We start from the raw sequence: 144,179 nt of genomic DNA, 5'->3' as shown, positions 1-144,179 counted from the left end.
TGCATCTTTTACAGCTTTGCACTGTTAACTTTGCTGCAGTAAACAAATTTCATGTCACATGAGACAGTGATAATAAACCTGATTCTCATTCTGATTCATTGCTAAATTCCAAGCCATTAACCAGGTTGGAAGACCACTGTCGCCCAACAGGATCTAACCTGTCTCTCAAGATTCAGTACAGTATCCACATCTTGTGTTAAAGTCCAATAATTTTAATTTCTGTTTCACCAGCACCATCCTAGCATTGTAATCTGTCTTGCCCCCTCACCATAAGGGCAGAGATCTTTAGACAATGTTAGGGAGGGGAGAGGTTTCTTTTAACATCTTTATTGAAGTCATTACTAGCATTACTTGGGTAGTGGTTAACATCTCAGGGCCTGGTTCACAGGAGATAGCCACACCTCCATTGCACTGAATGGCATTATGCCATCCTCTGGATGATCACAGCCACCTCATGGAACTTGTGAGGAAGCACCATGTCCACATCGCCGTCTGCTTTCCCTATCAACCAACTCTTGGGATCAGCACCTTTACACTTCGCTTTCTCCTTATTAATTCCCTTCCCTACTTCTACATCAATATCCCTCTGCTTCCTCATTCCTTTCTCCAGTCTTCTCCCCAGGCTCTTTCTCCCTTCTTTCATTCTCTATTCCTTCCTTCTGCCTCTTACCTTCACTAACTCAGTCATTCTTTCTTCCTCTCTCTCATTCTTCCTTCCTCTTTCACGCGTCTTTCCTTCTCTCTTGTTCTCTTTTCCCTCTCTTCTCTTTTCACTTTCCTCTCTCTTCCTTCCCCTTGCTCTCTCATTCTTTCTTCCTTCTGCTTCCTCTCATTCTTCCTTCTCTCTCTCTCATTCTTCCCTTATTCTTCCTTCCTTCTCTCATATTCCCTCTTTACTCTCTCGTTCTCTCCTCCTGCTCTTCTGTTCTCCCTTCCCTCTCTCTCTTCCCTCCCCTTCCTCTCACTGCCCTTTCCATTTTATTTTTTGTCTTGTGCCTACCCTCTCGATCCTTCTGTGCATCCCCCCCATCCCCAGAAAACTCTGTTCCTTTCTTTCCTCATCTCTCTCTCTCTGTACCTCACTCTCTAGTCCCATCACTTCCCTCACTGTCTGTTCTCTCCAATTATGCCGAAATCCTGATCTCCTGCTCGCTTCTCCTCAAGAGTTCCAGCCTCTTGTTCCTACAGGCATTCAGACCTCGGAGCAGAGTGCTCCCTGGTCGTTGCAGCTTGACTAGACCCATCTGCTCTGCAGCTTGTACAGGTTTGCACCTTTAGGCTTATTAATAGTTCTCGCATGCCAAAAGCTTTCTTATTGAGCATTCATTGGGATCAAATGCATCTGAACTATGGCCAGTTTGTGGCAACAACACAAACTGCTTCTCATTTGTAGATTGGGTTTCTGCGGGCTTTTAAGTGGTGTCAACAAGTGCAGCAGGGAATCGAGATCACACTTCCCCAAATCTTCCAGCAGCCATACGGATGGTCTGGGCTAGGCAGCTTCTGAAGGCAGCCAACAGGATGTAATCGCAGAGAGGTGAGGCAGCCAAAGTCTCACCCACTCACTCCCACCTCAGTGTTGGAGCACCAGTACCCCAGCAGCTCCCTCTGGAGGTCTGGCCAAGAGCTCACCGACAGTGGCAGCTGGGATCAAGCAAAGAGGCAGCCAGCAGACACAAGCCATAACCATATGGAGCAGACAGACAACTCGGCTCCTTTGCTGCCAGCCTTTCCCCTTCCTGCTGCTGTCCTACCAGCCCGTGCCCACACTAGCCTGCCCCTAATTACCTACTCCATCTTGAGCTTCCCTCCACAGGCTGGTCCCACCAGCCTGCTCCTGGTCTCTCCTACTCAGCAATCTCAATCAGTCTATTTTAATTCCAGGTCCCGATAGTGTCCGCAGACCATTGCTGGGTGTGGAGAAAGAAGGTTTCAAAAGTTTCTGGGATACAAAAAAATCACTGAGGTTTAGGAAGCATTCATTCTCCTTCATTCTTACTCACCTTTCTGTTCCTCCTTTTTCTTTATTTCCTTTCTCACTATCTTCCTCCTCTCTCTCTCTTTCTCTTCCTCTCCCTATTTTCATGTCTCTAATCATTCCTTTTCTCCCTCTGTTGTTTTTTCCTTCTTGATTTCTCTTTCTCTATACATCCCACACTCCCAGTTCTACCTTCTCTCTCAAAGTTCAAAGTAAATTTATTATCAACATACATATGTCACCATATTCAACACTGAGATTCATTTTCTTGCGGGCATACTCAATAAATCCAATAACCACAATAAAATCAATGAAAGACCACACCAACTGGGCCGACACCTAGTGTGCAAAAGATGACCAACTGTGGAAATACGAAAAAAAAGAAAAAACAGAAATATAATTATAACAATAATAAAAAATAAACAAATAAGCAATAAATATAGAGAACATGAGATAAAGAGTCCTTGAAAGTAAGTCCATAGATCGTGTGAACAGTTCAATGACAGGGCAAGTGAAGATGCGTGAAGTTAGCCTTTCTGGTTCAAGAGCCTGATGGTTGAGATGTAATAACCGTTCCTGAACTTAGTAGTGTGAGTCCTGAAGTTCCTATAACTTCTTCCTGATGGCAGCAGCAAGAAGAGAGCATGATCTGTGTGGTGGGGACGCCTGGTGATGACTGTCTCCTTCTCCCTCTCTCTTTCTGTTCAATTTCCCTCAACACATTCACATTCCCAATTAACTCAAGATTCATCACAAACAAATGGCATGTTAACTTAACAGTTACACAGGCAGAAAGGGAAGGGGTGGCCATTAGACAGCGTAGCAGTAGCCAGGTAGTGCAGGAGTTCCCTGAGGTCATCTCCCTCCTAAACAGATATACTGTTTTGGATACTGTTAGGGGAGATGTCTCATCAGGGGAAGGCAGCAGCAGCCGAGTTCATTGCACCATGGGTGGCTCTGCGGCACAGGAGGGAAGGAAAAGGAGTGGGAGAGCTATAGTGATAGGGGATTTGATTGTAAGGAGAATAGATAGGCATTTCTGTGGCCGCAAACGAGACTCCAGGATGGTATGTTGCCTCCCTGGTGCAAGGGTCAAGGATGTCTCTGAGCGGCTGCAGGACATTCTGGAATGGGAGGGTGAACAGCCAGTGGTCGTGGTGCACATAGGTACCAACGATATAGGTAAAAAACGGGATGAGGTCCTACAAGGTGAATTTAGGGAGTTAGGAGATAAACTAAAAAGTAGGACCACAAAGGTAATAATCTCTGGATTACTACCAGTGCCATGTGCTAGTCAGAGTAGAAATAGGAGGATATTTCAGATGAATACATGGCTTGAAAAATGGTGCAAGGGGGAGGGATTCAAATTTCTGGGGCATTGGAATCAGTTCTGGGGGAGGTGGGACTGGTATAAACAGGACGGTCTGCACCTGGGCTGGACTTGAACCAATGTCCCAGGGTGAGCGTTTGCTACTGCTGTTCAGGAGGCTTTAAACTAATGTGGCAGGGGGATGGGAACAAGTGCAGAGAGACAGAGGGGTGTAAAGTGAGGGTAGACGCAAAAAGTAGTAAGGTGAAAAGTAAAAGTGGCAGGCAGGCAAATCCAGGGAAAAAAGCAAAAAGGGCCACTTTTCAACATAATTGTATAAGGGCTAAGAGTGTTGTAAAAACAAGCCTGAAGGCTTTGTGTGTCAATGCGAGGAGCATTCGTAACAAGGTGGATGAATTGAATGTGCAGGTAGTTATTAATGAATATGATATAGTTGTGATCACAGAGACATGGCTCCAGGGTGACCAAGGATGGGAGCTCAACATCCAGGGATATTCAATATTCAGGAGGGATAGACAGGAAAGAAAAGGAGGTGGGGTAGCATTGCTGGTTACAGAGGAGATTGACGCAATAGAAAGGAAGGACATTAGCCTGGAGGATGTGGAATCGATATGGGTAGAGCTGCATAACACTAAGGGGCACAAAACGCTGGTGGGAGTTGTGTACAGGCCACCTAACAGTAGTAGTGAGGTTGAGGATGGCATTAAACAGGTAATTAGAAATGCGTGCAATAAAGGAACAGTAGTTATAATGGGTGACTTCAATCTACATATAGATTGGGTGAACCAAATTGGTAAGGGTGCTGAGGAAGAGGCTTTCTTGGAATGTATGCGGGATGGTTTTCTGAACCAACATGTCGAGGAACCAACTAGAGAGCAGGCCATTCTAGATTGGGTATTGAGCAATGAGGAAGGGTTAGTTAGCAATCTTGTCGTGCGAGGCCCCTTGGGTAAGAGTGACCATAATATGGTGGAATTCTTCACTAAGATGGAGGGTGACATAGTTAATTCAGAAACAAAGGTTCTGAACTTAAAAAAGGGTAACTTTGAAGGTATGAGACGTGAATTAGCTAAGATAGACTGGCAAATGATACTTCAAGGGTTGACGGTGGATATGCAATGGCAAACATTTGAAGATCGTATGGATGAACTACAACAATTGTTCATCCCAGTTTGGCAAAAGAATAAACCAGGGAAGGTAGTGCACCCGTGGCTGACAAGGGAAATTAGGGATAGTATCAAGTCCAAAGATGAAACATATAAATTAGCAAAAAAAGGGGCATTTCTCCCTGAGGACTGGGAGAAATTCAGAGACCAGCAGAGGAGGACAAAGGGCTTAATTAGGAAAGGGAAAAAAGATTATGAGAGAAAGCTGGCAGGGAACATAAAAACTGACTGTAAAAGCTTTTATAGATATGTGAAAAGAAAAAGATTGGTCATGACAAATGTAGGTCCCTTACAGTCAGAAACAGGTGAATTGATCATAGGGAACAAAGACATGGCAGACCAATTGAATAACTACTTTGGTTCTGTCTTCACTAAGGAGGACATAAATAATCTTCTGGAAATAGTAAGGGACCGAGGGTCTAGTGAGATGGAGGAACTGAGGGAAATACATGTTAGTAGGGAAGTGGTATTAGGTAAATTGAAGGGATTAAAGGCAGATAAATCTCCAGGGCCAGATGGTCTGCATCCCAGAGTGCTTAAGGAAGTAGCCCAAGTAATAGTGGATGCATTAGTGATAATTTTTCAAAACTCCTTAGATTCTGGATTAGTTCCTGAGGATTGGAGGGTGGCTAATGTAACCCCACTTTTTAAAAAAGGAGGGAGAGAGAAACCGGGGAATTATAGACCGGTTAGTCTGACATCAGTGGTGGGGAAAATGCTAGAGTCGGTTATCAAAGATGTGATAACAGTACATTTGGAGAGAGGTGAAATCATCGGACAAAGTCAGCATGGACTTGTGAAAGGAAAATCATGTCTGACGAATCTTATAGAATTTTTTGAAGATGTAACTAGTAGAGTGGATGGGAGAGAGCCAGTGGATGTGGTATATTTAGATTTTCAAAAGGCTTTTGACAGGGTCCCACACAGGAGATTAGTGTGCAAACTTAAAGCACACGGTATTGGGGGTATGGTATTGATGTGGATAGAGAATTGGTTGGCAGACAGGAAGCAAACAGTGGGAGTAAACGGGACCTTTTCAGAATGGCAGGCAGTGACTGGTGGGGTACCGCAAGACTCAGTGCTGGGACCCCAGTTGTTTACAATATATATTAATGATTTAGACAAGGGAATTAAATGCAGCATCTCCAAGTTTGCGGATGACACAAAGCTGGGCGGCGGTGTTAGCTGTGAAGAGGATGCTAAGAGGATGCAGGGTGACTTGGATAGGTTAGGTGAGTGGGCAAATTCATGGCAGATGCAATTTAATGTGGATAAATGTGAGGTTATCCACTTTGGTTGCAAGAACAGGAAAACAGATTATTATCTGAACGGTAGCCGATTAGGAAAAGGGGAGTTGCAACGAGACCTGGGTGTCATTGTAAACCAGTCATTGAAGGTGGGCATGCAAGTACAGCAGGCGGTGAAAAAGGCAAATTGCATGTTGGCATTCATAGCAAAAGGATTTGAGTACAGGAGCAGTGAGGTTCTACTGCAGTTGTACAAGGCCTTGGTGAGACCGCACCTAGAATATTGTGTGCAGTTTTGGTCCCCTAATCTGAGGAAAGACATTCTTGCCATAGAGGGAGTACAGAGAAGGATCACCAGATTGATTCCTGGGATGGCAGGACATTCATATGAAGAAAGACTGGATCGACTAGGCTTATACTCACTGGAATTTAGAAGATTGAGGGGTGATCTTATTGAAACGTATAAAATTCTAAAGGGATTGGACAGGCTAGATGCAGGAAGATTGTTTCCGATGTTGGGGAAGTCCAGAATGAGGGGTCACAGTTTAAGGATAAAGGGGAAGCCTTTTAGGACTGAGATGAGGAAAAACTTCTTCACACAGAGAGTGGTGAATCTGTGGAATTTTCTGCCACAGGAAACAGTTGAGGCCAGTTCATTGGCTATATTTAAGAGGAAGTTAGATATGGCCCTTGTGGCTAAAGGGATCGGGGGTATGGAGAGAAAGCAGGTACAGGGTTCTGAGTTGGATGATCAGCCATGATCATACTGAATGGCGGTGCAGGCTCAAAGGGCCGAATGGCCTACTCCTGCACCTAATTTCTATGTTTCTATGTTAGAGTAACGCTATTACAATGCCAACAACCCAGGTTCAATTCCCCCCACTCTCTGAAAGGAACTTGTACATTCTCCCCATGACCACATGGGTTTCCTCTGGATGCCCTAGTTTCCTCCCACATTCCAAAGCTGTACAGTCAAAGTCAGCGAGTTGTGGGCATGCACGTCCTCAGCCAGTGTTGGCTGTTGATGTAAATGCGCAGTTCATTCTATGTTTCAATGTACATGAGACAAATAAAGCTAACCTTTACCTTCAAATGGCGATACCAGCACTTATTATATTAAAAGATTCATTGTCACAGATGTTGCATTTCCCATCACACTGGAGTAAAATCAGTGAGCAATCAGAGATGGTGGGTCAGGGGGCAGGGAGGGTAAGCCACTCGGCTGACACTGGAAGGATACGAATGAGTATCTTCTGCACTCCTATCCGATTGTTGACAAACCTGGTTAAGGAATACAGATCTGATATCATGGAGAGCTGAGGATATTTATGTGCTTGATGTGCAAACTAAATCAATCTTAGAACATAGCCTTGGGGAAAAAAACGCAATCGGGGTAAGGCAAAAGGAAGTAAGTTTAGAGAGCATCTGAGAAAGATCCTATCCACCCGAGGGCGTTTGGGATGTGGAACACAATGCCTGTGGTGATAGTGGACACAGAGACTCTCAGCACTGAACTACAAGGCAGAGGAGACCACAGACCAAGTGGTGGCAAATGGGATCAGTATCAATGAGCACTCGATGGTCAGCATTAATGTGATGGGCCAAAGGGCCTGCTTCTGCACGGTGTAACAATATGCTCCAACATTCATTTTGAATAATTAGATGTTTGTGAAAAAAAATAAAATTTTCTGGCTGTAACTCCCTCGCCTTCCAGCCCTGTGTCCTCCCCTGATCCCAGCATCCCTCCAGTTCTGGCCCTGATCTTTCCTGTCAACCGCCTGCTTCCACACTCCTCCTCATGAGCCAGAGCAGACACCTAACATGGCAGCATAACAGTTAGTACGACACTATTGCAGCTGAGCGTGTCGAAGTTCCGAGTTCAATCCTCTCGAAGGAGTTTCTATGGGGAAGGTGTAGGTTCCCTGTGGGTGCACTGGTTTCCACCACAGTACCGGTTAGAAGGTTAACTAGTCATTGTATATCTCCCATAATTAGCCTAGGGTTAAATGGGTGGGTTGCTGCTGCGTGGTTTAATTGGCCTGAAGGAGCTGTTCAGTACTGTAACACTATATAAATAAATAAGTCTCACAGCCTAATTTCATGCAACAATTTGGATTTTTCTCATCCAGTTCCTGGCCTGCACAGAATACAGAACAGTACAGCACAGGGGCAGAGCTTCAGCCCATCATGTCAGTGCCGACCACAATACCCAGTTAAACTAAACCATTTGCCTGCACGTGATCCATTCTCCTCCCTTTATTGAATGATCATGTGATTCCCTGCACAGTCACAGAGGAATTGCCCTACTTTCTTCAATCTTTTGTCAGGTCAGGCTTTAGACGGGGACTAAGACAAATGTTCTGATCCTGTGAATAAGCTCCCTGTAATTCTAAACAAAATTAAAAAGGAAGTGGAGCCTTCAATGGCAAAAGCCACAGCCAGGTGAATCAAATCATAGGTTTTAGACTGTTCAGTCTTTGAGAAGCAGGGTATAAACGTAAAACACTTTTACCTCCCAAGTGTTGCCCCTTTGGCCAGGTGTGGCTTTAACGCCAGGCAGTCACCCACCTGTACAAATGGCAGACTCCGGCAGCTGGACCTAGTGACTTCGTACGCGGTCAGAGGGAGGACAATTTCCTCGGCGGCCTCCCTCCCTTTCTCAATCACTCTTCTCCAAGCATCCTCAGCCACCTTCCGCTTTGTGTCTGGATCATGTTTGGCCAGAGATGGCACTAGATTGATGTTTGACCTTGGTGCTTGGTCTTCGGTGGGACTCGCTCCTGAGGCCCAAGCTTGGCCATCTGAACCCCACTGGCCTGGGTCATCCACGGGCTGGCTGGATGCTTCCCACCTTCCTTGGGAAATCTCTTCTGCTTCCTTTTTGGTCTGAGAATGTTCCTTTGCGGCAGAATTAAGTGACAGGTCCAGGAATCGTCCAGGACGGGTCCAGGCTATCGCCTTCCAAATCTGGACTCCATCTCGGCTCTCTCGATTCACCGTCAGGCGTGAGGTTCCACTCTGAATCTGAATGTCACCAAGAGTAGCCATGGACTGGGGCAAGCTGCCAAAGCCACGGGCCCTCGAGGCAGAAGGTGCTCCCTCGGTCTGAGAAGCATGCATCCGCTGTAGATCCAGGAATCTGGACCACTGGTGGCTCGCAGGCAACTGCCGGGGTGATGGGCGAGAGCTTGTTCTAGGCCAAAACCCTGCCCCTAAAGGCTTTGGTAGCAGCTTGGCCAGGTTGGGGGCACCTCCACGGTCCTGTTCATCGCCATCCAGGGGAAGATCAGCTGAAGAAACCATATCTTCATTGTCATCTAGGCCTTTCTCTGCCAGAGAAGGATCAAAGCTTGAAACAGTAAGAGACAGACTAAGTATCAGCCTGAAGTGAAAGGCTAACATCTTGCACACTTCTGTTTATCTCTGCCTGTTGCTATCTACGTTTCAGTTCAAGGCTTTAAGAACAGAACCTTGCAGTCGAGTTTCAATCAACTCCCTTCCCTGCAGTCTTTATATTTCACTGGGTTCCCTCGTGAAGAGTTTACCACAGGAAGCTACCGCCTCACACTTTCCATTACCTCCTCCGTTTTATTGAATCCATCAATCACTGGATGGAAGGAGGGGGCAGATAAACTCCGTCCTTTTAGGAATTCGGTGCTAACACCTGCTGTTTGGAGTCAAAGTGCTTTTATTGCTGCAGACATTTGCATCTATAACGGTCAACGTAAATAAATTTGTGTATTAGCAACCACAGGAACCAAAATCAGTTTGGCTACGTAAAACTAAAAATCTAATTTTTGGTTCATGTTTCTGCATGGATTCCTGTTCACGTGTCCAAAATGACAATACCTTCTGCCATCAGATTTCTGAATGGTCTATGAACCCATGAACACTACATCACTAATTCTCTTTCTATTTATGTTTCTATTTATTTATCTATATCCACCTTTATCTACCTTTCTATATCTATCCGTTTAATTATTTGTTTGTTTATTTATTTATAAATTTTTATGTCTTACACTGTTGTAAAGAAAGAGTTAAATTTGATTCCTCAGAACCTGCTAAACTACACAATACAAATGGAAGTTTGTATAACAAAATGGTGTTGGAATGTTTTGAGAAGGTACAAGGGAACCTAGTCCACAGAAACGTTTTGAGTACTTAGTGTTAGTACTAGTCCAGTCTTGGATGTGAAAAACATGTTTTAAGATTCAAGATTGTTTATTGTCACTCTTCAGTATACAAATGTAAAGGAGAACAAAATAATTGTTACTCTGGATCTGATGCAATATAAAAAACACAGTAAGCATAAAGAACACAATTTTAAAAATCACAATAAATATAAATATGTAAGATTATGGTGGAGGGGTGGAGATACGTCTCTACCAAAGGAGGTGTAAGGCACCCCTTCCCTCCACTAGCCTGCAGATCACCCTTGGGCAAGGTGTAGCATCTGCTTAGCACTCCCCCGCCCCGCCACTCCCCAATCAAGGTCACATGAAGCCACGGGAGCAGGTGGTGGATGGTCGTATGAACAGCTGGAGCATATCACAAGTACTGATCATGCGACCACAAATGCAAGGCAGACAATCTCAGAAGAGTATCGATAATGGTTGGGGGTCACCCATTTTGTAAAGACACTGCCCAGAAGAAGGTATTGACAAACCACTTCTGCAGAAAAATTTGCCAAGAACAATCATGGGCTTGGAAAGACCATGATCAGCTAAGTCATACAACACAGCACAAAGCAAATGAATGAACATGAGATTAGCTTATATACATAGATTGATTGCAAGTACATAAATTGACGCTAGGTGCAGGAGTATCTGTACATAAGGTGACTCTGATAGGAAGTGATTGGGGTAAGTAATTGTTTTTGGGTTAGGTGGTCCTGGCACGAATGCCTCATTGCCTCTTCCCTGATGGGAGTAGGGCAAACAGTCCAAGTGCAATGTGGGTGGAATCCTTCATGATGTTACTGGCCTTTTCCTGGCACCTTTCTGTATGTATGTCCTCGATGGTGAGTAGGTCAGTGCCGGTGATGCGTTGGGCAGCTTTAACCAGCTGTTACGGAGCCCTCCAGTCCACTGCAGTGCAGTTTCCAAACCACACAGTAACACTCTCAACTGTGCATCTGTAAAAGGTCGTATCGATGTGCATAGTCCAACTCTCTCAGCCTTCTCAGAAAGCAGAGGTATTGGTGAGCTTTCTTTACAGTGTAGGATGTGTTCTGGGACGTCGGGAGGTTGTATGTGACGTGCACTCTCAGGAGTTTGAATCTGCTTGCAGTTTCCACTGCTGTGCTGCTGATGTACAGAGTGATGTAGGTTTTCCTGAATTTAAGAACTATTTCCTTTGTCTTGTTGACGGATTTTCTTGCACCAGTCCTTGAGCTCTTTCACCTCCTCTCTGGAGGCGGTTTATCTGGAAAAGTATTAGAGCAAGGGGTCTTGAAGAGTATAAAATGGGACTTCCAGCATTTGCCCCATTCCTTTCCCATTCTAATGAAGGGCCTCAGCCCAAAGCATTGTCTGTTTATCCCTCTCCATAGTTGTTGCATAACCTTCTGATTTCCTCCAGCATGTTGTGTGTGTTGTTATAAAAAAAAAACAATTTCTTTGTGCAATTGGGAATTTTCTCTTGGGCAGCTCAGGCAGCTGTGGAGGCCAAGTCTTTATATTTATTTAAGGCAGAGGTTGATAGATTCTTGATTGGTCAGGGCATGAAGGGATACAGGGAGAAGGCAGGAGATTGGGGATGAGAGGAAAATTGGATCAGCCATGATGAAACTGCAGAGCAGACTCGATGGGCCGAATGACCTAATTCTGCTCCCATATTTCATGGTATGATGGAATTGAGAGACAAAGAGACTAGAAAAACTGTTGGACACTTGCAGTTCCCTCCATGGATATATTGTGTGGTGTGGCTGAGTGAATGGTTGGTAAGTATTATTTTGCCTCTTTTACTACTTTATTAACCATTTTTCTTTATTTCTGTATTTTATTATTTATATAATTCTAATAAGGTAATATCTTTATTAGAATTACATAATATATCTATTCTGGCTGGCTGCCAGTTACCAGTGGAGTTCCACAGGGGTCAGTGTTGGGACCGCTGCTTTTTATGATACATATGTCAATTATTTGGACTGTGGGATTAATGGATTTGTGGCTAAATTTGCTGATGATACAAAGATAGGTGGAGGAGCAGGTAGTGTTGAGGAGACAGAGAGCCTGCAGAGAGACTTAGATAGTTTAGGTGAATGGGCAAAGAAATGGCAAATGAAATACAATGTTGGAATGTGTATGGTCATGCACATCCGTGGAAGAAATAAACGGGCGGACTATTATTTAGATGGGGAGAGAATTCAGAAGGCAGAGAGGCAAAGGGACTTGGGAGCCCTTGTGCAGGATACCCTGAAGGTTAACCTCCAGGTTGGTGGTGAAGAAGGCAAATGCAATGTTCGCATACATTTCTAGAGGTATAGAATATAAAAGCAGGGATGTGATGTTGAGGCTCTATAAGGCACTTGTGAGACCACACAGAGTATTGTGTACAGTTTTGGGCTCCTTATTTTAGAAAGGATATACTGACATTGGAGAGGGTTCAGAGAAGATGAACGTCTAGCTGCACTTGGGCTGTTTTCCCTGGGGTTCAGGAGAATGAGGGAGAATCTTAAAAGAAACATTCCGAATGTTAAAAGGCCTGAACAGATTAGATATGGCAAAGTTTTTTTCCCATGGTAGGGGAGTCCAGAACAACGACTTCAGGATTGAAGGATGTCCATTTAGAACGGAGATGCGGAGAAATTACTTTAGTCAGAGGGTAGTAATTCTGTGGAAGTTGTTGCCATGAGCAGCAGTGGAGGCCAAGTCATTGGGTGCATTTAAGGCAGAGATAGATAGGTTATTGATTAGCCAGGGCATCAAAGGGCATTACAGAAGGCAGGGATGTGGGGATGACCGGAAGAATTGGATGAGCCCATGACTTAATGGTAGAACGGACTTGATGGGCCAAATGGCCTACGTCTGTTCCTATATCTTATGGTCTTATCCTATAAACATTAACACATGTACATTGCCTCCTTTGTTTGTGAATACCTCTTGCTACAAAATCAGAATAAAACAAGGAACAAACTTTAAAACATTTTCATTACAACAGTACTGCTGCTACAAAACAACTAATCTCATGATATAAGTCATTGGTTAGAAACCCAATTCTGATTCTGATTCCTCTCAGTTGTGACTGTCATCATAAGGTTAAGATCTTCCATACCTTTACTTTCCCACGTCAGCCCACCCTGCCCAGCTCACCAGTCAACCCGCAGTCACTCTGTCCTGGCAAACTTCTCCCAGGTTTTAGATTCTAATGATTGCTTTTCATTCCTTCTGTGACTACATCTTAACACATTGAGAAATTCAATCACAAAACATTTTTATGTCAAAATTACAAATTGAAAAGCAATGTTTTTATCTGCAGTGTAAAAACAATGGCCTGTTTCATGTCACAATGACCTGGACACGGTGCACGCACACTGAAGGTGTACAATGGGTGGCTGTATCATCTGTAGAACCGTTTGTACTCTCTCCCTCTATCCATTCATCCATCTCTTTATCTATCTCTTTATCCATCTCTCCAACTATTTATCTCTCTATCACTATCTATTTTGCCATATATTTATAGTTGTGATTTACAGTATTTTTGATATCTTGCACTGTACTGCTGTTACAAAACAACACATTTCATGTCAGTGCCACTAATGGGATGTGTACACAATGGAGGCTGTGGACTCTGGATATTGTGGGATTGTTGCTGTTCACACTAGAGATCGTGAACTGTACCTGAGATGAGACTGTCAAAACTTGTGCACAAGAGAGACCATGGGTCTGTGCAGAAGTGGAGTCACACTATGAGACATAAGAGCAGAACTGGGCCATTCAGCCCATCAAATCTGCTCTACCATTCAATCGTGCATGATTTATTTTCCCTTTCAACCCCATTCTCCTGCCTCTTCTCCATAACCTTCAAAGCCCTAAGAAAACACCTATCAAGCACCATTCTAAATATACACAAGGACTGGGCCTCCACAGCCATCTGTGGCAATGAATTCCACAGATTCACCACCTTCCGCTCCAAAGAAATCCCTCCTCATCTCTGTTCTAAAGGAACAGTGGAAGCAACTCCTTTGAGAAACACACAAAATTCTGGAGTTACTCAACAGGTCAGGCAGCTTCTATGAAGGGGAATAAAGTGTTGATGTTTCAGGCTGACATCCTTCATCAGGACTAGAAAGGAACTGGGGAAGAAGCCAGATAAGAAGGCACGAGGAGGGAGGTGTACAAGCTGTCAGATGATGAGGGGGAGGTTGGGTGGGTTAGTAAGTTGTGGGCATGCTATGTTGGTGCTGGAAGAATAACAACACTTGTGGGCTGCCCCAACACATCCTCAGACTGTGTGGTCGTTGGCCCAAATGACACATTTCACTCTATGTTTCGATGTAGGTATGTCAAACAAAGCTAATCTTTATCCGATCTTTATCTAATCTTTTGGATGCTTCACGTTGCATCACAGGTGGCATGGTAGTGTAAGGGTTAGCGTAATGCTATTAAAGTGCCAGCGGTACGGGTTCATTAGGGGACTCACACTGATACGGGATTACAGCCACTGTCTATACGGATTCATTACGGGTCTCACACTGATGCAGGATTACAGACACCGTCTGTACAGATTCATTACGGGACTCACACTGATATGGGATCACAGACACCATCTGTACAGATTCATTACGGGACTCACACTGATATGGGATCACAGACACCATCTGTACAGTTTCATTACGGTACTCACACTGATACGGGATTACAGACACCATCTGTACAGATTCATTACGGTACTCACACTGATATGGGATCACAGACACCATCTGTACAGTTTCATTACGGTACTCACACTGATATGGGATCACAGACACCATCTGTACAGATTCATTACGGGACTCACACTGATATGGGATTACAGATACCATCTGTACAGATTCATTACGGGACTCACACTGATAGAGGATTACAGACACCGTCTGTACAGGTTCATTACGGGACTCACACTGATAGAAGATTACAGACAACGTCTGTACAGATTCATTACGGGACTCACACTGATATGGGATCACAGACACCATCTGTACAGATTCATTACGGGACTCACACTGATACGGGATTACAGACACCATCTGTACAGGTTCATTACGGGACTCACACTGATAGAGGATTACAGACACCATCTGTACAGATTCATTACGGTACTCACACTGATACGGGATTACAGACACCATCTGTACAGATTCATTACGGGACTCACACTGATATGGAATTACAGACACCATCTGTACAGATTCATTACGGGACTCACACTGATATGGGATTACAGATACCATCTGTACAGATTCATTACGGGACTCACACTGATAGAGGATTACAGACACCATCTGTACAGATTCATTACGGGACTCACACTGATATGGGATTACAGATACCATCTGTACAGATTCATTACGGGACTCACACTGATAGAGGATTACAGACACCGTCTGTACAGGTTCATTACGGGACTCACACTGATAGAAGATTACAGACAACGTCTGTACAGATTCATTACGGGACTCACACTGATATGGGATCACAGACACCATCTGTACAGATTCATTACGGGACTCACACTGATATGGGATCACAGACACCATCTGTACAGATTCATTACGGTACTCACACTGATACGGGATTACAGACACCATCTGTACAGATTCATTACGGGACTCACACTGATACGGGATTACAGACACCATCTGTACAGATTCATTACGGTACTCACACTGATACGGGATTACAGACACCATCTGTACAGATTCATTACGGGACTCACACTGATACGGGATTACAGATACCATCTGTACAGATTCATTACGGGACTCACACTGATGGAGGATTACAGACACCGTCTGTACAGATTCATTACGGGACTCACACTGATAGAGGATTACAGACACCGTCTGTACAGGTTCATTACGGGACTCACACTGATAGAGGATTACAGACACCGTCTGTACAGGTTCATTACGGGACTCACACTGATATGGGATTACAGACACCATCTGTACAGATTCATTACGGGACTCACACTGATATGGGATTACAGACACCATCTGTACAGATTTGTTACGGGACTCACACTGATACGGGATTACAGACACCATCTGTACAGATTCATTACGGGACTCACACTGATATGGGATTACAGATACCGTCTGTACAGATTCATTACGGGACTCACACTGATAGAGGATTACAGACACCATCTGTACAGATTCATTACGGGACTCACACTGATATGGGATCACAGACACCATCTGTACAGATTCATTACGGGACTCACACTGATATGGGATTACAGATACCATCTGTACAGATTCATTACGGGACTCACACTGATAGAGGATTACAGACACCGTCTGTACAGGTTCATTACGGGACTCACACTGATAGAAGATTACAGACAACGTCTGTACAGATTCATTACGGGACTCACACTGATATGGGATCACAGACACCATCTGTACAGATTCATTACGGGACTCACACTGATATGGGATTACAGACACCATCTGTACAGATTCATTACGGGACTCACACTGATATGGGATTACAGATACCGTCTGTACAGATTCATTACGGGACTCACACTGATAGAGGATTACAGACACCATCTGTACAGGTTCATTACGGGACTCACACTGATAGAGGATTACAGACACCGTCTGTACAGATTCATTACGGGACTCACACTGATATGGGATTACAGACACCATCTGTACAGATTCATTACGGGACTCACACTGATATGGGATTACAGATACCATCTGTACAGATTCATTATGGGACTCACACTGATAGAGGATTACAGACACCGTCTGTACAGATTCATTACGGGACTCACACTGATATGGGATCACAGACACCATCTGTACAGATTCATTACGGTACTCACACTGATACGGGATTACAAACACCATCTGTACAGATTCATTACGGGACTCACACTGATACGGGATTACAGACACCATCTGTACAGATTTGTTACGGGACTCACACTGATATGGGATTACAGACATCATCTGTACAGATTCGTTACGGGACTCACACTGATAGAGGATTACAGACACCGTCTGTACAGATTCATTATGGGACTCACACTGATACGGGATTACAGACACCATCTGTACAGATTTGTTACGGGACTCACACTGATACGGGATTACAGACACCATCTGTACAGATTTGTTACGGGACTCACACTGATACGGGATTACAGACACCATCTGTACAGATTTGTTACGGGACTCACACTGATATGGGATTACAGACATCATCTGTACAGATTCGTTACGGGACTCACACTGATATGGGATTACAGACACCATCTGTACAGATTCATTACGGGACTCACACTGATACGGGATTACAGCCGCTGTCTGTAAGGATTTTGTATGTTCTACCCGTGACTGCGCGGTTTTCCTCCGGGTGCCCTGGTTTCTTTCTCCATTCCAAAGCTGTATAGTTTAGGGTTATTAATCTGTGGGCATGCAATGTTGGCACTGGAAGCGTGGCGATATTTACGGGCTACTCCGAGCACATCCTCAGAATGTGTTGGTCACTGACACAAATGATGCATTTCCCTGAATATTTAATGTATGTGAGTCAAATAAATTTAATTGTTTCTTTAAAGATTTGCTAAAAGGAGAGGTGGAGGTGCTATGGAGGAAGTTCTAGGGTCCAGGCACTGGGCAGATAGACCACCCACAATGGTCCAATGGATAATCTGTAATTGTTATGACGCCGAATGAAGACAATAACATATCCCAAATATATCTCTGTATATTTTATGAATAAAGTCTAGTTTTAATGGGGGGAAGAGAGCATCACACAATGACTTATGACCAATTTCTGTTTCTATTCAAATATGAAATTGACCTCCAGCCAGTGCCAGCAAAGGCCAGTCCGATTCCCTACTAAGGTGGTCCCTCAGCAAGGCGTTGTGTTAATTTCAAACCACCTGTCACCCATCCACTGCTTTCTAATGTTAAATCTGAAAAGTTAAATAAAACTTCGAGCCTTGGTGTTAGCGAGGGGACTATTCACACTGAATGGATTTCTCACCAAGCGGAAAATAGGGTCATTGGGTCAATAATTCAACTCATTCAAAGTTACGCTTAAGAAAAGGTGAGGAGCTCTTGTAATGAGTTCACCAAAAAATGTTATTTCTTTTTGAGTTCAGAATCTAACCCATGAAACAGATGTCTTGCCAGTGGTTAAAAAACAATTTTATGACAAAGCTTCCTGTATTCTCTTTAAAAAAAACTTCAGGCTGAAAGCAAGGATATTCTGCATATCAATGACCTTTCAAATCTGCATTTTAAAGATATCTGTGCTGGTGGGAACACCGCTATCTCTCAGCACAGTGACTAAGATCAGGTCAAGCACTACATTTCGGCTCACACTGAGAGATGGTTTCAGTTGATGCAAACCATTTGCTTTCTCAGGTGGGTGGAAAAGATCCAGTGAGTCCCAATGAAGGGTTTCAACCTGAAATGTCAGCAGTTCCACCCCCCCCCCCCCCCCCACCCCACGCAGCTGAGTTCCTCGGCAGATTCAACACACGCAAATTGCCGGAGGAACTCAGTAAGTTACGTAGCATTTACGGAGGCAAATAAACGCTGCGGGCCTGCTGAAGAGTCTCAGCCTTCAGCATCGACTGTTTGTTCTTCTCCATTGATGCTGCTTGACCAGAATTTGGTGTTACTCAAGACTTCCAGCATCTGCAGAACCTCTTGTGTTTACGTCCTCCATCAGACTGCTCGTTGCTCCAGGTTCCAGCATGCGCAGTCTCTGGTGTATTTGACCTTTCTCGCTCCAGTTTGTGTTCTCTCTTGTATAGTTTGCTTGTCTTGTGTTATGTTGTGTATCCGATGTTCTGTGTCTATGGTGATGCCGTAGGCTTCTCACTGCACCTGTGCAGTTAGTTGTGCAGGTGCAATAATCCTAACTCTCTAATACAATGGGCTTGTCACTTCTGACAGAACCAGAGAATTCTCCCCACAAACCCCTAATCAATATTTATGCCAAAACATCACACATTCAGATCTAGATGTAATCATTAAAACAACTTATTTTAATAATGCCAGCTTGAGTTCTATCTAGTGGAGTTGATAAAGGGTCTGGACCCGAATTGTCGTCTCTCCGTTTACCTACACGGATGCTGCTTGATCTGTGGTGTTTCGCCAACATTCTTTTGTGTGTTTCTCAAGATTTCCAGCAATGGCAGAATCTCTAGTGGCAAACACTTCAACGCACAGAAACTTTCCTACATTAATGACTACACTTTTGTAAATCTTCTAGCTCATTATTGACATGGACATACACACATACACGCCCACGGTATAAAATGCCAGCAACAGCACAGTAAATGGCAAACGTCTTTACCATACATCAAAATTAACATTAACCTCGAAAATATGAGTTGAATAGAGGTCCTGGAGTGTGCGGAATAAAGTTAAATCTTCATAATTTGGGAGTTTATCTGTTCCCTTAACTTCATTTTCAGAAGTTTGTAAAAGTTTTATCACTACGCCAGGCATATGTTGGTCACCCGCCCCGGCAGGACCCCATTCCAAAATGGCGGCGCCCGTAGGGTGGAAGTTGTGCGGCCTAATCAGCCGGTGGAGCTTGGGTGTCTCGTCAAGATTGCAGCTGTTTCCCCCTGCCCTCGGCACGGCGGTCGCCGCCGCTTCCTACCACGCCAGGCCGCTGGGTTTGGACCTCAGCGGCCACTATGTGCCCGGGCCCGAGGCTCCGGAGTGGCAGCGCGGCCCCAGGGCGCAGCGCCGAAGGTTCGCAGCTGTCGGCGCCGCCTCCGGCATCCCCGCCGCTTCCTTGTGGCCCCAGCCCGCCGAGCTGAGCCTCCTCCGAGAGCAGGAGCGCGCCGAGCCCACCCTACAGCAGATGTGGAGCAACATCCGCGACCGGGAGGCCGAACGGCGGCAGAGAGAGCGCAACAGGTGTGGGGATGAAGCGGGTAGCGGGAGGGAGCTACATGTGGGAGGGGAAAGAGAAGGGAGTGGGGGGAGAGTTACAGGTGGGAGGGGAGAGGGAAGGGAGTGGGGGGGTGAAGAGAGTCGAGGAAGAGTTACAGGTGGGAGGGGAGAGGGAAGGGGTGGAGGGGGAACTGTAGGTGGAAGGAGCGGGACAGGGTAGAAGGAGGGATGTGTGGGGGTATAGGGGCAAAAGAGAATGTGGTGAGAGAGCAGTGTTAGTACAAGGGGTTGGGGTAAGGAGGTGGGGGTCAGGAAGATGTGAGAATTGTGAAGGGTGTGGGTATAGATAGGGTCAATAGTGAGTCTCTTTCCCAGGGTAGAAATGTCAAGTACTAGAGGAAATGGGTTTAAGGTGAGAGAGTAAAAGTTTAAGGGAGATATGCAGAAAACTTTTTTTTTACAGCGGGGTGGGTATCTGAAATGTATTGTTAGGAATCGTTTTGAAGGAGAGACATAGTAATGCCATTTAAAATCAAGAGATTTTGCAAATGCTGGAAATCCACAGCAGCACACAAAATGCTGGAGGACCTCGGGTCAGGCAGCCTTTGTAGATGGGAACGAACAGTCGGTATTTTGGCTGAGTCCCTTCATTGTTTACTCCCCTCCATAGATGCTGACCAACCTGCTGAGTTCCTCCAGCATTTTGTTTCTTGTCTTGGGTGGGGGGGGGGATTGGTAACATAGAAAACCAACAGCACAATACAGGCCCTTCAGCCCACAAAGTTGTGCCGAACATGTCCCTACTTTAGAAATTACAAGGGTTACCCATAGCCCTCTAATTTTCTAACATAGAACAGTACAGCACAGTACTGTTTGGCCCACAATGTTGAGCCGACCCTTAAACCCTGCCTCCCATATAAACCCCCACCTTAAATTCCTCCATATGCCTGTCTAGTAGTCTCTTAAATTTCACTAGTGTATCTGCCTCCACCACTGACTCAGGCAGTGCATTCCACACAACAACCACTCTCTGGAGTAAAAAACCTTCCTCTAATATCCCCCTTGAACTTTCCTCCCCTTACCTTAAAGCCATGTCCTCTTGTATTGAGCAGTGGTGCCCTGGGGAAGAGGCGCTGGCTGTCCACTCTATCTATTCCTCTTAATATCTTGTATACCTCTATCATGTCTCCTCTCAAGAGAGTAAAGCCCTATTTCCCTTAATCCCAGCCCTAGTTCGCTAAGCTCCATGCACCTATCCAGAAGTCTCTTAAAAGACCCTATCGTATCTGCCTCCACCACCGTTGCCGGCAGCCCATTCCACGCACTCATCACTCTGAATAAAAAAACTTACCCTGACATCTCCTCTGTACCTACTCCCCAGCACTTTAAACCTTTGCCCTCTTGTGCGAGCCATTTCAGCCCTAGGAAAAAGCCTCTGACCATCTTCATGACCAATTCCTCTTATCCTCCGTCACTCCAAGGAGAAAAGGCCAAGTTCACTTAACCTATTCTCATAAGGCATGCTCCCCAATCCAGGCAACATCCTTGTAAATCTCCTCTGCACCCTTTCTATGGTTTCCACATCCATGGATTGTGGATTGTCCTATCTGTGATAATAAATTGGTCAGTTTGATTTGTAGGACTCTTACTCTAAATGTGGAGCAGGCTTGTATTTATGGAATGGTATGGTGTCTTGTATCAATTTGTATATATAAAAGCAAGATTTTTGTAAACCACAAGTCTCAAGGTCAGCTATAATTCTGCATTGACACTAAATGATCACCTATGTTATTATTGGCTCAATGATGGTGAGGCTGTTTAATGAGACAGGTAATTGAACAGATTACATGGATCTGTGTCATCAGGTGTGCTCCTTACACACTCCTTGATTGAACTGCATCATTTTGATTCTTTCCTGTCTTGTTCATCATCTCAGTTACTTTGAGATTGCAAGTTTCATGTATCATGGTCTCAGTGTTAAAGATCTTTCTCCAGTGTATACCCTCACACCATGCTGTTCTGTATCAGTGTTAATCAGCCTGCACAGCTCCACTGACCTCAATTCAATCCCAGTGCACAACCACTTGAATGAGCTGATGCAGGCCTCTTCAGCAGGGGTGGTATGCAGATAATCAGCTGTTAATGAAATCAAAGGCGAGGAAGTCTGTGTGGTTTATGGGCCAGTGATCTGTGTCTCTACATTGGCCCTTAAGGACAATTGTTTACCTGCTGTAGACCGTGTTTGCTGTCTAATCTCTGCACATCCCCTTTATCCTTACCCCATTCCCACCATATTTCCCTGTGCCATCCCTGCCAGTTCTCCCTGTGACCACACATTTCCCTCAAGCATTCCAAACTCGTGTAGGTTAGGATCAGTAAGTTGTGAGCGTGTTATGTTTGCACAGGAAGTGCTACAACACTTGCAAGCTGCCCCCAGCACATTCCTTAGACAGTGTTGGTTGTTGATGCAAGTAATGCATTTAATTGTATGTTCTGATGTTTCATAAAGCTGATCTTATCTCAGTAGATTTCTTCAATAGTGTTGTGATTAACATCTCTCCTTCCCTGGTAGGCAAAAACTGATCGCAGCCAACATGGCCAAGATGCCCAAGATGGTTGAGGAATGGAGGAGGGGGAAACGGGAGGCAAAAGTGAAGGAGAGGGAAGAGAAGGCCAGGAGAGAACGGCTGCTGGCTGAAGCCAGAGAGCGATTTGGTTACAGCATTGACCCCCGCAACTCCAAGTTTCAGGAAATGGTGAAGGAACTGGAGAAAGAGGAGAAGAAGCAGAAGAAACTGATGAAGAGACGGCAAAAAGCAGAGGCTGACAGGAGTGAGGCAGCTGCAATTGCCGCGACATCTTAAAACCACGTGCAAGTCCTGCCAGAGTCTGGACAAGCCTCAAACGATTTCCAATAATCTGCATGAACCAACTGCAGTAAATCTGAGGACTCAAAGTATCTGAGATGTTCCATTCTTGGTGACTCCAAGCATGTGTAATTTATTTGTCCTTAGGATTATAGGATCACATTTATTAGCAGTTAACCTGTTTGTGATTCTGGGATCTGTCCCAGTTGGTGCAAGAGTAATAGTATCAGAACTTGCTTAATGAATCGAAGAGCTAATTACTGATATGTGGATGTCAGATTGGTTTCTCATTTGGGGGAAACCATGTAATTTTTTTCAGGCAGTACTGTTCCAGGTCATTGATAAGCTGGCTTGAGAAACAATGTCAAGATTCACTCAACAGATTTTAATTCTGCAGCTCATGTAATCAATCTTTGGACTTTGTATATAAATGCTACAGAGACAGAAAAATCTGTACCAAACTTCCACTGTATTGAGTTAATTTGACATAAATTAAAATGATTAAGTAATTTAAATCAATTCTGTTTGTCTTGCTGTACTTGAGTAAATCACGTGTACATGCAAACCATTACACCTCATCACACAAGATTAAGTGATGCATTTTAAGTCATTTGTGGACGCAGAGGCAGAACATCCCTATTTTATCCAACATGCCAGATAATAACCTCAGCATATTATTATCACTGATATTAATGTCATTAACTCCACTATAATGAATTTCGGAATACAACTTTCTAATAACACTAAAATACACGCAGTGGCCACTTTGAGGTACGCTTGCTCATAAATGCAAATATCTAATCAGCCAATTATGTGACAGGATCACAATACCTACATAAAAGCATGCAGACATGGTCAAGATGTTCAGATCAAACATCAGAATAGGGGAAAAAATGTGATTTTGACTTGGAGTGATTGTTGTTGTCTGACAAGGTGGTTGGAGTAGCTCAGAAACAGCTGGACTTCAGGGATTCGAAGTGGGAAGAGGAAGAACTTGCTAGGTGAAAGGTGAAGCCAGGTGGCTGGAGAAGGAGGAATGTGATAGTACGAGAGGAGAGTGGACTATGGGAGAAAGGGAAGGAGGAAGAAAGGCACCGGGGGAGGTGATAGTAAGGTCTAAAGAGGTAAGTGGCCAGAGTGGAGGAGGAAAAAAAATTACCAGGAGAATCTGTTTGGGTCTATTGTATCCTCAGCTTCTGATGAGGCCTCTTCTATTGCTGAGACCTGACGTAAATTGGGGGACCCCTTTGTAGAGCACTACAACCACCAAAAGCAGTATTTCTCAGTGGTCAACCATCTTAATTCCTATCCCTCTTCTCATTTCAGCATGTCGGTCCATGGCCTCCTCTTTGTTCGCAATGAGGCTGCACTCAGAGTGAAGGAGCAACATCTCATATTCTATCTAGGTAGTGTCCAACGTGATGGCATGTGCATTAATTTCTCCTTACAGTAATTTTTTTCCCTCTCTTTCTATTCCCCACTCTGGCCTCTTCTCACCTGCCTATCACTCCCTGGTTCCCCTTTTATTCCACAATCAATTCTCCTCTCCTATCCAATTCCTTCTCCAGCTCTTTACCTTTCCCACCCACCTAGCTTCACCCATCACCTGCTAGCTTTTCCTTCCCCTCCCCACACCTGTTTATTCCATCTTCCCCCTTCCTTTCTAGTACTGATGAAGGGTCTCAGCCTGAAATGGTGAATGTTAATTAGATGCTGTCTGATCTGAGTTCCTCCAGCATTTTCTGTGTGTTGCTCTAACTTCCTAGCATCTGCAGACTCCCTTGTGTTATTAATAAGGGAGGTCTGAGGAGAATAGCCAGACTGGTTCAACCTGACAGGAAGGTGACAGTAACTCAAGTAAGTGAGCAAAAGAGCACCTCTGAACATACAACACGTTGGACCTCGAGGTGGGTAGGCTACAGCAGCAGAAGATCACTGCGGGTTGTACCTAATGAAGTCGACAATGTATGTTGAGTACTGCTTACAGAGCAAGAGTAACCTGTAATCACCCTATGCATGGGCAGGGTGGTGAGTTAAGAACAGATCACTGAGGTTCAGCCTTAACCCATTCCAGCTTGTTGCTTTTTTTTTAAAAATAAACTTTACTTGAAAGACAAATGTTTCCCCCTTCAAAATGATAGTCTGTCATGTATCTATTTTTGAAACACTCAATAAAAGGATTGAAAAAGAAAGAAAATGATACTGTGTGAAACTGCTGATCTACACATGGATGAAAGAAAAATGGAGGGGTATGTGGGAGGGAAACATTGGACTGATCTTAAAGTAGGTTAAAAGGTCAGCTCAACACTGTGGGCTGAAGGCTGTTATATGTTCTAACACCCCGAAACTCTCACCTTTAGGGTAATTGTCCTTAATTACAAGATTCCCAGGACAACAAGCATTGCCCCAGACTGGTTGGGTTGAATCAGTCTAACAGTTGGCTGTATTAAAGGCACACAACTCTGCGCAATTAGTTAGGTTTGTTGTTGCTGGGAAATTTCACATCCCTGTCTGCAGGATGCCCCATCAGCCAGGAAACTTCCATTAAACGAGGGCTGCACACTGGGGGAAGGTTCAATATCTGCTCTATTTGAAATAAAATGAAATGGAAATCTGCAGTAAAAAAAACTGCTGAAGGAACTCAGGCAGCATCTGTGGAAGGAAATGGGCAGTCGACATTTCAGGTCAAGACCCTAAATCTCAGCTGGAGCTGGAAGAGTTTGGGTTACACTGCATAAGAGACTCTTCAGAAGTGGAGGGTCAAGTATTGAGACTAAATGCTGTAATAAATGTGTTAAATATTGACTGCATCATTTTAGGTCACCAAAATCTGTCTGTTCTAGTCTAAGAAAAAAAGATTATGGAGCGGGATTCCAAGGTGTCAAATGGAGGTGGCTGGGATATGAATGGTGTCACAGCAAAATCAGAAGGGAAGGGGCAATTAAAAATACAGATAGTTTTGTGATGAGGGGCTGGTCAGATTTAATTACAACTACAACCCTTTGACTCCACACTCACTTGTACTGGACTCAACTACTCTCAAATTCCCTCATACAGCCCACTGAGTCTGTGTCAATCATCAAAGACCAATCCCATTTTGATGAAGTCTTAGCCTGAAACATCAGCTGTTAATTCTCCATAGATGCTACTTGACCTATTGAGATCCTCCAGCATTTTGTGTTGTTATATTCCTTTTTTCAACAATTACCTTAAGCACCTAAATTAAATATCATTCTTCTGTATTCAGCATAAATATGCAGTATGCTGTCTAGCTTCACAACATAAACCTATTAACGCTTGCATCATTTTGCACAGCCTCCCACCCAGAAACCAGAGTGTCCTTGCTGGAGTGTGATGATGTGACTGAACAGAATTCAGGGGGTTCGACCAGACTTATTTACAACTTTGGTTAGAACAGAGGTAACGAACCATTGACATGATACTTGGGCAAGATGAGACATTCATGGATAGACACCATGGGTGACCACATATTTGTCCATCCTGGGAATTCAGAATGTTATAGCACAACTTAACAAGTTCTCATAAATGGACAGAGGTAGATCTCTGGAGTTTGACCTTATGATCCCTGGTTCAATTGTTGCCTAGTCAAAGTCTCAGTATGAGTTCAAAAGGAGGCTTTAACGAACGAGTGGGGGTGGGCAGGGTCCTGAACTGATTCTGTGCTGACTGAACGAGTTGTAGGACCAGGACAGGCTTGGTTGTTGTCCTTACTTAATCTAGGGTAAGAGAAGGGAGAAGAATGTGCTGGGGAGGGTGAGGGAGATGCAGGACCATCACTGAGGTGATAGCAGCAAGCATTCCCAATATTGCTGGTGCACACACTAGAATCAGACGGGAAGCTTAGGCTGCAGTGTGAAAACTTTTGTTCCCCATCTAAATCTGCCTACAAAATATCTGAGAGTCATGGCCAGGGTCTGGAGATTGGAGGCCATTGTCTGCAAGTCTGACAGTCTTTGGGGCCCAAAACTGGAGGTCCGTACGTCTGTGTGACTGAGTGGGAAAAGGAACTCATGTTGCTGTTGTTGTTGCTACTGCTTGTGTTGTTCTGATGAACACCATGGACAAGCTATGTTAGTGCCGAAATACTGTATGTAGCAACACTTGCAGGCTCCCCCCCAAGCATATCAAAAGTGTGTTGGTTATTAACACAAATGACATATTTCACTGTATGCTTTGTTGTACACATGATTAATAAATCTGAATCTATTTACATTTCCTGAAGTACAAAATATCAAAGCCCCAACCCAGTGGATCTGGTGTACCTGGCTTCAATTGAACACTGAACATTGAAAAATTCCACTGTTTTCCAGGGTTGGACAGCAATTAAATTATTAACTGACCATGCCCAACTGACACTGCACCTACTTAAATAAACACAACAGTGATGAAACGTAATACCCTATTTGAATGAGAATATAAAATCTCCAAGTGTTAGATATAAAATAATTTGAGTGCAAATAGCCATCAAAGTCTCCTGATAATTTCAGTCTATCTACAGAATCTAATTTAGAAACATTATAATAATTCATTTGTACTAACACCTTCTAACCCTTGCAGCTCACACTGAGAGGCCTCCAAAATTAGCAGGGAAGGCACAATTACCTGATATTACCAGGAAAGTGAACAAAGAACATTTACAAAGCTGATTTGTACCACGTTTCTTGGGTGATTCCACCACTCCCACCCCCTTTGATTAGACCACCCAACTCCTCCCAGTATTCTGCCCCATCTGTAGGGATGACTCATTCCCTACAGGCCCAGTAGAAGACAAAATGGCAACCAATTAGTGTCCATGGCAATGCCTCCCATATCCTTTCCTCAATTCCAAAATGGCACAGGACAAGGTCTTCAAGTCAGAGATTCGTTAAGGGCAGACCGGCTCCCCAAACATTCACTTCTCAGCAAAAGGAGTTTCAACCTCAGGTGTTATTGGAAGTGAACATCCTCGTTTAATTTTACAATCCAGCCCCTCCCAATTGCTAGACCATCCCTTTAACACCGAGGCCTCCGCATAGTTCATGTCTAGAGGGTAGTTCCCTCCAGCCCATTCTCATCCTTCTCCGCCTTCAGTTTAGAAAGAGCAGCGTGTATCCGGAAAAGTGTCCTGGATTCCATGGAATAGTCCTTGTAGTTTTGTCTAGGAGAGAACAAATTGTTAGAATCACTGAATGGCAGTGTTTTTGCCAGCTTATAGAAACATAAAACATTCAACAGGAACAGGCCCTTGTGCTGAACCAATTAAACCAATGATTCCTAATTAATCTAATCCCTCTTCTTCACACATTGAACATGCAGTAGCGGAGCAGCTAGCATGAAGCCATTACAGCTCAGGGTGGAGGAGTTCAGAGTTCCATTCCAATGCTGTCTGTAAGGACTTTGTACATTCTCCCTGTGCCCACTTGGGTTTCCTTCGGATACTCCAGTTTCCTCTCACAGTCCAAAGATTGGTTCATAGGTTAATTGGTCACTGTGGATCATCCTGTGATTCAGCTAGAGTTAAGTAGGTGGGTTGCTGGGCAGTACAGCTCGTTGAACCAGAAGGGCCTGTTTTGTGCTGTATCCCTCCCTTCTCTGCATATTCATGTTCCTATCTTAAGAGTTCATCAAATGCTACAACTTGCTCTACCACCACCATCAGAAGCATCCACTTTTCTCTGTGTAAAAAACCTGTTCTTGCTCATCTCCCTCCCTCTGACCTCTAGTAGCAGACATTTCAGTTCTGTAAAAAAGATCTCAGCTGTGTACTCTATCAAAGCCTCACATAATTCTACTGACTACTATCTCAGCCCTTGCCACTCTATAGAAAGCAACCCAACCTCCTCATAGCACATGCCCTCCAAACCAGGGAGCAACACCCTCTCCCCTCCAAAACCTCAACAATGAGGAGACAGAACTGAACACAATGGATCTTCTTTCTGTGATTTGGTGCCCTAGTTTCCGTTTCTCTCGTGCCAATCTTGTTTAAACCCTCCTGGGTTCGAACAATCAGGTAAAGTCTCCTTCCCTTGTTCTTCTCCTAGGACTCGCACAACTTTCCCCCGTCCAATTCCCTCGGGAAAGCCTGTTGCAGTAAAACGGTTACAAACTACATTCATACTGCCAAATCTCCTACAACCCTTGGAAGTATTTGCATTCCCCTTGTCTACAAACATAGAACAGTACAGCCCAGGCCCATCTCACCAGGTTGTGCTGATCTTTCAAACTACTCGAAGATCAATCCCTCACACATGGCCATCATGGACCTATTTCAGTTTCTTAAACATCCCTACTGTAACTGCCTTTACCACCACCCAGCAGCACATACCACACACTCACCACCCTGAATAAAAACAAACTTCCCTCTGACATCCCATTTAAAAGGTATTGTACAAATTCAAGTTACGCCTGTATCAGAGTATAAATTTTACACTAGTGTACATTAGCTGTTCACAGCAGCCGCACAGTACACTACAAGAAGAGGACTAACACAATTTAACACGAACACAAGTTATACAGAATTGACATGACAAAATAAATGAAACGACATGAGAGCAAGTTGAGAGAGAAAAAGGAAATACATTCAGAGGTGTATTCTGGTCGATGGATTTGGGCTGAAAGGAGAACAGGACTGAGAGACGTGTTCTGTTTGAAATAAAGCTCCCTGTGCTTGTATCTGCAAATGCCAACACCCAACAGCACAAAGCCCTGTCTGCACAAGAAATAACATTGTCCTTAGACAAAGGTGCTAATTATTATTATCTCAGTCGACAGGGCCTGAAGAGTGAAGACTGGTGTATTTTGCCAACTAGCTCATTGGACACCACCAGCGAAGGTACCTTCAGCAAAGTCTATTCACTGCGAGGAGCACATCAGGCACACAGATCAAGTCCTGCCAAGATCAACCACACAAACCAGGCCATGCTCTCTTCTCTCCGCTGCCATCAGGAAAGAGGAATAGGAGCTTAGGCCCCACATCACCAAGTTCAGGGATAGATTTTCATCAGGCTCCTGAACCGCCATGGATAATTTTATTCACCTCAACACTGAACTATTTCCGCAATCTACAGTCTCGCTTTCAAGGACTCATGTCCTCAGTATTATTTATTAGTTTTTTTTGTATTTGCAGTTTATTTTCTTTTACACGTTAGTACGCCTTTTATGTGTGTACAGTAGCTTTTCATTGACTTAATTGTATTTCCTTCTACTGCTAGAGAATGAATCTCAGGGCAGTATATGGCGACAGGAAATGATCCGTATGACAGCATGCAACACAAAGTTTTTCCTGACTCTTGATGTATGTCACGATAAGAAATCAATTTACACATTATATTTATCAGAATGACAAAGATGTCACCATGACAGGAAAATTGGAGCTTTCAGGAAATCTTGGATAGAAAAACTGAGCTGTTTTCTTTTGAAGTCAGCTGGATATAAATTTGTTAGGGACTTGTGGAGCTCTACAAGAAGAAACTAAGCGGGCTTGGATTTTCTTTAACCGGGGTCAACAAAATACTTGGAGGCGTTGACAGGGGAAATCCTGACAGGACACTTCCTGTGGCCAAGTCTGAATTATTCAAGACAGATAATAGTACAACTAGGTATTATAGGAAGCAAAGGATGATGAAGGTATCTCCATATACAGTACATTTACGTGTATTAGGGATTTGCTGTGGTGTAATGGTCAGGGCACCACAAGCAACGAAAAAACATCATTCAACAAATATAAAGAATAAATTACTTAAAAAATAAAGTTAGAGGTTTAAGGATGGATATGGAATAAAATGTACATAAATACAAACATGTATTTACAACGGAAACAGCATTATAAAAAGTGGTTTGAAGTGTTTGACAGGGACAATAGTTAGAGGAGGTGGAGTGGGGGGGAGATAACTAGAATGGTTGATCAGATTTAACTACCTGGGGGAGAAACTTTCAAGATGGCATGAAATGAATTGAATTGACTTTATTTCATACATCCTTCACATACATGAGGAGTAAAAATCTTTATGTTACGTCTCTAAGTGTGCAATGTGCAATCATAGTAATTTATAATAAATAGAACAGTCAATGCAATATAGAAATACACAAGTTAATCAGTCCGATGGCCTGGTGGAAGAAGCTGTCCCAGAGATCTATTGGTCCTGGCTTTCATGCCGTGGTACCATTTCCTGGATGGTAGCAGCTGGAATGTGATTGGGGTCCCCAATGCCCTTTCAGGCCTTTTTTTTTAATAAACACACGCCTGTCTTTGTAAATATCCTGAATTATGGGAAGTTCACAACTACAGAAGCACCGGGCTTGTCAGCACGACTCTCTGCAGAGTCCTGCGATTAAGGGAGGTACAGTTCCCATACCAGGCAGTGATGCAGCCAGTCAGGATGCTCTCAATTGTGCCCCTGTAGGAAATTCTTAGGATTTGGGGGCCCACACCAAACTTCCTCAACTGTCTGAGGTAAAAGAGGCACTGTTGTGCCTTTTTCATCACACAGCTGGTGTGTACAGGCCACATGAGGTCCTCGGTGACATGGATGCTGAGGAACTTGAAGCTGTTTACCTTCTTAACCCCAGATCCACTGATGTCAATAGGGGTTAGCCCATCTCCATTCCTCCAGGAATCCACAACCAGATCCTGTGCTTTTACGACATTGAGGGAGAAGTTGTTTTCTTGACACCACTGTGTCAAAGAGATTACTTCTTCCCTGTAGGCCACCTCGTTATTGTTTGAGATAAGGCCAATCAATGTAGCATCATCGGCAAAATTAATTAGCAAATTAGAGCTGTGGGTAGCGACACAGTCATGGGTATACAGGGAGTAAAGTAGGGGACTTAATACACAGCCCTGAGGGGCTCCTGTGTTGAGAGTCAGAGAGGTGAAGGTGAGGGAGCCCACTCTGACAACCTGCCGGGCAATCTGACAGGAAGTCCAGGATCCAGCTGCACAAGGCAGGGTCAAGACCGAGGTCTCTGAGCTTCTTGTTGAGCCTGGATGGAATTATGGTGTTGAATGCTGAACTGTAGTTCAAGGATAGCATTCTCACATCAGCATCCTTCTTCTCCAGATGTGTAAGGACAGTATGTGGAGCAGTGGCTATTGCGTCGTCTGTTGATCAGTTGTGTTGTTAAGTGAATTGTAGGGCTCCAGTTTGGGTGATAGCAAACTGCAGATGTAGTCCTTGACCAGCCTCTCAAAGCATTTGCTTACTATTGAGGTGAGTGCGACAGGATGCCAGTCATTCAGGCATGTTACCTTGGTCTTTTTTGGTACAGAGACAATGGTGGATAATTTGAAGCAGGAGGGCACTCTACACTGGGAGAGGGAGACATTAAAGATGTCAGTAAACACACTCACCCTGGGATGCCATTGGTCCCACAGTCTTGCGACTGTCCACCCGTTGGAAACATCTGCGTACCTCAGCCTCAGAAATGACCAGGTTGCAGGTTGTAGCGAATTTATAGGCATCACTGACGAAGGGTCTCGGCCCGAAACATCGACAGTGCTTCTCCCTATAGATGCTGCCTAGCCTGCTGTGTTCTACCAGCATTTAGTGTGTGCTGTTGCAGGTTGTAGCGGTGGCTTTCCTCGGAGGCTCAGAGTTAGCGACGTCGAATTGAGCATAAAAGCGATTGAGCTCATCTGGAGGAAGGCCGCAATGTTAGTGGCACCACAACATTTGGCTTTGAAGTCTGCGATGGTATACAACCCTCACCACAAGTCACGTGTGCTATTCGTTGTGAATGTTGACTCAATCTTGTCCCTCTATTGTTGTTTCGCAGCCTTGACAGCTTTGTGCAGCTCGTAGCTGCTTTTCATGATCTCCTACTGATTGTCAGCCATGTAAGCTCTATGTCGTGCGGTCAGTGCTGCTCGCACAGAAATATTGATCCAGGGTTTCTGGCTCGGGAAGACCTTGACTGACTTCTGAGGGACAACGTCGTTGATGCACGTCTGGATGAAGCATGTGACTCCATCCATGAACTCAGAGACATCCTCATCATGGAAGTTAATGTTTTAACAGCCCTACAGCTCTTTCCAGAAGGGAACTTTTGGAAAAGGGAGTTTGTTGGGCGAATAGTGTCTGCAATGACTTTTCCTGCCTGCTTCTTTGTCCAGGAAAGAAGGTAGACTACAGCCAATGACCTTTTCTGCTGATCTGACAGTTCCTATGGTTTTCATATACTGTGAGAGGAAACTGCACCAAACCAGACAGTAACGGCTGATGTGAGGATGCACATGGTGTTTGAGCTTAAAACAGCCCTGGTCTTGCTGATTAGTGCAGAAGGCTCAAGGCTTAATGACTTCTGGCTTCTTATGTTCTTACAAGTTCTTGGCATAGCAATCAGTCACCTCAACTGCCCTGACACACTGTCATCGGCCAAATCAAAGGCAGCAAATAAGCATATAGGAGCAAGATTAAGAATCTGGCTGAGCGTACCACAGCAACAACCAGTCATTCAATGTTGGTAAGTCCAAAGAGATGATTATTCACTTCAAGAGCAGGAAACTAGAGGTTCATACACCAGCCCTCATCAGGAGATCAGAGCTGGAGTGAGTCAGCAACTTTAAATGCCCTGGTGTTATCATTTCAGAGGACTTGTCCTGGGTCCAGCACTCAAGTGACATTATGAAGAAAGCACTTTCTAAGAAGCTTACAAAAATTTGGCATGTCTTCGAAAACTTTGACAGATTTCTATAGATGTGTGATGGAGAGCCTATTGACCGGTTGCATCATGGTCTGGTATGGAAACACCAATGCCCTTGAATGGAAAATCCTACAAAAAGCATATATGGCCCAGTTTATCATGGGCAAAGCCCTCCCACCATACAGCACATCCACACAGAGTACTGTTGCAGGAAAGCAGCACCCATCATCAAGGACCCCCACCATACTCTCTTCTCGTTGCTGCCACTGTACCACGCGACAGTGAGAGTAGGAATGGAATTAGGTGGAGGATGAATGCGTGGTTGAGGGATTGGAGCAGGGGGCAGGGATTCAAGTTTCTGGATCATTGGGACCTCTTCTGGGGCAGGCGTGACCTGTTCAAGAAGGACGGGTTACACTTGAATCCTGGGGGGACCAATATCCTAGCGGGGAGGTTTGCTAGGGCTACGGGGCAGACTTTAAACTAGTAAGATGGGGGGGCGGAAATCAATTTGAGGAAACTATGGGAGAGGAGGTTAGTTCACCAGTAGAGCAAGTAAGTAGACCGTGTGTGAGGGAGGACAGGCAGGTGATGGAGGAGGGATGCGCTCAGCCCGAAGTTGTAGGGGAGAAGAAAGAAAAGGATAATAAATTTGAATGCATTGCTAGGGATGAAAAGAGAGGAGGAGGTGGAGAGTATCTTAAATGTATCTATTTTAATGCTAGGAGCATTGTAAGAAAGGTGGATGAGCTTAAAGTGTGGATTGATACATGGAATTATGATGTTGTAGCTATTAGTGAAACATGGTTGCAGGAAGGGTGTGATTGGCAACTAAATATTCCTGGATTTAGTTGCTTCAGGTGTGATAGAGTAGGAGGGGCCAGAGGAGGAGGTGTTGCATTGCTTGTCCGAGAAAATCTTATGGCGGTGCTTTGGAAGGATAGATTACAGAGCTCCTCTAGGGAGGCTATTTGGGTGGAATTGAGGAATGGGAAAGGTGTAGTAACACTGATAGGAGTGTATTATAGGCCACCTAATGGGGAGCGTGAGTTGGAAGAGCAAATGTGTAAGGAGATAGCAGATATTTGTAGTAAACACAAGGTGGTGATTGTGGGAGATTTTAATTTTCCACACATAGATTGGGAAGCTCATTCTGTAAAAGGGCTGGATGGTTTAGAGTTTGTGAAATGTGTGCAGGATAGCTTTTTGCAACAATACATAGAAGTACCGACTAGAGATGGGGCAGTGTTGGATCTCCTGTTAGGGAATGCGATAGGTCAGCTGACAGATGTATGTGTTGGGGAGCACTTCGGGTCCAGTGATCACAATAGCATTAGCTTCAATATAATTATGGAGAAGGACAGGACTGGACCTAGAGTTGAGATTTTTGATTGGAGAAAGGCTAACTTTGAGGAGATGCGCAGGGATTTAGAGAGAGTGGAATGGGTCAAGTTGTTTTATGGGAAGGATGTAATAGAGAAATGGAGGTCATTTAAGGGTGAAATTATGAGGGTACAGAATCTTTATGTTCCTGTTCGGTTGAAAGGAAAGATTAAAGGTTTGAAAGCGCCATGGTTTTCAAGGGATATTAGAAACTTGGTTCGAAAAAAGAGGGATGTCTACAATAGATATAGGCAGCATGGAGTAAAGGAATTGCTCGAGGAATATAAAGAATGTAAAAGGAAACTTAAGAAAGAGATTAGAAAAGCTAAAAGAAGTTACGAGTTTGGTTTGGCAAATAAGGTGGAAGTAAATCCGAAAGGCTTCTACAGTTATATTAAAAGCAAGAGGATAGTGAGGGATAAAATTGGTCCCTTAGAGAATCAGGGTGGTCAGCTATGTGTGGAGCCGAGGGAGATGGGAGAGATTTTGAACGATTTCTTCTCTTCGGTATTCACTAAGGAGAAGGATATCGAATGGTGTAAGGTGTGGGAAACAAGTAAGGAAGTTATGGAACCTATGACAATTAAAGAGGTGGAAGTACTGGCGCTTTTAAGAAATTTAAAAGTGGATAAATCTCCGGGTCCTGACCGGATATTCCCCAGGACCTTGAGGGAAGTTTGTGTAGAGATAGCAGGAGCTCTGACGGAGATCTTTCAGATGTCATTAGAAACGGGGATTGTGCCGGAGGATTGGCGTATTGCTCATGTGGTTCCATTGTTTAAAAAGGGTTCTAGAAGTAAGCCTGGCAATTATAGACCTGTCAGTTTGACATCAGTGGTGGGTAAATTAATGGAAAGTATTCTTAGAGATAGTATTTATAATTATCTGGATAGACAGGATCTGATTAGGAGTAGCCAGCATGGATTTGTGCGTGGAAGGTCATGTTTGACAAACCTTATTGAATTTTTTGAAGTAGTTACGAGGAATGTTGACGAGGGTAAGGCAGTGGATGTAGTCTATATGGACTTCAGCAAGGCCTTTGACAAAGTTCCACATGGAAGGTTAGTTAAGAAGGTTCAGTCGTTAGGTATTAGTGCTGGAGTAATAAAATGGATTCAACAGTGGCTAGATGGGAGATGCCAGAGAGTAGTGGTGGATAATTGTTTATCGGGATGGAGGCCGGTGACTAGCGGGGTGCCTCAGGGATCTGTTTTGGGCCCAATGTTGTTTGTAATATACATAAATGATCTGGATGATGGGGTGGTAAATTGGATTAGTAAGTATGCTGATGATACTAAGGTAGGAGGTGTTGTGGATAATGAGGTGGGTTTTCAAAGCTTGCAGGGAGATTTATGCCGGTTAGAAGAATGGGCTGAACGTTGGCAGATGGAGTTTAATGCTGAGAAGTGTGAGGTTCTACATTTTGGCAGGAATAATCCAAATAGAACATACAGGGTAAATGGTAGGGCATTGAGGAATGCAGTGGAACAGAGAGATCTAGGAATAACAGTGCATAGTTCCCTGAAGGTGGAGTCTCATGTAGATAGGGTGGTGAAGAAGGCTTTTGGAACGCTGGCCTTTATAAATCAGAGCATTGAGTACAGAAGTTGGGATGTAATGTTAAAATTGTACAAGGCATTGGTAAGGCCAAATTTGGAATATTGTGTACAGTTCTGGTCACCGAATTATAGGAAAGATATCAATAAATTAGAGAGAGTGCAGAGACGATTTACTAGGATGTTACCAGGGTTTCAGCACTTAAGTTACAGAGAAAGGTTGAACAAGTTAGGTCTCTATTCATTGGAGCGTAGAAGGTTGAGGGGGGATTTGATCGAGGTATTTAAAATGTTGAGAGGGATAGATAGAGTTGACGTGAATAGGCTGTTTCCATTGAGAGTAGGGGAGATTCAAACGAGAGGACATGATTTGAGAGTTAGGGGGCAAAAGTTTAAGGGAAACACGAGGGGGTATTTCTTTACTCAGAGAGTGATAGCTGTGTGGAATGAGCTTCCTGTAGAAGTAGTAGAGGCCAGATCAGTTGTGTCATTTAAGGTAAAATTGGATAGGTATATGGATAGGAAAGGAGTGGAGGGTTATGGGCTGAGTGCGGGTAGGTGGGACTAGGTGAGATTAAGAGTTCGGCACGGACTAGGAGGGCCGGAATGGCCTGTTTCCGTGCTGTGATTGTTATATGGTTATATGGTTATAAGATAGGAGGTACAGCAGCCTCAGCACCCACACCATCTGTTTCAGGAACAGTTATTACCCCTCAACCATGAGGTGTTTGAACCAGAGGGGATAATTATTCTCATCTACTGGTACGGTCCCACAACCAATGATCTCACATCTAGGACTCTTCATCTTATTATTTCATGCTTTTCTTATTTATTTATATTTGCATTTCAAGTTTGTGGTCTTCTATCCTCTTGCTCTTTCTTTGATCCAGTTTACAGTTACTATTCTATAGATTTGCCCTCAGGGAAAAAAAATCTCAAGCTTGTATGGCATAACATGTATGTACTCTGATAATAAATTTAATTTTATATTTTTTATTTTAATTTAATTTAATTTAATAATACACTGCTCTGTTCCCATAGCCTATGGGCTCACTTTCAAGCACTCTTCATCTCATGTTCTCAATATTTATTACTTATTTATTTTATTATTTCTCTTTTCCCCTTCCTTTCTGTATTTGCATAGTTTGTTTTTTTGGCACATTGGGCATTTGTACGTCCTTCTGGGTGTGGTCTTGCGTTGATTAGACGTGTTTCTTGTACTTACTATGAAAGCCCGCAGGAAAACGAATCTCAGGGTTGTATATGGTGACACAAATGTACTTTAATAATAAATTTACTTTGAAATTTGAACTGAAATGCAGCGACAGGACCGGGCATGCAAGAGTTACAAGAGCGTTGGGTTCTGAAACATGAGTAAACAGCGCCACCTTGTGCACTACTCACTATATTACTGCCATTGTCCCAACTTCAGGGCTTCAGTAACCAAACCTCTTTCCAGCTTAATGGCATCTTCCCTGCAGCAGGGTGTCCTAAACTGTGCTCAATATTCCAGTGCAGCCTCACCAGTGTTTTGTATGACTGAGATATAACATCCCTGCTTCTACTGTTGAAGGCCAGCACGCCTTCAGCATCTCCTTCACTATTTGAATACTTTTGCTTTGAATATTTAGGTTTTGAATACAGTCGGCCCTCCTTATCCACAAGGACCCCTCTGGGACCCCTCGCGGATACCAAAATTCGCGGATGCTCAAGTCCATTACTCAACCTGTCTTAATGCAGTGGTCCTTAGGACCTAGCGAAACCCGAGACTTTATTTAACATGTGTCAGTGCGGTGGACATTAGGACCCAGCACTGGAGCTCTGAATCCACAGTGTTTCTGTTCACGAAAATAATCACGATTGAAAATAAAGTGGAAATAATAAAGCGATCAGAAAGAGGTGAAACACCATCGGTCATTGGAAAAGCGTTAGGCTATGTTGGTCAACGATCCTAACAATTTTAAAGGATAAAGTGAGAAAGGCTCTGCCCCAATGAAAGCTACAATTATTACTAAGCAACACAGTGGTTTAATTATTGGGTTTTGGGTTTTTGATCCTCCACATCAACCTGGCACAGTGGAGAGCGCACTCGGGAGCGGTCTGTCACTGACTCAAACTGCGGCGCTGAAATATACGTTCTTAAGTGTTTTATATGCATAGAAAGGTAAAATATATACTATATACTAAGACAAACGTTTGACTAACTGACGCTAAATAATACCGGATGTACCTGTTCCGACTTACTTAGTATGAGAACTTCCAATTTTTTTCGATCCTGATCCACGATGACCCACGCACATCCTCCCATATACTTTAAATCATCTCTAGATTACTTATAATACCTAATACAATGTAAATGCTATGTAAAATAGCTGTTATACTGTATTGTTTATGGAATAATGACAAGAAAAAATGTCTGTACATGCTCGAACAACAAGTGCTGGAAGAGCACTTCTGGGTTTTCGTGATTCGTGGTTGGTGGAATTCGCGGATAAGGAGGGCCGACTGTATTATTTTTCCAAAGAGGTAGAGATTCTGGATAAGTAAGGGGTGGGAGATGTGAGAGGTTAGATGAGAATATGAAGTTGGAGCCATAATCAGATCACCATGACCTTACTAAATGACTAAGCAACTCAAGAGTCTCATTACTACCATCAGAGAGGAGGTACACAGTTAACTGAAGACACACACTCAACACTTCAGGAACAGCTTCTTCCCCTCCAATATCAGATTTCTGAATGAACCATGAACACTACCTCACTATTCCTCTTTCACAATATTTATTTATTTTATTGCAATTTATAGTAATTATATGCCTTGCACTGCACTGCTGCCACAAAACAACAAATTTCACAACATATGTCAGTGATAATAAACCTGATACTGGTTCTCATTCTGACCTAGTCCTGACCCAAATGCTCGGTCTTCCCCTTTTCAACTTGCACCACAGAGTCACGTCCATCGTGCAGTTGTCTGTGAATTAGAAGCCAAACTAGGCACGTGGTTGGTACAGTGGCGGAGCGATGGACTACCCACACTTTACTCCAAAGGCCAGGTTCTCAGGTTTAGTATTACTGTCATATGTCGTGAAATTTGTGGCAGCAGTACAAAAAAAACCTGTATTACAACAAGAAATATATATATATATAATTTATATATACTTTATAAAATTAAATTAGTGTAAATAGAGAGCAGAAATAATGAGGTAGTGTTCATAGGATAATTGTTCAAAAATCTGCTGGCAGAACAGAAGCTGTTCATAGATGCTGCCTGACCTGCTGAGTTACTCCAGCATTTTGTGTGTATTGCTTGGATTTCCAGCATTGGCAGATTTTCTCTTGTTTGAGAGGGGCTGTCAGAGGTGGGTTTCTGTTTTTTTTACGCAGAGAATGGTCAGTGACTGGACTGGTGGAGGTAGAGGCAGATATGTTAGGAGCATTTAAGAGGCTCTTAGATAGGCACATGGATGAAAGAAGAACAGAAGGCTGTGTTGGAGGGAAGAATTGGATTGATCATGGAGTAGGTTAAAAGGTCAGCAGAGTATTATTGGCCGACTGGCCTGTACTGTTCTGTTTCAGTTGATCTGCCAAAGAAAGTGAAGTACTCACTTTGCACGTCTCAACCATTTGATGGCTTCGTCTTTTCGATCCTGTTGAATGAAAAGCAGACTCAGCTCCAGCAGGGCGTTTGGACTCAAGTAGTGATCATATTTAATCTTCTTCGCACTGTGTACAGAGAGTGGGAGATGAGTTACACACTGACCGCTGCCTCCCTCCATCCCTCACCACACCCACTCATACTTACTGTTCATAAATATAGACAAAGCATTGCTCCGCCTCCAGGGTCCTGCCCAGGTGCCTCAAACACAACCCTTTCAGCAGCTTCACCACACACTTGTCATCAGCCAGGTATTCATTAGCTGGGAAGAGGAAGGAGAGTATCCATTAAAATAAAATTTTAATTAATTTTAATTTTAGAGGGAACTTCTTCACTCAGAGGGTGGTGAGAGTGTGGAATGAGCAGCCCAGCAGAATTGGTAGATGCCGGTTTGATTTAAATATTTAAGAGAAATTTGGATAAGTACATGGATGGGAGGGGTATGGAGGGTTAAGGTTAGGATGAAGGTCGATGGGACTCGTTCAGCATGGACTAGGTGCCCTATGACCACCGGGGGTCCCAACCTGGGGTCCGTGGACCCCTTGCTTAATGATATTGGTCCACGGCAAGAGTTTGGGAACCCCCGTGCCTAGACTAATAAAGCATTGATGCTGGAAATATACAGTGAAATCATTTTGAAATGAAAGTGCTGGAAACACTCAGGAAGTCAGGCTGCATCTGCGGGAAGGAAAACGGATGAAGACAGGGAATGCCTGTTTAAGCATCAGAGCAAATGGGACACGACTCCAAAACAATTGGATGCCTTCAATTGTTGTTCTGTACCAGCCCAGGGGAAGGGTGACTCTCTCTGGAACCCCCTGACCATACAGAGGGTAAACAGGCTGGGGTACCAGGTTATTGTCACTAGGGTACAGATAGTAATCTCAGCCTTGGATCCACTGGAGAGAGCACAGCTTACCTGCTATACTATAATTACTACAAAAAATACCAAATTACATGTATATAGACGATTGCATATACATTATAAGCAAGCATGGGAAAGTTAAGGTACAAGAAAGAAAACAATTTTATACTCTAATCAAACAAGAGGAGTGGTTGGTGACGGAAGGGCAGACCAGGGGCTGCAAAGGAAACAATCCCTTCAGAATGACGAAAGGAAAGGGGGAGAGAGGGTGCATTGTAAAGGATTCATCCTTGCGCTTGTCGAATGTCTTCACCACTGTATGCCTTTGACATACATGAACTGGCAGAAGGAGCTTTGATTAGGGCCATGGGGTGCAAGACAGTGATGACAATGCAAGACTTTGGGGATACAACTGCGGGAGCATGAAAGTTAGGTGTACTCAGGGGTGGGGCACGTGAAAAGTACTGACAAATAACGAATGGTTCTGGTTGGGTGTTTGGAGCAGGCGCTACTGTTTTGGTCCAATTACTGCAGCATTTCATATTAGTGGAAAGGGTCACAGTAGAGCAGTCATAGGGTCACAGTCATAGAGAGATACAGAACAGATACAGGCCTTTTGGGCCATTTAGTTCATACTAACCCCATTTAAACTGCCTACTCCCATCAACCTGCACTGGGACCATAGCTCTCCATATCCCTAGCATCCATGTACCTATCCAAACTTCTGTTAAATGTTGAAATCGAGCTCACAGCCACCACGTGCTGGCTGTTCATTCCACACTCTCATGACCCTCTGAATGAAAATGTTTCCCCTCATGTTCCCCATAAAGTTCTCACCTTTCACCCTTAAGCCATGACCTCTGGTTGTAGTTCCACCCAACCCCAGTGGAAAAAGGCTGCTTGCATTTACCCATCTATACCCCTCGTAATTTTGTATACCTCTATCAAATCTCCTCTCAGTCTTCTACGTTCTAAAGAATACAGTCCTAACCTATTCAATCTTTCTTTACAACACAGGTCTCCAGACCCAGCAACATCCTTGCAAATATTCTCTATTCTCTTTCAACCTTGCTTTACATCTTTTCTGTAGGTAGGTGACCAAAACTGCACACAATATCCAAATTAGGCCTCACCAATGTCTTGTGCAACTTCAGCATAACATCCCATCTCCTGTACTCACTACAATGATTTATGAAGGCCAACGTGCCAAAAGCTTTCTTTACAACCCTATTACCTGTGATGCCACTTTCAATGAATTATGGTCCTGAATTCCACACTCCTCAGGGCTCTACTGTTCACTGTGAAAGACCTACCCTGGTTGGTCCTACCAAAGTGCAAAACTCCACACTCATCTGCATTAAATTCCATCTGCCATTTGTCAGCCTATTTCTCCAACTGATGTGGATCCCTCTGCAAGCCATGATAGCCTTCCTTACTGTCCACTACACCCCCAATCTTGGTGTCATCCACAAATTGGCTAACCCAGTTAACCAAATTATCATCCAGATTATTAATACAGATGACAAACAAAGGACACAGCACTGATACCTGCAGCACTCCACTAGTCACAGGCCTCCAGTCAGAGAGACAATCCTCTACTACCACAAAGCCAATGTCTAATCCAATTTATTACCTCATCATGAATGTGGAGTGACTGAACCTTCTTGATCAGCCTCCCATGCAGGACCTTGTCAAAAGCCTTGCTAAAGTCCATGCAGACACATCCACTGCCTTGCCTTCATCCACTTTCCTGGTAACTTCCTCACAAAACTCTATAAGATTGGTCAGACATGACCTACCATACACAAAGCCATGCTGACTGTCCTTAATTAGTCCATGTCCATCCAAATACTTATATATCCAATCACTTAGAATACCTTCCAATAACTTTCCCACAACTGATGTCAGACTCACCAGCCTATAATTTCCTGGTTTATGTTTAGAGCCTTTTTTTAAACAGCAGAACACCTCCAGTCCTCTGGTACCTCCCCGGTTGGGTGGCATGGGGGGAATTCTTTGAGGCCTCACCAACAGGCAGCTCATGAAAACCACCGTCAATGAAGTGGGAGGTGTGCTGCAGTGAGAGGGGCCCGCATGTATCTATATTGATATTTTAATGCTTACATTTGTCTCCTCCACCTCTGTTCTCTTACATAAAAAGGTTCTCGGATTCAGCCCAGATCGGCTGAAAGACACAAACTGATTATCTACTTAGAACTGCAAAACTTTGTTTATTAGGACAGAACAAAGTAGATAATCAGTTTGTGTCTTTCAGCCGATCTGGGCTGATTCCGAGAACCTTTTTGTGTAAGAAAACAGAGAAGGAGGAGACAAATGAAACACGATTAAAGTTTCTGCCAACCACAGCGGACGTTCCTCATACCCTTCTCCATCCCTCTGCACAACTTGTTTTCTCACTTTTCCAATTCTGGTAGAAGGACTTCAACCTGAAACACTGACAAGAGATTCTGTAGATGCTGGAAATCCAGAGCAACACACTCAAAATGCTGGAGGAACTTAAAAGGTCAGGCAGCATCTATGGAGGGGAATAAACAGTCAATGTTTCAGGCCGAGACCCTTCATCACGACTCTGTTCAGCCTTCCAGCTGCTTGACCTCCCGAGTATTTGTTACTGTAGCTCCACGCTCCAGTCTGCCTCGAACTGCGACTCTCAGACGAAAGATCAAAAGACCACAGCAGCGCCTCATAAACACAGAATTCTGCTGGCATTGAGCCCACATCCCCACCCCCCACACTAGCACCACTATCTAAACAGGCTTGTTGTTACTGATGGACGTGGTTGAGGGCAATGTTGTCCACTGAATGTCAACTGTGTGTGATGTTCCCAAAGCATGGAGGACTGCAAAATTAAGAGAGTTTGGAATCCAGTCCATACGTACATGCTGCCTGTTCCAGCCCTGCCTCTGCTTCACAGATCGTCTCCAACATTTCCTCTGTCAGCTTCCACTGTTTGCTGATCACCGTAAAACCATTCCACATGTACATCATTTCCTGAATTAGGGATGAGGAGGTGGAAAGGGGGAGGATGAGGGTAGGGAGTAAGGTGGAAACAGAAAGAGAGGGAAGAGATCCAGGGGATTTGATGAGTCCATTTATCTGAGGACTATTGTCCACTTTCAGCTAGACAAGGAATTAATACTTCGATGCAGTCATTAATTCAATGGCATGGAAGGAGTTAATTGTGTGAAACATATGCATCGGATAAACAGAAAACACTCAGCAGGTCAAGCAGCATCTATGGAGAGAAAAGTAAAACCATCATTTTGACTATATGGATGCGGCCAGCAAGTGAAAATGTAAGTGGGTTCCATCTGCTAAATAAATACTTCATAGAATCTACCATGGGAACAAAATTAGCTTTATAAAGATCCTTGTATTTCTTAGTGATTATAACGCCTAGATATCTAAAGGAATCCATAACTTTGAAAGGGGTGTTATCATATATAGAAACAGATCTATTTAAAAGAAACAGTTCACTTCTATTAAAATTAATTTTATATCCTGAAAAATCTCCAAATTCATTGAATAATTTTAGCAAGGCAGGAATAGATTCCTCAGGATTAGATATGTAAACCAATAAATCGTTAGCATAAAGAGAAATCTTATGAATAGTAGCATTCACAAGAATCCCATAAATATCTTTAGCTTCACGGAGGGCAATAGCAAGGGGTTCTAATATTAAATTAATTAGCAAACGACTTAATGGACAACCCTGTCTAAGAAAAGTATATTTTACATTTCACCTCTAAAACTTTGCATCTTCAATACAGAGCAGAGTCAATGGCAGAAACCTTAGCAGCATGGAGGATATTGAGTCCATAGGTCACTCAAAATTGAGCACGCTGGTTATGAATGCATATGCTGTGCTGCCCTTCATTAGGGGATTGAGCTTAAGAGCCGTGAGGTAACATTGCAGCTCTATAAAACTCCACACTTGGAAAACTGTGTTCAATTCTGGTCACCTCATTATAGGAAGGAAGTGGAGGCTTTAGAGAGAGTGCTGAGGAGATTTTGCCTGACAGAGAGCATGTTGAGGATAGAAAGCATTGATAGGTTGAGTGGGCTAGGGCTCTTCTCTACGGAGGGAAGGAGAACGAGAGGTGACTGGACAGAGATGTACAATATGATAAACAACATAAATCAAGTGGATAGTCAAAGACTTTTTCCACCAGGGCAGCAGAAGCTAATATAAAGGGATAAAAGGGTGATTGGAGTAAACGATGAGGGATACATCAGAGCCAGGTTTTTTTTTTTAAAAACGCAGAGTGGTGGGTGCTCTAAGCAGCCTCCTCCCCCCACCCCCCACTTGTGGGTGAGTGGTAGAAACAGGGGCTGAATTAATGGGAACATGGGGACGACAAGTGGAATTAGTGTAAATGAGTAATTGATGGTCAGCATGGATTTAGTGGGCCGAAGGATCTGGCCTATATATCCCACCCCTCTCCCTCTCTATGTCTCCAGGACCAGCTCACCAACTCCTAAACTCCTCCATTTTTCTGCTCTTACAATCTACACACCCTACTGCCACCCAGCACAGAATGCCCTGCCTGATGCCCTGTGCCCACCCCACCCCACTCCCCAACTCACACACACACTTATTCTGCACTGGTTACTTGTCATTTTTTTTATTGTTGCTGTTTCACATACGTAATTATATTTGTGTTATTATAACAGTGCCAATAACATTATATTATCTTACATAAACATGCACTTTATATCAACTCGTTAATCATCAGGCCATGCTACTCAGGGACTTGTGCTAATATTGTTTTGTGACTGTTTGTGTTGGGTCGTAATCGTACAGAATGTGCTGTGTGACTATTTGTTTTATACCCTGGCTCCAGAGAAACGGTGTTTCATTTAGCTGTACACATGTGTATGGTTGAATAACAATAAACTTAAACCTTCCCCATTCTGTTCTTTCCTGGTGGAATGCTGCACTCCTGGCCAGGACACGTCACCACGGGGAGGGTGACCGACATGCACACAGACCTCCTCATTGTACTGTGAAGCCTTTGGGATCTCACGTTGAACTCACCAGAGCTGGTACCGGCAGCCTCACAGGATGGTTAGACTTGTATCTCCGAGCCTTCCTTATCGCAAACTTCTCGGTAGGGGGGGACTTTCCAGCGATCTTCTGCTTCAGAAGGGGAACCTGCCTGTGAGTGGGGGAGGAAAGAGGAGCAGGTTGTTGGGTTTCCAAGCAACATGAACTGTTAACTGAGACCCAATAAATAACCAGTTCTGTGAACACAAAGCCCTCAACTGGGAAGTCCATCAACTATGTGAGGTTTGGGAGGACCAACAGGGTAGGTCTAGTATGATAAGTCTTGCAGCATAGGGCATTGAGGAGTGCACTAGAACAGAGGGATCTGGGAATACAAGATCCACAATTCCTCAAAAGTGACGTCACAGGAATCAAAAGATCTTTTGGCACATTAGCCTTCATAAATCAGAGTACTGAGTAGGTATCTTACATTGAAGTTGTATCAGATGTTTGTTAGGCCTGTTGGCCAGAAAGAACGACAGTCTACAAATCAGTGAATTCAAATGAATCAAGGACAGTGGAAGCAGACAAACTAATTGTCTTTGTTCATGCCGCATGCTTGGGGATGGAGGCTGCCATTTTGTGAAGACTCTCTATTCTCCATTTTGAGAGCTTGACATGTTGGGCTTAGTCAATATTTTAAAAAAGAGACAATGATACTTCAGGTAATCTGCTGGACTGGAGATTATTTCCAAATAAGAAGATATTTGTGAGATGTTCTTTGGTTGGCTATAACATGCAGATTTGTAAATGCTGGGGTTGGTGCCTGCCTGGAGAGATTTTGAGCTTGTTGCTGATTGAGAACAAAAAGCCATAAATTAGCAACTGTCACTTGATGGGAAGAGGGCAACAAATGGATTCTGGCTTGGAGCAGAGCCAAATAACAAGGTGTTAAATGACAGACACAAGAGCTGTGACGAATGACACTGGAATGCTATATTTGAAATGATAAGGAATAGATATAAGAGTGGATGCTTCGTGTGTGCTGACAGCAGTAACTTTGAAGAATAACCATCACAGATACAAGCGTGAGCAACCCTGTGTGAAACACGTGGCAAGTGAATCAGGATTACGAGGAATACCTGATCAGTGCAGATTCCTTTGCCCGGGTAATACCTTTGCTACTCTTTGATTATTCAGGAGAGTCAAGGATACTTCATGGGTGTGCACACAAGGTATTTAGTGTACAAATTCACATACTTGTTAGTTTAAACAATGAAGGTACTTGTCGGTAAATACAGATCTCTCTGTGTCTCACTAATCATTGTTATAAAAGGTAATTCTTACAACAGGCCTAATTTGAAGTTTCCGTGAAGTTCCGATCACCTACCTACAGGAAATTTTCAAAAAGATTGAGAGTACAGAGAAAATTTACAAGGATGTTGCCCAGGACTTGAGGATATAGGGAAAGGTTGGCTAGGTTTGGCCTTTATTTCCTGGAGTGTAGGAGAATGAGGGGAGATTTGACAGAGGTATACAAAATTATGAGAAGTATGGATAGAGTAGACGCAAGTAGAAGCAAGAGATTGGGTGAGACTAGAACTAGGGATCATAGGTTACAGGTGAAGTGTGAAATGTTGAAGGGGAACTGGAGGAGGAACTTCTTCACTCAGAGGGTGGTGCAAGTGTGGAATGGGCTGCCAGTGGAAGTGGTGGATATGGGTTTGATTGTAACATATAAAGAGAAGTACTTGAATGGTAGGGATATGGAGGATTATGGTCAGTCAATGGGACAGTCTAGATGGGCTGCAGGGCATGTTTCTGTGCGTTGTAGTGCTCTCTGACTCTAAACTGCCTTTCTCAGGGTTCCATTACCTTCTGGTGGCTGCTTGCTACAACACAGAGCTGCAGGCTCTCCCCTCAGCATGAGTCGGGGAGTGGGGAGAGGGATGCAAAACTGACCATGAACCCTGCCCGTCATTCCCACAGCCAGTCTTCAGCCTGGAGTTCAACTGGTGGAACCTCTGCCTCACAGTACCAGTGACCTGGGCTTAATCCATCGCTGACTGCGTGGAGTCCCTGGATGCTCTGGCCTCATCCCACATCCCAAATACGTGCAGGCCAATAGGTTAATTTCCTGCCGTGAACTGCCCCTGGTGCACAGGTGAGGGGTAGAATCTAGGGGGGAGTTGATGTGAATGAGATACAGCAGATAAATAGGCCCTTTGGCCCACCAAGTCCATGTGGACCATCAACCATCTATTTGCACAAATCCCTTCTTCTCATTTATCCCCCACACATTCTCCCCTGCCACACACCAGAGGAAGCTTACACAGCAGCCAATGCATTGGAGGAGAAAACAAGATGAGTCCCTACAGTGTAAGTGGGTGGTTAATGGTTAGCACAGACTCAATAGGCTGAAGGGCCTGAGAACTCTGACTCATTTCACCCGTGTTTCACTCCCACACTGATTCAGTGCATGACTGCAGCACTTGACAGGCTGGCCTCCGGGCACAACAAACAGAGCCTAAGGATTATCCTTTGAAGGAAATTACATTACTTTGTACACTTAAACTTTTGAACAGGAGAGGCCACGAGCTCAAATGAATTTCATACAAACAGGAACCAAATGTTAATGATTTAGATAATGGAACTGATGGCTTTGTGGCTTAGTTTGTGGATGATACAAAGATAGGCGGTGGGCCAGCTGGACATTGAGGATGCAGGGAGTCTGTAGAAGGACTTACACAGATTAGAATGGGCAAAGAAGTGGCAGATAGAATACAGTGAAGGGAAATGTACGGTCATGCACTTTGGTAGAAGGAATAAAGGCATAGACTATTTTCTAAATGAAGAGAAAATTCAGAAATTAGCAGTGTGAAGGGACTTGGGAATCCTCGTACAGGTTCAATCACTGACAAGGAAGGTAAATGGAATGTTAGCATTCATTTCAAGAGGATCAGAATATTAAAGCAAGGATGTAATGTTAAGGCTAAATAAGGCATTGGTCAGACCAGGGGTTGAGATGGACAAAAATATCAACCATGATGGAATGACAATAGGCTGAATGGCTTCTGATCTTATGGACTTACAGTCTAAATCCTGTCGATTTTAGCATCAGAACCCATTGCAATGAAGAATAACTTCATTTTACAGCAACATTCAAAACTTACAAAGTTCTTTCAGTGAGCTGCCACAGATATACAGTGCGCATAGTTTTTCATAAATTCTACTGTATTTCTTTATTTTCCTGCAAATGCCTACAAGGAAATGAAGCTCAATGTGACACTGAGAATAAATTTTACTTTGACTTTGGAAGGATGGGTACTGAAGGAAAGGACTAGGGGTCGGTGCACACTGTGCATGTGTCAGGAGGAGGTGTTCTGATAAAGAGAGCAACTTACCTGAACAGCTCTACTTCATCGTCTCCAAAGGGTTTTGCCTCGTGCTCAGGTAACATACTCAGATATGCAGCTTTCATGTAGACGTACATTGCCTGGAGGATAATAGGTCAAACCAGCTTAACAGGTTGACTGCCAACTAAAGTAAATGTTAAACACAAGAGATTCTGCACATGCTGGAAATCTTGATCAACACACACAGACACACAAACACTGGTGATGCTCAGCAGGTCAGACAGCATCTATGGAGGGAAATAAGCCGTCAATGTCTTGGGCTGAGACCCTTCAACAGGACATGTTCTGACCACGTGGGTTTCCTCCCACATTCCAAAGGTGTACAGGTTAGTAGCTTAATTGGTCACGTGGATGTAATTGGGCAGCATGGGCTCGATGGACTGGAAGTGCCTATTACCACGCTGTATCTCTCATTCAATAAAAAATAAAATTCTGCAGAATCACTTGTGTTTATGACCTGTTCAACATGTGTTCATTTCTTCCTGTAATCGCGTGGCCATTATATATCACTCAGCCCTACCTGGCCCCTAAGCTGGGTCAGTTAGAAGTCAGGTTTGATAAGGAAGGACGCAGAATCCCTGGCAGATAAGAAAAAGGCAAATGCTAAAAGATTCAATGAGTATGTAAGAGAAGGGTAGGCATGAGGAACTATAGGATGCAGCCATCTTAAATGAATCCATGTCTATATTGACCATGAGCTGATGAGATCAGGGGAGGGAACATGATATCATCAGGGACAGTTCCATCATGGGCATTAGCCTCCCCAACATCGAGGATATATTCAAAATACAATGTCTCAAGAAGTTGGCATCCGTCAAGGAGGACATGCCCTCTTCTCATTACTACCATCAGGGAGCCTGAAGACCAGCACTCAATGTTTTCGGAACAGCTTCTACCCCTCCACCATCAGACAATGAACCAACCCATGAACACTTTCTCACTATTTTTGCTCTCTTTTTGCATTACCCATTTCATTTAATCAACATTTGCCAGTGATTTTAAACATTTTGATTCTTCACAACCGGTCTAGGTGTATGTTCGGGCAGTGGTCCCCAACCACCGGTCAGTGGTTGGGGACCACTGTGTCAGGGGAACAAAGAGGAGTTTGCTGGAGATCCTATATCTTCCTTAGCCACAGACAAGGTGCACGAAACCGATAGGATGGCTGATTCTGTGCCTTTACTTATGAAGGGCTGGAAGGACCAATGAACAACTAAACGGTGAAACTAACATCAGTGTTGGGAAAGTTGTTGGACAGGATTCTAAAGCAAAGGAATTATTTGTATTTGAAAAGGCGAGGGCCAGCAGGGGCGACGTGGTAGCACAATTGCTTTACAGCGCCAGCAATCACCAATCGCCAACAAGAGGAAATCTGCAGACACTGGAAATCCAGCAACACACACAAAATGCCAGAGGAACTCAGCAGGCCAGGCAGCATCTATGGAAAAGAGTACAGTTGATGTTTCAGGTCGGAACCCTTCGGCAGGACTGGAGAAAAAAAGCTGAGGAGTAGAGGTAAAAGGTGGAGGGAGGGGAGAGAGAACCACCGAGTGATGGGTCAGTAAGGAATTTGTACGCTCACCCCATGACTGCGTGGGCTGCCTCCAGGTGTTCCTGTTTCCTAAAATGTGCAGATTAAGGTTGTTAAATTGTGTGCTGTGCTGGAGCCAGAAACATGACAGAACTTGTGGGCTGCCCACAGCATAATCTTCATTGATTTGATCTGACCCAAACAATGCATTTCACTGTATAAAACTGATCTTTAATCCTTAAGGGGTAGTCAACATGACTTTGTGTGTTGGAGAACATGTTTCACAAATCTGAGATTTGTTTCAAAGTGTTCCCAGGAGGATTGACGTGGAGAGGGTGGTAGATGTTGACCTGTTGGATCTTAGTGAGACCTTTGATAAGGTCAAGAAAGGTAGACTAGTCCAAAAGATTAGAAGGCACAAGATCCAAAGGGACCCAATGAAATTCACCTGTGGATGGACACAGAGAGTATAGTAGAGGTTTGTTTTTCAGATTGGAGCACTGTCACCAGGGATTGATGCTGGGTCCCATATCTGCTTATCCCTATTCATTCCCCTCGTTCTGGACTTCCCCAACATCGGGAACAATCTTCTTGCATCTAGCCTGTCCAATCCCTTTAGAATTTTATACGTTTCAATAAGATCCCCCCTTAGTCTTCTAAATTCCAGCGAGTATAAGCCTAGTCGATCCAGTCTTTCTTCATATGAAAGTCCTGCCATCCCAGGAATCAATCTGGTGAAACTTCTTTGTACTCCCTCTATGGCAAGAATGTTTTTCCTCAGATTAGGGGACCAAAACTGCACACAATACTCCAGGTGTGGTCTCACCAAGGCCTTGTACAACTGCAGTAGAACTTCCCTGCCCCTGTACTCGAATCCTTTTGCTATGAATGCCAACATACCATTTGCCTTTTTCACCGCCTGCTGTACCTGCATGCCCACTTTCAATGACTGGTGTACAATGACACCCAGGTCTCGTTGCATCTCCCCTTTTCCTAATCGGCCACCATTCAGATAATAATGTTTTCTTGTTCTTGCCACCAAAGTGGATAATCTCACATTTATCTACATTAAATTGCATCTGCCATGAATTTGCCCACTTACCTAACCTATCCAAGTCACCCTGCATCCTCTTAGCATCCTCCTCACAGCTAACACTGCCACCGAGCTTCGTGTCATCTGCAAACTTGGAGATGCTACATTTAATTCCCTCCTCTAAATCATTAATATATATTGTAAACAACTGGGGTCCCAGCACTGAGCCTTGCAGTACCCCACTAGTCACTGCCTGCCATTCTGAAAAGGTCCCGTTTATTCCCACTCTTAGCTTCCTGTCTGCCAACCAATTCTCTATCTACATCAATACCATACCCCCAATACCATGTGCTTTAAGTTTGCACACTAATCTCCTGTGTGGGACCTTGTCAAAAGCCTTTTGAAAATCTAAATATACCACATCCACTGGCTCTCCCCTATCCACTCTACTAGTTACATCCTCAAAAAATTCTGTAAGATTCGTCAGACATGATTTTCCTTTCACAAATCCATGCTGACTTTGTCCGATGATTTCACCGCTTTCCAAATGTGCTGTTACCACATCTTTGATAACTGACTCTAGCATTTTCCCCACCACCGATGTCAGACTAACCGGTCTATAATTTCCCGGTTTCTCTCTCCCTCCTTTCTTAAAAAGTGAGGTTACATTAGCCACCCTCCAATCCTCAGGAACTAATCCAGAATCTAAAGAGTTTTGAAAAATTATCACTAATGCATCCACTATTTCTTGGGCTACTTCCTTAAGAAAGTAAGGATGCAAACCATCCGGCCCTGGGGATTTATCTGCCTTTAATCCCTTCAATTTACCCAACACCACTTCCCTACTAACATGTATTTCCCTCAGTTCTTCCATCTCACTAGACCCTCGGTCCCCTACTATTTCCGGAAGATTATTTATGTCCTCCTTAGTGAAGACAGAACCAAAGTAGTTATTCAATTGCTCTGCCATATCCTTGTTCCCCATGATCAATTCACCTGTTTCTGACTGTAAGGGACCTACATTTGTCTTGACCAATCTTTTTCTTTTCACATAACATCCTTCTCACATACTTCAATACAGACAAGGATTTATTTAAGACTGCTCCTTATCCTGTAGTCCCACATCACCACAAGGAAATCTACTGTACCTTTTTCCTCAATATACTTATTGAATCTGCTTGCTGTCTCTCTTAATAGTTTAAATGAGAATGCAGGTGGCATGATAATCACACATGACACCAGATTCAGTAGTATAGTAGTGGATCATGATGAAAGATGCCTAAAGTTACAACAGGATATTGATCTCCTGGGAAAGTGGGCAAATTAATGGCAGATAGAGTTTAACTCAGACAAGTAATGCATTCATACATGGTCAGACTACATTCAGAGTATTATGAGCCGTTTTGGCCCCATATTCAATAAAGGATGAGCTGGCATTAGACAGCGTCTAGACAAGGTTCATGAGAATGATCCCTGGAATGAAAGGCTGAGGAGCACCAAATGGCTCTGGGCTGTACTTGCTGGAGTTCAGGATCTCATCGAAAACAATCAAATTTTGAAAGGCCTCGATAGTGTGGACATGGAGAGGTTGTTTCCAATCGAGGGAGAGTCTAGGACCAGAGAGCACAGCTTCAGAGTACAAGGACGTCCCTTTAGATCAGAGATGAGGAGGAATTTCGTTAGCCAGAGGGTGATGAATCAATGGAATTCATTGCCACAGACGGCTGTGGAGGCCAAGTCGTTGGGTATATTTAAAGCAGAGATTGATAGGTTCTTGATCAGTAAGGGTGTCAAAGGTTACAGGAAGGTGGCAGGATAGAATGACACAATAGACTTGCTGGGCCAAATGCTGCTCCTATGTCTTATGGTCTTGTTCTGGGGAACGAAACAAAGACAGGACTTAAGACATTGAATGGGAGGGAGCTAGGAATTGTTGTTGAGCAGAGAGAATTGGGTGTACACACTCATGGTCACCTAAAAATGGGAATACAAGTAAATAGGGTGGAGGAGGAAGTGTTTGGCACTGCATTTTATTGTCACCTTGCAGTTGTACAAAATGTTGATTAGGTCACACTTGGAATATTGTGTACAGTTCTGATTGCCACATGACAGGAAGGAAGTAATTAAACTAGAGATGTGGAGAAAAGATTCACAAAGATGATGCCTAGATTGAGGGGCTTGAATTATCAGGAGAGATCGGATAGGTTGGGTCAGTTTTCCCTCGAGTACTGGAGGGTGAGAGGTGACATTGCAGTGGTACATAAAACAGGCATAAATACTGGAGAAGGTCAGAATCTTTCTCCCACATTAAGGGTGCGGAAAACCTGAGAGCATAGGTTTAAGGTGAAAGGAAATCAGGGGGTTACCTTAGTGTAGCAGCTAGCCAAATTGTATTACAGTGCCAGCAATCACTGTTGGGGTTCAATTCTCAGTGCAACCATGTGGGTTTCCTCCCACATTCCAAACATATACAGGTTGGTTAGAAGTTGTTGGCATGCTACTGAAAGCAAGGTGACATTTTCAGGCAGTCCCTAGAACAATCCTTGCTGATTTCATTCGATGCAAATGATGCATTTCACTGTGTGTTTTGATGTTTCAAGGCATATGAGAAAAATAAAGCTAATCTAATGTTTCACACAAAGAGTCGTTGATATCTGGAATGAGCTGCCAAGGGAGTTGGTGGAAGGAATTGGTGTAACAACATAAAAGAGGCACCAGGATAGGGACCTGAATGAACAGGGCATAGAGTGATGAGGAATTAATGCAGGCAAGTGGGTTTAATGTAGATAGACATGATGGTCAGCACAGATGATGGGCAGAAGGGTCTGTTTCTACGTCATGTGATTCTATACCTAGAAAATAGTTACTGGGGGCTGGAGTTGTTTTGGTGAGACAGAGGCTGAGGAGAGAATTAATGAGGAACATAAATCAATGAGCAGAACAGACAGAGAGAGCAGGAAGGATATAAATTCCTTGGCAAAGAGAACATAGAATGGCATGGTAGTGTAATGGTTAGTGCAATCACTTTACAGCGCCAGCTATCACCAATGGAGGATTCAATTCCCACTGCTGTCTGTAAGGAGCTTGTACATCTCCCCATGATCGCGTGGGTTTCCTCCATGTGCTCTGGTTTCCTCCCACATTCCAAAGACGGACGAGTGACGGTTCATAAGTTGTCAACATGCTACTTGGCGACACTTGTGGGCAGCCTCCAGCACAATCTTTGCTGATATGATTTGCCACAAGCAGCACATTTCACTACAAAATAAACACAAGAGATTGCTCCAATGCTGGAAATCCAGAGTAAAACGCACAAAATGCTGGAAGTCAGGAGGTCAGGCAGCATCTATGAAGAGAAATAAACAGTCGACGTTTCAGGCCAAGTTCTGATGAAGAGACTCAGCTCAAAGCGTCAACTGTTTAATCTTTTCTATATATTTCACTATATGTTTCATTAGATTTAAAGAATGAGGACAAGGATTAGAGGGAAGGTGAGAAGATGGAAGAGGCAGAAACCATCTCCACGCTTAACATGGCTGGATGAGCACTCCAACCACTGACCCCCAGCCTGAGCTGTCAGCCAAGATTACACTTCACCTCTTTATCGATCAGCACAGATGCAGGCTGAATGGCTTCCTCCATAAGGCAAGTGCTGAGGACAGCCCTTTGCCACACCAAAAGTCCCTCACCTTAGACCAGCGGCTCTCTTTGCTGAGGAGGTCTGCGTAGAAGTAAGCCATCTTCCACAGCCGCTTGTAAGTGAAGCACCACATCAGCTCCCAGTAACACATGTGGTGGAACTGCTTCCACACCTGCTGCGCAGCACATCCCTCCTCGAACCTCTGGATTGCCTGTGTGGAACACCACAAAACTCACCTTACCACAGAGCTCCCTCCAACAGAACAAAACCACAGGTCCAACTGCACTTGTGGTACCCTGTACAATTGGACAGCATGCTAGCACAACGCTATTACAGCACCTGCGACCCAGGTTCAATTTCCACCACTGACTGTAAGGAGTCTGCACGCTCTCCCAGTGGATTTCCTCTGGTTGCTCCAGTATTCTTCCACAATCCAAAGATGTATGGGTTAGTAGGTTAATTGGTCACTTGGATGTGATTGGGCAGCATGGGTTCATTGGGTCAGAGGGTCTGTTACCGTGCAGTAGCACTAAATAAAATAAATAAATAAATTTTGGTTGCCCCAATATTGGAAGGTGGAGGCTTTGGAGGGGATGCAGAGGAGGTTCACAAGGATGCTGCCTGGATTGGAGAGTACGACCTACAAGGAAAGTTTGGACAAGCTTTGGGTGTTCTCCCTAGAGAACTGGAGGCTCAGGGGAAACCTGATCAAACTATCTGAAATTACAAAAGGCATAGATAGTCAGGCAGAATCTTTTCCCAGCGTTGAGAATCAAATACTATACGACATGCATTTAACATGAAAGGGGGTAGGTTTAAAGAAGATCTGTGGGGCAAGTTACTTGCAGAGAGTGGCGGGTGCTGGAATGTGCTGCCAAGGCTGGTGACAGAGGTGTTTGAAGCTCTTAAACAGATACATGAATGAGCAGGGAATGGAGGAATAGGATTCATCTGCAGGCAGAAGAGAAGACATAGATAGGGGAAGTCTCCCATGATCCCTGAACTCTTCCAATCCAGGCCTATCCTTGCTCTCCATGCCTTTAGTTGTCAAGGACATAACTTTTGTTTTTATAATCCTTCCCTGAAGCATCTTCTCCACAGAAAAGGCATTACATAAATCCATGTTGCTGCTAACTGATCTGCAGAAACCATTCTGCCATTATTGAGAGAAGTCAACAAGATAATTGGGGCTGTTAATGCACAACATACACCCTTCCCCTGCTGTTGAAACTATCCACTGGGGGTCCAGTAGTTCTCGCTGGAATTTTGAAGGATGAGGGGGGATCTCAATTAAACCTATCGAATATTGAAAGATCTGGAAAGATTGGATGTGGTGAGGATGTTTACAATAGTGTGCAAGTCTAGGGCCAGAAGGCACAACCTCAGAATACAAGGACACCTCTTTAGAAGAGAGACGAGGAGAAATTTCTTTCACCAGAGGATGGTGAAACTGTGGAATTCATTGCTACAGATGGCTGTGGAGGCCAAGGCATCGAGTATATTTAAAACAAAGATTGATAGTCTCCTGCTTAATAAGGGTGTCAAAGGTTACGAAGAGAAGGTCATGATAATGGGATTAAGAGGGATAACAAATCATCCATGGTGGACTATGATGGAGCAGACTCAATGGACCAAATATCCTAATTCTGCTCCTATGTCTTATAATGTTAGAGAACGATCCCACAACCAATGACTGGATAACTATTCCATATTGCTCCCAATCAACACAACACAAACACACAGTAAAGGTTCTGACCTTATTGAGATTTCCCTGGATTTCTTCTATTCTTCCCGAAAAGAACAGGAATATTGCACTCTGCAGGAGAGAAAAATAGCACAACATGATCTCATTGTCTCTGAGCGTGGTGAGGTGGTGAGGTACAGTGGTAGAACAGCTGGGAAAGGGGAAAACGGGAAACAAGAGGAAGCAGGAAAAGGAGAACTGGGGTTCAAGCATCCAGACTTTGACTGATGGTTATCTGTGAAAAGTTTGTACATTCTCCCTGCCACTTCACGGTCCATTTTCCTCCCACGTCCAAAAGCCCCTTTTTGTTCAGGCTTTCATTTTGAAATACAGTCTTGCCAACTTTAATTATGAAATTCAGTTGGATCACGTCAGGGAGGCAGCCAATTAGTTTTTCCACTCAGACTAAACTACAAATACATAATCCTGTGCTGTCCTTGTTTCATTTTCGCTACTGAAATAATCATCTTTTTACTTACTCAATTGTATGTGTGATTGCTGCCTAAATGAAGAAGCCAGGATACAGCTTGGATGCTATATCCTGACTCGCGTGTTTAGTCAAGCGGAGTCTGGTGTACTGCTGAATTGCATACTTTCTACTTCACACTCAAGGGGCGTCATACACCCTTAGTGCTCAAAGTTCAAAGCAAATTTATTATCAATGTATTCAAACCTTATACAATGTTAAGATTAATTTGGAAGATGAAATGGCCACTGAGTAGATTACCCTGAGTGTAAATGATGTTCAAAGAAACGGGGGAATTGATGAGAGAGAATAGGTTAGAGAGAAATAAATGAGGAAGTGGTCCCATGAGCTGTCTTAGACTAAAAGGGCTGAAAGGCCTCTTTCTAGCTCTGAAACAATGGCAATCATCTTAAATCTGGCTCTGCAGCTCACCAGCACAGTTTCTCCCCATTTTCACTCATTTGCTAGTCACATGACACTGAAATCACAGTCCTTCGTCGACAAACTGAGTGTGGACAAAATGCATCAGTGATTCCACTCACAGTTAACAAAGGATCTTGTCATTTGCAGCTCGGAGGTGGAAGGGAGTTTGTGTATTACACACAGATCTGTGATCCTGCCTGCGATTTACTGGTGGTTATGATGGGAAATGGGTGTTACTACATTAGTCAGACTGCCCCTCAGCAGATCACCAGAGGGAATATGGTTCATTCAACTCACAGAAGGTGAGAGATGCAAACATCCCAAACTCATCTAAACAAAGCTGAAAATGCTGTAAACACTTAGTAGGTCAGGCAGTGTCTATGGAGAAACAGGGCTAACATTTCTGTATGAAATCCCTGTGTTGGGATCATTAGATTCTTCATTCTGGCAAAAGTTGAGAGTTGAAACATCGACCATTTCTCTCTCCACAGACACTTGCTAAGTGTTTCCAACATTGTCGACTTCAGATTTCAAACACCTGTAGTTTTGGTGATTTTGATTCCCAAATTTATTCATTTGTAGTGTCCATTGTGGAGGCTTTGGAGGATGCAGAGGTTTACCAGGGCATTAGCCTCCCCACCATCAAGGACATCTTCAAAAGGTGATGCCTCAGAAGGTGGCATCTATCATGAAGGATCCTCACTATCCAGAACATGCCCTTTTCTCAATATTACCATCAGGGAGAAGGTACAGGAGCCTGAAGATGTACACACAATATTTTAGGAACAGCTTCTTACCCTCTGCTATCAGATTTCTAAACAGTCCATGAACTCATCGACACTAACTCACTGTTTTGCCCTCATCAGGGGATCAGAGGTGGAGAGGGTCAGCAACTTTAAATTCCTCAGTGTTAACATTTACGGGGATATGTCCATGGTCCAACATGTAACTGCCGTCATGAAGAAAGCATGGCAGTGCCTCTACTTCCTTAGAAGCTTACAAAGATTTAGCATGTCATCTAAAACTTCGACTAACTCCTATAGATGTGTCATGGAGAGTAGATTGACTTGCTGCATCATGACCTGCTATGGAAACACTGATGCCCTTGAACGGGAAAACTATAAAAAGTAGCAGATACAGCCCAGTCCATCATGGGTAAGGCTCTCCCCACCAATGAGCACATCTGCATTAAGTACTACCACAAAAAAGCAATATCCATCAGCAAAGACCCCTACCATCCAGGCCATGCTTCCTTCTCACTACTGCCATCGAGGAGTTGGTACAGTAGCCTCAGGAGCCACACCACCATGTTCAGGAACAGTTATTACCCCTCAGCCATCAGGGGATAACTACACTCAATTTCACTCACCCCATCACTGAACTAGGGACTCACTTTCAAGGACTTCCATCTCTTGTTCTCAATATTTATTGATTATTTACTCATTATTTTTTTCTTTCTTTTTGTATTTGCTGTTTTTTGTCTTTTACAGACTGGTTGTCTGTCCATACCGCTCGGTGCGGTCCTTCATCAATTCTAGCGTTTTCCTCGTATCTACTATGAATGCCCACAAGAAAATGTATCTCAGGATTGTATATGGTGACATACATGGACTTTGATAATAGATTTACTTTGAACTTTTTTTGCACTATATATTTATATATTACTATTGTAATTTATAGTAATGATTATTTACTGCATTGTGTTGCTGCCACAAAACAACAAATTTCGTGACATAAGTTAGTGATAATAAACCTGACTCTGATGCTGTCTGGATTAGAAGACATGAGCTATCAGTTGAGGTTTGACAAACTTGGGATATTTTCTCTCAAAAATACACTCAAAAACTTCTATAGATGTATCGTGGAGAGCATTCTGACAGGCTGCATCACTGGCTGGTATGGAGGGGCTACTGCACAGGACCGAAAGAAGCTGCAGAAGGTTGTAAATCCAGTCAGCTCTATCTTGGGCATGAGCCTACAAAGTACCCAGGACATCTTTAGGGAGTGGGTCTCAGAAAGGCATCGTCCATTATTAAGGACCTCCAGCACCCAAGGCGTGCTCTTTTCTCACTGTTGCCATCAGGTAGGAGATACAGAAGCCTGAAGGCACACACTCAGCGATTCAGGAACAGTTTCTTCCCCTCTGCCATCCAATTCCTGAATGGACTTTGAGGCTTTGGACACTACCTCACTTTTTTAATATGCAGTATTTCTGTTTTTGCACATTTTTAATCATCTATTCAATATGTGTAATTTACTTATTTATTATGTTTTATTTTATTTATTATTACTATTTTTCTCTGTCTCTGCTAGATTATGTGTTGCATTGAACTGCTGCTGCTAAGTTACCAAATTTCACGTCACATGCCGGTGATAGTAAACCTGATTCTGATTCTGCAGTAGCCGAGGCTGAGGGGAGATCTGATAGAGGTTTGTAAGATTATGAGACTCACAGATTAGACAGCCTGTATCTTTCCCCCCCCCCCAAGGATCAAAATGTCTAAAACCTGACGGAACGCATTTAAGATGAGTGGGAAAATTCAATGGCGATGTTTGAGCTAAGTTTTTTTTTACAAAATGGTGGGTGCCTGGAGTGTGCCTCGAGGAGTGGTAGTAGAGGCAAATAAGGCAGAGGTGTTCAAAAGGCTCTTATGTAGATAGGATGTGCAGAGAATGAAAGGAATACGGGTTTTGCGTAGGAAAAATGGATTAATTTACTTGGGCATCCCTGGTGCCAGGGTCCAGAATGTTTCTGATCACGTCCAAGATATCCTGAAGTGGGAGGGTGAGGAGTCAGAGGTCATGGTACATATAGGTACCAATGACATAGATAGGAAAAGGTAAGAGGTCCTGAAAGGAGAATATAGGGAGTTAAGAAGGCAGTTGAGAAGAAGGACTGCAAAGGTGGAATGAGGTGGAGGATAAATGCGTGGCTGAGGGATTGGAGCGGGGGGAGGGATTCAAGTTTCTGGATCATTGGGACCTCTTTTGGGGCAGGTGTGACCTGTACAAAAAGGACAGGTTGCACTTGAATCCGAGGGGGACCAATATCCTGGTGGGGAGATTTGCTAAGGCTACTGGGGAGAGTTTAAACTAGAATGGTTCAGGGGTGGGAATCAAATTGAAGAGACTAGGAGAAAGGAGGTTAGTTCACAAATAGAGAAAGCTAGTAGACAGTGTGAGAGGGAGGATAGGCAGGCAATAGAGAAGGGGAGTGCTCAGACCGAAGATGTAGGGGAGAAGGAAGAAAAAGAAGATAGTAAAGTTGTTTGCACCATTAGGGATAAACAGAGAGTAAGAGGTGGAGAATTTCTTAAATGCATCTATTTTAATGCTAGGAGCATTGTAAGAAAGGTGGATGAGCTTAGAGCATGGATTGATACCTGGAAATATGATGATGTAGCTATTAGTGAAACATAGTTGCAGGAGGGGTGTGATTGGCAACTAAATATCCCTGGATTTCGTTGCTTTAGGTGTGATAGAATCAGAGGGACAAGAGGGGGAGGTGTTGCATTGCTTGTCAGAGAAAATATTACAGCGGTGTTTTGGCAGGATAGATTAGAGGGCTCGTCAAGGGAGGCTATTCAGGTGGAATTGAGGAATGGGAAAGGTGTAGTAACAATTATAGGGGTGTATTATAGACCACCTAATGGGGAGCAAGAATTGGAGGAGCAAATTTGTAAGGAGATAGCAGATATTTGTAGTAAGCACAAGGTTGTGATTGTGGGAGATTTTAATTTTCCACACATAGACTGGGAAGCCCATTCCGTAAAAGGGATGGATGGTTTGGAGTTTGTAAAATATGTGCAGGATAGTTTTTTGCAGCAATACATAGAGGTACCAATTAGAGAAGGGGCAGTGAAGGGACAGAAGAGGCATTCCTGTTAGGGAATGAGATAGGTCAGGTGACAGAGGTATGTGTTGGGGAGCACTTCAGGTCCAGTGATCACAATGCCATTAGTTTCAATCTAATTATGGAGAAGGATAGGACTGGATCCAGGGTTGAGATTTTTGATTGGAGAAAGGCTAACTTTGAGGAGATGCGAAAGGATTTAGGAGGAGTGGATTGGGACAATTTGTTTTATGGGAAGGATGTAATAGAGAAATGGAGGTCATTTAAAGGTGAAATTTTGAGGGTATAGATAGATAGATACTTTATTCATCCCCATGGGGAAATTCAACTTTTTTTCCAATGTCCCATACACTTGTTGTAGCAAAACTAATTACATACAATACTTAACTCAGTAAAAAATATGATATGCATCTAAATCACTATCTCAAAAAGCATTAATAATAGCTTTTAAAAAGTTCTTAAGTCCTGGCGGTTGAATTGTAAAGCCTAATGGCATTGGGGAGTATTGACCTCTTCATCCTGTCTGAGGAGCATTGCATCGATAGTAACCTGTCGCTGAAACTGCTTCTCTGTCTCTGGATGGTGCTATGTAGAGAATGTTCAGAGTTTTCCATAATTGACCGTAGCCTACTCAGCGCCCTTCGCTCAGCTACCAATGTTAAACTCTCCAGTACTTTGCCCACGACAGAGCCCGCCTTTCTTACCAGCTTATTAAGACGTGAGGCGTCCCTCTTCTTAATGCTTCCTCCCCAACACGCCACTACAAAGAAGAGGGCGCTCTCCACAGCTGACCTATAGAACATCTTCAGCATCTCACTACAGACATTGAATGACGCCAACCTTCTAAGGAAGTACAGTCGCCTCTGTGCCTTCCTGCACAAGGCATCTGTGTTGGCAGAATCTTTATGTTTCAGTTAGGTCGAAAGGAAAGGTTAAAAGTTTGAGAGAGCCATGGTTTTCAAGGGATATTGGAAACTTGGTTCAGAAAAAGAGAGGTCTACGATAAATATAGGCAGCATGGAGTAAATGAGGAGCTCGAGGAATATAAAGAATGTAAAAAGAATCTTAAGAAAGAAATTAGAAAACCTAAAAGATATGAGGTTGTTTTGGCAAGTAAGGTGAAAATAAATCCAAAGGGTTTCTACAGTTATATTAATAGCAAAAGTATAGTGAGGGATAAAATTGGTCCCTTAGAGAATCAGAGTGGACAGTTATGTGTGGAGCCAAAAGAGATGGGGGAGATTTTGAACAATTTCTTTTCTTCGGTATTCACTAAGGAGAAGGATATTGAATTGTGTAAGGTAAGGGAAACAAGTAGGGTAGTTATGGAAACTCTGATGATTAAGGAAGAGGAAGTACTGGTGCTTTTAAAGAATATAAAAGTGGATAAGTCTCCGGACCCTGACAGGATGTTCCCTAGGACCTTGAGGGAAGTTAGTGCAGAAATAGCAGGGGCTCTAACAGAAATATTTCAAACGTCATTAGAAACGGGGATGGTGCCGGAGGATTGGCATATTGCTCATGTGGTTCCATTGTTTAAAAAGGGTTCTAAGAGTAAACCTAGCAATTATCAGCCTGTAAGTTTGACGTCAGTGGTGGGTAAATTAATGGAAAGTATTCTTAGAGACAGTATATATAATTATCTGGATAGACAGGATTAGGAACAGTCAACGTGGATTTGTGCGTGGAAAGTCATGTTTTACAAATCTTATTGAATTTTTTGAAGAGGTTGCTGGGAAAGTTGACGAGGGTAAAGCAGTGGATGTTGTCTGTATGGACTTCAGTAAGGCCTTTGACAAGGTTCCACACAGAAGGTTAGTTAGGAAGGTTCAATCGTTAGGAACTAATATTGAAGTAGTAAAATGGATTCAAGAGTGGCTGGATGGAAGATGCCAGAGAGTATTGGTGGATAACTGTTTGTCAGGTTGGAGGCCGGTGACTAGTGGTGTGCCTCAGGGATCTGTATTGGGTCCAATGTTGTTTGTCATATACATTAATGATCTGGATGATGGGGTGGTAAATTGGATTAGTAAGTATGCAGATGATACTAAGATAGGTGGCGTTGTGGATAATGAAGTAGGTTTTCAAAGCTTGCAGAGAGATTTAGGCCAATTAGAAGAGTGGGCTGAAAGATGGCAGATGGAGTTTAATGCTGATAAGTTTGAGGTGCTACATTTTGGTAGGAATAATCAAAATAGGACATACATGGTAAATGGTAGGGCATTGAGGAATGCAGTAGAACATTTTGATCTAGGAATAACGGTGCATAGTTCCCTGAAGATGGAATCTCATGTGGATAGGGTGGTGAAGAAAGCTTTTGGTATGCTGGCCTTTATAAATCAGAGCATTAAGTATAGGAGTTGGGATGTAATGTTAAAATTGTACAAGGCATTGGTGAAGCCAAATTTGGAGTATTGTGTACAGTTCGGGTCACTGAATTATAGGAAAGATGTCAACAAAATAGAGAGAGTACAGAGGAGATTTACTAGAATGTTACCTGGGTTTCAGCACCTAAGTTACAGAGAAAGGTTGAACAAGTTAGGTCTTTATTCTTTGGAGCGTAGAAGGTTGAGGGGGGACTTGATAGAGGTATTTAAAATTATGAGGGGGATAGGTAGAGTTGACGTGGCTAGGCTTTTTCCATTGAGAGTAGGGGAGATTCAAACAAGAGGACGAGTTGAGATTTAGGGGGTAAAAGTTTAGGGGTAACACGAGGGGGAACTTCTTTACTCAGAGAGTGGTAGCTGTGTGGAACGAGCTTCCAGTAGAAGTGGTAGAGGCAGGTTCGATATTGTCATTTAAAGTAAAATTGGATTGGTATATGGACAGGAAAGGAATGGAGGGTTATGGGCTGAGTACAGGTCGGTGGGACTAGGTGAGAGTAAGCATTCGGCATGGACTAGAAGGGCCGAGATAGCCTGTTTCCGTGCTGTAATTGTTATATGGTTATATCTGATTACTAATTGAATTAGTTCAACATAACATTGTGGGCTGAAAAATCCGTCCCTGTACTATACATTTCTCTTGTCTCTGGAGAAGAAAAGCTGATCCCACACCACCAGTTATTACCCTATAACCACCAGTGTGGATAACTTCACTCACCTCAACTCTGAACAGACTATGAAATCTACAGACTCACTTTCAAGGACTCTACAACTGATGTTCTCAGTATTATTGACTCATTTTATTTGCATAATTTGTCTTTTTTTTTCATTGGTGGTTTATCAGTCTTTGTTTATGCAGAGATTTTTTCCCATAAATTCTATTCTATTTCTTTATTTCCTAATAGATACCTGCAAGAAAATGAAGTTCACTGTAGTATACAGTAACATATACGTACTTTGATAATAAATTTACTTTGACTTTGGATAGTCCCTGTGAATGATTAAAAAGCACAAGGTGAGGCTCCCACCTTAGGGTATCGTGTGAGATAAGGTTGAAGTAGAACCACTGCATCTGTGACATCGTCCTCACCCGTTCCTGTACCAAGATAAAACAAAATGAGTTGGCACAGGATTTCAGACCCTGGCTGCTCGGTGGATCTGCCGATCCAGGAGAAAAGCACTCGAATGCACCCTCCTACTTCCGGGGAAGTTCCACAGGGGAAGTGCAGCCATGGAGAGATGGAACAAACAAACAGGCCCTTCAGCCCACTGAGTCCATGCCTCCCATCAACCACCTATTATATTTTGACATTCTCATCAATTCCCTCTAAATCCTCCCACTGATGCTTACATGTGAAGTATATTTACATGTAAATTGCACTCCATGTAAATGCAGTCATACTTACATAAACAGTACATCACTACTTTGCTCTATTTATGCACTATCTTATATATCTATCATAACTTAGCAGTACAACAAAACTACAAATTTGTTAGTGATAATAAACCTGGGTCTGATTTTGAATTTGTGGCAGCCAGTTACCTTACCAACCCACACAACTCTGGGATGTGGGATGAAACTGCAGCACTCAAGGGAAACCCATTGGGTAACTGGGAGAACGTGTAGACTTCATACAGACAGCACCCAAAGTCAGGGTCAAACCCAGGTCTTTACTGGGTTTACCCAGTACTGGGTTTGTGTGATTGTGGCTTTACTGGCCTTGCCTCTGTGTTGCCCAGCATCGGCCACTGAGTGGCTAAGGAAATTCCTCCTCATCTCTGTTCTAGAAGGACATCCTTCTTTTCAGAGACGGTGCCCTCTGGTCCCAGACTCTCCCACTACAGGAAACGTCCTCACCATGTCCACTCTTTCTAGGTCTTTCAATATTTGATAGGTTTCAATGAGATTCTCCCTCATACTTCTAAACTCCAGCAAGTAAAACCCAGGGCCATCGAACGCTCCTCATATACTAACCCTTTTATTCCCAGGATCATTTTCATAAAACTTCTCTGGACCCTCCCTAATGCCAGCAGATCCTTTCTTGGATATGGTGCCTAAATCTGCTCACGATACTTCAAATGAGGAATGCCTTATAAAAGCTCATCACTATATCCTTTTGTTTATATTCTAGTTCTCTCAAAATGAATGTTAACATTTCATTTGCCATCCTTGCTACCATCTCAACCTGCAAACTCTTGCAGAAACCTGGCTTCAGGAGAACATCCACCACTCTGGGACATGGGCTATTTTTTTAAATTTCTTTTGAAACTGTAATTTTTTTCTGCTATCATAATTATACGTATGTGCTACATGTGCTGTGTATGGCTGTTGTTTCCACGTTTTGTACCTTGAACCCAGAGGAACAGTTTTGCTTGGATGTATTCATGTGTACAATTAAACTTGAACTTACCCTTAGAGAATCCTGCATGAGGCCTCCCAAGTCCCTTTGCACCTCTGATTTCTGAATTTGCTCCCTGTTTAGAAAATAGTCTATACCTTCATTCCTTCTACTAAAGTGCATGACCATATACTTCCCCATACTGTATTCAATCTGCCATTTTTTTTTGCCTAATCTCCTCATCTAAGTCCTTCTGCAGACTCCGTTTCCTCAAAATATCTGCCCCTCCACCTATTCTTGTATCATTCACATCACTGGCAATGGAATCTTACTGTGCACTAACCACCAACTACCTGCCCAATATAACTACACCGACCAGACTGGAACCGGACATGCCTTCTTCTCACTACTACCATCAGGAAGGAGGTTCAGGAGCCTGAAGGCACACTCAACATTTTAGAAACAACTTCATCCCATCCGCCATCAGATTTCTGAACGGTCCACAAATCCATCAACATAACTTCACTATTATGCTCTATTTTCCATTACCAATCTATATGTATCTTATAATTTAGAGTATATATTATGTATCATTTTATGTACTGCTGCCAAAAAAAACAAATTTCACATGTCAGTGATAACAAACCTGATTCTGCAGTATTTGTATGTGCACAAGAGTTAGTTCCTTATAGCCTCCACGGACACAATTTTGATGACACAAGTGTTTCCCTTTACACTTACCAAGTATGAATGTCAGGAAGGTGTGATAACACAGCAGCAGCATAACGCATAAAATGGCTCGGATATTGGGAACCATCACTCCATCGTGTAACTGCGACAGACCGTACTCCTGTGGGAAAACTAATCATTATCAGTGAAAATTAATCATGCTCAAGCCATCAGTTTAACCTCTCACTTCAGCAGTCTGAGGTGCCCACCTGCTTCACAACAGGCTTCATTATACCGGTGCCCAAGAAGAATGTGGTAACCTGCCTCAGTGATGATCATCCAGTAGCACAAAGAGCCACTGTGGTGAAGTGCTTTAAGAGGTTGGTGATGAAACATATCAAGTCCTGCCTGAGGAGTGACTTGGATCCATTCCAATTAGCCTACCGTCACAATAGGTCAACAGCAGATGCCATTTCATTGGCCCTTCACTCAGGATTGAAACATCTGGACAGTGAAGATGCATGCATCAGGACACTCTTCGATGACTACAGCTCAGCATTCAATACTATCTCCTCCTCAAAACTAATCACCAAGGTCCAAAACCAAGCCTTTGATATCTTCTTGTGCAACTGGCTCCTCGATTTCCTCTTTGCAGACCCCAATCAGTTTGGATTGGCAACCGCTTTTCCACATTCACCACCAGTACAGGTGCAACCCGAGGCTGTGTGCTTAGCCCCCTGCTCTTCTCTCTTTATACCTATGACTGTGAGGCTAAGTGCAGCTTCAATGCCATATTCAAGTTCAATGGTTGTATGCTGAATCAGCATATAGAACGAAAACCTGGTTGAATGGTGCCACAATAGCAAAACCAAAGAGCTGATTATTGACCACAGGAGGAAGAAGCTGGAGGTGAATGAGCCAGTCCTCATTAGGGGACTGGAGGTGGAGAGGGTCAGTAACTTTAAATTCCTTGCCATTATCATATCAGAGGATCAGGCACAGACCTCCCCACTACTGAGAACTGGAGTGGTGCCACAGGAAAAGAGCATTCAGCATCAAGGACCCCCACCATTCAGGCTACGCTCTCTTCTTGCTACTGCCTTCAAGAAAGAGATGCAGGAGCCCTAGGTTCCACACCACCCAGTTCAGGAACAACTATTACTTTTCAATCATCAGGCTCCTGAACCAGTGTGGATAACTTCCCTCACCTCAGCTGTGATTCCACAAACTATGGACTCACTTGCAAGGCCTCTACAAATCATGTTCTCAGTATTATTTTGTTTATTTGTACGTTATGTCTTCTTTTGCACATTGGTTGTTTGTCTGGACTTACCCTCATAGTTCAGAGTAAAGCAAACCCCTGGTCACAGTGGGAGTCTCAGGAATAGGATGCTGGCCGAGTCCCATTAGGTCTCCACCTCTAATTCCTTCCATTCTAACAACTTCTATATTCAATCCAATATCTACCTGGTGATTTCCCTTTCAATCTTGTACTGAAGATGTACGTGGTCTTTGAGTGAAAGCCACCAGTAGCATTCTTGTCCATTTTCAAGGGTGGAGGGTATGATCAGGTGTAAAATAGAAACCCAACCCAAGGCCATAACATTTTCTTCACACAACTCAATCAGCCACATAAACACAACACCCTCCCACACACTGTGACCTATTTGAAAATGTCACACCTAATGTCAACCACGAACCAGAGAACACAGAAGCAGTCAACTGTCCTGAACCAGGTAAAGTATTGAGGGGTGGGTCAAACTGAATCTGATACCTACATTCAGTGGCCACTTTATTATGTGCAGGAGGTACCGAATAAAGTGGCCTCTGAGTGTATGTCTGTGGTTTTATGTTGCTGTAACCCATCCTTTTCAAGGCTCAACATCTTGTGCATTCAAAGATGCCCTTCTGCACACTGCTGTTGTAACACATGATTATTTGAGTTACTGTCACCTTCTTGTCAGCTTAAACCACTGTGGTCTTTCTCTTCCCACCTCTTTCATTTACAAGGCATTTTCACCCACACTCAGCTCATTGGATTTTCTTTTTGTGCCATCTCTGTAAACTCTACAGACTGTTGTATGTGACAATCCCAGGAGATCAGCGGTTTCTGAGGTACTCAAACCACCCTGTCTGGCACCAACAATCACTCCATGGTCACTTAAATCATGTTTGGTCTGAACCACAACTGAACCTCTTGACCATGTCTGCATGCTTTTACCTATGCACTGAGTTATTGCCATATAATTGGCTGATTAGGTATTTTCATTACTGATCAGTTGTATAGGTGCACCTAATAAAGTTGCCACTGAGTGTAAAGCTCAGTGTTGGTCATCCTTGAACCCTTAACAATGTCCCTCAACTGTGGGTCCAAATACACACTGGAACCTCAACACTCCTCTACCCTCACCCCAACTAAAAGTTTTCTCTAATAATTTTTAATCCACTTTAAACTTGAGAGAGGTGTATAAGATGAAAAGAAGCATGGATTGAGTGGACAAACAGAGATAATCCCCCCACCCCCGGGTGGAAATGGATAATGCAAGGCAGCATCATTTTAAGGTAATTGGAGGAAAGTATAGGCAGATGCTAGGGGTCTTTTGTTTTTAAAAACACAGAGTATGGTGGGTGCATAGAATACAATGGGGGCTGGCGGTAGAGGCAGAAACATTAGGGGCACTTATTAAACTTAGCTAGGCACATGGATAATAGAAACATGGAGGGCTACGTAGGAGGGAATGGTTAGTTAAAAGGTCGGCACAACATCAGGGCCTGTCGTGTTCTATTTTCTATGTTCTTAATTTCCGCCAATAAACAATTCACCTTTCAATTAGTACAGCATCTGTCCTTAAAACTTTTTAAACCTGAAATGATTCATCAAAGCCACTTATGGCTTTGGTAAACATCCCAAGTTTCTGGCCAGCCTTTATTGTCACCAATTTACTGGACAAAGAATATTATCCTTTACTAATTAACCTCTCAAACCTTTTCATAATAGATCAAAGCACACATCAAGTACTCATTTTATACAGAAAAGATGTGCTCAAGAGTGCCAGATGCATTTATCTTTGAATTATTTATTATACATTAATTAGGCAGGGAAATAATGATTCCGGCTAATTGACAGAGAAGGTGACATGACCAGTTTCACACTAGTAATTTGTCTAATTAAATCCAGACAGAGTACAGACCCATCGTAGGCTCAACTCACAGAATGATACAAATCAGAAAGCAGCCAAGTGACACATTGTGTTTCTTCTGTTCTGTCTAAGTATCACCTCATTAATCCTTCGCAGAACCTTTTCACAGTAGCCTGACAAATCCTTCCTTTCCAACAGTTTAGCCTTTACCGAAGTCACCACTGAATCCGCTTCCACCACCTGGGCATTCCAAATCTAACACTCTGTACTAACTCACTTCTCACCTTCTGGTCCTTCTGTTAGTGATATTAAGAGAAATCCGTTCCTGCCAACATGTCCTCTCACAGCCTACGAACTGGGGCGCATTGGTCGGTGGGACAAGTGGCCCAGTTTTGGAGGGTGGCAGGGGGGAAGTTGATGGGTTTGCAGACAGAATAGATTATAGGGGAATGAAACAGACTAGGTTGCTCGAGAGCTAGCACAGGCTCAATGGGCTGAGTAGCCTCTCTCTGTGTTGTGCAGAAATGCAAGAAGGAAGCCATTTCATATCGAGTCCATGAAACTTCTGAGGGCTACCCAAAGTCACAAACACATCCCAATAACCAATACTCTCCATTCTTCCATCAACTCCCCAAAGTGGGTGGCACAGTAGCAGTTAGCACAACTCTTTACAGCACCTGCTGTAAGATAGGAGTTCAATTCTCACTGCTGTCTATAAGGAGTTTGTATGTTCTCCCCATGACTGTGTGCGTTTCCTCCAGATGCTCCGGTTTCCTCCCACATTTCAAAGACATACAGGCTAGGGTTACTGAGCTCTGGGCATGCTATATTGGCACCGGAAGCGTAGTGACACCTGTAGGCTGTGAGCACAATCCTCATTGATTAGATTTGACGTAAACACGTATCACTCTATGTTTTCCTGTTTAAGATGGTGTTACTGAAGGTGAGCGACAGCTTACTGATAGTTTGAAAGGCAAGAAATTCTACTGAAAACATTATAACAACATCTTTTCTGAAGTATATTGTGGTAAACTATCACCACAATGAAGAGGCGAGTGAAGGTGAAGTGAATTCGAGGGATGAGCGGAGCTGGTGTGTTGTATAATCGATGTAAATGGAGTTGGAGTGAGCAACTCGGAGAGGAAGAGTCAAGGGCAAAGAGCGCCAATGCCCATCCAATTAAATCCCAGTGTGAGGCTGCATCACTCCAAGTGCTGAGGTCAAGAATGGCTTTGGGCTGGACGACGAGGTCTAGGCCCAGAGTGAATCATTGGGCAGTGTGGTCTAGGCCCAGAGCCTTTCACTGCAGTGGGGCCTGGGTCCTAACACATGTCACAATCCACTGTTTGGCCAATTTAAATGCTGGCCCAGATAGACTAGAAAAACAAGGAGTCTGAACCAGAGGAGAAAGTCAGGCCAATTTTGATCATTCCCCTCAACATTCACTTCTCTCTCCACAATGCTGAGGCTGAGAGACTGCCCTGGCTGCTGTGCTTCGTGTCTGCGAGCTTCGCAGTGATACACCCTGCTAATATGACAAACTGAGACGGAAGCTTTCGGCCTACTCCAGGTCACTCCGGGGATTCGGATCTAAGGACTCAATTTGATTCAGAATGCTGTGCTCACTTCTATTGTTGGCATTATTTGCATTTTTTTCTCTTTCTCTGTGCATTGTGTTTTTTTTAAATGGGTTCTTTCAGGTTTCTTGTTTTGTGGCTGCCTGTAAGAAGACATAAACTCAAGTTTGCATAATTTATGCATTCTTCAATAATAAATGTACTTTAATCTTGATCTTTGGTGTTTTGATATATATGTGACAAATAAAGCTAATCTTTTTAATCTCAGATTCTACCACTCACTTATATTATAGGGGCAACTTACAGCAACCATGTTAACCTATACATCCACCTGCCTTTAGGATGCAGGAGAAAACGGGAGCAAACTGAGGGAAATACGCCCAGTCACAAGGAGAATGTGCAAATTCCACAAAGGCAGCCCCCAAAGCCAGGGCCATTGGAGGTTAAAGGCAGCAGTTCTATCGTCAGCACAAGAGGTTGTGCAGATGTTGGAAAGCTTGAGCCACACACAAAAAATGCTGAAGGAACTCAGCACATCAGGCAGCTTCTATGGAGGAAGTTAAACAGCCAATGTTTTAGGACATGTCCTAATTAAGGGTCTCAATTGCTTATTCCCCTCCATAGATGCTGCCTGACTTGCCGGATTCCTCCAGCATTTTGTACATATCACTCTATCATTTGCACCACAGAACCATCCTCAGAAATAATAATTGCCTGATCTTGACATTAGTTGTAAATAGAGTCCTTTCCTTCTATGGCAAAAGCAGACGATCTCATCCCCACCTTGTCCCCAGAGAAGCCAGCGAACTCCAACAGTTTCAGGATCCGTGTTGGAAACATTGACAGAGCCTACGGATCAAACAAAGGACAAGTCAAACAAGCTGCAAAGCCCAGTAAATTCCCAAACCCTAACAGAAAACACCGCATGGTATTCCAGACTTTGGGAACAACTATCTCAAAAACAGATTGTTAAGTAGCTTTGTTCCATCTGCCACAAGAGGTGGGCTTTGGTCTTCTCTTGCTGTTAGTTCCTTTTCAGATCAGTGACTACCACATTCCCCACACCCACCAGTGAAACAGATGGAGCCACTTCCCAACAAGACAGCATCTTGGAGGAAGCACCAGATATTCAGTACCTCACTGCATCTGCTCACATTCCACAGCATTGCCTCCAGCATCGGCCTCGAACCCTCAGACTTCCAGCCAAGAGCAAGAACTCTCCAATCCTCCGTTTCATCCCATCTAAGTCTGTGAACCTCAGAGTCCACTGGGCAAGTCGAAGCCCTATATTTGCGAGTCCGAGTCCTCCAGAGGCTGGAGGTTGAAGACGTCCTGTCCTGGAGTTGGAGAATTGTGATGTGGTGGGTGGGACAGCGGGAGGAACGGTCCTTGTCTTGTCGATTGTTTTCTATTTTGTTGTGTTCAGTGTTCTGCTGAGCATTGTGGGCATGCTATGTTGGCGCTGGAATGTGTGGCGACATTTGCGGGATGCCCCCAGTGATACATTTCACTATTCATTTCAGTGTGCGTGTAATAAATAAATTTGAATCTTGAATCTCTGCGAAGGTTTTACGCTTACCAGGTTAAACGCCCCAATTCCCAAGGAAACACCTCCTTCCAGGTGGGAGTGATTGGGTCCTTTGCTGCATAGGTTTGACTGCAGGAAGTTATGGAGATCTCTGTCAAGAACAAAGAAAAAACCGATATTGTTAGACAAAGGACACCAAGAAGGAATAGAATCTCAAACCACCAAAACCAAAGGCTGTGTAGTTGTGGAAAGCAGTCGGGCTTCCGTGGAGAATAAGCCTAATCAGGCAATGTCTGGGAATGAGATGTGGGGTTAGGGTAGACAGAGTTAATGCTATGACACCGTATTTTTTCATCTTGCTGAACAGGCCAATATTTATCACCTACAGTAACTGCCCTTGATTATGAGGACTGCTGAGAGAATCATCGTGGTCTCTCTCCCTCGCTACCCCCATCCAAGACATACACTGCGACTGCAGCACCCTCCACATTGCCAGCCTGAACACCCTGCTATCACCCAGTACACATTATTTGAGAGAGGAGCTGACCAAAGTTGATTGAAAGAGGATACTAGCAGGAATGACAGCAGAAAGGCAATGGCTGGAGGTTCCAGGGGCAATTGGGAAAGTGCAGGATAAATGCATCCCAAAGATGAAGAAGCATTCTAAAGGCAGAATGAAGCAACTGTGTCTGACAAGGAAAACCAAAGACAACATAAAAGGAAAACAGAGGCCAGATAACATACAAAAATTAGTGGGAAGCTAGAGGATTGGAAAGCTTTTATAAACCAACAGAAGGCAACTAAAAAAAGCCATAAGGAGAGCAAAGATTAAATATGAAGGTAGGCTAGCCAATATTACAAAAAAGGATACCAAATTTTTTCTCTGATATAAAAAGGGTGAAAGAGAAGCAAGAGTGGATATGGACCGCTGGAAAATGACACAAGAGAGTAATGGAGTACAAAGAAATAGTGGAGGAACTTAATAAGTTTTTTGTGTCAATCTTCACTGTAGAAGATACTAGCAGTATGCCAGAATTTTGAGTGTGTTGGGGGGGGGGGGGGGGGGGAGGGAGTTGAAGTGAGTGTGGTTGCTATTGTTCAGGAGAAGGTGCTTGGAAAGGTGAAAGGTCTAAAGGTAAATAAGTCACCTGGGCCAGGTGGACCAGAGGACTGTAAGAAGTAGCTGAAGAGATTGTGGAGGCATTAGTAATAATCGTTCAAGAATCACTAGATTCTGGACTGGTTACAGAGGACTGGAAAACTGCAAACGCAACTCCACTCTTTAAGAAGGGAGGGAGGTAGAAGAAAGGAAATTATAGGCCAGTTAGCCTGATTTCAGTGGTTGGGAAGCTGTTGAAGTCCATTATTAAGGATAAGGTTTCAAGCTTCTTGGAGACACATGATAAAATAGGACAAAGTCTGCATGGTTTCCTTAAGGGAAATCTTACCTGACAAATCTGTTGAAAATAACAGGCAGAATAGACAAATGAGAGTCAGTATATGTTGTTTACTTGGATTATCAGAAGGCCTTTGACAAGGTGCTACACATGAGGCTGCTTAACAAGATAAGAGTCCATGGTTTTAAGTTCAAGTTTAATTAGCATTCAACCAAACGTGATTATAGCCAAACAAAACAGCGTTCCTCTGGAGCCAAGGTGCAATACACAGCACAAGGAACACACAGCACATTCAAGACAGCAAGCAAACACATAGTCACACAAAAGAAGTACATAGGTAGCCCAAGTCTCTGAGTGACACACCCCACAAAATGATAGTGCATTTCCCCTCAGTCCGCATGCGAATGCACATACGCACACAATCCAGTTTGTCATTCTACCAATTGAACACTGGAGGGTAGCACCAATGGGAGGCCAGCCCACAACTGAGCATGGGTACCACGCTACACTGCACCCGGCGTCACCTCTCCTGGAACAGAGCAATATGCAAGCCCACGGCTTGTGGCCTATTCCTCACTGTAACTGAGACCACGCAACTCTCCTGCCATCAGTCACACCAACAGACAAGGAAACAGGCCTGCAGCATCTTACCTTATCAATGTGCCAACAGAGAAACATCCAAGACAATCACCTGCATTACAGGAAAGATACTAGCATGGATAGAAAATTGGCTGATTTACAGGAGGCAAACAGTGGTAATAAAGAGGGTCTCTTCTGGTTGGCTGCAGGTGACAAGTGGTATAGTGCTAGGGATCAGTATTGGGACTGGCTCTTTTCATGTTATATGTCAAGGATTTTGATGATGTAATGATGGCTTTGTGGCCAAGTTTACAAACAATACAAAGATAGGAAGAGAGGCAAGTAGTGTTGAGGAAACAGGGAGTCTTCAGAAGGACTTAGATTGGGAGAATGGGCAAAGAAATGGCAGATGGAATATAATGTAGGGAAGTGTATGGTTAAGCATTTTGGTAGAAGGAATAAAGGCATAGACTATTTTCTAAACAAGGAAAAAATTCAAAAAAATCAGAGGTGCAAATGGAGTTGTGTAAGATTCCCTAAAGGTGAACTTGTAGGTTGAGTTGGCAAGAAAAGCAAATGCAATGCTGAAGCTTTATAAAGCATCGGTCAAACCGCAGAGTATTGTCAGTAATTTTAGGCCCCTTATCTAAGAACAGATGTGCTGGTATTGGAGAAGGTCCAAAGGAGGTTCTTGAGAATTACTCCAAAAATGAAAGTTTTAACATATGTGGAGTGTTTGATGGCTCTGGGCCTGTACCACTGAGGTGGGATCTCATTGAAACCTATTGAATATTGAAAATCCTAGTTAGAGTGACTATGGAGAAGATGTTTCCTACAGTGGGTGAGTCTAGGACCAGAGGGCACAGCCTCAGGATAGAGGAATGTCCATTTAGAACAGAGATGAGGAGGAATTTCTTTAGCCAGAGGGTGGTGAACCTGTGGAATTCATTGCCACAGTTAATGAGAGGAATGGAGTCAAGACCTTTAGGAATGGAAAAAGCAGAGAGAATATTATGTAAAAAAAAAATGAAGATCTTAACTCACTTGTAAATGATGAAGCTGTTCCTGACTTTAATCCCACCCTTGATAAAACTGACCATGTTCTCATCCTGAAAACAGAAAGAACACGTCAGACAAGTTGATATTTTATCTATATAATTTTGTTTTATTTTCAGGCATCCCCTGTTGAGGCAAGCATTTAAAGATAAAAGGTTATAAATATAAAGATAAGATTCACACGTACATCAGAACAGAGTGAAATGTGGGGCTTATGTCACCAATCAGTGAGGATTGTGCTGGGCAGCTCACAAGTGGTCATGCTTCCAGTGCCAACATAGCATGCCCACAACTCACTAATCCTCACCCATACATCTTTGCAATGTGGGAGGAAACTTGAGCCCCAGTTCAACTGCCCAATGAGAAGTAGTGACAAGTCAGCACCATGAGCTGCCAACGTCCATGTGTTCCTACAGAGGTGGTGTTCCCATTCTCCAGCTCCCCATGTCCTTTAGCTTTGGGAGCTGATGCAGTGCACATTTAAAAAGAACATTGTGGGAATATTTCAATAATGGAGCACGTGAAGTTAACTGAAATTATCCCGTTTGTTTCAAGAACCTGATGGTTGAGAGGTAGTAACTGTTCCTGAACCTGATGTGGTGAGTCCTGAGGCTCCTGTATAGTACTTTCATCCTGATGACAGCTGTGAGAAGACAGCAAGTCCTAGGTGGTGGGGGTCCTTGATAATGGATGCTGCTTTCCTGTGACAGAATTTTATTTAGATATACTCAGTGGTGGGCAGGGCTTTACCCATGATGGACTGGGCTATATCAACTACTTTTTCTAGGTTTTTCCATTCAAGGGCATTGGTATTTCCATGTGTGTTTCCTCCAGATGCTCCGAATTTTAAGTTGCTAACCCTCTCCACCTCTGATCCCCTGATGAGGACTGGCTCATGGGCCTCTGGTTTCCTTCTTGTGAAGTCTATAATCCGCACCTTGGTCTTACTAACACTAAGTAAAGGGTTGATGTTATGGCACCACTCAGCTAGATTTTTAATCTCCCTCCTATTTGCTAATTCATCACCATCTTTGATTCAGTCTACGACAGTGGTGTCATCAGGAAACTTAAATATGGCATTGGAGTTGTGCTTGGCCACACAGTCATAAGTGTAAACTGTCATAAGCTTGCACCAGGGATCAGGGTTTAATTCCCACCTCTGCTGTTAAGGAGCTTCTACGCTAACCTGTGACCACATGAGTTTCCTCTGGGTGTTCCAGTTTCCTCCCACATTCCAAAGATGCATGGTTTAGTAAGTTAGTTGGTTATATGGGTGTAATTGGGAAGGCCCTGCTACTGTGCGTATTGATAAATAAATATTAAAATGAATACATAAATCTCCAGCACTATCCAAGACAGGAGCATTCAAGTTCCCAGCACAGCGAGTGGTCATACTGAAAACGTAGCTAAGTAATACCACATATTCACTTGTGACAACAGTACAATCACCAAATATAGTGCAAAACAAAACACTCTCAACAACAAATGCATTCACAAATTGTTTCTGGTTGAATCTTGGACTCCTGGTAACAAGGGCAATATGCCATCAGAGGTACATGTAAGCCACGTGAATGACTACAGCCACAGCTTTTAAACCACAGCTATGCATGGTCATTCAGTGAGACCTGCCACAGGGTCTCAGTGCAGCGCAGTGCTTCAAACTCTTCCTTCTTGTCAAAAGCACCCAGCTCTGAGTGAGTAGTGATAATCTTGTATTTACAAACCTGCATTTTTAAAACCTCTCTCACAATTTCAGCACATCCAAAGTCAACAAAGTTAAATACTCATGCTCATCGTTAAACTGTCTGATTCAGAATCAAGTTTATTATCACTGACATACTATAGGTCGTGAAATGTCATTTTTTTGGCAGCAGTATGGTACAAGATATTAAACAATTACTAAGTTACAATAATTACTAATAACTACTAAATAATTAAGTTACAATAAAAAATAAATAGTGGCCAAAAAAAAGTGCTCATGAGTTCATGACGTGTTGAGAACACTGATGATGGAGGGGAAGAAGCTGTTCGTAAAACATTGAGTGTGTGTCTTCAGGCTCCTGTACCTTTTCTCTGATGGTAATAATGAGAAGTGGACATGTCCCAGCTGTTGAGAGTCCTTAATGATGGATGATAATTTGTGTTCAATGAGGTGGATATGTTGCATGGGAAGACTTCATGAGTGCTACATGAAAACAACCTGAATCTGTGTTTCTCTTGCATGGCACAGTTGGGGGCAATATTGATTTGCCCTCATTTCCCACATACAGTGCTGAGGTACGCTTTATGTCAAGCAGGAGGGCAGATAGTGCTGTTATGGGTAAGTAGATGAGAGTTCAGTGCACAGACCACGCTACTGATTTGGTAATGACTGCCCACACCTACCTGCAAGAAGGTTAAGGCAGCTCTCTGTAGGAGACACTCAGCGTAACAGACCTCTGCATGGACCTCCTCTGAAAAAAACAAATCAGAACATCCAAACAAAAACTGACATCCACATTTACGTGGTAAATACGTTATCTGTTTATTCAGTAAACGTCTTGTATCTATGTACCATTACTCAGGATGCTCCCAAGTACATCTCAATCAATAAAGAGTTCCCAAATCGTTGAAAAGGTGAGGAAAAGTGCACGAGGCTGCAAATATCCACAAAGACAGCTCTCACAAGACACAGAATAATAATGTTTCTGCAATGCTAAATGTGGGATAAATATGGGCTAGGAAACCAAGGATATAGCCATAGAGTCTTATAGATTGTTCAACTCATCCCTGCCAACTTTTTTACTCAGAGAGCTAGCCCCATGTGCCTGCATAGCCCTCTAAACCTCTCCTATCTACATATCTAAATGGCTTTTAAATGTCACTGATGTGTCCACCTCATCCACCATTTCTGGCAGCTCACTCCAAGCATGTACCTTCCTTTACATGTAGAAGCTGTCCCTGATGTGCCCTTTAATCTCTCATCTCTGATCTTTAACCCATAGCTTCTTGTTTATAGCACAGTCATACGTGGGAAAAAGACTGTTTTCACTCTACATATCTCATTATTGTCTATACCTCTAGACGATCACCAATCAATCTCCTACACTGGGAGGGGGGGGGGGGGGTGAGGGAGATAAAGTCCTAATCTATGCAACCTCTTCTTGTAGCTTAGGATATAGGCCTACTTGAAGAAAAGATAGTACAATCTGAGGAAACAGACAAAGCCTCGTTTAAACCCCTCTGATACTTTGAGCCCTGTACACATGTCAGCTTGGCTCAGTATTTCTCGAAATGGGACCCAAACCCGTTTTCCAACACAGGGGACTGTGTTAACAACATCAACACAACAAGAAATTCAGGAGTTCCAAACTAATGGCAATTTCGGAGCTGTTATGCCCTGACCTAACACTTCAACAACAAAAAGCAAATCAAGCATAACTCAAAATGCTGGAGAAACTCAGCAAGTCAGGCAGCATCTATGGAGAGGAATAAAGAGTTGATATTTCAAAGCAAGAACCTACATCAGGACAAGCTTTAGTTAAAACATTAAAATATCACAGAAATTTGTTTCCAAGAGGAGGTAGGGTGTCACCATTTGGTCCATGCTGATTTTAATGAAGGAACTGCGATTAACTTTAACACACCTCAGCTGGCGTACTTGCTTGAGTATAAGCTGCCTGCAAGAGGATGTGTAAGCATTTATGGATACACAACTGATTTTAAACTGCAACTCAGAAAGGAGAAGGCATCACAGAATAATCAGCTCCATTTCAGGTCTGAAAGAAGTTAAACAAGGAGAAGAGGTTCTGAGAACAAAGCTCATATTCCACTGGATACAGATGCTTAAGGAATCCTCTAGTCAGACAATTAAATAAATGAGATGGGGTGAGGAGAAACTCTCCTAAGGAAATCAGACACACTGGGAAGCACCTTCACAAAGGGCAAAGCAGATTTGGTACTGCCCCCAATAGTTGTTGTGTCTGGAGCAAAGAGCGGGTTTACATGGTGGGGGAGAGGAGGCAATTGAAAACATCTAATCTGAGGATTAATAATTCCTGTTAAAATTTTCACTACATACAAACTGGAGATTTTACTCAAATCCTAAACTCAAGAGATTCCGTAGATGCTGGAAATCCAGAGCAGCAGGGCACAAGATGCCAGAGGAACCCAGCAGGTTAAGACAGCATCTATAGAGAGGAACAAAAAGTTGATGTTTTGGGCTGAGACCCTTCATCAGGACTGGAAGGGAGAAAAAGTCAGAATAAGAACTTGGGGAGGAGGGGAAGGAGTACAAGTTGACAGGGGTTAGGTGAAAGAGGTAAGGATCTATCTCAACCTCTGTCATCTCCCAAGTCCTTTCTCCCTCAGTTTCTTCTACAAGTAGCTGAGCTTTCAGAGGGATACAGTAAACCCCCCACCTTGTTTTTGTTATAATCTTCTCCCTGTATTTTTGGTTTCACTGGTCCAAAACACATTTATCAAATGGAAATATGCAGCAGGCATGAATTGGGGAGGATGAGTAAGGATAACTCCTGCATATCTACCCGATCTCAGTTGGCCAGTCAAAGATAAATCGCCAACGGATCTATAACCAAGAAGGAAGTTCCCGAGAGTATGAGGTGATGGACTACTTGGGTGAAGGTGTCACTGTACAGACAAGGATCAAGTTTAGCCACAAGAGACTACAGATGCTGGAATCTGCAACAACGAACAATCTGCTGGAGAAATTCAGCAGATCAAGCAGCATCTGTTGGGGGGGGGTAGTTGTTGATGTCTTGAATCAAAACCTTGCATCAAGACTGTTGACCCCACAGACATGGCTTACTACCCATTGCAACTAGTTAATAACAGGAAAGAACAAACATTTCAAAACCTAACCTTGGCCATATGAAGATAAAGAAAAGAAAAGCCAACAGCTCAAAGGAGAGGGGTGCAGTTTGCTCAGGAAGTAGCACCGAGAAATACTTAGTGATTACAGGAAGACCTGCCATATAGGCAACAGACATCCTTCTATGCTCCACCACTTCTGTCCCACACCATCTGGCAGCCTTGACCTCCATTACCCAAGACCCAGGCTCTAAACTTACTTCAACTGAACCCCTTCCCTCCTTCCAGACCTGTCTTAATGTCAACTTCTTAGACCAAGGTTTTGTTCACTGGGTGAATGTCACCTTTGGTGATGTGGATGTCAGACTTTGCTCAACACTGTCCAGTGAAGGTGTTAGGTTGCTTCACTACACTGAAGGTACTAAATTCATCCAAATTGTTGCAAACTTCTATAAATGGCAGAATCATTAATCCACTGAAATTACGCCTACATACACCCTGTGGCCACTTTATCAGGTGCAGACTGGAACCTGGTGTGTTCTTCTGCTGTTGTAGCCCATCCATTTCAAGGTTCAACATGTGTGTTCAGAGATTCTCTTCTACATACCACTGTTGTAATGCATGGTTATTTGAGTTACCGTTGCATTCCTGTTGGATTGAACCAGTCTAGCCATTCTCCTCTGACTTCTCTCATTAATTAGGCATTTTTACCCTCAAAATTGCTCTATCTGGATTTTTTTTTTTGGTTTTGCACCATTCTCTGTAAACTCTAGAGACTGTTGTTGGTTAAAATCCCAGGAGTAGCTTCTGAGATACTCAAACCACCCCATCTGGCACCAACAATCATTTCACAATCAGAATCATTTATAGTACTGTACAAAAGTCTTAGACATGTATATATAGCTAAGGTGCCCAAGACTTTAGTGCAGTACTGTGGATCACTCTTCTTCCCCAATCTGATGTTTGGTCTGAACAACAAATGGACCTCTTGACCATGTCTGCATGATTTTATGCATCGAGTTGCTGCTAATTAGATATTTGCATAATGAGCAGGTGTACCAAATAAAGTGGCCACAGTGTATTCTTCGCACATCACGCCAACACAAACCTTCAGTGAAGTGGTCACCAGATGATTTGTTCACAAGACTCGACAGGGAGCCAACAACAGTGGACTTCTTTCGAAACCTAGTGGAAACAAATGGTCCATTAGGGAGAGTGCAACTTGGGCGACTTTGGCCAGGAAGTGTTCCCACTGCAAGCACAAAACTGGGAGCCTCTGGGTGGGGAAACTGACATTAGTGGGGCTGAAGACTAAAGCGGATGACAAGCAGACTGGCTGAAGATCTTCAGGTGAAGAAAAGAAAGAAGATTTGATGGAAGGTGTTCAAGATCACATGGGATCCAGGCAGAGAGGATAAGGAGGAATTGTTCTCCGTGGCAAGAAACCAAGGGGATGGGATTTAAGGTGATCAGCAGAAGAACTAGAGAATTGAGGAGGAATGATGTCTCTCTTAGCAAGCACTGCCTGTACAGCTGGTGGAAGGAGATTCAAAAACATGGATGAATGCTTAAAGGTTCAGCAAATTGTTGGGCTATAAGGTAAAAGCCCTTGAATGGAGCTAACCGGATTGTTCCCAGAGTTCAGTGAGCTAAATGCCCTCTTCTTATGCCATAACAATCCAAGGGTTCCATGGACTCTTTCCAAAGCAATGACACTCCCAACAGGGCTGAATGATCTCTCTTGTGCTACAAGGTACATTCTCACCAACAAGGCAACTTAAATTCAGGGGATTAGATAAGGAACATAAAAGATCAGTAATGGTAACTGTGAAACTACTAGACTAAAGTAAACTGTTCAAGACATTGGTAGAGCTACATTTAGAGTACTGTGTGCAGTGCATGTCACCCTGCTGCAGAAAGCATTTCATTAAACTGAAGAGAGTACAAAAAAAAAGATAGGCTAAGGATAATAACATTACTGGAGAGCCTGAATTACAAGGAGAGGTTGCACAGGCTGTGAATTTTTTCTTACCCCTGGAACACAGGAGGCTGAGGGGTAACTTTATAAAGGTTTATAAAATCATGAGAAAAATAGATGAGCTGACGAGCAACAAGATTTTCCCAAGGGTAGAAGAGCCCACAAGTGGAGGGGACAGATTAAAGTGAGAGAGGAAAGTTTTATAGAGGGCCTGAGGGGCAACCTTTCCCACACAGAGGATAGTGGGTACATGGAATGAGCTGTCGAATAAATGGTAAAGGTGAGTACAATTACAACATTTAAAAACGTTTCGATAGGAAGGGTTTGGAGATGCGAGTTAAATGAAAGCAAATGTGTCTAGTTCAATTTGGCAACTTATTCAGCATGGACAAGTTTTATGTGCTGTATGCTCTGTAACAGTGGAGTTCCTGTCCTGGTCCAACACACGTCGATGCTACAGCCAAGAAAGCTCACCAACAACTCTAATCCCGCTGTGCTCAGGAACATTTCCTTAGGCAATATGTAAAGGTCACAACTAGAGTAAGTGCAATACTGGATCTCCTCTTAGGGACCGAGACAGAGCAAGTGACAGAAGTGTGTGTAAAGGAATAGTTAGGATCTGGTTATATAGATCTAGTGATCCTAAGTTGGGATATGATGTTGCAGTTATACAAGTTCCCTGAAGGTAGAATCTCATGTGGATAGGGTGGTGAAGAAAGCTTTTGGTATGCTGGCCTTTATAAATCAGAGCATTGAGTATATGAGTTGGGATGTAATGTTAAAGTTGTACAAGGCATTGGTAAGGCCAAATTTGGAGTATTGTGTACAGTTCTGGTCACCGAATTATAGGAAAGATGTCAACAAAATAGAGAGAGTACAGAGGAGATTTACTAGAATGGTATCTGGGTTTCAGCAGCTAAGTTACAGAGAAAAGTTGAACAAGTTAGGTCTTTATTCTTTGGAGCATAGAAGGTTGAGCGGGGACTTGATAGAGGTATTTAAAATTATGAGGGGGATAGATAGAGTTGACATGGCTAGGCTTTTTCCATTGAGAGTAGGGGAGATTCAAACAAGAGGAGATGAGTTCAGAGTTAGGGGGCAAAAGTTTAGGGGTAACATGAGGGAGAATTTCTTTACTCAGAGAGTGGTAGCTGTGTGGAAGGAGCTTCCAGTAGAAGTGGTAGAGGCAGGTTTGATATTGTCATTTAAAGTAAAATTGGATAGGTATATGGACAGGAAAGGAATGGAGGGTTATAGGCTGAGTGCAGGACGGTGGGACTAGGTGAGAGTAAGCGTTCGGCACGGACTAGAAGGGCCAAGATGGCCTGTTTTCGTGCTGTAATTGTTATATGGTTATAAGATGCTAGGGAGACCAAATTTGAAGTATCACATGCAGTTCCGGTCACCTACTATAGGAATGATATCAATAAGCTTGAAAAAGAGCAGAGGAAATTTATAAGGATATTACCAGGACTCAAGGAGCTGAGATATAGGGAAAGATTGAATAGGCTAGCACTTTATTCCCTAAAACAGGAAAATTAGGGGAGATTTGATAAGAGGCATACAAAACTATTAAGATATAAAATAGTGTTAATACATGCAGGCTTTTCCGTCAGTTTGGGTAAGGCTAGAAGTAGAGGTCATAACGTAAGACTGGTGAGAGTGTGGAACAAGCCACAAGGGAAGTGTGTTCAGCTGTAACATCTCACAGGTTTGGTTAGGTACCTGGATGGGGAGCTTATGGAGGGCTATGGAAGTGAGTGTGTATGTTCTCCCTATGAACCACGTGGGTGCCCCACTTTCCTCCCAGTCCAAACAGGTTATGGTTAGTTGGTTAACTGGTCATTGTAAACTGTCCTGAGATTAGGCTGGGGTTAAAGAGGTTGTTTGCTTGGTGGTGAGATTCATTAGGCCAGAAAGGCCTGCTGTTTCTCTAAAATAAATTTTAAAATAAAAAAAAGCTGCTATTACTAAGGAAAGGTAGTAAGGTAGAAAGGTAGCTTGGGAAGTTTAAAGATCTGAAGGTCAATAAGTTACCCGGACCAGATGGATTACACCCCAGGGATCTGAAAGAGAGAGCTGAAGATATTGTGGAGGCATTGTGCACGATCTTTCAAGAATTACTAGATTCTGGAATGGCACTGGAGTACTGGAGATTTTCAAATGTCACTCCACTCTTTAAGAAGGGAGGGAGACAGAAGACAGGAAGTTTAAGAAAGGAAAGGGAGAAAGGGAGACAGCCAGTTAGCCTAACTTCAGTGGTTGTGAAGATGGTGAAGTACATTATTAAGAATTTAAGGTTTCCAGATACTTGGAGGCATATGATAAAATAGGCCAAAGTCATCATGGTTTCTTTAAGAGGAAATCTTGCCTGACAAATCTGTTTTTCAGAAGACTTTTGACAAGGCGCTGCACATGAGACTGCTAAACAAGATAAGAGCCCATGGTATTACAGGAAAGATACTAGCACGGAGAGAAGGTTGGCCAAGGCAAAATGTAGGAATAAAGGGGCTCTTTTCTGGTTGGCTGCCGTTGATTTGAGCTGTTCTGCAGTGGTTGGTGTTGACACCACTTCTGTTCATGTTAAATGTCAATAATTTGGATGACAGAATCGATGGCTTTGTGGTGAAGTTTGCAGATGATACAAAGATAGGTGGAGGAGCAGGTAGTGTTGAGGAAGTAGTGAGTCTGCATAAGGTCTTAGACAGATTAGGAGAATGGGCAAAGAAGTGGCAGATGGAATATAGTGTAGGGAAGTGTATTGTCATGTACTTTGGTAGAAGGAATAAAGATGCAGACTATATCTTTATTTGGGGAGAAAAAAATCAAAAATCAGAGGTGCAAAGGGACCTGGGAGTCCTTGTGCAGGGTTCCCTGAAGGTTAACTTGCAGGTTAAGTCAGTGATAAAGAAGGCAAATGCAATGTTAGCATTCATTTCAAGAGGACTCGAATATAAAAGCAAGGATGTAATGAGGCATTAACAGGCATGGATAGACAGCACTTGGGAGTATTATAAGCAGTTTTGAGCCCATTACCGAAGAAAATGTGCTGACATTGGAGAAGATCCAGAGGATGTTCACAAAAACTGATCCCAGGAATGAAAGAGCCAACATGAGGAGAGTTTGATGGCTCTAAGGCTGTACTTGCTGGAGTTTAATAGAACAAGGGGGAATCTCATTGAAACCTATCGAGTGGATTTGGAGAGGATGTTTATAATAGTAGGGGAGTCTAAGACCAGAGGGTACAGCCTCATAACAAAATGACATCCATTTAGAACAGAGACGAGGAGGAATTTCTTTAGCCAGAGTGTGGTGAATCTGTGAAATTCATTGCCACATTTGACTGTGGAGGCCAAGTGTAAGTGGATAGATTCTTGACTAGTCAAGGTGTCACAAGCTACGAGGAGAAGGGAGAAAAAGGGGTTGAGAAGGATTTTTTTTAAAAATCAGCCATAATGGAATGGAAGGGCAGATTCCATGGCACAAATGGCCTAATTCTGCTCCTGTGTCTTATGGTCTAACAGTATGCAAGGCAAGCTTTTCAAAACATCTTGGTACATGACAATAAAAAACCATTTCTAATTCCTTGACTCTAAAAACCTACCTGGTTCAGTCTGAGGGAGAGACCTATCCAGTGTAACCTACATACTGTATGGCTTCAAACCAGTTGATGAGTTTGACTCTTAATTATCTTCTGGAATTGTAAGAGCAATTTGAGATGGAGAACAGGCACCAGCCTCACCATCGTCCCACAATCCAAATGGACCATGGACTTCCAACCCTCCACATCTCACCTCGATTGGTCACAAGTTATACACAGAGAAATTGAAAAGGTACTGGGAACACAGAACTATACATCAGTAAAACCAGATTCCCACTTCAGAACACTGACCAGTACACCTTCGGCCGATGATGTTGTGCTGAAATAATTAAATTAGTAATCAAATGCACAACTATAGTATTCCTTTCTTCCTAAACAATTGTTCATCTTGTCCAATACTTTGCACATTCAGAGGCCTAACTAAGAGCCTCTTGAATGCCTCTATCTTATTTACCACCACCCATGGGTCTGTGTGTAAATAAACTTGCCCTGCACATCTCCTTTGAACTTACTCCCTCTCACCTTAAATGCATGCACTCTGGTATTAGATACTTCCACCCTGGGAAAAAGATACTAGCTATCTATGCCTCTCATAAACCTCTATCAGGTCTCCTCTCAGCTTCCAATGCTCCAGAGAAAACAACCCGAGTTCATTCAATCTCTCTCTATCACATGTCCTCTAATCCAGGCAGCATCCCGGTGAACCTCATCTGCACTTTCTCCGGAGCTTCCACATCCTTCCTGTAATTGGGTGACCAAAATTGAATGCAATACTTTCCCAGAGTTCCAAACATACCTGCATCATTCTAGAGGGGCTAAAGTCACAATTGGGTCACTGCGCGACAGGAGCTGTACCCACTGGGCCAGTGAAGGAGAACAAACAAGAATTCCTATGGAGTCAGCAGAACTGTGCACTCTCTGTGAAACTGACTCGCAATGTGCATGGTTTCTGCAACAATTCCCAAGGTTGGGACTGAATCTGGCTCCCTGGTACTGGGATCTATCACTGTGATATGATGACATTAGCACAGAACCACTCCTACACTGTGCAGTTCAAGAGAGGTACAGTTTGCACATGTATCCAATCAAAACCAAAATTACCCAACAGTTACATCAGATTTAAGGTTAAGATTAGCTTTATTTGTCACATGTACATCAAAGCATACATGAAATACATTGTCTGCATCAACATAGCATGTGTGCGCCAAAATAGCATGTCCACAACTTAATAACTAACCCTAACCCATACATTAGGAGTTTGAAGAGATTTGGTATGTCAACAAATACACTCAGAAGCTTCTATAGATGTACTGTGGAGAGCATTCTGACAGGCTGCATCAATGTCTGGTATGGAAGGGCTACTGCATAGGACTTAAAGAAGCTGCAAAAGGTTGTAAATTTAGTGAAATCCATCATGGGTACCAGCCTACAAAGTACCCAGGACATTTTCAAGGAGCAGTGTCTCAGAAAGGCAGTGTCCATTATTAAGGTCCTCCAGCACCCAGAGCATGTCCTTTCATCACTGTTACCATCAGGTAGAAGGTACAGAAGCCTGAAGACACACACTCAGCGATTCAGGAACAGCTTCTTCCCCTCTGCCATCCGATTCCTAAATGGACATTGAACCCTTGGACACTACCTCACTTTTTAAATATCTATTATTTCTGTTGTTTGCACAATTTTTAATCTATTCAATATACATATACTGTAATTTATTTACTTTTTTTATTATTTTCTTTTTTTCTCTCTGCTAGATTGTGTATTGCATTGAACTGCTGCTGCTAAGTTAACAAATTTCACGTCACATGCCGGTGATAATATACCTGACTCTGATTCCTTGCAATGTGAGAGGAAAGCGGAACATCCAGAGGAAACCCACACAGTCACAGGGAGAATATACAAACTCCTTACAGACAGTGGTAGGAATTGAACCCCGATCACTGATATTATAAACCATTGTGCTAACCACCATGCCAACCTCACAGAGACCATTCTGCACATTACTTCTGTCAGTTCTCTGCCATAGAGACAGACCAGTCTCACCCATGGCAACTCTTCGTGAAGGCTCCACTGACATTTGCTCCCATCCTGTCTCTGAGCAGTGTTATCCTAATTCCAGCCACACAATATCAGTCACTTATATTTCTCTCCCTCTAATTTTCACCTGTGTCCTCCAGTTTTCAATCCCCCTACCACTGGGAAAAATACTTCCAATTGCAGCCCAATTAGGAGTTAGTGTACGTCCATCAAATCACCTTCAGCCTTCAAACAGTGCTTCCCTCTCCAACCTGTCCTAATATCTGTAGCCCTCATCCCAGGAAGCATGCCGTCAATTTTTCAGGAACAGCCTCTTCCCCCTGCCACCCAACTTCTAAATGAAGATTTAATTCATGAACACTAACTCACTACTTTTTTTTAAATTTGTTATTTTGCACTACTTATTTTAACTTAACTAATATATATTATATATAAAATTCGCACACACACTTATTGTAACTCAGTTGTTATTCACTTATATTTATTTATCATGTACTGCTACCTTAAAGTTAATAAATATCACAATATATGCCGATGATATTAAATCTGATTCTGATATTTTCTGGCTCGCTCTGATAGAGTGCAGGCCAGGGTTGAACGGGCAGGAGGTTTCAGACTCTGATGTTAAAAGATCAGTGATGCATTTCCAACATGGGGTGATGTGCCAGTGAGCAGAGAGCCTACATATGATGCTGGTTTGTCTTACCTAGGGCAGTAAGTTACAAGCTGGTGTCAGGAAAGCCTTGGCAAGTTGTTGCATTGCAAAGCATAAATGGTTAAAGAACAATGCAGTTGAGGCTCAGAGGTGGAAAATATTTATAAAATCCTTCTTAGAACATACATGGAGTATTATGTTCTGTTTTGGTTGCCTCATTATAGGAAGAATGTGGAAGCTTTGGAGAGGGTGCTGAGCAGTTTGACCAGGATACTGCCTGGATTAGAGAGTATGTCTTTTGAGGACAGATTCAGTGAGCTAGGGCTTTTCTCTTTGGAACAAAGAAGCATGAGAGGAGATGTTAGAGGTGTACAGAATGACAAGAGGCATTGATCAAGTGGACAGCAAGCACCTTTCTCCCAGGTCAAAAATGGCTAATGCAAGGGAGCATAACTTTAGGAGGAAGGTATAGTGGGGATGTCAGAGGTAGTTTTTTTTTAAACAGAGTGGTGGGTGTATGGAATGCGCTGCCAGGGTGGTGGTAGAGGCAGATACATTGGGGCATTTAAGAGGTGCTTAGAAAGGCATATAGATAGAAGAAAAATGGAGGGCAATACTGTGCAGTACTGTTCACGTGAATGAATGCTCGAGATGTTTGTTGGGTTGCCAAAGAAACAGGCTGCTTCTGGCCAAGGTGATGTCAAAAGTTGGAGCTACACTGACTCGGGCAAACTCTACAGACGCTGGATGCGTTTTATGGTTTTGAGGTCTGTCCGTGACTGGGCATCTGATCATGTAGTGTTGTCTGTCTGACAGTTTCTGTGTCTGTGTGAATTTACAGTCCAACTAAATCCTGTGCAAGGACCATGGGGTGTCCGCAACAGAAGAGCTGTTGGTGATTGACAGCAATTCAAAGAAGTTCTAAGTAAATTTATTATCTGTCACCATATACTACCCTGAGATTCAATTTACAGGAAAATAAAGAAATACAATAGAATTTATGAAAATCTATAAATACACAAATACTGACACACATCCAATGTGCAAAGGATGACAAATAGTGCAAATAAGAAAAATAATAATGAGAACATGAATCGTAAAGAGTTCTTGAAAGTAAGTCTGCAGGTTGTGAATTCAGTTCAGGGTTGAGGCAAGTCATTCACACTGGTTCAGGAGTCAGGTACTAACTGTTACTGAACCTGGCGGAGTTGGACCTAAGGCTTCTATAACTCCTGCCTAATGGTTATAGGGAGGAGAGAAGATGGCCTGGACAGTGACAGTCCTTGATGATGGATGCTGCTTTCTTGTCACAGCACTCAATGTAAATGTGTTCAATAGTGGGGAGGGATTTTCCTGTGATGGACTGGGCTGTGCCCACCACTTTCTGCAAATTTTTCTATTCCTGGCCATTGTTATTTCTTGCACAAGTGTGACCTGATGCAGCAATAATACCACACTTGCTGGTGTTCACAATTAAACACTGAAATAGACAGCTCCTACCAAGTACTCACAAGAACGCAAGACAGAAACTGTTATCAATTACCCAATGTGTCTTTGCCAGCTACACTATTTATAGCCTTCTTCACTGCAAACCAGCTGAAATTCTACAAGCTGACGTGGATTTGGACTTTTTAAAACAAACACTATAATATCCTGGGAATTTTACACTTGGTCACAAGGTCCAAGTAATTTTTGTTTTAATAAGGTTCACAGAACTGCAATTACTGGTAGCGAACTAAATCTAATCTATGGGTGTGGACATTTCCTTATCAAGGGCATTTCACAATACAAAAGAGTTGCTAAGAAAAAGCTTCTGGATTAGTTATGTGCATCTCCATTCACCACACCTATACAGTTAATGTTTAAAAACATTTAATCATTCCCCACTACACTCCATGCCAGCCAATATTCCCCACCCACCTGCGTTTGACTTGTTTCTCTCTAATCTCACTACTACCGTTGAGCAGGAGGTACAGGAGTCTCAGGTCGCACACCACCAGGTTCAAGAACATTTACCGGCCGACAGACATCTGGCTCCTGACTGGTGTGCATGGTTTCATTTGCCTCAGCCTGTCAACTCACTTTCAGACACTGCAGCTCATGTTCTCAATAATATATATTCCTTTTTTATGTTATTTGCAAGATTTGTCTTCTGCATATTGGATGGTCATTGGTCTGTGTTTTTCATGGATTGTATTGGAGTTCTATATTTTCCTGTGACTTCAAGAAAATGAATCTCAAGGTTGTATGTGGTTGCATACTTTGAACTTTGAAAAATTATCAATACCTATAAACGCTTCTGGTTTTCTATCCAATGTGACTGGCTGTTCAGCAATCTAATGATATCAGAGCCACTGAACACCATAGAGACCCCTTTGAATGACACATGACAGCAGCCAGTCTCACGAGAGAAGCTACGTGGTGCATGTGGGGTTCTTCACTCCTCTGGAAGTAGCTTTGACACTGACCTCAAATTCTATTTTTGGTGCAGTTTTGTGGGATAGAGATAGTTTCCAGTATCATTTCAGAGGGCTGTTTAAGACCCACTCACATTGCTGTCCAACACCACATTTATGCCAAACACCCAAGAGCAGATCTCCTTCACCAAAGGGGTCATGAGTGAACCAAAATGAGATCTTATCAACACTCCAGTAATTGAGTTTTCATTTGGGATTTACTTCAGAGAGTCAGAGTCATACTTCACAGGAAATGGCCCTTCTGCCCATCGAGTCAATACAAACCATCAGGCATACCCCCTATCTACAGGATTAGGATGCACAGGGACAGTGGTGATGGGCTTTAGAGTAGAGTACATACACCAAGTGACCCCTCAAGATATCTGTTGCTGTCAAGTATCATTCAAAGCGGTCTCTGGTATCCAGTGGCTCTGATGTCATCAGACTGCTGAACAGCCAATCACATTTAACAGAAAACCAAAGCAAGTACTGATCATTTTTCCTCGAAGTTCACAGTACAACGTTCAAATTAAACACAGTGATTATATACAGGACCATCAGCCAGAGCTGTGGACCACTGATAAAGATATGTGAATCCAAAACCCACTGTGGCAGCAGCAGAATTTAACTTTGTTGAATTAATAGAACTTGAAAATATTATTGGAATAGAGACACAAACTACTGAAGGAACTTTGTAGGTCAGGCAGCATCCATGGTCGCAGGTTTGCAGAAGGGGGCAGAAGCCAGAACAAGAATGTGTGGGGGAGAGGGGAAGGAATACAAGCTGGCGTGGGATAGGAGAGACCAGGTGAGGGAGGCGTTGGTTGGGTGTGAAGGGGGAGAGAGGAGGGGATGGATGATGTGTGAAACTGTGAGGTGATGGGTAGAAGAGATAAAGAGCTGAAGAATTAACTTTAATTCAAAATAGACTTATTCCTTTTACAATGGATAATCAACTTTTATATAACTGGTTTCAAAAAGGGATTATATATATAGGAGATTGTTTTGAAGGAGGTATATTAATGTCATTCGATCAATTAAAGAATAAATATAAAGTATCAAACAACACTCTTTTTTGTTACTTTCAACTAAGGGCTTATTTAAGAGAAAAGTTAGGTCAAACAATGTTATTACCGAAATCCAATGAAATAGAAACTTTAATTCAAAAAGGAAAGATTTCAAAATTTATCTCTTGTATGTATAATTTGATTCAAAAACAGGAAATTAAACAAGGAGTCCATAAGTCAAGACAAAAATGGGAAAGTGATTTGAATATTAAAATTGAAGAAAAAAATTGGTCAAGACTATGTCTTGAGAGTATGACAAATACAATAAACGTCCAAGATTAGTGCAATACAATTTTTTACATCAACTATATATTACACCACAAAAAATAAATTAATTAAACCCAAATTTATCTTATCAGTGTTTCCGATGTAACCAAGAAATTGATACTTTTTTACATTCTACTTGGTCTTGTTCTAAAATTCAACCTTTTTGGACAAATTTAAGAGTTTTATTGGAACAAATTATTGGAATACAACTTCCACATAATCCAATATTACTTTTACTAGGTGATATTGAAGGGATAAAACTGATATCCAAATTGAATAAATATCAGAAAGAATTTATAAAAATTGCATTGGCAGTAGCCAAAAAAGCTATTGCAGTTACTTGGAAATCAGATACGTATTTAAGTATAGATCGCTGGAAGAAAGAAATTTATGGCTGTATTCCACTTGAAAAAATTACTTATAATTTAAGAGATAAATATGAAACATTTTTGAAAATTTGGCACCCTTATTTACAAAAGATAGGATTAAATATATAGGTGCTCCGAAGATGAAATAATTGGTTACTTGGGGAAAGAAATAAATATATATACTAAAGTTATTACGAACTCCATGGAGCATGTGGGGATCTTCCAATATCCAGGCATTCCTTTTTTTTTTCTTTCTTTCTTCTTTTTTTCAACAGGGATGTTAGGAGGGAGGGGTTAAGGGGAGGGGGGATGGGTAACACATATTTTCTTTTTCACACACTTTTATTCTGTAACTATTTGAAAACACAATTAAAAAAAAAATTTTTTTTAAAGAATTAACTTGATAGGAGAGGACAGTGGACCATGGAAGAAGGGGAAGGAGGAGGAAATCAGAGGCAGATGATGGGCAGGTCATGAGGGCAGTGGAGGGAAGAACGGTGAGAGGGCCACCAGAATGAGAGCAAACAAAGCGGGTGGAGGTAAATAAGGAGGACGGCTACCAGAAGTAAGAGAAATTGATGTTCATGCCATCAGTTTGGAGTCAACTCGGGTGGGCTATGAGATGTAGCTCCTCTGACCTGTATCTGGCCTCATCATGGTCATGGAAAGGCATGTCAGAATGGGGATGAGAAGTCAAATTGAATTGGGTGGCCACTGAGAGATTCTGCCTTCTGCGGCGGGCAAAGCGACGGTGCTCGAGAAAGTGGTTCCCAATCCATTTCATGTCGCACCGATGTAGAGGAGGACAACCAGGAGCTCTCCGGATACAGTAGATGACCTTGACAGACTCATAGGTGAAGTGTCACCTCCCTGGAAGGAGTTTAAGGCCCTGAATGGTGGTTAGGGAGGGGCCAAATAGGCTGGTGGAGCACTTGTCCTGCATGCAGGGATAAGTGCCTGGAGGGAGATCAGTGGGGAGTAGACAAGGCGGAAAGCAGGGTTGGGGGGGTGGGGGTAGAAAGAGAAATGTGCCAAGTGGTAGAATCCCATAACGGAAGCTACGGAGAATGACGTGGTGGATTGAGTAGTAGGGCATGACAAGGGAAACGCTATCCCTGTATGGTGGCGGGAGGATGAGGTGAGGACAGACATGGGAAATTAAGGAGATGTGGGTAAGGTGGAAGAGAACCCCAATTTTCCAAAAAAAGGACATCTTGGATGCTCTGGGATGGGAAGTGTCATCCTGAGAACAGCTGCAGAAGAGGTGAAGGAACTGAGAGAAGGGAAGAGGACTATGAAAAGGGTCAGACCCAAAATGTCAACTTCCATTTCCCTCCACCGATGTCAGCTGACCTGCTGATTTACCCCAGCACCTTATGTGTTGCTCCAGATTCCAGCATCTGCGGTCCCTTAGGTTTTCAGACATTTGATTTTCTTTATTTAGAGGGAGAGTACAGAACAGTCCCTTCCGACCCAACAAGCTACATCGCCCATCAACCCTACTTAAAACCAGCCCTAACTCTACTTAAACCCAGCCTAATCACAGGACAATTTACCATGACCAACTAACCAACACGCCTTTGGACTGTGGAAGGAAACTGGAGCACCCAAAGGAAACCAACACGCACAGGGCAGAACATACAAACTTTCTTAAAGATGACGCCAGAAACAAACTCCGAACTGCAACATCCTGAGGTGGAATAGTGTGGTGGCAATTGCTACACTCCCATGGTTCTGCAGTCACCTGTACAGGTGAGGGAATCAACCAGCTTTACCATGTTTGCCCTGTGAATGACTCCAGGGTCACCAATGTGTTTGGAGTCTGAACTGTCTTTTCACTACAACACCACATAGGAATGAGCTACAAGTGGTGACATTGTCCGTAATATCGATGGCCCATGTTTGAATGAATGGGTCAGTGGAGTGTTACACACCTGTTTGGTGTGTGGCACACAGCAGCTTGGCATGTCCTGGGTGGGGGAGGGGGGCAGGTTCTTGAACTCATCCTCATCCAAACCCATCTGAAACCACCCAACAGGATCAATCCACACTCCGTCCCCACCTATTCTCTTTGATGGTGTCCCCTTTCCCCATGATCATGTGTTTCCCCACTCCACCATCCCTCCCTGCAGTTCACAGTGACCATTGCACCACTGGCTATGGGAGTCTAGTAATGAAGGGGTGACAGAGAGGTGAGTACAAACCTAGAAAGCAGCTTTCATCTCAGAGACGTTAACCGGAACATGGAACTGTACAGCACTGGACTGCCATGTTGTGCTGACCTTTTCACTACTCCAAGATCAATCTAATCTTTCCATATTATGTCACCCTCCATTTTACTTTCAAAACCAAGAGAGCACATCCTTCTCCTTCACCTTCACTCCTCACCTCTGACAGATCTCCTGCGCCTCCTTCATTGTGTGACCAGCACTGATGATGTCATCATGTTCAAAGGTCATCATGGCTTGCATTTCCAAAATGGTGGCATACACCAAAGCATGGTACATGCTCTCCTTCATCCTGTAAAAAGAACAAGAGACAAGTTACTGAACCCTGATCATCCTGTGCACCTCAACCACAGAGTTAGCACATTGTCAGGGGGCAGTGGGGGGAATGGTTGCTCTCTTCCAGAGATGGCTGCCTGCTCCCACCTCATGTAGTCAACATCCTCAAATATTTCTTCATTAATTCTAGACATGACTGTTCAAATGCCCCTTGACAGCCACCACCCTTGCAAAATAAGCTCATCTTAAAGCTCTGTTCAGTATTCTGACTCACTCCATGTCCTGCTCAGCCTTCACCCCCTCATTTGTTGATCCAAATTGAATTTTGGTTCATTATAACTTGTTTAATTATTATTATTTGTTTTATTTTTGTATTTGCACAGCTGGTCGGCTTTTGCACACTGATTTTTCTCTGTGCAGTTTTCATTCATACTATCATGCTTCTTAGTTTTTACTGTGAATGCCTGCAAGAAAATGAAACTCATGGTAGTATATAGCGGCATATACTATACGTACAGTGCTGTCCAAGCCTTTGACAGCCTAGAATTTTTATATAAATTTTGTTTTAAATGTTTATTTTTTGTCTTCCACATTAGTCTGTCAATGGAAAAGAGCAAATTTTAGATTTCCAAACATTCATTTTCCAAAAAATTGAATGTTACAGAGAAATGTTTGTATTTCATTAAAGAGAGTAACATATTAAGTAACAGACCACTTTTCAAATAAAAACAATTACTTTGCAGGTACATAGCCCAGTGCATGATTAAACAAAGATAACAAACAGGATGCTAATGATCAATGACATCCAAGGGGTGATTGATAAGTTCGTGGCCTAGGGTAGGAGGAGTCAATTTTAGAAAACCTAGCACATTTATTTTTCAACATAGTCCCCTCCTACACTTACACACTTAGTCCAGCAGTTGTGAAGCATAAGGATCTTGGACCTCCAGAAAGTGTCCACATCATGGGTGATTGATAAGTTCGTGGCCTAAGGTAGAAGGAGATGAGCTATACAGCTCATTACATGCACGTGCAGTTCAACTTTTGCGTGATTATGCAGAAAGTTTGAAGTTAATAATTCATCTCCTTCTACCTTAGGCCACAAACATCAATCACCCCGATGAGTTATTAACTTCAAACTTTCTGCATAATCACTCAAAGAGTTGAACCGCATGTGCATGTAATGAGAGATGTATAACTCATCTCCTTCTACCTTAGGCCACAAACTTATCAATCACCTCAGCAGTGGACACTTTCTGGAGATCCAAGATCCGTATGCTCCACAACTGCTGGACTATGTGTGTAAATGTAGGAGGGGACTATGTTGAAAAATAAATGTGCTAGGTTTTCTAAAATTGACTCCTTCTACCTTAGGCCACGAACTTATCAATCACCCCTCGTAACAAGTTGAATGAACTAAACTGAATACAGTCGGCCCTCCTTATCCACAAATTCCGCACGTGCAAATTCAACCAACTGCGAATCGCGAAAACCCGGAAGTGCTCTTCCAACACTTGTTGTTTGAGCATGTACAGACTTTTTTTTTCTTGTCATTATTCCCTAAACAATGCAGTATAACAGCTATTTTACTTAGCATTTACATTTATTAGGTAGTATAAATAGAGATGATTTAAAGTATACAGGAGGATGCGCGTGGGTTATCGTGGATTGGGATCGGAAAAAAATCGTAAGTTCTCATACTAAGTAAGTCAGAACAGGTACATCTGGTATTATTTAGCGTCAGTTAGTCAAACGCTTGTCTTAGTATATAGTATATACTTTACCTTTCTATGCATATAAAACACTTAAGAATGTATGTTTCAGTGCCGGACTCAGTAACAGAAGTTCCCGAGTTCGATCCAGTGACAGACCACTCTCCACCTTGATGGGTTGATGTGGAGGATCAAAAACCCAATAATTAAACCACTGTGTTGCTTAGTAATAATTGTAGCTTTCATCGGGGCAGAGGCTTTCTCACTTTATCCTTTAAAATTGTTCCGATCGTTGACCAATGTAGTCTAATGCTTTTCCAATGACCGATGGTGTTTCACCTCTTTCCAATCGCTTTATTATTTCCACTTTATTTTCAATCATAATCATGATTATTTTTGTAAACAGAAACACTGCGGATTTACAGCTCTACCGCCGGGTCCTAATGTCCACCGCACTGATACAGGCTAAATAAGGTCTGGGGTTCCGCAGGGTCCTAAGGTCCACTGCATTGAGTCAAGTTGAATAAGGGACTTGAGCATCCACGAATTTTGGTATCTGCGAGGGGTCTTGGAACCAATCTCTCGCGGATAAGGAGGGCCGACTGTAATGAAACAGAAACAGGTGTAGAAGGAATCAAGCTGGGTGAAGGACAACCAAACTAAAAGATGAGAGTGTGGCAGATGTGACAGTTTAACCTTCGAATCATCAATTCTTACACCATGGCAAGAGTGAGCATAGCAACACGACAACAAGGTAATCAGCTTACATCAGCAAGATCTCTCCCAGGCAGAAACTTTGCAGCATACAGAAGGTTTCAAGATGTGCTGTTCAAGCTCTTCTGAAGAAGCACAAAGAAACAGGCAAGGTTGAGGACCAGACACAGAGCTGTCAGCCATGGAAACTGATTTCAGCAGAAGAGAGATATATCCAACCGATGTCCCTTCTAAACCAGAAGAAATCCAGCACTGCTACCAGCTCTGAACTCACAGAAACCACCGGAACCCAAGTATACCTCTCTATATTTCAGAGAAGTTTTGCAGAAGTGGTCTTCATGGAAAAGTTGCTGGCAAAAAGCCATTCCTCCAAACTGGAAACAAAGCCTAGAGAACCACCTACACACAAAAACACAAGGACTGGGATGCTGAACAATGACAGCAAGTGCTCTGGACTGACAAGTTAAAATTTGAAAATTGTGGTTCAAACAGGAGTCAGCTTGTCCATAGGACAGCTGAAGAGCGCTACCTGGATGAGTTTCTGCAACCAACAGTGAAGCACGGCAGAGGTTCACTACAGGTTTGGGGCTACATTTCTGCAAATGGAATTGGTAATCTGGTCAAAATTAACGGAATCCTCAATGCTGAGAAGTACAAGCAGATTTTCATCTATCACTCAGTACCAAGAGGGAGATGACTGATTGGTCCCAAATTCATTCTGCAGCAGGCCAATTGCCCTAAATATATGGCCATGGTCATAAAGAACTATCTTCAGCAAAAAGGAGGAGTTTGGCAACAGATGGTATGGCCTCCATACCCTGATCTCAACATCATCGAGGTTGTCTGGATTACCTGGAGAGACAGAAGCAAGTGAGACAGCTAAAGTCTGCAGATGAACTGTGGCAAATTCCCCAAGGTGGTTAGAAACTACCATGACAGAGAATGAATGGAGTTTTAAAGGCAAAGGGTAGTCACACCAAATATTGATTTGATATAGTTTATTTACTGTTTACTATATAATAATTTATATATTTAGAAATATTTCATTTCATCATTTTTGAAAGCATCTTTGCTTTACAGAATATTTACTTATGCCTAAAACTTGGACACAGTACTGTACTTTGATAATAAATTTAGTTTGAACTGTGAATCAGAATCAGGTTTATTTTCACTGACATATGTTGTAAAATTTGTTGTTTTGTGGCAGTATAGTTCAATATATGAAATATACTGTAAATTACAGCAAGTAATACAAATTTGTGGAGTCAGTAGAATGTAAAAACCAGGATCCATTGGCTTAGGAAGCACGAACATCCCAGTCATACAATAGTGAAGTGCACAGGGTGTAGCAACAGAATTACCCAAGGCAAACTAATGTCTCCATGAAAACAAAGACCTCACTTAGTGCCTGGAAGGAATACTCACTCTGAGCCCCAAAGGGACAAGAAAGATATTAAAAACATTTCTTACTGCAGTTGTGGTGAGATTTATGTATATATGATCCCACCAGTCTGTGGTATTTTATCTTTTTTTCAGCTTTGGAGTATCTTATTTGCAGTGTACAGTTACTCAGGGTAGAGTGGTTTCAGTCACTACAAGAAGAGGTTTACCACAATCCATCTCTCTCCAAATGACCCAACCTAAAGCTAATGTTTGAAAGTACATCCCTGGAGATCAAATCTGTGTGGCTCTGAACTATTGCAGCAACATGGACTGATGGAGCCAGATTAAAAGTAACACACAAGAAACTAGAGGAGCTCAATGGACCAGACACCATCCATGGAGGGAAAGGGACAGATGGCATTTCAGATTGAGACTACTCAAGGTATTTGGTAGAAGCAATAGAGCATCACCAGCAAGCACATTTACAATGCAGTGTAACTATGGGAGGAAGGTGAAAATTAGCGTTAAAGGTTACTGGAGGGTACCTGACATCCTGTTAATCTGTGGTCCAAGAATATACAACACAGAACAGTACAGCACAGCAAAGGCCCTTTGGCCCATGATGTTGTGCTGACCAGATAGTGGATTAAGTTTGATGGATCCTTGTCAGATGTCCTGTGTAAATTACCTACTCTGTGCCTACCTTTCTAGGAACATCACTATTATTCATCTTTATCTCAGCATCAGTCTGGATACTGAGAATCACCAACCAACAGGAAGGTATCAAATGGTTGAGGGCACACTTCCACCTTTCAGCAGATCAGTTTAAAGTCAGCCTCGCTGAGGAATGTGTCTTTACATGGAGTGAATTTGATGGCTGAATAGCCTAATTCTGTTCCTAAGTCTTATATTCTTATCAGCTTCCAACAAATCACACAGTTTCCTATTTCAGAATAGGAATTGGTTTGTTATTGTCACACGTACCAAGATACAATGAAAAGGTTGTCTTGCATACTGTTCATACAGATCAAATCATTACAGAGCGCATTGATATAAAGAAAGATAATGATCAGCTTTATCACATGTACATCAAAACATACAGTGAAATGCATCATTTGCATCAAATCAAATCAGCAAGAATTGTGTTGGGCAGCCTACAAGTGTCACCACGCTTTTGGCATCACTAACCCTAACCCGTATGCTTTTGGAATGTGGGAGGAAATGGGAACACCCAGAGGAAACCCACACAGCCATGGGTAGAAAGTAGAAACTCCTTTGGATTTGAACCCAGCAGAAATTGAACTTGGGTCACTGAGACTGTAATAACATTGTGCTAGTCGCTACTGTACCACCACTAGAAGGTAGAACATAACAGAATACAAATTAATGTGTAACAGCTACATTGTAGGTAGACAATAGGTGCAAGATCAGGAGTAACCAATCAATTTGTCCTGGCTACAAGATTTTTTTACAGTGTCAGAGTCATGTACAAATATCATGGCAGCACCAACCTTCACCTTTCCTTCTGTCCCACCAGCAAATCTGCTTTCAGTGCCAGTAATCAACCGTGTCAGATTAATGGGTTCAAAACCCATCCCTACCCATGCCTCCCTACCATCATTCGTACCTACAGGAAGGCAACATTCATCATCAAAGATCAACACCATCTCGGCCATGTCATTTCTTCACTATTACCATCGTGTAAGGAGATACAAAAAGCCTGAAGGCCCACATCACCAAGTTTAAGGACAGCTACTTCAGATTCTTTTTTTTAATTTAACACATGCATATTGAAACATACTATGAAATATGCAATTTGCGTTAACAACCAACATAACTCTCCATTATTAGATCTCCAAACACTCCATGAACTCTACCTTATTATCTGTCCTTCGTACTGTTTATTTCTGGTAACAGTTCTTGCAAGTGCTCTGACCAATATGCTTGTGGTAGCTGAGCCTGGCAGCCAGGGTACTGAAGAAAGAAGACAACCTTGCCAAACTCACTGATCAGAACATTGAGTACAACAGTTACTACCATCACTGGAGGCCTTGAGTAGTAAAGACTGGATAAGTTGGAGCTTTATGTTTCCCCTGGAGTGTAGGAATCTGAAAGATGATCTTTTAGGGGTGGATACAGCCCAGTCCATCACAGGAAAAGCCCTTCCCACACTGAACACACCTACAAGGAGCACAATCACAATCACAATCAAGCAGCACACCATCATCAAGGACCCACATCATCCAGGCCATGCGCTCTTCTTGCTGCTACCATCAGTTAGGAGGTACTGGACCCTTAGGTCCTACACCACCAGGTTCGGGAACACTTATTACCCTTCAAAGATCAGGCGTCTGACCCTTTACTCACCTCAACACTGAAATAATGCCACAAACTATGGACTCACTTTCAAGGACTCTACAACTCATGCTCTCAGTATTATGTATTTATTTTTATTTGCACAGATTTTCTTATTTTGCACTTTGATTGTCTTTGCAATGATTCTATTGTACTTCTTTGCTCTACTGTGAATGCTTGCAAGAAAATGTATCTCAGGGTGGCGTATGGTGACAGATATGAACTTTGATAATAACTTACTTTATTTTATTTAGAGATACAGTGCAGAACAGGCCCTTGTGACCCAGCAACCACCACTTAAACACTACTTTGAACTTAAATCAGTACGGTCTTTTTCCCAGGGTAAGGGAGTCTAAAACTGAAGGGCATAGGTTTAAGGTGAGAGGGGAAGAGTTGAAGAGGACCTGAAGGGAACCCTGTTCACAAAAGCAGTAGTAGGTCATGGATCAAACTGTCATCAGAATGGAAGAGGTGGGTACAACTGCATTTAAAAGACATTTGGACAAATCAGAACAAGAAGCAAGTGCAACATCACTGACAAATCCTTAGAAATACAGGTGGCCCCCGCTTTTCAAACATTCGATTTACGACAAATCACTGTTATAAAAGACCTACATTAGTACCTGTTTTCGTTAACCAAAGAGGATTTTCGCTTTTACAAAAGAAAAAGACGCCCACTTTATATGTGTGTTTACTTCGAGAAAGACTACGATGACCATGGAGCCTTGTGCGGGCAGTTGTTTGCGCATGCGTGTACGTGCAGATTTTATTTCTCCAAATTGATTTTGGTTCGCTGCCTTCCCGAGTTGATAAGTGAAACTACACCGTACCTACAATATTTCTACTTTATATAGGGTGTAAATTTATTATATCATTCCCGCTTTTACTATATGTTAGTGTTATTTTAGGTTTTACGTGATATTTGCTTTGATTTGGTAGGTTATTTTTTGGGTCTGGGAATGCTCAAAAGATTTTCCCATATATATTAATGGTAATTGCTTCTTCGCTTTACAACATTTCAGTTTACAAACTGTTTCATAGGAACGCTCTACCTTCAGATTGGGGGGGGGGGAACCTGTAGGTGACATAGAATCAAAAGACGTAGAATCCTTGTTGGTAGAGTTAAGAAATTGCAAGCATAGAAAGACCCTGATGGGAGTTGTATCCAGGCCTCTGGAAATAACCTGGAAAATATGTAGTTCGGGTGGTTGACGGTTGGTTTGTGTTGTTCTTCAACCTTGGCAATCCATTTGTAAACGTTTCAACACCATATGCAGAGATATCATCAATGCACTGTTCATTTGTGGTGTGTCCTCCAAATGCTTGTCCTTTATCTACCTATCAATCAGCTGATTGATCATCATTATGGAAGCTCAGTTGTGACAAAGGAAGGGGTAGGTAGCGTTGAGGTAGCCGGGGTCTGCAGAAGGACTTAGACAGATTAGGAGAATGGGCAAAGCAATGGCAGATGGAATATAGTGTCAGGAAGTCTACGGTCGTGCAATGTAGTGGAAGGAACAGAGGCGTAGACTATTTTCTAAACGAGCAGGTAATTCAAAAATCAGAGGCGCAAAGGGACTTGGGAGTCTTTGTGCTGGATTCCCTAAAAATTAACTTGCAGGGTGAGTTGTTGGCTTTATAAGACACTGGTTAGGCCTCGCTCTGGAGAAGTGTGAGCAATTTTGGTCCCTTTATCCAATAAAGGATGTGCTGACAATAGTAAAAGGTTCACAAGAATGATTCTGGGAATGAAAGGGTTATATGCATTTGATTGCTCTGGGCCTTCACTCACTGGAATTTAGAAGGACAAGGGGAAATCTTATTGAAATCTGTCAAATGTTGAAAGGCCTAGATAGAGTGGATGCGGAGATGTTTCCTATAATGGAGGAGTCTAGGACCAGATGGCACAGCCTCAGAAACAGAGGTGAGAACAGAGATGAGAAGGAATTTCTTTAGCCAGACTGGTGAATGTGCAGAATTTATTGTCACATGCAAATGTGGAGGCCAGGTTATTGGGTGGAAGTTGATAAGTTCTTGATTAGTCAGGAATTGAAAGGTTACTGGGAGAAGGCAAGAGATGGGATTGAGAAGGAAAATAGATCAGCCATGATGAAATCTCAGAGCTGAATGGCTTAATTCTGTTCCTATGCCTTTTTTAAAACATGGGCTGTGAAATTCATTGTTTTTCAGTAGTAGTACAGTGATTACATGAACAATAAGAAATATATATTAAAAATTAAATTAAGTAAGTAGTGTAAAAAGAAACCAAAAACAGTGAGGTAGCATTCATGGGTTGGTTCACGAAAGTTACTGCAGGAAACTTTCACCCTGTCTGGGAGCAACAGTGAATATCTTTGATTAAAATAACAAGTAAAATGTGATAAAGCTGTGAGGCCAAACAGGGAGACTGCAGATGGGTATGATAACCCTGCCAACCCCACCACAATACAAACAGCCCCTTGTCTTTGGTCTCAGGGATGATCTCCACAGTGTCTTGCCCAATACTAAACTATAAAACCATAAGATATTGGAGCAAAGTTAGGACCATCGTCCAATAGAGTCTACTCCACAAATCCAACAAGACATTATCTCCCTCAACCCCATTCTCCTGCCTTCTCTCCATACATAACCTTTGACACCCTTACTAATCAAAAACCTATCAACCTCCACCTAATGACCTGGCCTCCACAACTATCCGTGGCAATGAATTACACCGATTCATTAAAGAAATTCCTCCTGACCTCTGTTCTAAAGGATTGTCCTTGTATTCTGAGAATGTGCCCTCTGGTCCTAGAAAATATCCTCTCTACATTCCCTCTATTTAGGTTTTCCAATATTAGATAGATTTCAATGAGAACCCACCACCACCCCCCACCCCATTCTTCCAAACTCCAGTGAGTACAGGCCCAGAACCATCAAACACTTCTCATACATTAACCCTTGGATTTATTCTCGTAATCTCTTCTGGACCCCACTATCAACCACCCCAAATCCAATGTTCCCATCATCACTGTGGAAGGCTGCTGTGAAAGACTGGCAGTTTTTACAAAAGCAACCACTTCGCTGATTGCAAAGCTATTTGGGACACCTGGTGGGGATGGGGGCTACAATAGGGGGTGGGGGAGATTGAAAATATTTTAGTTCTGAAAAGAGTTTGAACTCTTTAGGATTGCCCCTGTTTTCCCACCCTCTCCCACCGGAAGGAGGCATTTTCTTTGTATTACCATTAAATCAGTTTCACACTCTACACCGTCTTATTGCTGAAGATTCAACAACAACTTGGCCTTAGTGCTCAACTCCCAGAGCCACATCATAAACTGCTGGTTTCTGATTCTGTTAATTTCTAACCCCAGCGGTATTGTATTAGAGAGGCAGAGATAAGATTCAAATCCATGCGACAAGGATAATACACAGCCACTGTTGACATGCAAGGCATTAGTCAGCAAGGGCTCATTTGCTGAAGGCAGTGAAACCAGCTTCTGAGCAAACACAAGAACACGTCAGCAGATTGTGACCCATCAGCCATGGCAGCTGCTGAGGACACCTGCAACTTTCTAGACGTTGGTGGGGAGGAATGGATGCCACCATTTCCACCTCATACCCCCATCCTCTCCACAATTCTTTCCAGCAGTAAGACTACCTACTGAAACTGTCCATCACAGAAACAACTGGGTCCTTGTGTAAACATCACGCCATAAATCAACACCAGCAGGTTGGGGAACCAACCCTCAGGCTCCTAATGAAGGGTCTCAGCCTCAAACGTCAACTATTTATTCCCCTCTGTAGATGCTGCCCAACCTGCTGAGTTCCTCCAGTATTTTGTGCACGAGGCTCTTGAACCATCGTGGATAGCTTCACTTACCTCAACACTGAACACATCACTGAACACAACCTATGGACTCACTGTCAAGCACTCTACAACTCATGTACTCAGTCTTATTTATTTACTTATTTATTATTATTATTTGTAAATGAGCAGTTTGTCTTTTGCACGTTGATTGTCAGTCCAACAAAGTTGAGAAAATCTGTCAATGCTTGTGTGGAGCTTCTCATTGATTCTATTGTATTTCTTTGTTCTACTGTGAATGTCTGCAAGAAAATTAATCTCATAACATATACGTACCTTGATCATAAATTTATTTTGAGCTTTGAAGGACCAGGGTTGCCTCATAGCCAGTGGCTAAGTTTGGCCAGCTCACTCTGTGGGGTGGGGAGGCAAGGATAACTCCTGATAAATTCAACATTCCTAATTGACCCCAAAGGGAGTGACCTTTGCTTGTCTATCTCAACAGCCAGTTAGGTGTTGCCAAATCGGCAATTCTGGAGTCACATGTAGTAGAACATGACTGAAACAAATGGTTTTAACAAAATCACAGTTGCCAAGGTTACCACTGATAGAATCAGCCTTCTTCACTTCACAATTACTTACTCATTTCGCAGTCGCTGGATCAATAGTCCAGCATGAAATCCTATAGCCCATCAATCTCACTACCTAACCCAGTCTGGATAAGGAGGAAACCAATACTACAAGAATGGGGGAGGGGAATCTCACTGAAACCTACTGAATATTCAAAAGGCTTGATAGAGTGGACGTGGAGAGGATGCTCCCAACAGTGGGAGAATACAGGACCAGAATGCACAGCCTTAGAATACAAGGACTTCCCTTCAGAATAGAAATGAGAAGGAATTTCTTTAGCCAGAGGGTGGTGAATATGTGTAATTCATTGCCACAGACTTGTGGAAGCCAAGTCATTGAGTGTACTTAGAGTGGAGGTTGATAGGTTCTTGGTTAGAAAGGGTATCAAAGGTCTCAGGGAGAAGGCAGGAGAATGAGGTTGAAAGGGATAATACATCAGCCACGATGGAATAGCGAGCAGACTCGATGGGCTGATTGGTCTAACTCAGCTCCTATGTCTTACGGTCTTCTGCATAAATTCAGTCTCATTTCGGTATCAGTTGGTGTCTTATGTAGATCTGTTCTGGACCAACACGCAAGTGCCATCACAAAAAAAGGCTCGAGAGCACCTCTACTTTCTTAGAAGTTTGCAGATTCATCATGTTGCCTAAAACTTTGACAAACATGTAGAGATCAACAATGGAGAGTATCCTAACTGGCTGGCCCTGAGAGAGAAAAGTGATGGATACAGCCAGTCCATCACAGGCAAAGCCCTCCCCACCACAAAGTACATTAAAAACCAAAACACTGTGCAATGTGCCAGTATCAAGCACCAAGTATCACCACAATATTCCAGCACCAACACAGCATACCCACAATGGGTGAATAACATAGAACACAAAAAAACAGAAGACAAAAAGCGACAAAACAACAAATACAAAACAAGCTCCTTTGCTACCCTCCAACCCATCCATATGGACAACCCTCCAACTCCAGGAGAGATCTCCAGGCCTCCAGGTTTCAGCCATAGGGCTTCAACTTCTGGACTTCTGATTGACCTACAGGCTTCAATGGTCAATATCTACCCCTGGATAGCAGATCCTCGAACTCTGGGCATGTGAACTTAAGATTACATGTTACACTCACCTGCCCTTCATTCCACGTGCTATTTGGAACTAGGTGGATGAGAGAGATTAAAACCTGTCTCCTGATGATTAGATCAGACCTCCTGATCTTTAGTCCAGCAGACCAACCACAAGATCACCATTAAAGAGAATCAAGGATCCCCAATACCATCTGAACATCCAAAAACCAGAACCCCTAACCATCAACCTCTGCTGCATTTTATTAAGTTACTGGCTTGGGAGTAAAGATCACACCATTGGTTACAACTCTGGAAATTCCTACCTTGGTTTCAGACTCTCCAAGCTCTCATTGAATTGGTTGTTGAGGAACATGTCCATAGCAGACATGCATTCATCCAGGCAGGTCTTCAAGTCTACACCTGGGGAACTAAAGGAAAAACATTTTACTTAACTTTTTTTTAAATTTAGAGATGCAGCACAGTTCTGGCCGAACAAGCCCACGGCAATCAATTATACCCATGTGACACCCTGCATAACAGCACATACACATGAACTCAACAACCTCCAAAATAGATTTTACTCTACATTAGCATGTGGCAAGAGAAAATCAACACCAGTTATGGAGGCATGGCTTCCCTAACATTCCCTGCTGCAATGAAAGTCCTTTAAAACTACAGGCCCACAGACTTTGACAATATAGGGTGTGGAGGGAGTGAGGGAAAAGTCCATAACCAGAGGGTAGAGCCTCAGGATACAAGGATGTCTCTCACTCAGCAAGACAAGGAGATGATTATCGACTTCAGGAGGAGGAATCCACCATGAACCAGTATTCATCCGGGGATCAGAAGTGCACAGGGTCACAATCTTTAAATTCTTTAGTATTATTTCAGACGATCGGTCCTGGGTAAATGCCATTATGAAAAAAACATGGCAGCACCTCTCAAACAAGAGAAAATCGCTCCCTGCGCAACTCCCTCATCCATTCGTCCCTCCCCACTGATCGCTCTCCTGGTATTTATCCTTGCAAGCGGAACAAGTGCCACACCTGCCCCTACACCTCCTCCCTCATTACCATTTAGGGCCCTAAACAGTCCACCATAACAAGCAGGATCTCCCAGTGGCCACCCATTTTAATTCCACTTCCCATTCCAAGATATTCATCCATGGCCTCCTCCAGTCCTGATGAGGTTGGAGGAACAACACATTATATAGTTTGGGTAGCCTCCAACCTGATGGCATGAACATTGATTTCTCAAACTTCCAGTAATGCCCCCCTACCCCTCCTTCATCATTTTCCATCCACTTATCCCTTTCTCACTTTGTCTTCTTGCCGACCCATTGCCTCCCTTGGGTGCTTCACCTACCTTTTCTTTCTTCTATAGCTTCTGTCTCTTTCACCAATCAACTCCCCAGCTCTTTACTTTATCCCTCCACTCCAAGTTTCACCTGTCACCTGCTGGTTCTCTCTTCCATCCCCGCACCTTTTAAATCTACTTCTCAGTTTTTTTTCTCCAGTCCTGCCAAACTGTTTCAGCCCAAAACGTCGACTGTACTCTTTTCCATAGAAGCTACCAGCCTGCTGAGTTCCTCCATCATTTTGTGTATAGCAACAGCTCTACTTTCATAGGCAGTTGCGAAGATTCAGCATGTCATCTAAAACTTTGACAAATTTCTATAAGTGTACAAGTGTCCCCCATTTTTCAAACGTTTGCTTTACGTCAACTCGCTGTTACTAAAGACCTACATTCGTTACCTGTTTTCGCTAACAGAAGATGTTTTCACTGTCATGAAAAAAGGCAGCGCGCGCCCCGAGCAGCCAGGCTCCTCCCCCGGAACTGCATTCTAGCCGGCATTGCTTAAACACATGCCCATGAGTATCTGTGCTTTATGTCGATTTATTTTGTGCATCCGTTAGCAAGATGAGCTCTAAGGTATTGGAAAAGCCTAAAAGAGCGCACAAGGGTGTTACACTTAGCATAAAACTAGACATAATTAAGCGTTTCGATCGTGATGAACGAAATAAGGACATAGTGAGTTTGGCTAAGGAGGCTGGGTTTGTGGAAGCTGACAAAGATGATGTTGAAGAGGTTTTGGCATCCCATGACCAAGAACTGAGAGATGAAGAGCTGATGAAGAGGTAGGATAACAATCGCAGCCGAACGCAGTAGCAAATGGCCCGAAAGTGAAGACATCCAAGAACTGAATGGGAAGCAATTGCGTGAGATTTTCGTTGCAATTGACAACGCTGCAATGATTGCAGAAGAGTATGACTTTAATTGGGTACGTAGGTTTAGGGCAGGTTTGCAGGATGGTTTGAGTGCTTACAAAGAACTGTATGATAGAAAAATGCGCGAGGCTAAACAGTCAAGCATACTGTCGCTTTTCAAGCCTTCCACATCAGCCACAGCAGACGACGAAACTCAACCTTCGACATTGAGGCAGGCAGACATAGAAGAAGGTGACCTGCCTGCCCTGATGGAAACAGATGACGATGAGATGACACCCCAGTCCTCTACCTCCCACCATCCCAACCTCCGATGACTCAGCCAAACACATCATCGTCAGTGTCCTCACTGTCTTCCCGATTCCGGTAAGTGAAACTACGCTGGGCGTACGTTATTTCTACTTTATACAGGCTGTGCATTTTTATATGTTATTCGGTACCTTCATAGCTTAAAGGTTACTGGAAAGAATGCTTCTGCCGGGAGCACTTGCGCCGTGTGTTTCTGCCCGGAGCACTTGCGCCGTGTGTTTCTGCCGGGAGCACTTGCGCCGTGTGTTTCTGCCGGGAGCACTTGCGCCGTGTGTTTCTGCCCGGAGCACTTGCGCCGTGTGTTTCTGCCGGGAGCACTTTGCGCCGTGTGTTTCTGCCGGGAGCACTTGCGCCGTGTGTTTCTGCCGGGAGCACTTGCGCCGTGTGTTTCTGCCAGGAGCACTTGCGTGAGATTTTCACTGCGGTGGACAGTGCTGCAATAATTGTAGAAAAGTATTCCTACATTATGTAGGCTGTGTATTTATCAGATAATTCCTGCTTTTACTATATGTTACTGTTATTTTAGGTTTTATGTGTTATTTGGCATGATTTGGTAGGTTATTTTTTGGGTCTGCGAACACTCACAAATTTTTCCCATATAAATAAATGGTAATTGCTTCCTCACTTTACGATACCATTTCATAGGAACGCTCTACCTTCGAATAGCGGTGGAAATCTGTATATTGACTGCATGCATCACGGTCTGGTATGGAAACAGTAATGCTTGAACAGAAAAGCAAACAAGAAGTAGTGGATACGGTCCATTCCTTCACAGGTAAAGTCCTCCCCATCACTGAGCACAGCAACATGGAATGCTGTCCAGATAAAAACACACATTATCCAAGCCATGCTCTCTTCTTCCTGCTGCCATTTGGAAGATGATACAGGAGCCTCAGGACCCACACCAGGTTCAGGAACAGTTATTGTCCCTCATCCAGCAGGAGCTTGAAACAGAGGGGATAACTTAAGTTGCCCCATCACTGAAATACTTCACCAACCTATAGACTCACCTTCAAGGACTCTTCATCTCATGTTCTCGATATTTATTGGTTTTTTTTGTTTTATTTCTTCTTTTCTTTCTTTTTGTATTTGCAGTTAGTTGGGGTTTTTTTGTTGTTGATTCTACAGTGTTCCTTGTATTTACTGTACTGTGATTGCCTGCAAGAAAATGAATCTCAGAGTTGTAGGTGTGTGGTGATAGGCATGGACTTCGATAGTATATTTTCTTTGAGCTTTAGAACAGAGATGAGGAGGAATTTCTTTAGCCAAAGGGTGATGAATCTGTGGAATTCATTGCTATAGATGGCTGTGGAACTCAAGTCATTGGGTATATTTAAAGCAGAGAATATTAGGTTCTTGATTAGTCAGGGCATGAGAGGCTTACAGGGTGAAGGCAGGAGAACAGGGTTCAGAAGGAAAATAATCACCCATGGTGGAATGGCAGAGCACGCTTTATGGGCCAAAAGGTCTAATTTGCCCCAATGTCTTATGGAAGCCAGTTTATAGATTTGTTTATTTATTTATTTTTATTTAGAGATGCAGCCTGGTAAAAGTCCCTTCCGGCCAGCACTGCCCTATTACACCTGGGTGGCCAATTAACTTACTAGCCTGTATGACTTTGGGATGTGGAAAGAAACCGGAGTGGTGGAGCAGACTCAATGGCCCAAATTGCTTGGTTCTCCTCTTATTTCTTATAGTCTTATAAATCCTGGGATTGCATTATCTCAGATCTGGTAAAAATAATACAGACAGTCCTTGGTTTACAGAGTGTTCTGTTCCTGAGAACTGTCCATAAACTGATTTTTTCCACAAGAAATGCCCATAGCTTACCCATACTGTATCACTCTCCAGATACCCACTTTTTTTTCCAATTCATTGAACGATCAGAATCAGGTTTAATATCACTAATGTACATCATGAAATGCAGTACAGTGAATGACATTAAAAACTACTGTAAATTACAATAGGAAATACATATTTTTAAAAATGAATAGAGTCTAAATGCACTTTTCATTGGATTTATGTCATCCATGGGATCTTTTCCATGAGCTTACCCTCATAACTGGACAGTCTGATCTCATAAGTGAATCATCAATCTGCAAGACCACGGTCATCTGCTAAACTCTCGTCTCTCCCAATCTTCTCCCATCTGGAGCAAAATGAGCATTCTACCACTCCTGGAAGATCTTCCCAAATTATCTCCTCTTCCTACAAACTCATCCATCCAAAGTCAGCAAGGAGACAAGATGGTTAAGGCAGCAAGGGGATATTTCACTAGTTGAGGCATAAACTACAGAAGCAGGGTGGTCTTAGACATAAATAACTCACTCAGAAGAAACACCTGCACTCTGCAACCTCCCAGTAAAGAACAGTCATTCCTTATTGGTTCTCTCTTTTCAAATTGTTGCAAGGTGATCCACCATCACTTTAACATGGTTAGCAGATGATTGTGGACTTGAAAATTGAAGGATTTATTCATCTGGGATCATGGGGCTGTCCAGCCTGGTTGTGACAGGAGGCAGAGGATAAACTCAAGTAAAGGATCCTGTAAGCAACACAACTCCAAAGGGAAATGCCAAAGACCTACCACCATGAGTTGGTGAACCATGGAGAATGAAGCACACATCAGGCAGATACTAAACATGGTAGCAGTCAGTAGTGACACACAACACCAAACCCAGATCAGACAACTTTACAAAGTTCAACGTAAATTTATCGAAGTGTAAATATGCTATTACATCTACTTTGAGATTCAACTTCTTGCAGGCATTTAGAAGGGAAAATCCAATAGAATTTTACTAAACAACTATACAAAAGCAGACAATAGAATTTACAAAAAGACTATACATAAACAAAGACTGATAAACAACCAATGTTCAAAAGAAAAAACTGTAGAAATAAAAATAATACTGAGAATGAATTGTAAAGAGTCTTTGAAAATGAGCTGTAGGTTGTAGAATCAGTTCAGAGTAATGGTCAGTGAAGATACTAACACCAGTTCAGGAGCTGGATGGTTGAAGGATAACTGGTCCTGAACTTGGTGATGTGGGACTCAAAGCATCTTACCTCATGCCTAATGCCTGCTGTCCATTGGACAGCATGGCCTGGATGGTGGTTAGTTCCCATTTAGAGTATTGTTTACAGTTGTAGCAGAAGGTTCTGATTGTGTTGGAGACCATGCAGAGGACATTCACTAGCATTTTGCCTGGATTAAACGACATTCATTAAGGAGGGAGATTTTATATGCAGTGCTTGTTTTCCCTGGAATGAAGGAGACTGACATAATCTGTATAATACTGAGGGGCATTAGTAAAGGTAGGTAGAATCTTTTCTCAATGTAGAGGTTCCACCAACAAGAGGGCATGGGTTTAAGTGAGAGAAAGTGTTTTAAAAGGGCACCTTTTTCCACCATCTGTTATTGACATCTGGAGGAGCTGGAGTCAAATATAATGACTTAGTTTCAAGGACATTAAGTGGGACACTTAAATAGAAAAGGCATAAATGAATGTGGATCTAATGCAAGAAATGGAATTACTGTAGATTGGCAAAAAGGCCAGCATGGACATTTAGGCCAAATGACCTGTATCTATGCTCTACAACACTGACGCAAGGTCAGGGCAGAGGCCAGATGTGAGAGAAGATCCACCGAGCCACACATCTAGAAGATTCTGTGTTCAAAGTAACATTATGTATTTGTCTCCTGCCATTAAATGTACCCTGAAAAGCTAATTGAATATTGGTGGGGAAATCTTTTTAATGAATTTAGTGTGTGAACTCCTCCATTGTTACGTTGGTGTTGTCGAACTGGCTGAATGGAATTTCCCTTTCTGAGAGTTGGTTAAAAGAAAAAGACCTGCCAATGTCTTCACGTTCACTTGCTTTGTGAAGCTTTAACTAGGGACGGACACTCTAACACCCACAGCTGTGATGAGTCAGCTGATCGTTCACAGGGCCAACAGCAACCGCTGCTTTGTCCAGTTGTTGCTTTTCAAGAGATTGAAAACAGGAGGTCACTCTGCCCTCTGATCCACTCCAGCATAATGCGCCACTCAGTAAGATCACAGGCAATATTTTATCACATGTAGTGGTAGTTAATAAGTTATTCCTATGCCACTCAGTTAGCCACGCCCACGAGAGGAGTTCACATGCAGTACAAGCAGAGTTATCAATAAAGTTGAGTTGAATATCCTGATGTGGTCTGCATTGTCAAACACAACATGGTGTCAGATGTGATTGATCTTCAACAAAATGCTGCTACAAACCAAGTGAGATCCTCAGCAAGAAGGAATTTACAATAAGGCTGTTCTTGTTCACACATATCTATGAAAAACATCCAGAAACTTATCAATCTAAACTGTCTATAATAGTTTGCTAATTGTATCACCATGTGACATGAGCTGAGAACTGGCCAGGCCTCTTCCTTTAGCCTCAGGGCAGTGTTCATGCAAAACAGCAGTGGTGTACGGAAACCAGTGACATATGCAGCAGGAGCACCCCATTGAACAGCGTTACACCCAAATCGAAAAGGAGATGCCGGCTCTTTTATAGGCTTGTGAACACTTCACTGCTACTTGACTGGCAATAAATTCCTACTCGAAACAAACCACAAGCCATCAGCTCAAAACGCTTGGATAACTTACTTCCTCAGCTGCATAGATTCAGAATTAGACTTGTGCAAAACTGTTTTAATATTGTCAGAAACGAGCCACGCTCCCGAATAATGGCTTCAAGACAAATTCAAGGAAACAAAGCTTATTAACAGTTCTGCAGAGCTGGGCCCCTTCAGAGAAGGGAACCCTGAACCTTACAGGGCAGCAGGTTTTATCCTTCTTCCTTACCCCTCCCCTCCCTGACTCGGGAGGTACACAGTGTTTTCCCATTCCATATTTGGGGTTGTTTTTTTACACGTTTCTGTAAAACAATAGTCCATATCTCAGGACTTCAATGATTCCACAAACAGTTAATTTTGTCAAGGCTTCTGCATTCATAATTAGATCACACTTGTTTACAGACTTTAACCCAGACATAATTAAATCACATTTGTCCTTTGACTTTAACCCGGACCTGTCAGAAACGCACATCTTAATTTTGAATCTTACAATACCACCCTTTTTCTTTTTAAGATGTGCGTTTCAGCTAGCATTTCTCTCACTCCCAGGGGGCCCACCACCCTTTTTCTTTAATAGCATAAGTTTTAGCTCGTTTGTCCCATGATGGGGTATCGCTACTGCCTGGAGCTGGAATATACTGCGCCTGATCAGTGTTCGTATACAAGGAATCAAACACGGCAAAAGTAAGAGAATCATTAGACCCCCGCCTGCTACTAGGAGAGCGGTGCGCCACCAACTACCTCCCAGTAGCCCGTCTAGCCAACTCATGTTCCCCAGGGATCTCCAGGTTTGTACTGGCACGTGGGCCAGTTTCCGAATTTTGTCGGATATTTTTAACACGGCCTTTCCACTGTCGTCTATCTTAAGGCAACAGTTTGTAAGATTGAACTTCCCACATACCCCGCCTTCAGAGGCCAATAGGTAATCCACAGCCAGCCTGTTCTGGTATATTGCTGTTCGCATCTGACTCTGCTGTTTTGCCAACAGCTCCAATGCCAGTGCCGTTTGATTGGTTATCACTTCCACCACCGCCTGCAGTCTAATAATTCGGTTTAACATGTAGACACGAGTGCGATACCCCCACGACCCATCCTGGGCCCAGGTCGCTGGCCCATAGTATTCAATGATGCGAGCCGGTGGCCACTCATCACCCCACTCGCCCACCTTTATCTCCTGTGTTTCTCTCCTTAATGAATCAAACAGCTTAATTCCCAGCTTCCGGTCACCCTCCTGATGCAGGAGGAAGAACTCCGGTCTTTCCTGGGACAGCTGAGACTTCTCATGGTCCCCCCCTGTCCCATGTATCCTTTATTATAGACTTGGTAATAAGGTTTACTATTCTCCCAACATGTTTCTCTCTTGCTTAGATCATAGCATCGATCATTCACATGCGAGTGGGACACAAATGATCCTGGGAACACCCTCTGCCCCACTCGTACCACGGTTCTGCACTTGTCACATTTCCCTTCAATTTCTCCGACATATAGAATCAAATATATTACAGTCAATAATGTTACAGTCCACATAGAGTTCATTTTTGCTGCCTTTTTAGCCTCACCACCATCGGTTCTTCACCGGGAACACAGGTCCACTCAGTGCAGCTTTCGGGCTTCACTGGTCCTTTTACCCTGGATGCGTGTGTCCACCCTTTTTCTTTTGTCCGTACAGCCGCCTCTGTTGTTAGCAGGACCTGAAAAGGGCCTTCCCACTGTGGCTGTAACTTCTCCGGCTTCCAAGTCCTTACCAGAACCCAATCTCCAGGCACGATCTGATGTAAAGCAAAATCGAGCAGCGGAGTCTGGGCCAAGAGACCCTTTTTCCGCAGTTCTGCAAAGGAACGGGACAGTGCCAGTAAATAGTCCCTTACAAAGATATCACCCCCTTGTAGCGTGGGGTACCCTTCCACCTTATTCCAATACGGGAGTCCGAACAACATCTCATATGGGGATATTCCTATGTCCTTGCGGGGCGCTGTTCGTATTCTTAAAAGGGCAATAGGGAGACACTTAGTCCATGGTAGTTTGGTTTCTAACATCAACTTGGTCAGTTGTGCCTTTAGGGTGCTGTTCATTCGTTCTACTCTTCCCAAACTCTGGGGATGCCACGGGGTATGGTACTTCCATTCGATATCAAGTGCATCGCAAATTAACTGGTGCGTATCTCCTTCTTGGTACGTGGTAGTGACATTCCCGTTATTCCAGCTATCCTTTCTGGGGTAATGCATCGCTGTCCTTTACTGACCCGGTGTCCCAGATACCTTACTTCCTTTTCTACAAATTGTAACTTTTTCTTTGAGACCCGTAGCCCCTGCTTCCCCAGGAAGTTCAGTAGTCTGATGGTGTCTTCCTGCACCCCTTCCTGTGTTGGCCCGGATAGTAATAGATCGTCCACATACTGTAGCAGTTGGCTCTCTGGAGCACATTGGAATCCTGCTAGTACTTGCTCCAAGACCTGCCCAAATAGGTTAGGTGATTCGGTGAACCCCTGTGGCAGGACCGTCCACCGGAGTTGTCTTTTCCGCCCCGTCGTAGGATTTTCCCATTCGAATGCAAACATGTCACGACTGCTCTCTTCTAGCGGGCAACTCCAGAAGGCATCTTTTAGATCTATTACACTGAACCATTCATGGTCAGGGGAGATCTTACTCATCAGTGTGTAAGGGTTGGGCACTACCGGGTATCGGGTTTGGACTACTGCATTTAGGCCCCGCAGGTCTTGTACCATCCGATAAGTCCCATCTGGCTTTCGCACCGGGAGTATTGGGGTATTATACGGTGACATACATTCCTCCAGTAGTCCGTCAGCGATCAGTCCTTCAATCACCGGCTGCAGCCCTTTTCTTCCTTCCATTGAAATAGGGTACTGTTTTCTCCGTACTGGCGAACTGTTAGGTAATAGTGAGATTTGCAAGGGGGGACGTTCAAACCCCCCCGGTTCCCTTCCTGGTACCATACCTCCGGGCTTATTTTCCTATCGTCTTCTTCCCTGAGGGCAAACAGCTGTACCATTATCTTCCCGTTCCTGGGCACAGTCCCGATGCCTAGCCTGACTTGCAGATCCCGCCCGAGCAGGTTGAATCTCGCAGAGGGTAACAAAAGTAGGTCCTGTCCCGTTACCCTATCCTCATGTTCAATTTTCACGTTTTCTATAACAGGTACTTGTATTATTTTGCCTCCAATACCGGATACTCCCATTACCTTTGTTCCGGTTCGGGCGCCGGGAGGTATCTGGATTACGCTAGATCTTTCGGCACCCGAATCTACCATAAAGGTTGTATCTGACCCTTGGGGACCTACTTTTAAATTTACCAGGGGTTCCTGCCGATAATTCATCCCCAAGGGGTGGAACCCCCGACCTCCCTAGTCTTCATCTTCCATCATAGCGTACGAGCGCACTTCCCGTCGGTATCTGGGGCACTCGCGCCTGAAGTGTCCTTCTTTGTTGCAGTGAAAACATCTTAAAGCCTTCCTTAGCCCTCCTCCTTGCTCCTGGCTACTACCTCGATCCAACCATGGTCCCCGTCTCTCTCTCTGCAGTTACTTGTCGCACTGTCTGGACCATTATCCTTGCAGTCTTCTGCTTCTCTTCATCCCTTCTTACAAACACTTTCTGTGCCTCCCTAAGTAGTTCACTTAAGGGTTTAGTATTCCAATCTTCTAGTTTTTCCAGTTTTTTTTCTGGCCATGCTTTCGATACAAATTCAACACGAATCAGCTGTTGGCCAACCTCCGTCTCAGGGTCTTCGATTTGAGGAGCGGTAGGGGGCACATATGGGGCGGCAGATGGTCGAGCACCTCCCATGTATTCTTTTTCTGTCCCCCTTCATTTATCATTTTCAATTTATAACTATTTGTCGTTGGTAACCAGCATAGGGCATAATCACTTTCTTCGGGTTTAACGTTAGGTTTTGAATTCACGTACAGATTAAGGGCTTGTTGTACCCAATCCTCGTTAGACCCGAACTTAGGCCATCACACAGCCGACCCTTGGATCGGCTGGCGGGACCAGAATTCACAGTACTGTATCATTTTTTCTTTGACTTCCCTTTTCGCCTCCCATAATCCCAATTTTCTAACATCCGTCCCAACGGACTATCAGGGGGTACCCCGGGGTATTTTTCATCATTGGCGCCTGGATTTCCTTTACCCTTTTCTCTCTTAGACCCCTTATTCCCCATGTCGAGGACTTGCTCGGTTCCAATCCACCCGCAGGCACCCCGTAATTCCACAATTCTCGTGCACTACATCTCTGCAGGAATTTAATTTGAATGTGACCCACCTAGCTCGGTCACTCCTGTCCAATTCCGGAACCTGTATTCCCACGATCGCCCAGGAATTCACCTGCAGGCACCCCGCAGTTCCACAATTCTCGTGTACTACGTCTCTACAGGAAGAATCACCTGCAGGAACCCCGCAGTTCCACAATTCTCGTGTACTACGTCTCTACAGGAGAAATCACCTGCAGGAACCCCGCAGTTCCACAATTCTCGTGTACTACGTCTCTACAGGAGAAATCACCTGCAGGAACCCCGCAGTTCCACGATTCTTGTGTACTACGTCTCTACAGGAATTCAATTTCTTACCTGGGTCCTGTGCACAGAAATTACTCGATCGCTCACTGTCTCAACTGCCTCGACAACCCCTCTTTGTTTCCTTGAGTCCGCCGGATATCACTCGCTCAAGCCGCGCGGGGCGACGAGCAAGGAATCAGGGACTGCCGAACTCGGCAGGGTGCACCTTCTCCGATGTCCTTCCTTGCCCCCCTCACGGCTGGAGTGTGGATCCCGGACGAGCGCCCCAAGTTGTCAGAAATGAGCCACGCTCCCGAATAATGGCTTCAAGACAAATTCAAGGAAACAAAGTTTATTAACAGTTCTGCAGAGCTGGGCCCCTTCAGAGAAGGGAACCCTGAACCTTACAGGGCAGCAGGTTTTATCCTTCTTCCTTACCCCTCCCCTCCCTGACTCGGGAGGTACACAGTGTTTTCCCATTCCATATTTGGGGTTGTTTTTTTACACGTTTCTGTAAAACAATAGTCCATATCTCAGGACTTCAATGATTCCACAAACAGTTAATTTTGTCAAGGCTTCTGCATTCATAATTAGATCACACTTGTTTACAGACTTTAACCCAGACATAATTAAATCACATTTGTCCTTTGACTTTAACCCGGACCTGTCAGAAACGCACACCTTAATTTTGAATCTTACAAATATTGAACATGTCCCCGGCAAATCTTTCACAACATCAGACACTCCATCAAGGACGCCACACAGAAGTGAGTGGACAAACACTGACTCCATCCTCATGGAAGATACCATAAAACCACAAGACCAGAAAACATAGGAGCAAAATTAGGCCATTTGGCCTATCGAGTCTGCTCCACTATTTTATTATGGCTGATCCAATTTTTCTCTCAGTCACAATCCCCTGCCTTCTCCCCATATACCCTCATGCCCTGACCAATCAAGAATCTATCAACCTCTGCCTTAAATATACATAAAGACTTGGCCTCCACAGCTGCCTGTGGCAAAGAATTCCATAGATTCACCACTCTGGCTAAAGAAATTCCTCCTCATCACTATTCTAAAAGGACACCCCTCTATTCTGAGGTTGAGTCCTCTGGCCTTAGACACTCCCACCATAGGAAGCATCCTCTATCAAGGCCTTTCACCATTCAATGGATATCAATTAAGTCACCTCTCATTCTTCTGAATTCTAGTGAACACAAGCCCAGAGCCATCAAACATTCTTCATATGACAAGCTATTCACCCTGAAGTCATACCAACATCGATTTAGCTCAGGTACATGAAAGCTTTCCTGCATCAGAGTAAACCAGAAGAAATTTGCAATGAGTTGTAAAAGGACCAAATCTTCAGGAACATAATGCAATACTGTGAGCATGGACGGCCAGCAGTTCCAAAAGGAGCTCACAAACTCAGATCTTATTGGCTTGCAAGAAACACACTCACTATTCTTGATGGTTTTCTGCTAAAGGGCTTGAGACTCATCATTCCTGCTTCTATGCATGCCAAAATCATCAGAAAGTCATCTGATGAAATTCACCAAGGACATCAAGGCATTGAAAAATGTTGTCTATGAGCAGACAATCCGTGTGGTGTCCTGGTCTGAACACACAGCTGGGAGATTGTGTAAAGCAATGTGTAGCATGCGGAAAACTGCACAAAAAGACCTGATAAACTTCTCTGTCACAGAGTTACAAAGGCAAATTTCAGGCACAGACAACTTTGAGTTGAAAACAGACAAATATCTTCTCACTGTGGATTACTAATGATGGTATGCTGAGGTGTCCAAGCTGTCCTCTACATCATCAGCAGCAGTTATATTGCACCTGAAAGCTGTATTCACCTGCCATGGAATACCAGAAACACTTGTGTCAGGCAATGCTCCACAATTCAGCTGCTTGCAATACAAAGCCTTTGCAAGGGACTTGGAGTTCAAACACCAGACAAGCAGCCCACAGGCAAATACTTGTTGTTCAGTCACCTAGTCGAGTCCAACTCTTCGTGACTTCGTGGACCATAGGGTTCAGTTTTCATGGCAAGACACGGAAGTAGATTGCCAGGCCTTTCTTCCGCGCAGATACTGCTGCTGCCCAGGTTGGGACCCAGCTGGGTTTGAACTCTGGTCCACCTGCCTTGAAGTCCAGTGCTGATGCCACTACACCACCAACCAGCCCTCATAGGCAAATTGAGAACCAGAAAAAGTAGTGCAAACTCCTACTCCAGAGTCTCCTACTGGAGGGAAAAGACCACTACAAAGCACTGCTAGCTTACACTCCATGCCTATTGCGAATGGCTACAGTCCATCAGCGCTGCCAATGGGCCGGAGAGTGAGAACAAGCCTGCCCATTCTTCCTTTCTTTCTCCAACCTAGCTTACCAGACTTAGACAAAGTGAGTAACTTTCAGACAACACAGCGCGAGAAAATGAAGCGTGTATGTGATCTCAGACACAGAGCAAGATCTTTGTTTCTGCTCAGGAATGGTGAAGCTGTCTGGGTTTCAGACCAATTCGCCAAAGGAACAATAGTCTGGTAGCATGCACCACAATTGAAACATCACAAGGTGAAATCCAGTGAAGCAGGTGTGCGTTTGTGTGCCTTCAAAGTCCATGAAAGCAAGAGAAAGAAATATAACAGCCTGATCCTTATGAAGAGGATCACAGGTGGACATACCTGTTCGAGAATCTCAATAAGTTCCTGGAAGTGTTGGAACGTATCTGTCCCACCACAAGGCTATATTCCATAGTCTAACAGCTTGGAGCAAGTGACTAAAGTGGTAGAATAATCCTCTCACTTTGCCAAAGTGTTCAGGTCATCTATCCTAACCTCCATCAGATTTAGAATTCTAATGTTGAAAACACTTCACAAAATGAGACTGTTATTAAAAAAAGGAATTGGTGAAATAAAGGAGAAAACAGAGTCCATTAAAAACAAAGACAGCTGTAATGTTCGCAATTCTTTTTTATATTTATGTAGGAGCACAAGTTACGTGCTATGGGTAAAGTGAACTGAATCGCTCTTTTTCAGTGACTATAATATCTATGGACAAGAAGTACATACAGTACCTAGTTGCTCATTGTTTCCCCAAGAAGGGGAGATGGAGTGTGCCCTACTAAAGGGTTTCAGCCCAAAACGTCAACCGTGCTTTTTTCCATAGATGCTGCTGGGTCTGCTAAGTTCCTCCAGCATTTAATCAGCCAATCATGTGAAGTAACTCAATGCATAAAAGCATGCAGACATGGTCAAGAAGTTCAGTTGTTGTTCAGACCAAACATCCCAACAGGGAAGAAATGTGATCCAAAGGACTTTAACCACTGAATAATTGTTTGTACCAGATGGGGTGGTTTGAGTATCTCAGAAATGGGACTCCTGGAATTTCCATGCAGTTTCTAGAGTTTACAGAGAATGGTGCAAAAAAAAACATCAAGTGAGCAGCAGTTCTGTGGGCCGAAATACCTTGATAATGAGAGAGGTCAGTGGATAGACTACCACAACAGAAGATCACAGGGTTCTACTCTGCTACCTAATAACATGGCCACTGAGTGCATATGAAAATGGTTAATAGTGTCCATATTTAAGGTAGTTTTGACAAGGTTGTACTTTTGACGCTCAGCTACTGTCTACCATGTTGCTGCCTTATTTTGATAATCTTTGTTGTGTTGTAATAAAAAGTATTTGGATGCACGTTGTCCAAGCAACATGAATTGGAAAAAAAAGTGAAGACTAGTTGAGCCCTGTGGAGAATGCAGATCTGAAATTTGGAAATTCAAATTCTGGAGAAGTTCAATAGGTCAGGCAGCATCTGTGGAGAAACACATAAGCGTTGACCTAATGGAGTATTGGCCTGCAATGTTAACATTGCTTCTGTCTCCACAGATGCTTCTTGACCCACTGAGCATTCTCAGCATTTCCCACTTATGTGAATATAGCTAAAATGCTGCAAATGTAATGATGTTTAAGAAAGTTTTAGTTAGGCACATGAATGATTGAGAAACGGAGGGCTACTTAGAAGGAAGGGTTATATTGATCTTAGGGTAAATTCTGGGCCAAAGGGCCTGTACTGTGCTTGGATGCTGCTTCTATGGCCTGGATGGTGGGATGGATGCTCTTGTGGCAGTACTGCATGGTCAGCATGGACTAGTTGGGCCGACACTATATACATTTTTATAAGAAAGGATTACTGCAAGGACATGAGCCAGGAAACAAAGATTAAAAAGCATTAATTCCTACATAAAAAGCACCAAGATAAATAGAGGCCAAACGTAACAGACAAGTGACTGAAGATGCGCACAGCAAGATCCCAAAGTGGAAACTCAATATTATTCACTTTGCAATCTACTTGGGAAATAAATGAACAAGTTACTCAATGCCAGCAATAACTCTGTTTTAAAGATTTATTCTGAGATAATTCAAATAACAAGCAATTAACATCACGAGATGGGGACAGCATGTACTAACAGGACAGCAACGCAATTTCCAGGCAGTTATAACAGCACTCACAAGGCCCTAATCTAATCATTCTGCTGGAAATTAGCAGGCTTCTGAATATATATTGCAGTCTGCCCTACTTTAGGAGTTTGAGAAGATTTGGGATGTAAGACTCCAGCAATTCTTTTACAGATGAACTGTGGTGAGCATTCTAACTGATCAACATCTGGTATCGAGGTAACTAAAGCACAGGATCGGAAAAAGGTATAAAGGCTTGTAAACTTGGGTAGTTCCACCATAGGCGTTAGCCGCCCCACCACTGAGGGCATCTTCAAAAGGCGAAGCCTCATAAAGGTAGCATCCATCATTAAAATCTCTCATGCTCTCTGAGCATTGCTACAATCAGGGAGAAGCCTGAAGATACAACCTCAATGCTTTAAGAACAGATGCTTTCCCTCTGCCAGCAGATTTCTGAATTGTCCATGAACAATACCTCATTTCTTATTTATTTAAATTTCTTATTGTGATTTATAGAACATGTATTGAACTCTACTGCAGCCACAAAACAACAAATTTCTCAGCATACGTAAGTGATAATAAATCAGAATCAATTCCCTGAAAAACCTACTGAGGTGCACCTTTTCCCAAACCACCCCACACCACAACTTTTATTTTTTGTTTGCAACATGTTATTTCAGCAAATTAAATTGAACTGCTTACAAGCCTTTAAAGTATTGGTTGTAACTATGTTCTCCGAAATTTTGCTTTTTGACAAATTCAAACATATAAATATGAAATAAAGCATTTTATTTTGTACAATTTATCTCCATGGTAACAGACAGAGAGACTGCAAGAAAGACAACCGTGTTTCAATTTCAGTTCTTGTGCATTCAGGAATGGCTCAATGAATTGTAGTGAATGAACTGTGGTTATTTGTTGTTATGGCAACACTGTATGAAGATGCCACACAGGGAAAACAAGGAGTGAGGGCAACCTAACCCTTTATGAAACGTGGGCAAAGATTTCATTGTGTAAGGGTCCTTTGGTTTAACATCTCACTACAGTGTGGTCAACAATCTACCAACAATTTTCCTGCAAGTGGGGGCAAGGCACAAAACAATCTGAGTCATAGAGTGCCACAGCACTGGAAACAGACCCTTCTGCCCATCTAGTACATACCAAACTGATATTCTGCCTAGTCCCGTCAGCCCACACCTGGAACATAGCCCTTCATACATCTCCTATCCATGTACTTAAGCAAACTCTCTTAAATGTTGCAATCAAACCCACATCCCCCACTTCCAATGGCAGTTCTGTTTTTTTGTCCAAGCTCAGTGGAAAATCACTGCTTGCAATTACCCATTCTACACTCAGTGGACACTTTAATGGCCTGCTCAAAAAATCAAATATCTAATCAGTCAATCATGTGGTAGCAACTCAATGTATAAAAGCATGCAGACATGGTCAAAAGGTTCAGTTGTTGTTCAGACCAAACATCAGAAGGACATAAGAAATATGATCCAAATGACTTTGACCGTGGAATGATTGCTGGTTACAGATGTATCCAGTATCTTAGAAACTAATCTCCTGGGATTTTCACAGACAACAGTCTCCAGAGCAGGAGTTCCCAACTTGGGGTCCGTGGTCCATGAACCCCTCGGCTCATGACATAAAATATGTTGGGAACCTCTGCTCTAGAGTTTGCAGAGAATGGTGCAAAACACAAAAAAAAAATCCAATGAGCAGCAGTTCTGTGGGCAAAAAATGACTCGTTAATGAGAAAGGTCAGGAGAATGGACAGACTGGTGGAAGTCACACAAAGGTAATAGTAATTGATATAACCACACTTTACAACACTGGTGTGCAGAAGAGCATCTCTAACCACTCAACATGTCAAACCTTGAAGTGGATGGGCTAAGCTGAGCATGAATCAGACCATGAACATACACTCGGTGGCCACTTTATTAGGTACAGGAGGTACCTCATAGTGGCCACTGTGTATATACTCCTAACTCATAGCCCTCACTCCTGTCACAATTCAGAATGTCCCATCAAATCAGTCCTTAAAGGAGTTTCCAACTGTTCCTTCTGTATTTGTTGACTGTGTTTCAAAGTTTGCAGGAGGGGACCTCTGAACTGCAATGTACCATGCGGATACATTCAGCATAGTACCAGTCCTTGGTGTAGAGTCATATTGGTTACTACATAATTGCAGAATGCCATTTGGTCCATTAAGTTTATGATGGTACTTAATTAGGCTCTTAAATAATCAGCCTCATTCTCCACGGGTCTTTATCTACTCTTCTCACTGCCTCAATGAAGCAGCCACCATCAATGACCCCACACAACCCAAACATTTTCTCTTCTCCCCTTTCCCATCAGGCAGAAGATAGAAAATCCTGAAAACACGTACCACCAGGCTCAAGGACCGCTGTTATAAGACTATTAAATACTATGTTTCCCTGGTGTGATAAGTTTGACTCAACCTCAATCTACTTCATTATGATATTATTGTTTACCTGCACCATCGCACTTTCTGTGCAACTGTTACACTTTATTCCGCATTCTGTTATTGTTTTACCTTGTTCCAGCTCAATGCACTGTGTAATGATTTGATCTGTATAAACAGCATGCAAGCCAAACTTTTGACTGTATCTCGGTACATGTGACAACTATCTCCTCCCTCACCTCCATTCAGGGCCCCAAACAGTCCTTCCAGGTAAGGCAACACTTTACCTGGCAATCTGTGGAGGGTCATCTATTGCATCCGGTGCTTCCAATGTGGCCTCCTCTGCATTGGTGAGGCCAGATGTAAATTGTGGGACCGCTTTGTTGAGCACCTCCGCTCCATTGGCTAAAAGAGGAATTTCCTGGTGGCTAACCATTTTAACTCTTACCCTCTTCACCCATGATGAGATCACTCTCAGTGTGGAGGAACAACACCTCATATTCCATCTAGGTAGCTTCCAACCTGATGACATGAACATCAATTTCTTCTTCTGGTAATTTTGTTTTCATTTTCACCTCCCACTTCCTCCTCCTCCTATTCACCACTCTCACCTCTGACCCCTTCTCCTCACCTGCCTATCAGATTCCTCCTTCTCCAGCCCTTTATCTTTCCCACTAACTTGGCTTCACCAATATAACTTGTCCTCCTCTTCCCCCACCTCTTTATTCTGGCATCTTACCCCTTCCTTTCCGGTCTTGATGAAGGGTCTCGGCCCAAAATATTAGCTGTTTATTCATATTCATAGATTTGCTGAGTTCTTCCAGCATTGTATATGTTGCTCTGCATTTCCGACTTCTGCAGAATTTCTTGTGTTTATGACAATAAAAAGAACAATTCCAATCTGAGCTGCCTCCACACTTCCCTCCCAAGGGTAGATTCTGCAGCCAGCTCCAAATCAGTTATTCTCCCAGCGAAGAGGTATTCTGTGGTGTAAACGTACCCATCATAAATGCTGGAATTACAACTGGCTCCAGTTGCCTCCACTCTTAGTGTGGAGAAGTGGGAGTTCCAAGTGACAAACCCAAGAAACAGGGTCACATTCAAATTCATTTATTGCACATATGTCAATACCTCCAGTGAAATCCGCTATGTGTGTTAACAACCAACACAACCTAAGGATGTGCTGCGAGCAGTCCGTAGGTGTCACCACACATTCTGGTGCCAACATAACGTGCCTACAATATCCAGCAGAACAACACAACAACATCAACAAACCAAACCAAAAGCAGCAAAAAAAGTGTCCCTTCCTTCCCACCCACAACACAGACAGGTCTCCAACCACAAAGCAGGCCGTCTCTGGGCCTTAAAACTCCAGTCTATGGCCCAGACTCAGACATCCAGACATGCCAACCCAGAGGCTTTTGACCACTGGGCCTCGACTTCCAGACTCGCCAACTTTGGTCCTTGGCCTTCAGGCTTTGACTTTCAGTATTGACTTCAGAACACACATCAACTGCTTCTCTTTTGTCGATCCTGCTTGTTATTTCTTCAAAGAATTCTAACAGATTTGTCAGGCAAGCCTTTCCCTTGAGGAAACCATGCTGACTACAGCCTATTTAACCATGTTGCCTCCAAGTACCCCAAGACTTCATCCTTAATAAACGACTCCAACATCTTCCCAAACACCGAGGAAAAACTAACTGGCCTATAGTTCCCTTTCTTCTGCCTCTCTCCCTTCTTGAAGAGTGGAGTAACATTTGCAATTTTACAGTCTTTTGGAACCATTCTAAAGTCTAGTGATTCTTGAAAGGTCATTACTAATGCCTCCATAATCTTTTCAGCCACCTCTTTCAGAACCCTGGGATGTACACCATCTGGTCCAGGTGACTTATCTACCTTCAGACCTTTCAGTTTCCCAAGAACCTTTTCTCTAGTAATGGTAACTTCACACACTTCATACCTCCTGACACCTGGAACTTCCACCATACTACTAGTGTAGTATGGTGCTATATTTTGGTAGGAATAATCAAAATAGGACATACATGGTAAATGGTGGGGCATTGAGGAATACAGTAGAACAGCGTGATCTAGGAATAATGGTGCATAGTTCCCTGAAGGTGGAATCTCATGTGGATAGGGTGGTGAAGAAAGCTTTTGGTATGTTGGCCTTTATAAATCAAAGCTTTGAGTATAGTAGCTGGGATGTAATGGTAAAATTGTACAAGGCATTGGTAAGGCCGAATTTGGAGTACTGTGTACAGTTCTGGTCACCAAATTATAGGAAAGATGTCAACAAAATAGAGAGAGTACAGAGGAGATTTACTAGAATATTACCTGGGTTTCAGCACCTAAGTTACAGAGAAAGGTTGAACAAGTTAGGTCTTTATTCTTTGGAGCGTAGAAGGTTGAGGGGGGACTTGATAGAGGTATTTAAAATTATGAGGGGGATAGATAGAGTTGACGTGAATACACTTTTTTCTATTGAGAGTAGGGGAGATTCAAACAAGAGGACATGAGTTAAGAGTTAGGGGGCAAAAGTTTAGGGGTAACACGAGGGGTAACTTCTTTACTCAGAGAGTGGAATGAGCTTCCAGTACAAGTGGTAGAGACAGGTTTGATATTGTCATTTAAAGTAAAATTGGATTGGATATGGACAGGAAAGGAATGAAGGGTTATGGGCTGAGTGCAGGTCAGTGAGACTAGGTGAGAGCAAGCATTCGGCACGGACTAGAATGGCCAAGATGGCCTGTTTCCATGCTGTAATTGTTATATGGTTACATATGTATATAGTGTCTTCCACAGTGAAGACAAGTACTTTTATAATAAATTTACTTGAACTTTGAGAGATTTCCTCTGCTTTAAGAGGATGAGTATCCTGCTTTTAGCTTGCCAGAAAAGGAGGCTGCCAACGCTGTTGAGTCTAAACACTAGCCATTGCCTCCTCCTCACCTGGTGGCAGAAAACTCACAAAACATCCATAAAATGCAGATTAATTCACTCACAATCATTGGGGAGATCACTGAAGTCATACTACTGACATTTCTCCAATAAGTAGATTCAGATTTAGTTAACGCATGCACATCAAAAGATCCAGTGAAAAGCATCATTTACAGTAACTACTACATGCTTGGTGGGGGGGGGGGGGCGCTGATGCATTTTCGCTGGTGGGGGGGGTCATTGCCTTACTGCTGCTTGTGCATGGGCAGGGGGAGCTGGGGGGGGGGGGGTGCTTTGGTGTTCTAACATTTAACTGTCATTCATTCTTTGGGGACTCCTCTGTTTTCCTGGATGTCTGCGAAGAGGAATTTCAAGATGTATACTGTATACATTTCTGACATTAAATGTACTTATTGAAACTGTTTTCTAAATGAAGAGAAAATTCAAAAATCTAAGGTACAAAAGGACTTGGGAGTCCTTGTGCAATATTCCCTAAAGATTAATTTGCAGGTTGAGTCTGTGGTGAGGAAGGCAAATGCGATGTGAGCATTTTATTTCAAGAAGACGAGAATATAAAAACAAGGATGCATTGTTGAAACTTTATGAAGCACTGGTGATGACTCACTTGTAGTATTGTGCTGGGAGCAACCTGAAAGTATCACCACACATTCCACAGCATTTCCACAATACTTGACAGAACAACACAGAACACAACAAGCAATGAAACAGCAACAGCAAAACAAGCCCCTATCCTCTTTCAACCCCTTCCACCCACACACATACAGGCAGTCCTCCAGTCTTCAGGCTTTGGCCATCGAGCTTCGACTTCTGATCAACCTCTGGGCTCCGATCTTCACATCACCCTCCCAGACTAGCCAGTGAAATGAGTTCTCGAACTCGAGCACACCGGCTACTTGGCTCTTATGCCTCCTCATGCCTTCTGCTTGCACGGACCCACCCAAACCTGCACCAACCCGACATCCACAATTGTTCTTTATCACACATCCAATCGCTAGCCTTCAGGCATGGTGCAGAGGCGTAAACTCCAGATGTCCTTCACCTCTGAACCTAAAACACTGACACTCAGGAATTCCAGACAGCTCAGGAATCACTGCGTGAACCTGAAGGTTGAGGGTTCAAACCTTGCTTCAGAGGGTTGAGCTCATGACTCAGCCTGACTACCAGAGAAAGCGCATTGCCAGATGTGCTACCATTTAGGCACAGCTACTCTCAAGTATTCAATCACCTCATATGGATGATGGGCTGTCCATCATATCTGACAATGACAAAGAAACCTGCGCGGAATAGTTTCTAAAGCAGAAAAGCTGTTGCGCTGTTGCACTAGGGCAGTTTCACTCTCTACCCACGGAAGCCTAGGTCTAGCTGTATGAGTAGTCATCAGAAACTGGGCCAGGAAGTGCATGACCATGACTTCTTCTGTGCCTTGTCATGCCCTTCACTCTCCATGAAGCATTAGAGAGCCACCTTCCTGGCCCTTGAAAGTCACTGTTGATCTCAACTGCCACAGCTAACTTTGCATGCTACAATAAGTATGTCCCTATCTCACCAAGGGTAGGAAACCCACCAGCTACCCTCTCCTGGTTTAGCCTGCCTGTATTGGGGTGTAGCTGCTATCACACGTGAACAACTACTTGGAGCCACACAGGTGAGAGCTGAGTGTCTGGTGGAACCAGTTACCCTAGATTAGACCAGACAAGCCCCTTCAACAGAGGCGCTACCCCTCCCTGGACACTCCGTGCACTTCACCGCACATGGACCAAAAGAAGGAAATTGAAGCTGGTGTTGAGATTCTCTGAACCCATACAGAAACAAAATTCATCTGCTTGATTACTTCACCCTTCGGAAGCTTGCCTTCTTTAGAACTAGTTCATTTATTCTTTTAGAACAGCATATGGACAAAATTTTCTACATTTGAAAAGGTACTACACAAATGCACAGGAGCAAAGCCTCAAATACATATGGCTTCGTAACAGGCGAGTTAACAGTCACACTAGATCCCTTTGTAATACTGTAGAACTGTGTAACAAAACTGGTCACAGTTTCAGCCAGGTAGTGCTTGAGCAGTTACAGCACTGAACAGGATGTACCTGGGCAAAGTCCCACAATGCCAGGCAGATGCCAATGGGCAGAGCAAACACAATCTGGCTAATCTTTGCCCAATCAACCAGGGGAGACGTGGCAGTGCTAGGATGTCAACAAGCACACTTACTTAGCAATGGAGACAACTAGGTCAGACTATTGTTTTATTGACTACAGCTCCAGCTTCAATATGCTGTAATTCTAAGCAAGCTCATCACCAAGTTCCAAAGCCTGGCTGACAACACCTCCCACTACACCTCCCTCTCCCTAGTTATCCTCTTGCTCTTGATGTATGGATCAAATGCCCTGGGATTCACTTTAATCCTATTACCAAGGACATTTCATGGCCCCTCCTGGCTTTCCCAATTCCCTTCTTTAGTTCCTTTCTGACTTCTTTATACTCATGTGCTTCAGTTGTTCCTAACTTCTGAAGCTCTTCATACTTTTCCCTTTTCTTCTTGACTAAATTCATCACCTCTCCGGACATCCAAGATTCTCAACTTTCCATCTCCACCCTTTCATATAACAGGAACATGCTTTTCCTGCCCTTTCAATTCATCCATGTGCTTATCTAAGAGTCTCTTAAATGTCCCTAATGTAACTGCCTCTACCACCACCCCTGGCAGCACACTCCATGCACCAACCACACTCTACAGCAGGCATGTGGGACATGCTGTCGGGGTGAGCAAAGGAATGGGCACCAAATACTGGCCCTCCAAGGGATCGGCAGACTCCTCTAACTGTAATGGATATTCACCGTCCAGGGATGGGGGGTGGTGGTGCTTTTTTTGTCAGGATCAACTCTCTAACACAGCTGCTGACACTTCTGGAAATCGAAGAGTTGTGTTCTTGAGCAAGTTGAAATTCCAACCAATATTCTTTGTTCAGCTTCTTGTCATAAATGAGAGCTAGACTTAGGTCCTTAATATAAATTGCAAGCAATAATCAGCTTGAAGTTAAAAGGACAGCTTTGTAAACAAACAGCATTGTTTATACACTGCTGGCCCACAGCACAGGGCTGACTGCTCAAAAGATGCAGTGGAAAACAATAAGGTTCTGTTAATTGGGCCTGCATCAAACCAGACAACACTGGTTGTTATTTAGTTCAAGGAACCTTGCAGACCACACTGATACCATCATTTAACACATCAAATAACTGATCTATCAATTGTTGGAAGATCTGTGTACTCAGGGTGTCAACATTCACAGCATTAATCCTGACTGTTTGATATCTCTGTCACCAGAAGCCATTGGACCACCACATGAAAAGGTATCTGAAAAAATATCACGTGCATGTAAGTCACCAAGTGGCAAAAAAACAGAATAAATGTAAGAGAGCAGTCAGACTTGTTAGGAATGGTCAATGGACAGCAAGAATGATAGAAAGATGGAAGAACGAGAGTCTTTTCCTCTGATTTCTGCAACAGACAACTTGTTCATCAGCAATTCATTGATATGTCTTTCTAGCTTATAGGAATTGTACCTGACTTTTGGCTATCCTTTGAGTTTTAGAAATAGTTTGCAATTTGGAAATCCTTTTTAAAATAGAAAAACTCAAAGGTTCATTCATTATCAAAGTACATCACTCTGAAATTCTTCAATTCTCCGGGTAGCCATGAGACCATCAACCCCCAAATCCCCCCACCCCCTACACAAAAACCAAGCAAAATGGATCTGTCATTTTTAAGAATTTTATCTAAATTTAAATATGCATTTCTAAAACTAAATGAACTTTGTTTAAACTAGATGGAATTATCTCCTCCTTGGTAGGGACAGGAGCTACCAATGGTAGGACAATATCCATTCAAATAATGGGTATTGGTAGCAAAGCTCACCGTAGACGAAAAATCAGGGAAGTGATCTAGCCTTTGAAGTGTAGGTAGTTACTGTATAATCTCCCTTTGGTGAGGGTACCTATAGCTATCTATATCAGAAAGGGTTTAAGATCTTTGTACGAGTTCATAACATTACAAACAGCAAACCGAAAACTATCACACAACAGGGAAGTCAGGTTTAAACATATGTAAAAAAAACATTTCAAAGCAAATCATTGTCATAAATGAATGCCTAGTAACAAATTTGCCTACAATAAATAGTGTAAACAGTATAACCTGGGCGTTGGCAACGTAATTGTACTGACCATGCCAAACTCCAGCACTCGTTATATACAGAGACTTGTTAAAGGAGTAACAGCTGTTTTTCACGTACAGTGTAGACCAGGCATGGGCAAACTACGGCCCGGGGGCCATATGCGGCCCGTTAAGCTTTTTAATCCAGCCCGCAGAACTTGATGAAATTATATTAATAAACCTTGTTAACATTTTTCCCCCACAATTCTGGCGTTTTCGCCACAACAAAACTAAATCCAGACTTTGATGCGCTGGCTAAAAAGGGAGACCAACAACACTGTTCCCACTGAAATTAAAAATAAGTTTCTTCGTTGTGTTATGTAAAAAATGCATTTGAAAATATTTTTTTCAATAAGCCTTACATGTTACATGTCATTTCTGTTAAGTGATGGACATGAGTAGTGCGCAGGTGCACGTACGTTCTCAAAATAAAAAATGCGCTCCAGATCAAATAACACGCTCCGCATACTGGCACGCTGTCACTGTTCTGTCCTTGTGCTGGTCGTTGTTGAGTTTTGGCACAGGGAACAATTGAATAAGAAGGAGCAAGACAAGTAGACCTGCATCTCCTACCGTTTTTGAAATAAAGACAGTCAGGAGGAGAGTGATGATGATAATATCTTGAAGGATAACAGAATTTTCAGTGCTTTAAAATAATAACTGTTACTATTTAAAAAAGCTGTATTTTATTCATTTAATTTTCAGTGTTTTAAAAGTCATTTCAATAAATAGCTAAATACCATGGGACTTCAAAGACAGATATTTTGTTGTAATGCATTTGTTCATTTTCAATTGAAATTAAAGCACATGTTTTCTACATATCCCATGATATTTTATTTTCTCTTATGAGGTGTATTACCAAAACACTCAGTCCATCTGCTCCTGGTCCGGCCCCCCTGTCAAATTTTAGAACCCTTTGTGGCCCACAAGTCAAAAAGTTTGCCCACCCCTGGTGTAGACACTATCTCATCCACCCTCCTGAACACAAAACATCCATGTTCCCCTAACAGCAATAACCCAGAGCACATCATCAAAGATACTCCCAATGGATTAGCAGGTGATCAGACTGAGTTCTGGGACACTACATCAAAAAATGGTCAGAGACTTTAAATGTCAGTGACATTCACAAAAGTATCATAATTTTAGTCTTAGAATTGTAATTACTCATCATTAAATATTTAATGCACTAGAAGTTAAAGAAAATTTATCAAAATACATATATGCTACCATACACTACCTTTAGAATCATTTTCTTGCAGACATTTCAAAGAAAATAAAGAAATAAAACAAAATTTATGAAAAACAGTCTATAAACAAAGACTGACAAACAACTGAAAGAAGATCAAGTGTGCAAATTTTAAAAATACTGAGAACATGATTTGTTGAGCCTTTGAAAACGAGTCTGTATGTTCAGAGTTGAGGTGAGTGAAGTTATCTACACTGGTTCAGGAGCCTGATGTTTGTAAGGTAATAACTATTCCTGATCCTACTGGCACCTAAAGCTCCAAACCTCTTGCCTGATGATAGTAGAAAGACGATGGCATGGCCTGGATGGTGGAGGTCCTAGATATATTTTATGCACATAATACATTCTTTAAAAAATTAGGTGCATAACAATCGGGAAGAATTAAAGGAAGTCAGCATAAATCAAAACAGTGCCAATGGGTTGTTGAACAAATCCTTCAGCCCAACTCATCCATGCTGACTGAAATAGTTACTTATACTAACCCTATTTGCCTGCATTAAGCCCACAACCCTCATTTTCTGTGCTTTCGTTAGGGAAATACCACACAACCCTGCAGCCATTCCTCTCCATTACACTGAACAAACTCTAACATGGCACAGTTTGAGCACACTCTGACATCCTTGGAAGCTGCAGGGAGCTGGTGCCCAGACCTCATGAGGAAACCTACCTGGAACAAAGCTGAAATGACAATGACAAGGAAGTTTGGGTTTCCAAGGCCACTTGTGTATATACACAAGTGATTTAAGTGCAGATGAACTCTTGATCTCCCAGTCTCTCTTGTCACAGCCCCTCACAATCTGTAGTTGCATTGGGGTTTATTTGCACTACCTCAGTATGATTATGCATTAAATGATCTATCCAGATGGCAAGCAAACAAATGCTTTTCAATGTATCTTACATGTAACAATAATAAACCAATTACCAAGTTGGGAATCTCTCCTCCACCCCCCCCCCCACCCCACCCCACCAACTTCATTTCATCTGAAAGTCACCACCTCCAAGTCATAAGAGCAGTATTAGGCCATTCAGTCCATCAAGCCTGCTCTGCCATTCCATCATGGTTGATTTATTATCCCTCTCAACCCCATTCTCCTGCCTTCTCCCCATAACCATTGATATCCTCACTAATCACGAACCTATCAACCTCTGCTTTAAATATACCCAATGACTAGGCTGCCAAGCTTGACCACCCACTGACTAAAGAAATTCCTCATCTCTGTTCTAAAAGGACTTTGTCAATTCTAAGGCTGTACCCTCTGACCCGAGACTCTCCCACAATTGGGAACATCCTCTCCACATCCACTCTATCTAGGTCTTTCAATATTTATTAGGTTTCAATTAACTTCCCCCCCCCCCAAAAAAAAATCTTCTAAACTCCACTGAATACAGGTTCAGAGCAATCAAATGTTCCTGATAAATTAACCATTTCATTCCCAGGATCATCCTCACAATCCTCTTCTGGACCCTCTCCAACACCAGCACATCCCCATAAGGGCCCTAAAACTGCTTTCAGCACTCCAACTGCAGTCTGACCAAAGCCTTATAAAGCCACAGATTTGTATTACTAATCCCGTCCCCATAAGCAGAGAATTTTCTGCCCTGAGCACACTGCCTCCAATACACGGGCAGGTACTGCAGGACCAATGTCCCATCTCTCTGACCTGCAGCAATCAGTTTTCCCATCTGCAACCAAACTTCAATATCAAAGCAGATCCAAGTCATAAATAAATATGAGAATCACATATTTGACTCTGTGTAAGCTCTGTGGTGCCAAACACTAGGAAACCTTAGGTGCCCGTGAGCAAAAATCTCAGGGACGCACGTGTAACAGAGACAAACATTCCCACCCCTTTAAAGACCATCAGGAAGTGCGGTTGGGGGAACAGCCCCACAACATCCAACAACCCATCACCGACATTCACATCTCCAGCCGCTGACACTAACCTACAAAGATCTTGCCGTGATCCTTTGACTTTCTTTTATATATGAAAAGTTACAGTAAAAACAAACAAAAATAAAGAGTGCAGACATGGTTGGGCGAAGGGCCTGGTCCCGGGCCCGCGCTGTACTGCTCTACGCTCTATCGCTGCTCTGTGGTGGTGGCACCCACCGCCAGTGACTCCCTCGGAACTTTTGAGTGCGCCAGGCTGCGGGGTTTCGGGGAGACCAGCCCGAAGAACCACAGTTCAGAGATCTCCCACCGTTAACTAAAGTGTTCAAGCGTCTAACTATGCGCTCAAGGGCCTGAGATGGAATGATAGGGGATGATGCGACTCGATAAAAGGTTCATTCAAGAGACAACTTTGCAGCCAGAGAACAGCCCCCTCCACACCTATCAAACCTCCATTGTTTTCCAGATCCTAGCCCTTACATAAACACCACACACACTACACCACCCCTCACCAAGCACATTACAGAAAAAACGTGCCTCCGATAGCAATACTACTCGCTCTCCCACTCCACTTACACAGGTAATTCTGTTACTGAATAAAGTACATTTAGGAATAAAAGACACGTCTCTGCTATGTTTCCCCGCCTAAGGTGAGGGTCCCGTGTCTCCCGCGATTTCCCCGTGGGGAACGTGGGCCAGATCCCGTAGCTGTGCCGTTTCCAACGCCTCCAACTCCATTACATGGCCGGGGCAAGAATTCACTTCTGGAGGCGTTGCCTCACCTTCCAAAAGGTGCGACCGTGTTCGCCCCCCAACAACCACACACACCGCCTCCCCAGCACGCTGAGGGAGCACTCGCCGGCCTGGTTACCCACCCTACCTCCCGAGGTCTCATACTAGTTCTAGGTGTCCTGGCGGGATCAGGACAACTTCCCCCCCACCAACCCCGAAACAGTTCCGAGTGAAATCAAGTATCTGAGAACATTTCGAGCCGCGACAGTGTAACCGGGCGCCGGCCGGCCAGCGAGCGAACCCACCGATAGCCCGCCCGCACTCACCTGCCGGCCGGGCTGTCCGCACTCTCTGCCATCTCCAGCCGTGGGGATGGGAGTGGATGGGAATTAATGTGGGACCAACACCCCAGGTGGGGTGGGGAGAGTTCTGTCCGGCCAAGCACTGCCGCTTCACGCCCGTCCAGTGGCACCGGCTCTCACCGCCCCAACTAACGCAGCGCACCAGAGCCGAGGCGAGACAGCCGAGAGGGGGGGGGGGGTTCCCGAGCACCGATCGTCGCTGCGCCTCCCTCCCTTCCCCCTCTGTACCTGGCAACGTCTCACCTCCACGTGTATCGCCGCAGCTTCCTGAGTGACAAACAGTCCTGCAAATTACTGAGATCCTACACATTTTGCAATAGATGTTTTGCGCTTTCCAGATATGGTGTTGTATTTAAGTTCCGGTCGCTAAATGGCACATGGTAAGATGCATCCCTTCCAGAGAGGAGGTATTTGAGTGTCTCATACCTGGCCGTGTCTGCTTTAAGTATTTTGCTCTTTTTTTAATCTTTCTGATTTTGCATAGCCTGACCTGTTTGCAATACCCAACACTAATGCAGGTGTATGTAACAAGTAACAAGTCTTCTGAGCACTGCAGCGTTGGTCTCAAAGTTCAAAGTAAATTTATTATCAAAGTACGTATATGTCACGATATACTACCCTGAGATTTATTTTCTTACTGGCATTCACAGTAGAACAAAGAAATATGACAGAATCAAAGAAAAACTATACACAAAGACTGACAAACAACCAATCTGTAAAAGAAGATAGAGTGCAAATATAAAAAAGCAAAATATAAATTAAAAGTAAACAAATAAGAACATGAGTTGTAGAGTCTTTGAAAGTGTGTCAATAGGTTGCATTCAGTGATCAGTGTAGGACATGGGTGAAGTTATCCATGCTGGTCAGGAGCCTAATGGTTGACTGTTCTAGTAACTGTTCCTAATGCTGGTGGTGTGGGACCTAAGGCTCCTGTACCTCCATCCCTATGGCAGCAGTGAGAGGAAAGCATGGCCTGAAGTGAACAATCAAGGACTAGTCCTGGATTCTGTCTGGACGCATAACGGTTTGGTTCGGGAACTACTCTGCATGTGACCATAAGAAATTGTAAAGAGTTGTGGGCACAGCTCAGCACATCAGAGAAAAATGCCTCATCTCCATGGACTCCGTCTATACTTCTCACTACCTCAGAAAGGCAGCCAGCAAAATCAAAGATTCCATCCACTCAGCAGGCAGGAGCAGTTGGTGTTATTCCTATAGCACTCAGCCACTCCCACGTGGGAGGAGTCCACATGCTGGCATCCTGGTGTGCTCTGCACTGACAATAATGTGCTTGATCTTAAATGAATTGGTATTACAGAACAAGTGAAAAGAATTTACAGTAAGACTGTTCATGTTTGAAAAATATCAGCCTAAACTGCCTATACTAGCTTGCTAATTGTATGCACCATGAGGCATGAGCTGTGAAAGGGACAGGGTTGCTAGGCAACATCTTCAAGTTACACCCAAAAATTGATACATTGAAATGTGTGGGCCACTAGCCTGAGGAAGTGCACAGAGACACAAACACAGCAGAGAAGACAGTCAGACTCTCAGGGAGAGAAAAGAAGTAGATCAAATAGATAAAATAATAAATAAACAAACAAACAGGAAAATGTAACAAATACCTGCATCTACTTACCTAAGAAAGCACCCCCCCCCCAAGACATCTGATTTCTCTGAATCAGGGGACTTTAAGAGATGGATCAGATGCTTTGAAAGATTTAAGGTTGCAAACCATCTTACTCAGGCTTCAAAAGAGCATCAAGTAGGCATGCTGATATACTGCATGGTGACAAAGAAGATGACATCTAAAATGTTTTGAAAAACTAATAAAAAAAGTTTTTTTTAAAAAAGATGACATCATGGGTGAATTATGACAAAAAAAAGTACAAAACAGTGCAAGTCAAATTCAAGGAGTATTTCATAGGAATGCGAAATGTGAAATATGAGAGAGCAAAGTTCAACTCCAGAAAACAGGAGCCAGATGAAAGGGTAAATGACTTCATCACCGTCAAACAACTGTGCATATGGAAATCTGAGAGATAAACTCATTAAAGACAGGATTATTGTCAGGCTACTGTACTCCAAGTTATCAGAGAGACTTCAAATGCAGGCAAATCTCACATGAGAGAAAGCTGGTACTACAGTCAGGCAGAGTGAGAACGTTCACCAGAAATCAGGCACAAAAACAATGCTGAGGTAAAGCTGGAAGCTATACAGAAAGAAGGGTACAAACAAGGTGCAGGTAACAAAAATTACAGAAAGAGATGAGAGTAGAGCTCACACTCAAAACAGACAAGCAAAACAAAGAGCAGGTAAAATGTTCAACTGCAGGAGATGCAACAAGTCTCCATGCTACATCAAAAAACTCTGTCTAGCAAAGGAAGTGAAATTCCACCAGTGCAATAGAGTTGGCCACTATAAAAGCCTGTGTTACTCAGAAACAGTTCTTCAGGAGGTCAAAGAAGACCATGACTCAGACAAAGAGCAAGTTTTCAATTCAAATAGACAAGATTGGTGTACTATGGTTCAGTTACAAAATGAGGTAGTGACATTCCAAATGGACACTGGGGCAGATGTCACAGCCATCCCTGAATGTCTGTTCATAAACCTGGCAAAGAAAACAGACATTACGCTAAACCGAACAAAGAAAGTGCTCATGGGGCCAGGGATACTTTATCAATCTTTTTATTGATTTAAATAGAGTATATATACAAGCAAGAGGAGAATTATCTCAAATATATATATCAATAACAATACATACAGAAGATGAAATAAACATTATCAAAATCATGCATAGTATTAATCTGATATAGAATGTATAATAAGGAAAAAGGTAATTAATTCTCCTCTTATCAATTCATAAAAAGAAAAAAAGACTTTTTGAAATTTTTATATGAAAAAAACCCACTATTCTCTACAAACAAAAACAAAAAAGGGAAAAAAGGACTGGGCAATCTATCCTGAGAGTAACACCAAGAAAAGAAAGACTTTCTGATCAAATCCAAAACTTCAAAAAAATAACTGGAAGAGAGTCAGTACAAGTATCAATAAATCAAATCATATGAAAATATTGAATAAAAGGTCACCAGATTTCTTCAAATTTAAAGAGTGTATCAAACGTGCAACTTCTTATTTTCTCTAAACTTAAACAGGACATGATGGAGGAAAGCCAATAAAAAAACAGTAGGTGGATTAGGATCCTTCCATTTAAGTAAAATGGCTCTCCTAGCCAATAAAGTTGAAAAGGGTATCATCTGCTGAGCGGAAACAGGAATATATCCTACTTCCGATGGAATAATCCCAAAAATTGCTGTAAGTAAATTTAGTTGTAAGTCCAGATCCAAAACTTTTAATAAAGTTTTAAAGACATCTTTCCAAAAATTGTCCACCTTTATGCAAGATCAAAACATGTGAGTTAAAGTGGCCACCTCAATATTACATCTATCGCAAATAGGATTGATATTGGGAAAAATACGGGCTAATTTATCCTTTGACATACGTGCCCGATGCACTACCTTGAACTGTATCAAGGAATGATGGGCACAAATAGATGAAGTATTTACCAAATGAAAAATTTTACACCATTGATTATCTGAAAGTGACTCTCGAAATTCCAATTCCCAAGCGCCTTTAATTTTATCATTAGATATCATTCGTAAATTCAATCACCATTTATAAATTGGAGCAATCAGTCGTTTTTGAAGCAGGAAAACTTAAGTTCAGTGTGAAAGGAATGTTTACTAATTCCATCCATAAAAATGAGAGATAAAGTCTATGTGGTTCCGAGTCACTTCTCACCACTACTGGATCAACATACTCTCGAGAAGCTGAAACTGATTGCAAGGTTGGATTCGCTAAACAATGTTCACGGGCTCCAGGTTGTCATTCCTGCTTCTACGCATGCCAAAATCATCAGTCAAATCCACCAAGGACACCAAGGCACTGAAAAACGTTCCCTAAAAGTAAGGCAGTCCGTGTCGTGGCCTGATCCAAGCTTGCGGCTGGGAGATCATATAAAACAATGTGAAGCATGCAAAAGACTGCACAAAACTCATGTTGAACCTCTCTGTTCCACAGAATTCCCAGACTTCCCATGGCAAATTTCACACAGACATTTTTGAGCTGTAAATAGACAAATACCTTCTGACTATGGATTACTGCTCCTGGAATGTTGAGGTGTTTAAGCTGTCCTTTACGTCCTCAGCAGCAGTTATACAGCCCCTGCAAACTGTATCCGCTCTCCATGGAATACCAGAGACACTTGTGTCAGACAACGGTCCACAATTCAGTTGTTTAGAATGTTTACAATTGTTTACAATCCCTTGCAAGGGACTATAAGTTCAAACACCAGACAAGCAGTCCATAGAACCCACAGGCAAATGGAGAAGCAGAAAGTGAAGTGCAAACTGTTAAGAGTCTCCTACTGAAGGGAAAAGACACCTACAGTGCACTGCTAGCTTATCACTCCACACCTTTTGCGAATGGCTACTCATTATTGCACACCTCTTGTTGCCACTCAGGAATGGTGAAGCTGTTTGGGTTTCAGACCAATCCACCAAAGAAACAATAGTCCTGCAGTATGCACCACAATCACAGGCCTATAGTTTCCTGGCTTATTCTTAGAGCCTTTCTTAAACAAATGGAGCATTAGTTATCCTCCAAACCTCTGGCACCTCACCCGTGGCTAAGGACGTTTTAAGTATCTCGCAAAGGTCCCGCAAGGGAGGTTGGTCAGGAAGGTTCAGTTGCTTGCCATTCGAGATGAGGTACTAAATTGGATTAGACATTGGCTTTGCGGAAGAGCGAGGAGTAGTACTGGATGGTTACCTCTTTTACTGGAGGCCTGTGACTAATGGAGTACAGGGACCGGTGTTGGGTCTGTTGTTGTCTGCCATCTATACCAATGATCTGGATGATAATGTAGTTCACTGGGTCAGCAGTTTTGCAGATGACACCAAGATTGAGGGTGTAGTGGACATCGAGGAAGACTATAAGAGCTTGCAGCTTGATCTGCACCAGCTGGTGAAAAGGGCTGAAAGCTGGCAGATGGAATTTAATGCACACAAGTGTGAGCTGTGGAACTTTGGGAGGAACAACCAGGGTAGGTCTTACATGGCGAGCAGTAGGGCAGTGAGGAGAGCAGTAGAACAAAGAGATCTGGGAATACAAGTCCATAATTCCTTGAAAATGGTGTCACAGGTAGATAGGGTTTTAAAGAAAGCTTTTGGCACATCAGCTTTCATAAATCAATGTATTGAGTACAGGAGTTGGGATGGTATATTGAAGTTGTTTAAGACATTGGTGAGACCTAATTTGAAGTATTGTGTGCAGTTTTGGTCACCAGCCTACAGGAAAGATGTAAATAAGATGAAAGGATACGGAGAAAATTTACAAGGTTGTTGCCAGGATCGGAGGAACTGAGTTAGAATGAAAGATTGAATAGGCTAGGACCTTATTCCCTAGAATTTAGAAGATTGAGGGGAGAATTGATAGGGGTGTAGTATATAAAATTATGAGGGGTTTAGATAGGGTAAATGCAACCAGGTTTGTTTCCACTGAGGTTGGGTGAGACTAGAACTAGAGGTCATGGGTTAAGGGTGAAAGATGAGAAGTTTATTGGGAATGTGAGAGGGAACCTCTTCACTCAGAAGGTGATGAGAGTGAAGCAAGCTGCCACAGCAAGTGATGGATGCGATTTCAATTTCAACATTAGAAAAATATGGATAAGTACATGGATGGGAAGGGTACTTAGGGCCATGGTCTGGGTGCAGGTCGATGGGTTGAGGCAGATTAATGATTCAGTACAGACTAGGTGGGCTGAAAGGCTTGTTTCAATTCTCTAGTGTTCCATGATTCTATGGCCCTGTGGTAAACGTGTTTGTCATTTTCACATGTACTCAGGTACAGTGAGAAGCTTGTCTTGCATACCATTTATTCAGATCGATATATTACAACAATGCATTGAGGTATAAAACAACATAAAGCAATACCAAAATGCAGAATCAAGTGTTACAGTTACACACAGAGTGTAGTGCAGGGTTCATTAATAAGATAGGTTAAAAGGTCGGCACACATTGTGGGCCAAAGACCCTGTGCTGTGCTCTAGTGTTATAAGTTGTAAAGTAGATTGTGAGCTCAAGGGTCCATATTATTTCAGTGCCTCTGATAACAGGGGCAAAGAAGCTGTCCTTGAGCATAGTGGTATGTTCTTTCAGGCTTTTGCATCTTCTGCCTGCCCAGTGGAAGGGGAGAGAAGAAAGAATGTCTGGGATAGGTGGGGTCTGATTATGCT

General features: G+C 43.1%; 2 protein-coding genes across 4 annotated transcripts; one reads left to right on the top strand and one right to left on the bottom strand.

The window, feature by feature from the left end:
• The first annotated feature begins 19,429 nt into the window (after positions 1–19,429).
• Positions 19,430–23,190, top strand: gadd45gip1 (growth arrest and DNA-damage-inducible, gamma interacting protein 1). Its single transcript, XM_073068972.1, has 2 exons — positions 19,430–19,828; positions 22,377–23,190. The coding sequence occupies exons 1-2, from the start codon at positions 19,446–19,448 to the stop codon at positions 22,666–22,668; spliced, it is 675 nt and encodes a 224-aa protein (XP_072925073.1). The 5' UTR covers positions 19,430–19,445; the 3' UTR covers positions 22,669–23,190.
• Positions 23,191–27,618: 4,428 nt separating this feature from the next.
• Positions 27,619–138,035, bottom strand: LOC140740092 (tetratricopeptide repeat protein 39A). Of its 3 annotated transcripts, none has more exons than XM_073068969.1 (18): positions 137,849–138,035; positions 108,266–108,370; positions 96,183–96,314; positions 82,474–82,550; positions 78,942–79,009; positions 76,545–76,609; positions 73,576–73,675; positions 72,780–72,845; positions 67,352–67,460; positions 65,300–65,367; positions 57,158–57,217; positions 55,451–55,612; positions 49,186–49,277; positions 45,833–45,953; positions 43,674–43,785; positions 40,056–40,170; positions 39,860–39,976; positions 27,619–27,829 (listed from the first exon to the last, which is right to left on the bottom strand). In XM_073068969.1, exons 1-18 carry the CDS (start codon positions 137,878–137,880, stop codon positions 27,715–27,717), a joined length of 1,716 nt encoding a protein of 571 aa, XP_072925070.1. In that variant the 5' UTR covers positions 137,881–138,035; the 3' UTR covers positions 27,619–27,714. The 3 variants fall into 3 exon arrangements, with proteins under 3 accessions (XP_072925070.1, XP_072925071.1, XP_072925072.1); XM_073068970.1 differs by having other exon boundaries at positions 43,674–43,740; XM_073068971.1 differs by lacking the exon at positions 137,849–138,035 and adding an exon at positions 137,367–137,453.
• Between the last annotated feature and the right edge of the window lie 6,144 nt (positions 138,036–144,179).

The sequence above is a fragment of the Hemitrygon akajei genome, chromosome 16 (genome assembly GCF_048418815.1).
Source record: "Hemitrygon akajei chromosome 16, sHemAka1.3, whole genome shotgun sequence".
In the NCBI taxonomy this organism is placed as follows: Eukaryota; Metazoa; Chordata; class Chondrichthyes; order Myliobatiformes; family Dasyatidae; genus Hemitrygon; species Hemitrygon akajei.
Note: the sequence above shows the minus strand (reverse complement) of the source record. Positions and strands in the feature narration are given on the sequence as shown.

Bases quoted from the DNA above. Each gene is read 5' to 3' on its own strand.
- LOC140740092 (XM_073068969.1), bottom strand. From the start codon at position 137,880: ATGGCAGAGAGTGCGGACAGCCCGGCCGGCAG. The intron at 96,315-108,265 runs GTAGGAATTTCC...TTCTTTTTACAG, and splicing joins TTGGAGAGTCTGAAACCAAG to GATGAAGGAGAGCATGTACC. The intron at 27,830-39,859 runs GTGAGTACTTCA...GTTCTCTCCTAG, and splicing joins AAATGGTTGAGACGTGCAAA to ACAAAACTACAAGGACTATT.
- gadd45gip1 (XM_073068972.1), top strand. From the start codon at position 19,446: ATGGCGGCGCCCGTAGGGTGGAAGTTGTGCGGCCTAATCAGCCGGTGG. The intron at 19,829-22,376 runs GTGTGGGGATGA...CTTCCCTGGTAG, and splicing joins CGGCAGAGAGAGCGCAACAG to GCAAAAACTGATCGCAGCCA.